The 144179-nt window shown below is 39.8% G+C and overlaps 2 protein-coding genes and 1 long non-coding RNA gene across 4 annotated transcripts; 2 read left to right on the top strand and 1 right to left on the bottom strand.

Annotated features, from left to right (window-relative positions):
• The first annotated feature begins 20069 nt into the window (after nt 1-20069).
• Nucleotides 20070-108995, top strand: LOC143136769 (mitochondrial pyruvate carrier 2-like). 2 transcript variants are annotated; one of them, XM_076297457.1, is made up of 5 exons: nt 20070-20278; nt 71579-71619; nt 71809-71893; nt 96485-96596; nt 108669-108994. In XM_076297457.1, exons 1-5 carry the CDS (start codon nt 20131-20133, stop codon nt 108694-108696), a joined length of 414 nt encoding a protein of 137 aa, XP_076153572.1. In that variant the 5' UTR covers nt 20070-20130; the 3' UTR covers nt 108697-108994. The 2 variants fall into 2 exon arrangements, with proteins under 2 accessions (XP_076153572.1, XP_076153573.1); XM_076297458.1 differs by lacking the exon at nt 96485-96596 and having other exon boundaries at nt 108669-108995.
• Nucleotides 35672-37119, top strand: LOC143136767 (uncharacterized). Its single transcript, XR_012989442.1, has 3 exons — nt 35672-36063; nt 36601-36665; nt 37028-37119. It is a non-coding gene; the product is annotated as an uncharacterized LOC143136767 (long non-coding RNA).
• LOC143136768 (uncharacterized) lies at nt 64626-70163 on the bottom strand. Its single transcript, XM_076297455.1, has 10 exons — nt 70061-70163; nt 69534-69633; nt 68989-69126; nt 68548-68732; nt 68328-68464; nt 67902-67995; nt 67417-67746; nt 67167-67332; nt 66941-67065; nt 64626-66170 (listed from the first exon to the last, which is right to left on the bottom strand). Exons 1-10 carry the CDS (start codon nt 70064-70066, stop codon nt 65847-65849), a joined length of 1605 nt encoding a protein of 534 aa, XP_076153570.1. The 5' UTR covers nt 70067-70163; the 3' UTR covers nt 64626-65846.
• Nucleotides 108996-144179: the final 35184 nt, after the last annotated feature.

The raw sequence follows: 144179 nt of genomic DNA on the forward strand, positions 1-144179 counted from the left end.
TGCGTGCGTAGGTCAAAGTCCGCTGATCGGGGCATTCCCCTATTTTGTAAAATTATTTTTTACTCCTCTGGGTGTTGCAATGGATATCAATGATTCATATGATTGCCCTCAGTAAAAAAGCACAAGAAACAGGACGCAAACAGTTACAAACTCTGCTTCATAAGATGTCGCGGGCGATCGGGAAGACGCTGAGCAGAGGGCACGTCGCGTAAAACAACGCGAGACCGCGGAAATGGCCGGACGGTGCTTCAGGCCTTATTCGAACCTGCAATGCCATTCTTAACGTGCTATGTAGCACAGAGCTGCCTTTCCCATGTGTGCCACGGAGACGCTGATTAATGCAGTGCTCATTATACATGATTAGAGTCTCGTGACTGCCGGCTACTGCGTGCGTGCGTGCGTAGCTCAAAGTCCGCTGATCGCGGCATTCCCCTATTTTGTAAAATTATTTTTTACTCCTCTGGGTGTTGCAATGGATATCAATGATTCATATGATTGCCCTCAGTAAAAAAACACAAGAAACAGGACGCAAACACTCAGGTTCTCTGCTTCATAAGATGTCGCGGGCGATCGGGAAGACTGAGCAGAGGGCACCGTCGCGTAAAACTACGTGAGTCCGCGGAAACTGCCGGACGGTGCTTCAGGCCGGATTCGAACCGGCGATGCCATTCTTAAAGTGCTATGTAGCACAGCGCTGCCATTCCCATGTGTGCTACGGAGACGCTGATTAATGCAGTGCTCATTATACATGATTAGAGTCTCGTGACTGCCGGCTACTGCGTGCGTGCGTGCGTAGGTCAAAGTCCGCTGATCGCGGCATTCCCCTATTTTGTAAAATTATTTTTTACTCCTCTGGGTGTTGCAATGGATATCAATGATTCATATGATTGCCCTCAGTAAAAAAACACAAGAAACAGGACGCAAACAGTTACAAACACTCAGGTTCTCTGCTTCATAAGATGTCGCGGGCAATCGGGAAGACGCTGAGCAGAGGGCACCGTCGCGTAAAACATCGTGAGACCGCGGAAACAGCCGGACTGTGCTTCAGGCTGGATTCGAACCTGCGATGACATTCTTAAAGTGCTATGTAGCACAGCGCTGCCTTTCCCATGTGTGCTACGGAGACGCCGATTAATGCAGTGCTCATTATACATGATTAGAGTCTCGTGACTGCCGGCTACTGCGTGCGTGCGTGCGTAGGTCAAAGTCCGCTGATTGCGGCATTCCCCTATTTTGTAAAATTATTTTTTACTCCTCTGGGTGTTGCAATGGATATCAATGATTCATATGATTGCCCTCAGTAAAAAAACACAAGAAACAGGACGCAAACAGTTACAAACACTCAGGTTCTCTGCTTCATAAGATGTCGCGGGCGATCGGGAAGACGCTGAGCAGAGGGCACCGTTGCGTAAAACAACGTGAGACAGCGGAATCGGTGCTTCAGGCCGGATTTGAACCGGCGATGCTATTCTTAAAGTGCTATGTATCACAGCGCTGCCTTTCCCATGTGTGCTACGGAGACGCTGATTAATGCAGTGCTCATTATACATGATTAGAGTCTCGTGACTGCCGGCTACTGCGTGCGTGCGTGCGTAGGTCAAAGTCCGCCGATAGGGGCATTCCCCTATTTTGTAAAATTATTTTTTACTCCTCTGGGTGTTGCAATGGATATCAATGATTCACATGATTGCCCTCAGTAAAAAAATACAAGAAACAGGACGCAATCAGTTAAACACTCAGGTTCTCTGCTTCATAAGATGTCGCGGGCGATCGGGAAGACGCTGAGCAGAGGGCACCATCGCGTAAAACAACGTGAGACCGCGGACACGGCTGGACGGTGCTTCAGGCCGGATTTAAACCGGCGATGCCATTCTTAGAGTGCTATGTAGCACAGCGCTGCCTTTCCCATGTGTGCCACGGAGACGCTGATTAATGCAGTGCTCATTATACATGATTAGAGTCTCGTGACTGCCGGCTACTGCGTGCGTGCGTGCGTAGGTCAAAGTCCGCCGATCGGGGCATTCCCCTATTTTGTAAAATTATTTTTTTCTCCTCTGGGTGTTGCAATGGATATCAATGATTCATATGATTGCCCTCAGTAAAAAAATACAAGAAACAGGACGCAATCAGTTACAAACACTCAGGTTCTCTGCTTCATAAGATGTCGCGGGCGATCGGGAAGACGCTGAGCAGAGGGCACCGTCGCGTAAAACAACGTGAGACAGCGGAATCGGTGCTTCAGGCCGGATTCGAACCGGCGATGCTATTCTTAAAGTGCTATGTAGCACAGCGCTGCCTTTCCCATGTGTGCTACGGAGACGCTGATTAATGCAGTACTCATTATACATGATTAGAGTCTCGTGACTGCCGGCTACTGCGTGCGTGCGTGCGTAGGTCAAAGTCCGCTGATCGCGGCATTCCCCTATTTTGTAAAATTATTTTTTACTCCTCTGGGTGTTGCAATGGATATCAATGATTCATATGATTGCCCTCAGTAAAAAAACACAAGAAACAGGACGCAAACAGTTACAAAGATTATTGTGCTTGTCAAAATGGCTAGCATTACCGCTGTTTAAAGCCATACGTGAACGTGGCCTTCGCTAGAACAAAACTAAAGGTAACTTTAGCCTTTATAGGGCTATACAAAGTTGTCCAAATAAATAGGTCGTTGTTAGGCGTTGTTGTAGTAAATATATTGCATGTGGATGTCATTAGCCTACTATGTAACTACTTTTTAACTGACCAATGCAGGAACCTAACCGGGACAAATATTATCAAAGCGCTGAAAGTTAGGTGGGTGTGTGCGTACCATCGCATTCATTCCCGCATTGCATTCCACTTTTTTCAAAACGAGGATCAAAATAGTGAAGTCCACGTCCACCCCTGTCCCTGACAACATTACCGTTATCGGCCAACACCCCCCTTGTTTGTATTTGATGTGGCTGGGCTGTGTGTGTGCGCTAGACTGCGTGTTTCAATGTATTTGACGTCGTGGCTGGCTAGGGCTGTGTGTTAACAATGTATCATGATGTGGCTGTGTGCGTGCGCGCCAAACTCTAGGCTACAATGTTTCATGAGTTCGGGAGTTGCACATTTTAGGCTGACCTGGGTACCACTGGCAGTTTTTTTCAAGCCTTAGTAATTCATTGATGGTAATAATATAATATTTCATGGATTATTTTTTGTGTGCATTGCCCCATGTTTGTAGGCTAGGCCTACTTGTTTTTTGTATGTTGGTACAACTGTATGTTGGTTAACAGTTCCACAATATAAACAATTTCATTTTTACATTATCTGTCATAATTTAATTGCCTCTCTCTCTCTCTCTCTCTCTCTCTCTCTCTCTCTCTGTCTTATGTATATTGATAATAATAGTAATAGTAATATTGAAAAAAATGGGGGGGGGGGGGCTCGGGGAGGCCTCTGCCCCGGGCCCCAGATGACCTTAACCTGGCCCTGCCGGTCACAAGTCCGAAGCCCTAACCAGTAGGCCATGGCTGCCCCCATTAGAACCATTATCTGCAAGTGGAAGGAACGTCACTGCATCATCATCCGGCCATACACAGTATGTGACAAAAATGCTTTAGCTTTTGTGTCGATAGCTCAAACGGTCTAGGAGCAGTAGTTCGTCCAAAAAGTGGGTGAATAGGAATAATAAATAATAAGAAAACTTAAGAAGTGGGTGAATAGGAATAATAAATAATAAGAAAACTTAAGAAGAACAATAGTGGTCTTGCTGGATCAAACCGACTAATAATCCTTCAGGAACCAATAGGGATTTAGCACCTCTGGTATCAGGCCCTAAAAATAATGCAACCCATGAGAGGTAGGAAAACTATTAGTGCAGCAGATTAATGGCATATTTCAAGAGAATCGTTCAAAATTGGTATAGAAGCATGAAATTTGGCACAGATACTCTCTAAGGGTCACTTTTTTGGGAAGAACTGTGCAATTGCAAATGTGAATAAAAAAGTAAGTTTGCAGCGGGCGACAGCCGATTTCCTGATTCTGGACCATGATGTATATGAACACCTTCCTGGATATGTTGCCCCCAATACAACACTTGCTGACTGCCAAGCAGGGAGGCATTGGCTACCATTTTTAACAGTCTTTATTATGACTCGACAGGGCACAACCTCTCAAGCTCAGGCTGGACACTCTAACCACAAGGCCTTTGAGCTGGTAAAAATGTGAATTTATGTTATTTTTTCAATCCTTCCTTTTAACTCAGTCCCAACAGAGTACACTATTAAAGCAACACTCACTTTGAAAAATGCCTTGAATTTTTGTGTGGCCTTTAGAATATTTTTGCTAACATGCATGTGTGCATCAGTGTACATACTACCGAAATGACGGCCAGCTTGGAAAAGGTCTCCATCTTGAATTTCTTATTGGCCATCCAGTTTTTTTTTCATCTGTGCCAAATTTCATGCTTCTATACCAAAGTGAACGATTTTTTTTACTAATCTGCTGCACTATATGGAGCCCCTAAGGGGACATGAGCAAAAAAATATATAAAGTTTAGTTTCATGTGCTCACACAAAACTTTCTTGTGCGCACATGAAAGTTTTGCGTGCCGCATGAAAGTTTTAGGTGCTCACACAAAACATTTTTTTTGTAATAATTATTAGCCTACAGAACAGGAGTTAGTTGTACTATATTTTAATCTAGGTCTTCATTATAAGGACATTGCTGCTTTGCTTGCAAGTCGTCACCATTATATTGTTTCCATACGACATTTAAAACTAATTTTGAATTCTTGTGATCTGTTCTGGCACATGGGATACCGATTTGGATCGGGCAAATACTTTCATTTATGAACAGTTACAAACAACTGGCCAGCTCCACGGATATAGGTGGATGTACACAAAATTCAAGGAGAATGAATGTATTAAACATAAGGAAAGAGGATGTTCATTTAAAGGAGAAATCCGGCCAATTTTAACACGAAGCTCAGTTGATCATGTTCACGGAATACTGTCGGTCAGAAAAAACATGAAAAAAATCGGTGCTGTCTGATGGCTAGCGGCTAAAGCAGCTAAAGTACCTATAAGCTGTGCTCTGAGGACATGTTCTGAACTGTACCTTTGTGCTTTCTAACAGAATATTCTGTGCTTTCTGTTAGAATATTCTAACAAAATGTCATGACAAGAAATAATGAATAATAAATGCAGAAATAAATTAGATATCATGAATAATCATGAATAATTTATTTAAGTATTTAATAATTTTAAATTCATGTTGAAACTATTAGGCTACACTTCTCTTTAATGTCATTACATTGTATTGGTGGTTTTTAGCTTAGGTCTAATTGAGAGCCTCTTTGCAAAGTGCATTAGAATAATAATATATTATGTGGATGCACTTCAGGATGTTTTCTATGTCATAGGTTAAAATAAATGTTAAAAAATAACTTGAATGAAATCGTTCTTGGATTGTAGAAGAGAATGTCTTGCAATGTTATTTATTTCTATGATTTTGGTAAGCACTTCACCAACTCCAAGCAAACATGGCATGAGCTAACAAGGACATCTCCAGATGTAAAAGTTTGCCAATGGGTTGCATAGCCTACTCAAATGTCAGTAAACCAAGTCGGCCTACTTTCATTGCCTAGGTAGGTTAGCAACACCAGGCTGAGAGATGCAAGTAAGCAGATCATTCCAATAGTACCTCGGACAAAATTTGTGATGTGTTCAAATTTAGCTTCACTTTCTATAAAATCCAATGTGGAGGAAGAACAACTAAGGCCACTGACACCATATCAAATTACACCACCGTTCTGGCCGAATGTTCCAAAGTTGGAACGGTGTCGATTAGGGTTACCACACGTTCTGGTTTTCCCGGGATTGTTCTCTTTTTTTAATGTCTGTCCCGGAAAATTGATAATCTTTTCCGGGACACCAAATGTCCCGTTTTTTGGTGCAAAGGCACGGCACTTCTATTTTTCTTCTAAGTAGCCTATTCCCTAGTTTCACTTTCAATAAAACCTACGTCCCGCTCCTGCAATCCTACTATATTTCTTAAGTTATCTTGATTGTATCCTGCTGTCGGAGGCAGGCATGCGCTTATTTGATTGGTTGTAATGCAGACCTGCGAAACGAAAGTTTACCTCAGCATACTGACAGCATCACCTAACAACCGGCCGCGCGCAGCCAGCATACAAGAGAGTGAGTGCGTGCGGGTAGGCAACAGATTGGAGAGGGTAGCCTAGTAAAAAAAAAAAGAAGAAATTTCGGTTCGATTTGGTTTGATAAAATGGGGCGCGAGACGGAGGAGGATATAGGCTAAAATCAAAGTCAGGGCCAGCGGCGAAGAAAAAGAGATACACAGTAGGCCTACACAACGCCGACAGGGAGAAAATGGGTAACTTTTCGGAGTGGGTAGGCTAACAACTTAATATTATGCATAGTATTGTCAATGTTTTATAGATTAGCCTTATATCTTAAAATAGCTGGTGAAAGGGCATTATAAGAACCGTTTAGACTCAGCAACCTTAAGTGACAATGCAACATTTATAGTTAAACAGTAGGCTATACCATTTGCAGCATTTGTTAATAAATTATTATTTAAAACCAGTAATAGGCCTATAATTAAAGGCATTTAACATAACTCAAAATCATAACTTTTTTTTTTTTTGGGGGGGGGGGGGGGGGGGGTCGGCAATGAATGTCCCAGATTTTCACAAATCAAATGTGGCAACCCTAGTGTCGATATATCAAAAGCTCAAGGAGCAGGAGCTGGCCCAAAAACCAGGCTGACGGCTAATAACAATAACTAGAAAAGCATTTCCTGAAGGAAATACAGTGCATGAAAATGCAAAAATATGATGAGTTCATATGGTTAAATTATTTGCTTGGTAGATAAGGTTTACTATAGTTGGAATGACTGAACAGTTAAATAGGTTGATAATTGAAATGGTTAAATTATTTAGGCAGATAGTTGACGATAACTAACAGTTGGAATGGCTCCAATGTTTGCTAGCAGTTATGCTAACTATGTTAACAAAGATAATAATGTTAACCAAGTAACCATGCTAACTAGCATGTTAACAATGTTAAAATGTTAACTATGCTAACCATATGACTTAGCTAACCTAGCTAATCATTGTTATTAGTTATGATAACTATGTTAATTAGCATGCTAACATGCTAATTATATTAACCATGTGACTTAGCTAACTTCACTAAACATTTTTAACAGTTATGCTAACTAGCATGCTAACATGCTAACATGCTAACTATGCTAACCATGTGACTTAGCTAACTTAGCTAATTATTTTTAGCAGTTTTGCAAAAAATGCTAACTAGCATGCTAAAATGTTAGCATGCTAACTATGTTAACCATGTGACTTAGCTAACTTAGCTAATCATTTTTAGCAGTTTTGCAAAAAATGCTAACTAGCATGCTAACATGTTAGCATGCTAACTATGCTAACCATGTGACTTAGCTAACTTAGCTAATCATTTTTAGCAGTTTTGCTAAAAATGCTAACTAGCATGCTAACATGCTAACATGCTAGCATGCTAACTATGTTAACCATGCTAACTAGCTACAGTGGGTAGGAGTCATAGTTGATGACAAGTAACAGTTACAATGGCTAAACAGTTAAAAAGTTCAGTAGTTTAAAGGGTTAAATTGTTTAACAGTGAAATATTGTAGTGAGGACTTTTATTTTGAAACAGTTTTTGACAGAGGAAGCAGTTGAACAGGATGTGTAGTCTTAATAGGGCCAGTTTGTATGCTTAAAGCCTGAGACTGGCAGTTGATGCAGCTGGCCCGAACACCTGCCATAGGATTCTAATTGCTTAACGGCTCTATTGTGATGTCATCAGTCCATGTTAAGTCTATGGGGAAATTTTGAACAGTTTTTAATTAATAGTTTAAAAAGTATAAAAGTTACAAAGCTGAAAAATACAAAGCACCCATGTCCTAAGTAAGACCTACGTAACATAGTTTGAATGAAGTTTCTACGTTAAACGGTTGAAGCTGCATTAAGTGCGTTAGAAGAAGAAGAATAAGAAGCCTAGGAAGAACAGTACAGTGCATTTTCATGCACTGTAATAAGAACAATACTGTGCGTTGCTTTAGCAAGCACACTAATAATGTCTAGTGAGATAATGACATTTGGTAGCCTACTAGGTTTGAACTGCTTGATTAACTTTGTTGATGCTGACTGAACATTGAGCATCTAGAGAACATCGTTTAAAGCTACATTGTGTACTTTTTTGAGTTAATTCTTAGCAAAAACCCATTTGTTCTTTCAAAAATATGTGCTCATTCATGTGTAATTATTTCCACCTACTAATCAAAGTATTCTCGTAAGTGTAGAATCTGCTATTCCAAATACATACGCGCGAGTCGCGCTTGGCAGAATCCATGTTGCGCCTCCATCTTTAAAATACATTCCCCAACGAGGGACATTCCTGGAAATTCAGCTCCGCCTTTCGCGCTTGTAGGCAACACTCATTGCCTGATTAGTCTACTAGCGACAGCCGGCAGATTTGAAAGTCTGTTGAAGATGGAGGATTACACCTATTCTCGAGGACATGAAAAGGAGTCGCCAAGGAAGCGAAAAAGAGAATTAAAACGACATCGCGACCGGAAAAACAACAGACCAAAGTCAATATTGGAGTGGCTTTTCTAAGATGGAAAGAGCTCGTGAGGAGCAAGGATTTTAAAAGGGACGCCGAAGTTGTCTGCTTTCTTCTCGACAGGTAATTCGGCCTATTCGTGTAAACATATAGCTTACAGTCTATGGTGTAAATTCGAAGTTTTATAGTTGTATAGCTAACTATAGCATGGTTGTCCATAACGCTAGAACGACGTCTGGGATACTTTTCCTCGCGTCGATGAAAAATTATTGTCTTGGCAACGTTGTAACAAAAATCTGCTATGACGGATCACAGGCAAAGGGCACTGTAAATTGTAGTTATTTTTCATTGCTTTTGCTTTGTAGCCTAAATGTATCCTAATCTGATAATGCTAGGGTAGCCAATTCGAAGGGTGACGTTCACATCCTGAGGCCTGGCCTGTACTCTTATTAATTGTAGACGTAGCCTACTAATTACTAAATTGTCTGAACGTTTTTCAACATATGAGTGTAGCCTACACCTCAGAATGGGGGAAGGGTAGACTAGTCAATTACACTTGTGAAGGTAGACCAGCCAGCCCATTGTAGTGGGGGGCCTTAAGCACATAAATAGGTTGTTTCGCGCAATTTCTTCTAAAAGCGCCAAATTTGGCACAGATGTAGGTCAAGTTATACTGAAATGATTTAGCTAGGGCGCCGGAGCCAGAGACCCTCGGGGCCAAGATGGCAGCCAATCCAATATGGCCGCTGCCCGAAAAGGGTTCCGACTAAATTTTTAACCACATGAGCTACAAAAACAAACTTGATGTCTTTTTCAACTTAATTGATCATGGGAAACACATAGGAATGTTTATATTTATGACCCAGTATATCTGGACAGCTTAATCCTCCAATTCCAATATGGCCCCTGTCCAAAAAAATCAGTTTTGACTGTAGTTATACCCCATTGTTTGCGCCAATTTATCTACAAGCACCAAATTTGGCACAGATGTAGCTCAGGTCATACTGAAATGATTTAGCTAGGGCGCCACAGCCAGCGACCCTTGGGGCCAAGATGGCAGCCAAATCCAATATGGCCGCTGCCCGAAAAGTGTTCCGACTAACTTTTGAACCACATGAGCTGCAAATACAAACTTGATGTCTTTTTCAACTTAATTGATCATGGGAAACACATATAAATGTTCATCTTTATGACCCAGTATATCTGGACCCCTTAATCCTCCAATTCCAATATGGCCTTACACCCCATTGTTTTCGCCAATTTATCTACAAGCACAAAATTTGGCATGGATGCAGCTGAGGGCATACTGAAATGATTTAGTGAGGATGCCGGAGCCAGTGGCCCCTGGGACCAAGATGGCTGCCAAATCCAATATGGCCGCCACCTGAAAAGGGATTACTGTAGGCTGCATATTTTGAACCAGATGAGATACAAATGTAAAATTAAAAAATATTTCACCTTTTCTGGCTATGGGAAACACAAAATATTTATGATTGGGTATATGTGGACCCTCAAAGTCCCCAAATGCAATCTGGTGACTCCGAAAAAGGGTTTTGACTACAACTTTTGAACCGAATAAGCTACAGATGAAAACTATTTTTTTTTACCATGACCACACATTAAATGACCTAAGCTTTCTCAAAAAATAGTCTGCTCTGACCCTTCTTTGGAGCAGCCATGGCCTACTGGTTAGCGTTTCGGACTTGTAACCGGAGGGTTGCCGGTACGAACACCGACCAGTAGGAACAACTGAAGTGCCCTTGAGCAAGGCACCTAACCCCTCACTGCTCCTCGAGCGCCGCTGTAGCAGGCAGCTCACTGCGTCGGGATTAGTGTGTGCTTCACCTTATTGTGTGTTCACTTTGTGCTGAGTGTGTTTCACTAATTCACGGATTGGGTTAAATGCAGAGTCAAATTTCCCTCACGGGATCAAAAGAGTATATATACTTATGTATACAGCCTCAGTGTTGTACCTCCAATCCAGTTTATTGTCTATAAGAACCCGCACATATTTGTAGTTCTCAACAACTTCCTCACCCAGTAATGAAATGGTATTTAGCTCAGGCCTAGCCATACGAAAGTCCACCACCATTTCCCTTGTATTAGCCACATTCAAGACAAGGTGGTTGTTTCTGCACTATGTCACAAAGTGGTCCACCAGTTGCCTGTACTCCGTCTCCTTACCATCACTGACACACCCCACAACTGCAGTCTGTGAACTGTCTGAGAACTTCCGCAGGTGACATGACTCAGAGTTGTACTGGAAGTCTGAGGTGTACAGTGTGAAAAGAAAAGGAGACAACACAGTCCCTTTTGGTGCTCCTATGTGACTGACTACCTGTTCAGACACACACCCTTTCATTCTCACAACCTGTGGTCTGTCAGTCAGGTAATAAGTAATCCATGAAGTTGTGGAGGTGTCTACTTGCATCCTTCAAAGCTTGTCACGTAGCAGCATAGTCTGTATGGTGTTAAAAGCGCTTGAGAAATCAAAGAACATGATCCTCACGATACTGCCAGCCCCTGTCCAGGTGAGAGTGTGTTCTATGAAGCAGGTAGATTAAGGCATCCTCCACACCCACCTCTGGACGGTATGCAAATTGTAATGGGTCCATGTACTGTAGTAGTCACCTGTGGTCTCAGAAGATGACCAACAACAGTGTTTAGCCAACTACTTCCTTTCCTACCAACTTCCTTCCTAACCAGGTGTACTTTTTTCCATAAGTGTTTTGTTCTTATGACTACAATTGTGAGAGAGATCATGAGAATGAGAATTCATGAGAGAGCAAACAGTTATTGTATGCACATCCCACCTTCTGGCAGGTGCAGGACAAATTAAAACTTACTCAATTGAAAAAATATAATGTCCGCAACACTGCTTTTGACTCCCATATATTTAATGCACAACAGGCAACGTTTTGACCCTGCTGGGTCTTCTTCAGGCAAAAATTCATGAGAGAGACCATGAGAATTCTGTTGTTTTTATGTTATTGCTGTTTTTTTTATATGCTAAGCAAACCTTTGAAGAGTTTTGGACAAATTGACTATCTATTATTCTCTTAGATAGTCTATTCTATTCTCTTATTCTTTTAACAATTTGACATACTATAAATATTGCCTTGCAATAATAATTGTGTCTTCTTTCTTATATGATTACATTTCGAAATGTATTCACCTGTGGTACACTGAAAGCATTTCACTTTTATAAGGAAATTAATCCACATTGAGAATAACCTTCAAAGCTGTGGTAAAAAAAGATTTTCAACCAAAGTCTTGAAAAGAATACAGGTTCCAGACTGACACAAGCATACATATAAATATGCCAATGGACTTCCTGTGGTCAATAAACTAAAAATAAACACAACATCCTCATTTGTAGCGCATTTGGTTCAAAATTTGAAGCCAAAACCCTTTTTTGGACAGCCATATTGAATTTAGGGAATTTGGCGGGTCCTGATATACCTAATCATAAATGTAAGTATTCCTATGGGGTTCCCATCATCAAAAAAGGTAAAATAGACATCAAGTTTGTATTTGTATCTCATCTGGCTCCAAAGCTATAGCCGAATCCCTTTCAGGCGACAACCATTTTGGATTTGGCTGCCATGTTGGTCTCAGGGACCACTGGCTTGGGCGGCCTGGCTAAATCATTTCATTATTCCCTCAGCTGCATCCGTGCCAAATTTGGTTCTTGTAGATTAATTTGCACAAACATTGGGGTGTAAGGCCCCATACTACAGCCAAAACTGCTTTTTTGGACAGCGGCAATATTAGAATTGGAGGAATAAGGGGTCCAGATGCACCGGGTCATAAATATTAACATTCCTATGTATTCCCCATGATCAATTAAGCTGAAAAAGATATCAAGTTTGTATTTGTAACTCATGTAGTTCAAAAGTTATAGCCGGAACCCTTTTCGCGCAGCGGCCATATTGGATTTGGCCGCCATCTTGGCCCCAAGGGTCGCTGACTCCGGCGCCCTAGCTAAATCATTTCAGTATGACCTAAGCTACATTTGTACCAAATTTGGCGCTTTTAGATGAATTTGCGCGAAAATGTGCTTAAGGCCCCCCACTATTGAGACTGATCAATGAGGGTCAAAGTCATTATCATGCAGAACAATAAAATACGGACAGAACTGCTTTGATTGAACTTTAGTCAATGCATTTACCAAAATACATCTTTCTTCATGGTCATAAAATGAAAGTACTTTGTTTGTGGTTTAAGTGAGACATTCTAACATGTACTGCTCTTTTTTGTCCAGCTATGAGCGAGAACTGAGAGCAGTCACATCAACACCAATAAAGGGAAAGCCCTCTAGTAGCCTATTAACTACTCCAGAAGTGTCCAGCATTTCTACTGGGACAGACAGGTCAGTCACTGCATGAAAACAATTGTTGATTCTGTGATTGTTGTTTAATAATAACTGAAAGTATATTTTTAATAACTTGGTGTTTACCATTTTATGTACTGTCATATGTTGTGAAACGCTCTGCTTATTCATATCAGATGAGCATCTTGGCGCAATTGCAGAAGCCCCTGAATTTGAGAACCTTGAACAGAGGTAACCCATCAATGCTTATAATGTCTATACCCTAACCCTACATGACATTCTCTATTGTACATTTTCATGATATAAGCATTTATATATATTTTTTACAAAGCCTACATGACATGAGCATCGTGGAGGAGGATGTGGACGAAATTCAATGGTCTTGTTATGTGATGCATGTGCATGCCTTCATTGTTCCTTATGTAACCTTGCCTATAACTCAGTCTAGGCAAAATAGCACTATACAGATTAGTAACAATATGTTGAACTATATAAAATGGTGTGTATGTCTAACGACACTGCATGTCTCCCACAGGATCAGCTTTCCAGGAGACTGCAAATTTAGAATGATGGCCCATGTTGCTTGAAAAGCACCATACAAAAAGGAAGGGTTCATGTGTAAAAAACATAATTTCTGTAAATAAATATATTGCAAACAACATTGTTGACCATGTTACTGTCATTTGGTGTTTCAAAATGGTAAATTACCACAGCTCCTTTTTTAATTATAAGTTTGTGGATGTAACGTATAAGAGGTACAGCATGAACAGTCTCTTATCAATTCTAAAAGTTTTTATTTTCATGAAAGCAAAATATAACGATGTACCGGTGTAAAATAAATTTAATTCAGTTTTAAAAGGAACAGGCAGTACACGAACACTAATACTAAACTATTTACAATAACACAACATTATAGGAAGGTGATAAATTCCAGAGATGTCCCTGAGGGTCAGGTAATTTATCCCTTATCCTACACACACAGCTTGGGATCACTCTTCTATTACCCTGTCCTAGAGACCCATGCTGCCAAAAAATGAAATGTCTGTAGGTAGCATATCTGAACTCTATTGCCATCACCTGGCTCTCTTACATGGCCTAATGCTGTGATGTCCTCCCTGTGAATCTGGAGAGAACCTTCATCTAGGCAGCACTGTATGAAGTGAGGCAGAAGGCTCACACAGGTGGCTGGGTTTTGTCCACAGCATTTTCTCTCCCGATCGGTTGGCATGTCTGCAGTGTGTACAAGTACACCAAGGCATCCCTGGCACAGGTGGGGGGACGACATGTCTGCACTGATGCATCATCAAACACCAGACCTGGCTGCCTCACTAGCAACTGTGTGGTGAGGTTCCTGTGCTCTTGCAGGCTCATTCCATCCACAAGTCTCTGAAGAAATAAGACAAGAAATAAGATCAGATAGGCTTGTTTAGGTAGCAAAGTTAGATTGTTAGCAGAGTAGTAGTAATAGTACTCATTTTTCAAGTGTTCACACAAAATGATGAAGAATACTATGTGTATGGACAATGAAAAGGTGAAAATGTTGTTGTGTAACATTTTCTATAGACCATAACGTAATCATATATGTCGTGATTTCCCTGGCAGACAACTCGCATCATGCAGTTGACTGGCAACAGCTAGAAAGTGCTACATATAAACAATGGAGATACAAATAGGCAGGGAAGCTACACCAAGCGCGTAACTGAAGCGTTCCGTGCACAACGCGTAAAATACATTTTAGAAGAATGGTCTATTTTTTTTCTGGTGTAGTTGCAGCAGACGCAACGCAAACGAACGTGCCTGGTGCAGCTTCCGAGCTAATTTCGGTGTCATTGACATTGATACTGTTCAGAAATATATTAAAAACACAAACCTCCGTTGCTTCTCTCCTTTCTTTGAAGTTCTTCCACTCTCTCCTCGTCATCTTTGAAGAGTCTTACTCTTTGCCTATGAGGTCTCACCGATCCTCTGCCACCGGCTCTTGGCTTTTCTTTACCTTTCCCTCTTCCTTTACCTTTCCCTCGCACGTTGCATCGACTGATCTCTGACTCTGCTCACTGAGAAAAATAGGCTACGCTGTAAACATTGCCTTTACACTAATCTCGCAGATACAGAATAACGATAGCACTGATAGCTGCTACTAACATTAGCATGCATTCGTTTGGGAACCTGATAGCTGATGCTAGCAATGAAATAGTAGCCTACCAAAATAATGAAAACGTAAAACTATTATTCACTTTACATAGAGGTCATAACCAACATGTTCACTGGCTATATAACTAAATGCAATGTGTAATTGTTTTCTAAAGTAACCTCATCACTGGAAGGAACACTGGACGAAGTCGTAGTAGGTACGCCTGTTTGAGTCGTGATTCACTCGGATCTTTCACCCGTATCTTTAAATTAACCCACGAGTCGCGAGTCTCTAGTATCATTAACTCGGATCAGTTGAGTCCTACTACAATTCAATCTAAAACGATAAACAGCGCCACACACAAACCTCTTGCAACATTAGCTAGCCTATAGCCATCATATCTGCCAAAAATGTAACCATTTCGTAAGTAGGATAACCACAACTCCACAAATCAACTCAAGCGACTGAGTGAGCAGGCAGTCTGAGATAACTGGTTAACTTCCCGCAGAGCCGGGTTAGTCGGATCAGCCGGCCGGTTAGGCTACACGAGTACGAGTCGGCTACGGCTACGTTGTCATGAGTGGCTGTAGACGAGCGAGTAGCTCCTCCTCAAAGTGAAAATCAATTCCACAACAAAAGCCATTCTTCACCTCTTAAATAACATTCAATGTTCTGCATGTAGCCTAGGCATACTTTAGATTTGGTGTATAGATGTGTAGCATATTAAAATGCAATTAGGTCGCGCAGACAGTCCGAAACATTGCACGCTCTTAATGGAGCTGCTTTGTATACCCGGGTTAGTCGGATCGCTGGGCCGGGCGGTTACGTTATGAGTGCGAGTCAGCCGAATCAGCCGGATACGTTGTCATGAGTGGATCAGTAGACGAGCGAGTAACTCCTTGTCAAGGTGAAAAGCAAATCCACAACAAAAGCCATTCTTTCACTTCTGAAATAACATACAATGTTCTACACGTAGGCATAGCCTACTTTTAAATGCAATTAGGTCGCGAAGACAGTACGAAACATTGCAAGCTCTGTATGGAGCTGCTCAGGCTAGCCGGGTCAGTTGGATCTGCAGGACGGGCCGGTTACATTGTTATGAGTGCGAGTCAGCCGAATCAGCCGGCTACGTTGTCATGAGTGGATCTGTAGACGAGCGAGTAACTCCTCGTCAAGGTTAAAAGAAAATCCACAACAAAAGCCATGCGTTCACTTCTGAAATAACATATATTCTGCACGCATAGCCTACTTTAAAATGCAATTAGGTCGCGAAGACAGTCTGAAACATTGCAAGCTCTGTATGGAGAGTAGGCTAGCCAGAGGATCAGCCAAGCGGGCCGGTTACGTTGTTGTTATGAGTGCGAGTCAGCCGAATCAGCCGGCTAGTTGTCATGAGTGGATCTGTAGACGAGCAAGTAGCCTAGTTTCTACTTGTGTCAAGGTGATAATAATAATAGGCCTAATGAGAATAGTAGCAGTAGTAGTAGTAGTAATAATAATAATAATAATAATAATAATAATTTAGTCACTGCAGGGCATTTCTATGTTCCTGTTTCTATGTCTACATTGAAAGTCAATTGCTTAGGCTAAGACAATAAATAAACAGTCTGGCTCAAACTGCTTTCTTTCCCGTGAGTGGGAGGAGGTTTTGATGCTATTATATTAGGCTATTTTATATTATATTATATTATGTTATATTATATTATATTATATATGATATTATATTAGTCTACCTAACATGATATATGTATAGCTATGATTAATAGGCTAATAATATTAGTTGCCTAGTATTAGCTGCCTATAATACCTATTAGAATAGATTCCTAGTAGCCTACTATTAGTATATAGTAGTGGTAATAAACATTGTAGCAGAGTAGCATTAGACCTAGGCAAATTTTCTATTGTTAACAAAACAACAACAAATAATTAATTATTATAATATAGGCTACCCTCCCTGTCAATAAGATCAAAGTTTCTGAACATGAGCACCAAAAAGATGAACAATGTGTGGATGCACTTTGACCAGGAGACCAAAACTCTTAGGCTAAATGCAAGTACTGCAAAAACCTGGTTTCAAATCATGGAGGATCCACATCCAACATGAGAAGGCACTTAACGAAATGAAGCACCCCACTGCACTGCTTGAACGTAGGACTGAATTTCTTTGCGATTTAGCAATACTGACTCAAGTGACTCAAGTGACTCGTTCAACCCGGATCAGTTTAGTGAGTGACTCAGAATAACCCGGATCCTTAAAAGGAATCGAGTTTAACAGGCCTAGTAGTAGGCCTGGAAGCCAACCTTGGCATGAAACGGCCACCGTAGGAGTTAAAATGCGCTCGGAATGGGAGGGGCTAGAAAGTAATATTCAGTTGGTTGTCATATAGAATTTCACCGCTAGATGGGAGAAGTTCTTACACAAGGTAGCTTTAAGAAATTTTTGCATTGTTTAACAGTGTCGGGAACTTTCCTGTATTACACGCCAAAGTAGAGTCGGAACCTACTGGCCTAGCCTATATTTGGCAAACTCAACTGGCAATAGGCTATTATTGACAACCATAAATCAATCCCATCATATGCAGGCTACCTTCAGCCAAACTGAATGTTCCATCATTACATTTGTAATATTGGATTACACACTTTTCATTCTTTAATTTCATTCTTAAAATGCACTATTTCTATTTTAACGCGGGTTAAAAGCAACTTGGCTCAGGTTATTAGGGCAAGAAGGGGGACATGGGACATTAGCAAGAGACATCGGAGAGGGGATATTTGACCTAATATTATCAATCTTATCAATACAAAATTATAAAAAGGTTTCACACTCATCAGCAGAGGATGCCAATACAGTGGCAGGAGTAGGATTCAGGAGGCGATCAATGGTATTACAAGGATACAAGGAGGTTTATTTGAACAGGAATCTAGAATTGTTTTGATTGGTGGCAATAAGGTTTGGAAAATACTGTGCTCTGGCATCTTTGACTGCTTTGTAAAGGAGGAAGTGGGTTCTTTCAAATGTTGGTAATGAACCAGAAGCTTAGTGGCTTTCCATTTGAGTTCAGTTCTCCTACAGTCTTTTGAGGCTACGTATTTCATTAGTGATCCAGGGATATTTGTTGACAATAGGTTTCCTCTTAGTTTTAAGAGGGGTATACAGTATCTAGTATGGTGGTGCATAACTCATTAAATGTGTTAAGCATGTCGCCTGTATTTTGTAACCCATCAGCATCAGGTATGGTATTACTAAGTTTGATAAACAAAGAGGAGAAATTGCAGGCAGTGTCATCATTAAAACTGTGAAAACTAACAATATGTGTGAGAGGTAGAACAGCAACTGGGAGAACACTGTCAAAGATGAGACAGAAGTGGTCTGACACCAATAGGTCTTTCACTAAAACATTGTTCAAGCCAAGAGAAAAAACTAAATCTAAAGTATGCCCATGGTTGTGAGTTGGTCCTAACACATGCTGTAGTAAATCAAAGGATTATGTAATATTACAGAATTCATCAACACAATTTGTGGAGACATCAACATGAATATTAAAATCTCCAACAATAATAATCTTATCATAGTTGAGAATGACAGAAGATAATGAAAAGTCCCTGCCACAGTCATTGCAAGCGCCTCTTGATTGATTAATCACCACTATGTGGATACTGTTTTTAGAATTGATTTAGATTAAGTGTTAGTTAGTATAATTTGTATTTTAGTATATTCTTTATCTTCTACTGTCCTTATTGCTTAGTTGTGTTTTTTATATTATATACTTTTAATTACTTTTTCTGCTGTTAGTGAATGTGTTGTCTGTATGCTACTGAGACCTTGAATTTCCCCTGGGGATCAATAAAGTATCTATCTATCTATCTATCTATTTATCTATCTATCTATCTATCTATCTATCTATCTATCTATCTATCTATCTATCTATCTATCCCTCCTCCACAGCCACAAACTCTAGGAGAGCTAAAGAAGTTGTAACTGGGAGGGCAATGTTCCCCTAGTTGGCTATGCTCACCCATCTTTAACCAAGTATCAGTTAAAAAGAAAAAATCAAGGTTTGAAGACAAAATAAAATCATTCAAGATGAATATCTTACTAGATAAAGATCTCACTTTGAACAGTGCCATTTTAAGATTTAACAATGTCAAATGAGACACAGCCATTTTGTAGGAATATCCATAGGCCTACTTGGGACTAGGTTCCAAATTTTCTCCACGCAGACACATAATGCTAGTAAGCATTGAGTGCCCAACTTTGTGACACCGCCAAGGGGGCAGATCAATGCTAATTGAGAAAAGTAGTCAATTTCACATTGCACCTAAGTAGGTTATGTCTGCTCTCTAAAATGTCCATATATTTTAATAATGGTCCTCTCCTGATGTTATAGGCCTAAACCTGTCTTGGCAATGTTGAGTTTGAATCCATTTGGCAGAATCCATTTGGCAAATTCTCAGTTAAATGTTTGTAGTAAATTAAATTATTGATTGAAGAAGATAAAAATGTTTTACCTGAAATCTTTGTTTTGGTCCAACTTGCCACAAGACCAACTTTTTTGCAGAGAACATATCTCTTTACCCTTATAATAAGTTATCACAGAGATGTTGGTTACAGAAGATGTAGAACACTTTGATTTTTTGTTTGGTTTGAAGGTTACAAAACAAAACATCTTTGACACATTTGAATGATGAGGAATGTAAACAATGGGTACCCTAAATGGTTGTGCTTAACTCTCTTATTCTTACCAAGGTTAACTTCCCTTTGACCATTTTAACTACACTTTGATTCTTAGCCTATCAGCAGCACCCGTAGCCTAGACCTCATGTAAATTAGGCTAGCCTACAGTCTGGTTACACATTGTATTGTAAAGGTTTGTCAGCTTTTAGCTCATAGGCCTATCATAGTGGTCCAGACAGAAATCATGTCACCTGTTATCTTGCCCTTAGATATTAAGGTCGCAGGGCGTCATCGCGCAAGGGCCAATAGGCGCGCACTGAAACTTTAGGTTAGGCTGTATTGCGGTGTGGCTGTCGGCAGGCTATCTTAAATATTTATTTTTGCCAGTAACTGTCATAATATGATTCGATCCACAGTCAGGGAGATCCTACGGTTGCAGACCGTCCGGTATTACTCGGGAGGGCTCAGATCTGTTTATCATAAAACTTTAGACAATGTCGAGCAGATCCTGCCGACGAAGTTAAGACCACTCTACAATCATCCAGCAGGTAAATCATTTTTTCTAAAACGTTTCAAGGTTCTTCTGGTTAACGTTTAATTTGCTTTTCTGTTTCTCGATTTTGTCTGCAAAGTGTGGTTATGCAAACCTATCGTAAGCTTAAAACAGTCGATAGTCTAGGTTTACGTGGTGGTTATGGGATGTGTTCCCGTTTGGTTGTAGGCTATTAAATTAGAATTTTGATTTCTAATTCGACTCCAGGTGTGGACTTATAGCCTATGTTGGCCATAATGTGGACACAGTTGGGGACCTCGGATAGGGGTCTCAATCTCACGCCTAGACGCAGTCTCACCACACATGCCTTATTTCCTCCATGTAGAGGCTACAATTTGTTTAGACCTATTAGCCTAAAGAGTTGATCTGACGACGTCAATTTTCAAAATGTAGGCTTAGCTTCACACGCACTCCCTGTAGGCATATAAAATAAAATCAAATAAATGGACTAGCCTAATTACTTATAGGCTATCATTTAAAAAGTAAACGACATCTACACCTGCACCTTCAGTTCCGCGACTTGTTGTGACGTATTTCATCATTGGACAATGCACTTACATGTGATATGTGTGCAAATTTAACGAGTTGTAGACATCAGAATCTAAACTACCCAGATAGCAAAGTCTTTCTGGCCCTTATTTGGCCTGATTACTGTCTTTTATTTCGGCATATCCTACATACTGTGTGGAATGCAGGGCCAAGACTGGCCCAAACAATTTTCTCAAGTTAACAACAATTTACCATTCGCAAAGCCCTGCCCATTAAACGCAAATAAGCCAATGGCTGTCCAGTAGCTCTGCGCAGGCAGGCACACTGTCAACTTCAGCTTACAGCTCCATAGAAATGCATTAGGAGCCGTGATTTCTGTCCGGTTTTATGGGATTTAGTGATGTGAGTTGAAAAGGACCAAACGACATGTTAAGCGCAACCGCAAGTAGGCTACTGTCCACGAGTAGAGACCCAGCTATGTTTTACCACAGCTACCTTAGGCTCTTACATGCAGGTTGCTAACGGTGGGTTTCCACACCAAAATTTTGCGTCGCTCTCATTGAGGTTGAATGGAGACGAAATGCAAAACGAAGTTGGCGAAAGTTTAACTTTATTTAAATGAGGACCATTCGAGAACCAATCAGGTCCGCGTGTTTGTGTTTGGAGGCGGGAGTTACAAAAAAGTCTGACCAAGATGGCGGAGACTACCTGAGCTGTAACACGAAAATTTGTATGTGATTAAAATGTTTCTATACGAACATTGACACTTGTATCAACACGAATTGCGGTTTATATGCCACACAAACTTAGTCAGAGCACATACACCACTAAATAGACCACTATATTTAGTTTAAACACTCAAACTTTTTAGCTAGCTGACAGGCGAACTGCTAGTATGTTTGGACATTGGATTGCATTGTAAACCTAGCTAGACAGCTAGGCTACATGCTGCAACACAGGTATGAAATATATTATGTCTTATTGACCTTGTTGTTTCTATGAACATGAATTGTTGTTTATAGGCAACATCAACTTAGTCGAGGCATAAAGACCCCTGGATATCTTCATTAAGTACTTAAACGTTTGAACTAGCTGATTAGCCTAATTAGCACGCTTGCCTCCACTGGCTAGACACTGCAGTCAAAAGTTAGCGGTTTGGCCGTCATGCCCCTGAGGCGAAATTTCGCTGGCCGAAATTCGCGAGGTGTTTGGGAAACACAGCCAAGGTCGGGAGACTAGATTAGAAGCAGCAACTGTGCATCTGTAATCTTGTCTGCAGTTGTTCATTCAAGATCAACAGAGTAACACAAGTAACAAACTCATTTAAATTTCAGTAATTGTAATTGCGTTACTTGATTTACAAAAATACTTCGTTACATGCTCGTTACCACTAAAAGTAGTGGAATTACAGTATCACGTTACTTTGTAAGGCGTTACTCCCAACACTGCTTAGCAACGGTCTGTTATCGAGAAATAGCAGACCACTGAACGTTGGGAAGGCCCATTCAAGTGAATGGAGCATTCTGCAGCATTATGAAGCGCCGTGTAATAACTGCTGACAACGTTGCCTGTCTAACACAATTTTATCTTTGCCATAGACTTTGTTAGGATAAGAACAAACTAGTTAATTTGCATGCATGAGTAGCCTATTGAACTTAATTTGCGCTGTGGTGTTGATAATGCTAACCATTAGTGAACACCGAGCTGAACTGTCATTCTGTGCTGCAACAATCTTGGATTGTTCTGATTCTAGTAGCCTAGGCTACGGAGTGGTGTCTCCGTTGTGTGTGTGTGAGAGAGTGAAACACGGAGAGTGTGAGTTTTTTTGCCGTTGTAATAGCCTATGTGGTGGTCCTACTAGGGAGGCACAGATTTTATTTGAGGGGGCACCCCCCACACACCCTTTTGTTATGTCCATTCAGGCACAACAGGCATGCCTGATATAAAAAGCTGCTGAATTGTCCTCTGTATCCGTGCCCTTGTGCCTTAGTGCAGCTGGCTGACGGTAGGAAAAACATTTAAACATAGACCATGACTGGACTGCTTGATTGTGTGATTTTTCACTTTTTGGGTGGCCCTAGCACCACAATTAATGATCATATTTATTCTAAACAGGATTATTTGTTATATGTGGGAACCTTGCTCTTGCCAAAATTAATTTGAAGGGTATGGTACCGCTGGTGGGGGTTTTATGGGGGTCCAAAAACCCTCTCCGGCAGAGGTGACTCTTTTGGAACCCCATATTTGGACCCCCAAATGACGATGTGGGCACTTGGTGATCCTATGGGATTTATACCAGATAAAGAAACATATTTGTTCATTCTTTTAATGAAATAAAACCTTTGACTATGAAGCTCCATAATATGAATTTTATTCTTCATAATGCACCATTTTGGACGTTGTTTCCAGAACCCCTTATCCTCCATGAGAGACCCGCCATCAAACTTTTAAAGAACTAAATTAACAAGAATGTTACAAATGGGTTAAGAACACTACCAATAGAACAGAGTTTTCCTTGCCCCTGTCACTCTCCAAATAAAATTGAATTGAAAATTAAATTTAATAGTGTCTTTAACTATTATCCAAAAAAGCAGTGACATAATTTTGTCATGGTCCTTTTGGTCAAGTTTGTTTTGGCGAGCACTGCATCCATAGATGTCTGGCACACTGACACAACAAATGATATGTTGGAATGGCACCTAGAACAGACGTTATGGGCTTCCAAAAATGCCAAAAGATGAAATGTGAAATTCCAATGTGTCAATTAGGGCCATGGCAACCGAAATTCAAATGGACCGTTTGAGATATTGACCTGAAACTTCAGATTCCCTCGTTTGGTAACATAAGGCATACAGTATTTTCATAGCTTTTCAGATAAATCTGAGAGGTACCATGTACATGATACCCCGATATTGGCTGTTTTTACATGGAATGACCCTTCTGTCTTTACTCTCTGTTCAAGTGAAGCAGCCACAATAGGTTTTCCTGTTGCCTTGGGAGAAAAAACGCTCCCTACTGCATCTAGAAGGGGGTTATAAAATGGGGTAAATTTACATCAGACAAATGAAATTGACAATGCAGGCTAGTTTAATGTATTGTAGTAGACTGCAAATAATAATTGTACAAATAATACACACAAAGACATGCTTAAAACCAGCAACATTCACAGTCACATGCAGGGCTTTGAACCGATTTTTTTCCCCAATCGGTTCGTTCCGAACAGAAACGGAATTATTACGTTTCCGGTTATGAGTTCCACCAATAAATTGACGTTCCCGAACCGGTTAGAACAAAAAAATACTGTTCCCGGAACGGTTAATTTCGTTCCTGTCAGCTGTTTAATGCTATAGAATTATGTCACATCTTTCTCATCCAGCTTAAACCAAATGTAATAATATTACAACCATTATTACATAATAATAATTATATTATTAATAATAATAATTATATTATTAATAATAATAATAATTAAATAGGCCTACAATTATTTCAAATGTGTAGTTTATTGTTAAAAGAGAAAATTTCCACACAAACGTAACGACATTATTAAGACAAGTGGTTATGCCACTCGGGCAACAACAAATTCCAACTGTCGGGGGGAAAGGCCATCCAGTAGGCCTAATGTTCGCTAGTCCATCATTAACGTGGAGTCGACAAATATAGCTATTGATATTGTGTTTGGAATGAGCGTTTTAATTAACGATGGATCATAATTTACCTCTTATTTAAGATGTGGAGTGGAGACTTTGTAATCCACCGCTCTCTCTCCATTCAGTCAGCGAATGTCTGATGTGATGTCACACAGGAAGTGAACCTCAGCCGTCATGGTAACGTGCGCAGGAAAATAATTACTTTTTTTTTTTTTTGTTAATTAGGCAACGAAAACTTTGAGGAACGAATTAAACCGGTATTAACCGGTTACCATTATTTTTAAATAAGTGTTCCTGTTCCAGAACATAAAAAATAATAACGTTTCCGGTTTCGTTTCTGTTCCCTGTAAAATACAAAAAGTTCCCGGTTTTCGTTTTCGTTCCTTGAACCGGTTCAAAGCCCTGGTCACATGTATGTCTACAGCAATTCCCTAACATATTAACATCCAGCTTGACTCATTTTCACTGACCCCAGCTAAATCAGCACGTACTGTAACCTGAGGGTTGTAATTGATGACCGACTTAACTTCTCTGAGTATGTAGCTTCAATTGCAAAATCATGTTGGTTTATCCTCTACAACAATGTTTCCCAAAGACTGGGTCGCGACCCACGGGTGGGTCGTAGGACATTTTATTTGGGTCGCCAGCACAATTTATGTTGTCTAATAGGCCTAACTTATACCATTTAGCCAGGAAAGCTATCAGTTTTCTATTATGATAGTTTGTTTACCACAGTCATGGCCCTCTGTGCAATTTTGAATTTACTGTAGAATAGCTCTGAAACTGGGTGGCAAACGCGTCGCAGAGGGGACAGCGTGGACATCACACTCGCAAAATGAAACATTTCTGTGGGGCGTCTGCCATGGAGCAGTTGGAAAATGCAAGGGACATAAATCAGCCTATTTGCACAAATATTAACGGACACCAGCTCTTCAACTTGACCGATTAAAATTTAGTCAACAAAAGCAGACATCCGTACTGTATACCGGACATGGCTATTCAATTTGCGACTATCATCGAGTTTTTGCTCGTCAATGCGCACCAGACTGCACTAGACTGTGAATCAGTCAGGTCTCACACAGCCCTGCTCTGATTGGACCAGAAGAAGAAGACAAGAACCGGGAGCTGTGGATTTTTGCAAAACAAATAACAGGCTCTAGGTGGAGGTAGAAGTGCAGGGTTTTTTCTAAATACGGCTGATTTATGTTGTTCTGTCGGAGCATAGTGTCGGTTTCAGTGAATATGATCCAAAAAATCTTGCCAGCTGCAGCTTTAATGTAGTCTTTCAATGCTATTGTCATTGCTATTATATTCTTGATTGAATGGACATTATTGTTTATTATTGATTTCCTTCATTTTCATTGTTTATTTTATTATTGATTGAATTGGCATTGTTGTTTATTATTGCTATTGCCATTTGGCAGACGCTTTATTTGGACAAAAGCGTCTGCAAAATCCCATAACCATAACTATTCTGTGTGGTCCTAATTCATGTAACATTAAGTTCAACATGTTCTTTTTGAAAAGCAGTGTTTCCTTGCTTTGCGGGATGGGTGTGTCGCAAGGGGGAAAAATCCATAAACCCATACATCCGTTATTGATTCATTAGCAATTTGCCTGACATTGTAGGCTATTTGAAATCACGTTTCATTAAGTTACTTCCAAGCCGAATTATATTTCATCTGCATTACCATTTTTGTATATGTCCATGAGAATATTATGAGTCAAAATACTGAATTTTTTTAGTGGCAGGGTGCCAAAATAGCAACACAAACTTTGAGGCTATTTTATGTCAAAGTAGCCTTAATGATCACAAAATGCATGCATGTAGACTATTTCAGTTTATTAAAGCTGAACTGTGGTTCAATACATGGTTTCATAACAGGCCAAATGGAAAATAAATGTTAAATATAGCCTAGACAGTGTTTCCTCTAGGATTTTTTTAAGCAGTGGGGACAGGCCAGTCCGAACACTCACACGCCCCCCCCCCCCCCCGCCCCGTCCCAGCACCACGGAACTGACAACTGACACTTCGCTGCAACAGAAACAATTATATTTATTAACCTCTATTCACACACTCTATTCAATGAGGCATTATTTTCAGTTGTGATTGAACTGTATTTTTGGAGAATCTACAACAGGTCTGCAAAATGAATTTTACAAGAAATTCTTCGTGGGGAAACCAAAATTCAAAGAAGCCTTGCAGTGCACATTTAATTTTTCTTTTGGAAAAATAACTCCAAGGCTCGGTTATAGGGGAATTCAGAAAGAGGTGGTCCATTGATGCTGAGTAGCATACATGCTGTTAGATCAGGGGTGGGCAAACTTTTTGGCTCAAGGGCCACATTGGGTTTTGAAAATTGCCGCACAACAACCCCCCCACGACACATACATAAAAAACTATTGATTTTATAGCCTATAATTTAGTATGAAAAGTATTTCTTTTAAAATATGAATTGCTTAAAAATACTGCTAATTTTATGCAGTTTAACAAATGTATAAATTGTGCACTGTCGCTTTAAGACAGTCGCTTTAATTCACGTTTATTTCTCAATGATCTTCTGCCTGCACCGCTATGGCTAGTGCTGTACTGGGCCCTCTCACAGTTTTTAAATGGTCAGTAGTGGCCTTCATGATTTCCTTTTAAAAGTTTCTTATAAGAAGGAGATATCAATTATCAACAATGGCAAGCCAGCTGGAACCTGCGGCTCTCTCTCCCTCTCGTGAGTGCAGACGCGTTCCCAATTAAATGGATCGCATAATGTTCACGTTAGATCTGCTGCAAAGGAGATAACTAAGAGTTAACTTAGTTTAACATGATGTTATCTCTATTTAACATGATGTTTTGACATTGACATTGCAAGCGTTCTCTAAGGAGAATGAAAAGCAGTTTGCAGTAAGGCTAACCAACGTCGTTTCTATCGCAGGAAAAAAATAGCGAGCAGCCTGATAACCAAATTAAATGCTCGGCGGGCCGGATGAAAATGCTCGGCGGGCCGGATCCTATGAGGGTATATTGGGTGCAAAAGTGGCGAGCACATTTAACTTCAGATTTTGCATGTGCACACTAAAGTCGTAAATGTGTAACAGTAAAGTTGAAGTTGTACATATTTTTTTTATATCTTGTTAACACAAAATAGGGGCTACGGGTTCACAAATCCTTTTTACAGGTACACAAATCCTATCCTGTGAGTCACAACTTTCAAGAGTCATGCACTCGACACTTTTGCTCCAAACGTTGCAGCGCAGTTGGTGCGAAACACATTTGCACATCCGTGTTTCATAATCTGAGAACATGCACAACATTCGTGCATTTGTAAACCCAAATGTGAACTAATGCATCCGAAGTTGTGCATCTGTGAAATAATTTCTCATTAATAAAATTCTACAGATCGCTTTGATTTTCTTGCACGACTACAAGTCAATTGATACAAGTGCTCGAATCTGCTCCTACGAGTGACGAGTGACTTTTGCTCCTGGCTAGGTGATATAATAGGAGCAAAAAGATTTGTATGTGTGCACGTCGAGCGAATCGATCGAGAAAACAAGGCGGCCGGATCTGGATCCTGGATCGCGCTCAGACTACCATTGCCTGCTCATAAAGTAAGTAAAAAAAAAAAGGTTTTGCGTCCATCTCCCTACCCATTCATCTCGGTGGAATACTTCACGAACCCTTCGTTTAACATATGACAAACCATATATCAGAATAAACATCAGACCTTACCGAACAGAAAGGTGTAAAGCAGTCCCATGTACAGTTAGCCGTTCAAGAGTAATCCCGTTTTGAATTTGCAGTAAATTTCAACATATAATTTGGGATTTAAGTTTTACACTGTGTTTAAATTGTTCCACATTATTTCATAACCGGCCAAATACAAAATAAATAGTACAAATGTCGCCTACATGTTGGTAAATCTGAAGACAGCTGACTAAGAGTTTGTGAAAGTAGCCTTAATGATTACAAAATGCTAAGCTTGCATCTAGGCTATTTGAGTTTCTTAAAGCTGAGCTGTGCTTAAATTGTTTAATACATGATTTCATAACAGGCCAAATATGAAATAAATGTTAAATATAGCCTAGATATCTGCAGATATTAGATGATCAGATGATTTACAGTTATATGTAATATGTCATGTTTTATGTTTTTGTAATGTTTCATACAGTGATGCAGGTCTACTGCAGTGAATACAACTTTGATAATTTTTATAGCCTACTACTGTATTAACTTTGTCCATGGTGCCCTGACATGTGGCCTTTGTGCCCCCCACCAAATATGCCCAACTGAAGGCCAAGTGGCCTTGCCCCCAGAATGGTGAAATTCCAAGCCTGGTCACACTAGAGGTCAGTCGAGCTGCCTGTGAGTTTGACAAGCTTAACTTGTTATAACATCCACTAAATATAAGTCATACCTTAATTCTATCACTTGAAATATGAAGGTATTCCCTGCAACTAAGATGGGATAATTGGCTATGTTATACTAGAGAGGGTTAAAGCGGAGCAATCAAGGATCTTTGGTTATACTGAAGTTCAACAGTTAGCTAGTTAGATATTGGAGGTTATGGTAACTTGTGTAGTGTGTTATCTACGAGCTAAATTCATCCTCTACACTTGGGTATTGGAGGCAAATTAGGTTGGTAATGCATGTAGTTTCGGCATGAGTCAGTTACATATACGTAATTAAATTAATAACTATATAATAACTAGTGCTTTGTGAGGCTGGTCCTGGCCCACATCAAGACCTGCTTACCACCCTCATTGGACCCCTTCCAATTCGCCTACCGTCAGAAGCACAGAAGATGCCATCTCTATGGCACTTCACTCTGCCCTGTTCCACCTTGACAATAGCAACACATATGTGAAAATGCTGTTCATTGACCTCAGTTCAGCATTCAACACCATCATCCCCTCCAAACTGATCACCAAACTCAGTGAACTGGGCATCAATACCTCTGTAACTGGATTCTGGACTTTCTAACCAACAGACCACAGTCTGTTAGGTTAGATAACCTCACCACCTCAACCCTCACCCTGAACACCGGCGTACCACAGGGCTGTGTGCTGAGCCCTCTCCTTTACTACCTCTTCACCTACAACTGACACCTACATGTATACATGGCTCTTACAGCATTGTCAAGTTTGCAGATGACACTAAGGTGATTGGTCTACAGGGAGGAGGTCCAGCACCTAACATAGTGGTGCACTGATAACAACCTGGCTCTCAACACCAAGAAGACCAAAGAGCTCGTTGTGGACTTCAGGAAGTCCAAAGTTGGCACACACACACACACCCATTCTCATCAACGGGACTAAGGTGGAGCGTGTCACCAGTTTCAAGTTTCTGGGTGTCCACATCTCTGAGGACCTCTCTTGGACCCTCAACACCTCTACCCTGATCAAAAAGGCTCACCAGCGTCTCTTCTTTCTGAGGAGACTAAAGAAGGTCCATCTGTCTCCTCAGATCCTGGTGAACTTCTACCGCTGCACCATCGAAAGCGTCCAGGCAATCTATGAGAAAAAAATCACCCAACCCAAAACTAATTGCAACAGAAATTGTATTCAGTTCATGAAACCTTCCCATATCACATACCAAAAGTCCATGAAAATCCAAGTGGTGGAACATTGTCAAAATTGGAATTATTTGTGCATAGGTCAATGGCGAAAAGCTGCACCTTTGGCAGTTTTATTGAACTTTCATAGTGCAGGGGATATGTGAAAATTAGGTCAAATTCTTTCATATAAGCATGAAACTTGGTGAACTTGTACAGTTTGGAGCCCTGAACATTTTCAGATATAAAACCATTATTATAAAACCCTAATGGTCACGGTGGCAACCATTAAATGTTCCACTATAACTGAATTACACCTATATTCTTCATTATATCTCCTGAACCAAACATGGTATCTCAGAACAAGTGATGCCTACAGGGATGAGCAGTAGGCCATTTATGGTACATGTATTCTATATTTCAAATACAAAATATATTGTATATTCGTAATTTGTATTTGACTGGGTTGAATAAAATGGCTTTGTATTTTGTATCAAAATACTTTATAGGTATGTATTTTTGTAGTTTAAAATATTGACAACTATTTTTGGTAAAACCAATACTTTTGGTTATGTGATGACATAAAAGTGCAAAACATTGAATGTAGCCTCTGACTGGTTCTGACTTAGAAATTTGCCCACACTTGTGATAATATTGACATTCAGGAAGATGATCCAGTGCAAGTTGAGTAACTTTAGGCGGGTCAATATATAGGGTTCAGTATCAAAAAAATGGATACAAAAGATTTTTATGGATTCTGGTACTGCAAGATGGCCACCAAAATGGCTGCCAAGAGGTTAGAATGGCTATGGGCCCTATCATGACAGTCAACAGCATGGCGCAAAGCGTATAATCATCACGATGCAACACTATTCTACTTTAGAATATTGTACACGTATTTCTATTAAGTTTTTCGTCATGCCCGTCTCTTTTATTGAGCAACGCACCAAGGGGTGTGGCAATTAACGACCTAAGGAGGGGTCTAGCGCATTATCTAAAAATCGCTATCTTATACTAGGCTACCTAAATATGCGAGTGGCGAGTTGTTTATATGTTATTTTAAAGGGACACTAGGCAAGCCTGATGCTTTTTCTCTACGAAACTCCCCCACGCTCGGTCTGAAGCTCTTTTCCTTTTTGTTTGCATCTTCTGTCAAGGGTTTTCGCTGCTTCTTCTATAGCTATAACTCTGCCATTATACACACCTTTGCAACAATCGCGTTTCGTTAGCCTGCCTCTGTGCTGTGGATGCAGGATGTAAACTGATTCTGCTTCGGTCGGCGGGTACGATACACTAAACTTGCAAGCGGGATATTTTTCCTACAGGCATAGTGGCGGGCGAGAGAGTCTTCATTCGCCCTGTAATGAGTCATTTAACCATATACCGACTTACGAAGATGAGTAATTAACACAAAAACGTTGCCTGGTGTCCCTTTAAGAGTGCATTATCAACAGTGATGGGCGAGTGCAAAATTACACCCTGCTTTTCTCGTCCACAGGAATGTGCACCAGCGCACATCCATGCAAAACATTACAAATTACACGATTACAATGGGGAACATAATTATAATAAAGATATCAGGAAATACGTCTCACAATGAGTAATTATTCACCATCATTTGCAAATTGATAATGACGGTTAAAAGTGAATAGGCGAGAGGCACATATGGAGCACATCTGAAGACGCACTGTCACGAGATGTAAGCAACTCCTCTGCAGGATAAATGTCCTTAGGTTTCTTATTTATTTAAACACTATTGGGGTAAGTTTTGCCTTTTTCAGGCTATTTTGTCAATGGTAACATATTGTCAGTCAATAGTAAAAGTATTTAACTGTGTATAACTGTTTTGTCGTTGACTATGACACCATGGAGAAGTTAGTTTCATTTTGATAATGAGTTCAAATAATACACAAGTGCAGATGTGTGTAGGCTATACTCTGCTAGGTTTTAGTAAAGCATATTTTAGTGGAATACCTGTTCCATACGGCCTCGCATGCAAGCAGATTCCTTCAAATGCGCCGCTGACTATCAAAATATCAATGCGCTTTTTGAAGTCACACTGCTTGCTGTTAAAGGGAATGACAGATGTCACTCTCATTAGTTTAAAGGATGTTACGCCCAAAACACACCCATGACTAATTAAGAAACATAAGATCCACCTTTTTGCCGGACTTTTGAAAACAAAACCACACCCAATGTGGACTGGACAAACCCCTAAGCTAACAAATATAGCTCTATATCTCAATTACTATTCAGCCCACAGGGGTGAATCTGAGGACAAATGATGGTCAAATTAAACAATAATATGATTTTAAATGTTAACATTGAACATTTTGGAATGCTCTAGCTTTTTCAGCGATATATTAAAATCAATGTGTTTTAATACAGAGTAAATGCAATACAGGAATATGTACCATGTCCAAGGCATGGAGGAAGATGATACTTAACTGGTATTATATCTCATCTAGAGGGCATATGCTTTCAGAAAATATATAGTTTAGGGTGGTTAATGTGTTTTCCCTGGACATTATAGGCCAAAATGTATCCACTTTACACTAGATTCAGCTTTACAGAATAGAGGGCATGTATTGTGCATGGCATGGAGGAAGATGGGAAATGTCTGAAATTGTGTAATATCTCTTCTAGAGGGTATATGCTTTCAGAAAAATATATAGTTTAGGGCAGGGATGTCAAACTCAGGCCCGCGGGCCATTTTTGGCCCGCGGGCTGCTTATTTGTGGCCCGCGAGGTCATTATTCAATCTGTATTAGAAGTGGCCCGCCGCGTAGTTTATACAGCGCATCCATATCTGAGCTAGCCCGACAGTATTCTCTTCAGCGCATCCGCGTTAGAGCTGACCCAGCACGCTATTCTATTCAGCGCATGAGCGCAGCCCATTAAGTTGCTACACTGTACATCGATAACACTTCAAATCCCAAAATGCGTTGCATCATTAATGTCGCCACGTATCCATGCAACCAGACAAACTATCAACGAAAATGGCGAAGCGAAAGATTGATAATTGGAGCTTTCAAGATAGGTGGGAAAACGATTATACGTTCATATTATTCAAGGACAAACTCGTTTGCTTGGTATGTGGATTCACCGTAGCTGTCACTAAAGAGTACAACATAAAACGGCACTACGAAACTAAACATGAAGACAAATACAAAGATCTGGATGCGAAGCTTAAGCTACAGAAGGTGGGAGAATTGAAAGCAAGTCTGGTTTCAAGGCAGACTACCCAAGCCAAGTTACAAGTGATGATGCTGCAAGAGCGAGTTTTACTGTTGCACAGGATATCGCGCAAACAGCACGGCCATTCTCAGAGGGAGAGTTTGTTAACTGTTAATAGTTACAATTACAATTTTGATAATTGTTAAATGTTATTTACAATTTTTATAGTTCACCTGCAAAAAATAGGCCAATATATTTTTTCTATTAGGCTATATTCAGAAATGCCTGCATTCTATTTTTTTCTTGTGTGTATATAGTTTTAATTCAATAAAAACATTGGTTATTCAATAAATGTTGCGCTTGGCCCGCGACATACTCCCAGTTCTTAATTTTGGCCCCCTGTGAATTTGAGTTTGACACCCCTGGTTTAGGGTGTTTAATTTGTTCATGACTGTACATGCCAAAATGTATCCACTGTACACTAGATTCGCCTTTGCAGAATAGAGGGCAATGTGTTGTGCATGGCATGAAGGAAGATGAGACATGTCTTAACTGGTGTTATATCTCATCTACAAGTAATATGCTTTCAGAAAATATATAGTTTAGGGTATTTAATCTGTTTTTCATAGACAGTATAGGCTAAAATGTATCCGCTTTACACTAGATTCGCCTATACAGAATATAGGGCAATGTATGTGCATGGCATGGAGGAAGATGGGAAATATCCTAAATGCCGTTTTATCTCCTCTGGAGGGTTTATGCTTTCAGAAAATATATAGTTTAGGGTGTTTAATTTGCTTTCCCTAGAAAGTATATGTTAAAATGTGTCCGCTTTACACTAGATTCGCCTATACAGAATAGATGGCAATTTATTGTGCATTGCATGGAGGAAGATGGGACATGTCCTAATCGGTGTCACATCACTTCTAGAGGTTATATGCTTTTAGAAAATATATAGTTTATGATGCTTAATTTGTTTCCCTTAATAGTGCAGGCCAAAATGTATCAGCTGTTCACTTGATTCGCCTATACAGAATAGAGGAGTATGTATTATGCATGGTATGAAGGAAGATGGGACATACGTTGATTAATGCTATATTTCATGTACAGGGCATATGCTTTTAGTAGTAGGCATGCATTTGAATTATTAAGCTTAAACTATATTTATTAGTATAGCATGCACCTTTTGCCAGACGTCACAACAGTCACCTCTTTGGAGGCTAGCTGCAGTTAGCTCCACCTATTTGTCGAATTTGGACATTATCATGTCCATTTTCAACTTTGCCTTTACAATTTTCCTTCATTCATTCACTTACATAAACATACTGTGCTGTCTGATTACTGTTTTAGCCAAAATTGTGCAAAGTAAAGAGGCATCATACAGGCCCCTCTGATTGGACAGACAGTCTCTCAGTCAACCCCCGGGCAAGAGGTCAATTACTATGTCTATAAGTCTTGGAAAATGATGGACTGATACTTTCGTGTGATAGGCCTATACTGTATATGATTCAGTGACCTCTAAATCAGACCACCAAAAACACTTTCCTAGGCTAAATAATGCTTAACTATGTGTTTGTATAACTTTAACATTGTGGAACACTTACATGCAAAAACACACTGGCTCTAAGACTCAACAACCATTTCCATTGATTCAAAGGGCCAAAATGTAAAAATAGACACCAATTAGCAACAAACCAGTCTGAAATAAGCCTGTACTAACTCTTTGAAAATAAAAGAATGTTCCTCAACAATGCAATATTCTAAAATTCCATGTTAAGTTAGATGGGGTCAGATATTCTTTAGAATGCTTATTCTATAACATTCTAATAACAGTTTTGTCAGTATTTGCTGAAGGATAATGCATAAAACAACCCTCATTTTAACATATTTCCACCAACTGGATTTTCATGGACTTTTACTATGGTGTTTAGATATATAATTGAAGATATATATAATTGAAATATAAAAATGTGAAAATAAATTCTGTTGCAATTAGGTTTGGGTCAGACCTTACTTTGCCTGGACTAAACTGTGTCACAGTTTGGTATGGCAACTGCTCTGCACATGACTAGAAAGCACTGCAGAGGGTGGTGAAAACTGCATGACCGGTTTCTCAGTCCCCTCCATAGGGGCCATCCAGAGCAAGCGATGCTTGCATAAGGCGCGCAGCATCATCAAAGACTTCTCACCCCAACCACAGACTGTTCACCCCACTCCCCTCCGGGAGGTGTTACAGGTCTCTCCGCACCCGAACCAGCAGGTTCAGAGGAAGCTTCTTTCCTGCGGCTGTCACCCTACTAAACTCTAGCTCTGCATCCCGGTGACATCCAACAAACTAAGCCCCCATCACCCCCCGCCCTGCCCCCGCCCGATGCCTCCTTGCCTGTGCCTGTTGAGGTGTCCACGACCATGGCAGCCTTGACAGGGACAACAAGGAGGCGGACATCCCCCCCCCACAACTGCACTACCCTATCCCATCCATAGTGTCTAGTGTCTAGAATTAGCGTGCTAGCCGACTAGCCCCGGGTCGTCCAGTCTTGCAATACCAGTTTATGTCTGAGGTGGCGACAGGGAGTAACATACCGGCCAAACCGTCTTCAGTGCAGCCCAGAGCAGTCGAGAAAGAGACAACGCAATTACGCACGCTCTGCTCCCACCCCCTCCTGCTCCTCCCCTCCCCCACGGAGTTCAAGTTCTACAGTGAAGTGTACTGCGAGAATGGCCGAAAGTTCTAGGAAGAGACCGAAGAGACCTCCATTGCCTCCAGCTAAAAAAAACTCGATCTGAGGCGAAAAGAATATCAGATGGGAAGCAAGCAAATACACGTTAATCTAGGGAGTGCTTTCCACCGATGGAGACAGCTTGTATAGCAAGGAGATGCAGTTCGATTCTGAACTTGCGACATTTCTTCTTGACTGGTAAGTAAACATCTGTTAAACATAATTCATAATTTTGATTAAGCAAAGGAGATATTGTAGAATTAGCTCTCGAGCCACTAGGTAATGTTTGTCAGCTGTAGATCGCGGTAAATTGACTTCGTTCGACCGCCATTGCTAACGTTACCAACCTAGCGATAGCGTTCTTGCTGCATATGCTAAGCAGTTTGCCAAATACTATGATTTGTACGTGACCAAGTTTTGTGTCCTACACAATACATAGAGTGTAATGTTCCAATATGCAATAAATACATTTTGATATTGATGAATGTTCACTAACTTGTGGTCTCGCTAACGAATGATGTTGGCAGCATTAGATACTAAAATTACAACTAATGCTAGCTCTACACGATTAGGATAACTTTCAGCTACGTTAGAATACTATCCTCTATCTCCGGTAACGTTATAAGTTGCTTAGATTGTGTCGGGCCTGTTGCAAAATAGCATCACCATTTTCCTTTGAAGCTCTTCAAACATGTCACAATATGCCCATGTGTGTGTTTGTATCTGTTTTCACAGGATCAGAATTCCAGTCCAGTCTTCCCCTATGAAGGTGTAACGATTACATTGCTGTTGCCCAACAGGTAGGAAAATGTAATATCATCTAATTTCAGTAATGTGGCAAAATGCTTAGCTAATGCCCAGGTAGTAATTTGTTTCCTGCTGCAGAGGTTCCTAAAAAGTTGGTCAAGCAAACCCTGCTCCCCAGACAGATGCCAGTGTTGCTGTTTCATAAGCTGTTTGTAATATTTAGAGGAATCTAGTTATCTTTGTAAGTAGGCTTTAAAAAACAGTAGAAACAGTGACTAGTGACACAGTAGCTTTATGTTTAAGAACTAATTCCAGCAGTTTTCACAATCACAATGGGGTCCCAACCCCCAGATTAAGAGGTCCTGTCCTGCTCTGATTTGTTCATGTTCTTTCATTCACATTAGTGTGTCAACAGGTTGAATTTCCTGCTGCAGATCACCTCTTCATTTCCTGTGGCTCATCAACATGAAGCCTGACTCGTTAGCCCAACTTCTTGCTGTTGAAGACTACTAAGGACTATCCATGTGCCCAGCTGCTTCCCTCCTGCCTCATATAGTCCAAAAGTTACATTTCTATTCATGTTGTTGCACTTGGTAGATGTAAAGTTTATTCCTGTCTTGTAGTTTTATAATAAATACCAAGAATCAGGATTGGTGAAACATTGGTTGTGCCTGAAAGTGTTTTTTGATCAAGATTGGTATACTAACATCATGCTTATCTCTCCTGTTCCTGACTTCTTAGAATCTATTTGTTGTTAAAGAGTTGTTTAAACTAATATGTAATTTCAAGTGGTAGCTTTGGCTCTTGACATTTGTGCCCATAGTTTTAAATATGAACTCATAGCCTAAAGGTGCAAAGGAAAAGATGAACATACCATTTTAGTCATAATTCAGGTATTCTTTATGTTACATGAAATGTAGCCACTGTGCTCTTAGAATGGGAAGTTTTATTGTTGGTTGTTGAGGATGATTGTGTAAGGTATAACGTTCTGTAAGGCGGTCATTATCGTGGCATATCTCCCGACAGTGATGCAGCGCTGGCTGTGGCCTGCCGAGTTTCACTTTCCTTGACATTCTCTGGTTATACTTAGCAACGGTCCGGTATTAAAAATTATCAGACCGTAGGACGTTGGGAAGTCCCATCGGAGGGAATGGAGCATTCCACAGCATTATAAAGAGCCGTGTAATAAATGGTAATAATAATGACCTCTAATAGTAAACAGAACGATTGTCTGTAACCACTGACTACATGGAGCATTTTAGTTACTGGCTACGTAGCAAGAACACCGGTGTTGCTGCCAGACTCTCACGGTGACTGTTGTCCAAACGCCTCTGCTGGTCAGCGCGCTCTCTGGCTGCTCTGACAGCTCGAGCCGTCCCTTTACTGTTCTCTGGGACTGACACTAGACACCCAGGCCTTTTCTTCTTTGCCTGGCCCTTACGTTTGCCCACTCTTGTCTGACTCGATGCAGAGGGGATGTAATATTCGTCGTCAGTCTCCACACGAAAAAAATACCTTATTACTATTTTCAGTTTTATCCATACATACAATCGCTAATACACGCAGGCTAGGCCTAGCCTTTGCTAAGACTCGCTTGCCAAATGGCGCTAGCAAATTTGTATTTATTTCTCAAATGTCTCATTACCAACAATACCAGTGTGAAAAGCGTTAATAACGCTTAATAACGTTAAAAACGTTAATAAAAACTGTTATATGTAGTGATCGGGTAAGGGTGAGCCGCTTGAAGAAGACATTTTCCGGATTTAGGAGGTTTTTTTTCTAGGCGGCGACACAGAGACATTCTCTGATAGACACATAGGGATAGACAGTAGCGAAAACGGAGACGGGGGAGGGAGGAGGAGAGCGCGTTTCGTCGTTTCTACCACTAGCAAATCATTGTTTTCCTACATGTTGCCCCCAACTGGATTGGCGTGTGGAGTGTGAATTAAATAAAACGAAATCCTGACGGATTGTGCCTTTAAAGGGACACCAGGCAACATTTTCGTGTTAAGTACTTATCTTCGTAAGTCGGTATTAGGGCTGTCACTTTACGTTCGAAAATCGATTGGACCAAAATTGCACAATCGATTGGACCAAACAACACAAGTTTCAAAAACTAAAATAGGAAATCGATTTTAACCAAATATTTACACTATTAATTTTAAACGAAATAAACAAATAAAGAAGATAGATGTAACAAAATTCACAAACAAGGATATAAGAATATAAAAGAATTCCGAAGTGCAGTAAGCATTGCGAAAGCTAAAAAGACAATTCCCACCAATTTTACGCACCGGGAACAGCTGTTTCAATCAGCTGCTGTGCTGCTCGTGTTTTGCCAAAAAATGGAGGACAACGCAATCAACCTGTGCGACATGTAGAGAGACGAGTGATAGGCCCTAATAACTTGAGGAGATGTGGAAGTACTTCGGATTTTTGGCATATCAAACTATGGAGAAGAACAAAGCGGTAGGCTACGCAAACTGTGCAATCGAGTTCTACTTAGGCGAAATTTGTTTGACATTTCTAATCGTAAACACAGACACAGCTACGTTGAAGCCTGCAGTCATGTCACTGATGTAATGGCAGTCCACTCGGCTTACTTGTTTTCGAGAATGTTGCACTTCTGTTTGTCATTGTGTACGAAACTTCACGCCAATAAATCAGAAATATTGCTGGCTTGCGTCTACAAGCGCCCTCTTTATTGCCTGTTAGTTGTTTGTGGATTGGCCTATTTTTGGCGTTGAAAATGGAAACGTCTTTAGACATAAAAAATAAATTTTACAATCGATTCAATGAACACTTATGTCTCAAATCAAACAGGATTTTTTTCACAAAAGTGACAGCCCTAGTCGGTATATGGTTAAATAACTCATTACAGGGCGAATGAAGACTCTCTCGCCTGCCCCTACTGCCTGTAGGAAGAATATCCCGCTTGCAAGTTCAGTGTATCGTACCCGCCGACCGAAGCAGGATCAGTTTACATCCTGCATCCACAGCACAGAGGCAGGCTAACGAAACGCTAGCGATTGTTGCATTATCCTTTATGATCAAGTTTAGACATGTCCTTAGGGGACAGTAATAAGAAAAGTTAGATCTAACACTTGTAAGCTGTCTAAAGGGTGGCAAACTGTTGCAACAAATAGACAAATTTGGCTTGCACCTCATACTGTTCATCCAGGATGGTCATAAAGATTGGTGTTTTTACAGATAACCCCATATTTAGGCCATTGTCATTTGACAGGTGTGACAGACTGTCAGGTGTCTGACACATGGATGACACTAAAGTATGTGGACTGTTTGCATACCAAAAATCATGCTTTAGTCTGAAGAGCTGGTGTCCGTTAATGTTCGTGCAAATAGGCTGATTCATGTCCTTTGCATTTTGAAACTGCGAGGTCCATGGCAGCCCTTACAAAAAGGCAAACTTCCAGGAAAGTTCTGGCAACAATGAAAAGGTATAACTTAAACTTCCTTTAAAATAAAAAAAAAAATGTGAGGAGGTTGAGCAGAAAGGTTTTCCCAAATTTTCTCATTTTACGTGGCACGGCCCCTTTAACATCTCAATTGTTTCTTGTGGAAACAATGATGCTAGACAACGTAGAATCAACACAAATGTTGGGACTGGGGCTGTTTTGCCTTAAACATCTTTGTTTATCCTCAGCCCAGATCAGGAGCACAAGTCTTGTAGACATTTTAAAAGATTATTTTACCTCTATAGACCTACTATGTCATTACAATGAATTCTCCTCTACGATTGGACCAGTGTATTATAAAGATGTAAGATTTTTCAGTATGTTGTGTTTTATGAGGGCCCAAGCACCGGACCCGTCTGCACCGAAAGCCTTATTGTTTCTGTAAGGATTATTATTATTATAGACGCCGTTATGCTGCCAAGATTGTCACGATTGTGAATGTTTTATTTGGATTAAATGTGCACACTAAGGGACATGTCCATTAGGGGAGAGAGAGAGAGAGAGAGAGAGAGAGAGAGAGAGAGAGAGAGAGAGAGAGAGAGAGAGAGAGAGAGAGAGAGAGAGAGACACGGAGCAAGGACAGGGGGTTTAAGGTACTTTTATAGTGTTTGGTTAAGTTGCACGCATAGTTCTGCGATGAAAGCTACGAGAGGTATGAAATTATTATTTATTTATTTATTTATTTTTGGACAACGTAGCAGTAGTTAAGGCAGGAGATGTGTGTTGCTTAAGTGGCTGTCTAAGCTGTAAAGCGATTCGGGAAACACTGAAAGAGATGAGTCACAATTCTGCCTTTTCACACCGCGACAATTTCATGGATATAAGTGTTTTTAGTTTCGATACACATATTGTAGCCCTAGTCTACAGTATGACAGTATTAATATAAAAGATCAGTACAATATTGGTATGTATAAGTGTAGTTCCAGTATGTGCATTTTGTATATTAAGGTTTTTCATGTGACATATTCTTTTTTATATTGGGGAGAACTGTACAATTGTAACAGCGGTACAAATGTAACAGTGTTTTATTCTCAAGATATGGTGTAGCTACGGAAACGTAAACAGACACATATCATGTAATTATGTATAATCTTACAGCCATCCAAATATGAATGGTCTACTATAAATATGATCAGAGATATTAAGCAAAAAGGTGCAAAATTCAAGCATCGCGATTTTTTATTTATTTTTTAACCGCAACTGTTTGTTTAAGTTTGCTTCGTGAAATTTGAGCGTTTGGACTTCAATCACATGTCATTCATATCTTCAGTCCCTCTGTTTTAAGTTAACATGAGTGCCATTTGATTTATATAGTCACAGCAAATGCTATTAAATGAAAATACCTGTGCGGGTCAGTTGTAACACTTGTCTCTATGGCAAAATGAACTGGATTTTATCGCGCATGCGCAAACATTCTCATTGCGAGTTATGGATTATGATTTTGTGTCGCGATCACCCAATTAAAGTTAACACAGCAACTTGAAATATCACTGTTGGACCAAATGCTTCAGACATGTAAGAAATGAGCAGTTTATCAACTATATTTACTGGTTTTATCAAGTTGATATGGCCAAAATAAGCATATATGTTTATTGTGAGCTAGCATAACACCGTAACATATGGTCTGCAATGGCTAATCAATAATGCAATAAATTAGCTGTAACAGTCATACATTTGGACTTTTTTTGTTGATTTTATATGAAAACAGATGCTCTTTGTTTAACCCAGCAGTGTTTTGTGTTAAAATATGTGATAGGATTCACGATTTTAACAATGTTAGATTCATTACGCTATACTGTTACAACTGTACCGCACTTTTTTTATGGCTGCGTCAAGGTTGTAAGGTACATGTCGCTGTTAAGTTAAATTATTGACAAACTATAACAGATTAGGAGTAGACATGTACGACTCTGTTCTGGTCAAATTTCACATCTCTCAAGTCTATCGTCTTTGTGTAAATCGATTTTGAATTGGAAAAATAAAAAAGTGTTACAATTGTGCCGGTTCTCCCCGCTTTATTTACCGCCAACTGGTAGGCAAGGGACACTTGGACCTATTGAACGTTGTTGTCTGCAGTTGCCTTTCATTAAGCTACATCTCTGTACTGTATTTCATCAATATCAACATGTCAGGCATCAATAAAGGTGATTATGAAACGTTATCCCATTGTTCAATATTTGATAGCCTGTCACAGGAACGTTATTTCACTAAAATTGTCCTGATTTGGGGTGTTGATCCGTATGGGAGAAGGGGCACAGTTGTAGCCTAACTTTTTTCTATTTTCCCTGTTCAAAACCCCGTTTACACAAAGACGATACACTTGTGTGTACACTTGTTGTGAAATTTGGCCACAAAGGAGTCATACATGTCTTCTCTCTGAAAGTTGACACAGAATTAAACAGTAAGTTATAGTTTGTTAAGAATTTAACTGAACAAGGACAGGTTTTGGTTAGCCTAAAGCCTTGATGCAGCAGACTTTTAAACGTTAGCTTTATAGCTAGCGTCAGTCAGCATCATGTAATAGCGTTAAAATCATGAATCCTGTAATGACACAAAACACTGCTGGCACAATCAAAGATGATCAGCATGGATATATAATCAACCAGAAAAGTCAGAATGTGAAATGATAATTTATTATATGAAATGATTAGCCATTGCAGCATATATTAGGTTGTTGTGCTAGCTCACAACAGCCTTTAAATATGCCAATGTTATTATTTTGGTTATAATATTGACTTGATAAAAACAGGTAAGGATAGTTCATAAACTGCTTATTTCTTACATGCCTTAAAGGGGTGGTTCAGGATTTTGGACATAAGACCTCATTTCCAAGTAAGCAAGTGTGATATTTATCAGTGGAGACCGTTTTCAACACGTTTCATCCAGTCCTTCTAATTGCAGAGTTCGCAGGTGCTAGGCTAGCGCAAGTCAACGGTATGTGCTAGCCTGCCACTAAAGACAGTCTTACCCACTCCAAAGTACACCTGAGGCATATTCCAGACAATCGATGTAAATGTCTGTGTTGATAGAATAGTGTAAGAAATACAACTACCCTTGCATCGCGTTGCAATAGTTATACTTTGGTCCCTGAAGTTGTTAGTAGTCATTTTGCAACTCAGCGGCGGACTTCTATTACCAAGGCTACTACTAGGTATCCCCATTGGAGTGCGCTTTACTGTTTACTTTTCGGCGCAGTACTACTAACCGGAGCAAGTAAAATTCCGCCGCTGCTAAGAAACTAGTCCCTCAAAATGTAATGCGATCGTTGAAATGCAAGGATAGAATAACGTTAGAAATAACACTATCAATACAGACATTTACATCGATAGTCTGGCGTTATAATTTATTTGCCTCGGGTGTACTTTGGAGTGGGTAAGACTGTTTTTAGTGGCAGGCTAGCACATACCGTTGACTTGCGCTAGCCTAGCACCTGCGAACTCTGCAATTAGAAGGACTGGATGAAACGTGTTGAAAACGGTCTCCACTGATAAATATCACACTTGCTTACTTGGAAATGAGGTCCTATGTCCAAAATCCTGAACCACCCCTTTAAGCATTAGGTTCAACAGTGGTGTTTGAGGTTGCTGTGTTAAGTTCAATTGTGTGTGATCGCGACACAATTCATAATCAATAAAATGAATTCTCGAAATAAAAGTTTATTTTGCCATACGAGATGGGAGTTAGCCTACTGACCGGCACAGGACGTTTAGCCAATTGTGTTTTAATTTCTTTGCATTTGTTCTGATTATATAATCAAATGACACTCATGTTAACTTGAAACAGAGGGACAGAAGCTAGGAATGATGTGATTGATGAGCATGAATTTCACTAGAAAAATTAAAATATAGTCTTGCCATGCTTAGATGTTGCACTTTTTCCCTTAATTAATAGCTCTCTGGTAATTCATCTAGATGGTAGATGTAGATAGTTGTATGATATGTTTAACCTACATTTCTGTAGACAGTAGTCTTTCTTGAGAAAAGAAACACTTCACAGCTGCTAACCATCACCATCCTCTCATTAGAGGATCTAATGGAAAACAATCTTTCGTCACCTTTTTGATTCCTATTGTAAAAGCCAACAGTTACACAAGTGGCTGGCGTCTCTTGGTCTATATTAAAATTTCAAATTTGAAGCTATTTGTAACTTTTGTAACCAGGCTAGGATTAAAACCCAGTCCAGGCAGTCCAACAAAGGCCAATCCAAGAAATCCAAAGGTAACATGAACCACAATCCAAGGCAGATTAATCCAGAGATAGGCAGGAGAGAGCGAGAGAAGTTTCAGAACTGAGATTCAGGCTCCAGACAGCACGAGGAAGGCGAGGAGTTAATCCAGCACTGAATGACCCTCAGACCAGGGTTTAAATACAGGCACAGACAAGGACCAATTAGCCACAGGTGTGTGCAGCAGAGAACAGGGAAGAGCAAGTGAGACGTGGGCTGGGCAAAACCTGGAGCAGAGAGAGAACGTGACATGGCAGGGATATTTTTGATCCAAAGCGGATCATGACTGTGGAATGTTCCTCCTTTTGTTTTTGTTGTTGTCTTCATCATTACACAACCTTTCCAGCATTTTGTTGCCCCGTTCCAGCTTTTTATGAGACTTGTTGCTGGCATCATATCCAAAATGTTCTTATATTTTCCACGAAATAGTCAAATTTGACATTTTCAACATGATTCTATGTCTTTTGCAACTGAATATGGGTTTATGAAATTTGCAGATAACCACATTCCGTTTTTATTCGCCCCTAACTTTTCTGATTTGGGTGCTGTAGGTACAATGTGTGGAACCAAATACAAATGCAATGTCACTAAACACTTATTGCTCTATTTTGATGATCAGAAACACGGTGCAAAGCTTATTCTTATCACAGTGCAAAGTTTATTCCTATCTTACACTCAAGTCAGTGGCAAATTTTATGCCATGCGCATCACTTTTATTAAGCCTTGTGCCCAGGGGTGTGGCAGAACACTGCAAAAACTGCTTATCTAACAAAATCTAACCAAGTGTTATTAATCTTATATCAAGATAAGAAAAACTAGTTGGTATTGTTTTCAGTATAAAGAGACTTACCTAGCACTTTCTTGTGAAATCATTTGACTTAATTTAAAAAATAATTCACTTATTTTAAGACATCTTATCTTGAAAACAAGCAAATATGTCTGCCAGTGCGTTAAGCAAATTTGTCCTAAAAACAAGCAAATTTGTCTGCCAGTGCTTTGAGCAAATTTGTCTGCCAGTGCTTTGAGCAAATTTGTCTTGATAAGACTCCTTAAAATAAGTTAAAGTCTTCTTAAATTAAGTCAAAATGATCTTTTGAGAGGGCTCTAGGTAAGTCTTTTCATACTAAAAACTAGATTTTAGATTTAAAATTAGATTTTTTAATCTTAATATAAGATCAATAACACTTGGTTAGAATTCATTTTAACCTGGTCTGGCGCATGTTCCAAAAATCGCTATCTTCCACCCTCTAAAAATCATTACGCCACAGACGAACAAAAACCTGGTTTATAGCAAAATGCGCATGTAAGCGAGATATAAGCAGCAACTCCTTTGCAGGATAAATATCCTTAAGATTTTTAAGTGTGCTTGCAAAGCAGCACACTTATTGTTCTTCTTAAGTTTTATTAAGCGTGCTTGCAAGCACACTTATTGTTCTTCTTGAAGTTTTATTATTAAGTGTGCTTGCTTGCAAAGCAGCACACTTATTGTTCTTAAGTTTTATTATTTTTCCCGTCTCCCTAATTTTTTGTCAGCCCTAGCGCCTAGGCCCTTTTTACGACGGAGTATTAGGGCCACACATGAAGGAAAAAATATTTTTGCCATGACGAGATTAAACTCGACATGTCGACTTTAAAGTCACCATGTCAACATTAAACTCGACATTTCGAGAATAAAGTTGAAATGTAATATCGACTTTAATCTTGACGTATCAACTTTAATGTCGCCACGTCGACATTAAACTCAACATTTCGAGAATAAAGTTGAAATATCATGTCGACTTTAATCTCGACGTGTCGACATTAAACTCAACATTTTGAGAATAAAGTTTGGAGAGAGAACGACCGCTCGGGACGATTGAAAGGGAGGACGAATGAAACAATGCAACAAGTGCAACAATGATTGTGTTCGAGTGCAACAATGATTAGACATAGGCCTATATCATGTGGACAAAAAATAGAACATATTACGTTGCTCAGACAAATACTTTGCTGTTAGGTCCTTATCACGGAGTTACAGGCGATAAATGCGATGGTCAAAAGTAGCCTAAACGTCATAGCGGTTTATTTATTTATTGTAGGCCTATTATTAAAGTGTTGTTTTTCATCTAAAGGTTCAACTTCATGCTTATGCACTAGAGGCATTAGGCGCTCTCCCCAATCCTAGACTTTCACGTTGCTTGTTTGTAATGGATGCAAAACAGCCTATTGCTGAATGTCTATGGAGGGACGAATGAAGCTGTCCTCCCGACCACCCCATGTACATGCACACATATGCACACAAAGTGCATAAATAAAGTGCATGCACACATATTCTCTCACGGGATCAAAATAGTATGCTTAGGCTATACCTGTGTTTCTAGCCTCCTATACGTAGCCTATTGCAGGTGAGACATGGAAAAGCAGTTTTAGAAAAATGAGTTTTGCCATGTTATCCTGGAGAGTGACGACCTGTGGGTCATGGGGCAGTTATTTGGATGTGCAGCCTTAACCACGTAAAACAGAGTGAAATAACATTTTGTATAGAAACATTATATCATTGGATACATATATTTTTCTAGCTATTTAGCCTAAACGGCATAGTGCATGGTATTTCCATAACCGCGAGACAGCACTTCACGATGACGGCAATGAGTAGTTAACAGACAAGACGCAATCTATCTGAATATCTGCAATCTAGCAATCTATCTGAAATAACACCTATTTAAAGCCCAATTTTCTTTTATGTATGTTGTGTATTAGTGTAGGCTACATAGCTTAAACTGTGTAGGCTATGTTTAAACAGTAGGGCCTATTGCGAGTTTAATGTCGACGTGGCGACTTTATAGTCGACACATCGAGATTAAAGTCGACATTACATTTCAACTTAATTCTCGAAATGTCGAGTTTAATGTCGACATGTCGACTTAAAGTCAACATGTCGGAGCTTCGCCGCCAATTTCGTTTGATCTCACCATGGCAAAAATATATTTTTTTTCTTCATGTGTGGCCCTAATACTCCGTCGTACCTTTGAGACAGAGACACCGTTCCAACTTTAAAACGTCCGGTCAGTACCGGTGTAAGTTGGTCGCGAAGATGACGTCAGGTGGGCGTGTCGTTTGTCCGCCATATTGGATTGAACAGAAAGCGAAACTAAATTTTCACAGGTCACAAATTTGGTCCGAACGCCACAAAACTTGACGTACATTATTCTTGGACCAAGCCTCACAAAAGTTACCAGAAGGATTTTTGATTTTCGAAAGCGTTTGCCCGTCACAGCCAAACGAAATTGGCGGCGAAGCTCCGAAACAGGAAGTCGTCCATATCTCAGGAACACTGTCACATATCGATACCAAATTTTGTATTTGAACTCGGGACTCCAATGTGAGGGTGCATAAGCTAAAAAAAAAAGAAAACATTCCAAAAGTTTCCATCATTTGGCAAACCACCCACAGGTATTTAGTAACTCTCACCATTCACCTTTGCACCATTCACCTTCTATCACAATGCCTTCCAAGTATGCTCAATGTTTCTGGGCAGCCACAATGTCTCTGGGCAACCTTGCCCAATCATGAAATCCTTGCTCTGCCATGGGATAGTATGGACTTACGAACTGAAATAGCAAGGAGAACAGTAGCTATATATAGCTTACATAATAGAGTTGTTTTCACATTGACGGTATTCAAATTAAAATTTTCATTATTGTTAAATATCATGATGGGAGAGTATTATTAAAAATGTTACAAGTATGCAAATGCATATGTTTACGGGCAGTTTTACTGTGTTGTTTTGTTGTAAAGACATGCAAGGCATTCTGGGCCATGTAATGAACAGCACTCCATAGGCTACGTATTAATATGAATAGGTGTTTCTGTAAACCTAGGGACAATAAACAGCTATCTCTGTTACAAAAACAACCTGGTAATCGCTCATTGAAGAGGGAACTAGAGAGGGAACTAGAAAGATTGTTTTCCTAAAAGCATGGAGTTGATGAAAGAATAAGCAAGCAATGTCACGTTAATGTTAAATATCTGAACGCTAGGTGGCAACGTTGTATTACATTTTACTAAATACGGTGGCATTAGTGAGCTTCATAAGTAAGGAAGGTGCAAATATGTAATTTATCATGGGAAATTATTGGAAATGTTATTTCTTGTTTATTCTAATTGCAAACCACACATCCATTAGTAATCACTTGTACACTTTTGATACCATTGGTATCAAAGACTGTCATTTCGTTTATTTGTTGTTGCCTAGCAACTCTGGGAACAACAGAGCAAAGATTCTAGAACAGAGCTTCACTGATATCTCTTTTCCACCAATATGAACCAGGTGCTGGTTCTGGGCTGGTGCTTATACCAGTTCGGTGCTGGTTCCACTCGCCAGATTATCTAAGAACCAGTCGATTTTCCACAGACTGCGAGCCAGCGTAGGGCTACGTCTTTAAATCACTGCTTGCACCTCCGTTGTCCTAGCAACGCGTCATGAAGTCATCAATCATAATAAACAATGGAGGACTACATACCAATGCTTTTGCTCCTGGCTTTACAAATTCACACTGGAATTCGGAGACGCGCTTTGACAACTCTTCGTGACCGCTATGGACACCGGATACGTTCAAGAAGAAAGGTAATTTATTTTGAATGTTTTGACTGTTATTATTACATTTTTGCAGGCATGCGATGGCAACATCTATAGCATATCAATGCTCTAACGTTAGCGTCAAGCTTACTGTTAGTTCAAGTAGTGTATTGTCATGTACTCATAAAGGGAATTATAAATAATTAAATGTATGCGTATGAGTGTTTTGGGTGTGTGTATGTTCTTGGTGTGTGTGTGTGGGGGGGGGTCGTGTCGTGGATGTAATAACGTTAACTATACTGTACAATTTTCGTTTCTCATCACAATACCATAACCTATCTGTAAACAAACCAAATGATACAGGATTTTGCCTTTGCAGATTGTATTAAGGCTGAGGGCAACGAGGAGGAGGACACATGCTGTTTGGGCATACCCCCTATCACAAACCTGGTGGGACACAGTTGTGCCGGCTTTCACCCCTACACAGTTTATTCGAAAGAGTGTCCCGGGAGTCATTTGAATACATATGCCATAAGGTCAGGCATCTCATGGTCAAAATGAACACCAATTACCGTATGGCTGTTCCAGTTAGAAAACGTGTAGCAATTGCTCTCTGGAAGCTGGCTACCGCCGGCATTGAGTATAGGACCATTGGCCACCTTTTTGGGGTAGGTATAAGCACAGTGTTTAACTGTGTTCAGGATTTCTGTGACTCGGCTATAAGGGTCTTGCTCTCTAAACACATCACCACTCCAGATGCTGCTAAGCTGGTTGAAATGGCCACCTTCTTCAATAACCGCTGGAGAATGACACAGTGTGTTGGTGCAATAGATGGAAGCCACATCCCAATCATTGCACCCGAGGAGTATCCCCGTGACTATTTTAACAGGAAAGGGTGGCATTCGATTATATTGCAAGGAGTTGTGGACGGCAAAGGACTGTTTTGGGATGTGTGTGTGGGCTATGCAGGGAGTGTGCATGATGCAAGAGTGCTAAGACAATCACATTTGTGGGGGCAACTAAGTGATGGGGAATTACTTGGACAAAACAAAAAGATAATCTCTGGCATTAATGTTGGACACTACCTCATCGGTGACCCCGCTTACCCACTGCAAAATTGGCTTATGAAGCCCTTCTCAGACACTGGAAGACTGTCACCTGAACAACGCACCTACAATTACAGATTGAGCAGTGCGCGTTCGGCTGTAGAGATGGCTTTTGGAAGGTTAAAGGGACGTTGGAGATGTCTCCTCAAGAGAAATGACTGCAAGCTGGAGCTCAGCAAGAAAATGACCTTGACCTGCTGTGTGCTTCATAATATTTGTGAAGAGCATGGTGACAGATACATTGAGGATCGCAGAGACAGGCAGTTAGACATTCAACCTCCAAATCAGGTATTACCTGAGCATGGTGAGCAAGAAGGGGCAGATATTAGAGCAGCCTTAATGAACTATTTCAGTATAGAGGAGTGATTGTTTTCATACATTATTACTGCCAGTTACCTGTTTTGTGTTGTGGTACATGTACAGTATCTGTTGATTAATCCCTGTAATTTTGGATAGGTAGTTAATGTGGAATACATTCATGAAATTATTTTAACCGGTTGTGCCTGTGTGTGTTGTGCCAAATGAGGTTTGTTTGCACGGCACATTCACATATTCAAAACTGTTTTTTGGAATAGGGAAGGGTGAGAATGTTGGTAAATATATAAACATGTGTTTATTGGCATTAACAATCAAATAAATAAATAAATAACATATTTAATAAATTAAAAACAGTATTCTCTATTTGTTTGCTTGCGCCTCCATCACTGCCACCATGCGCCCCATGAGCCCAAGCAGAGCGCTTGTGTCTGCCTCCATCTTTGCTGCCATGTCCTTGTTGAGCTGCAAGAATTTATCGTCAGCCTTCTCCATGTAGTCCAACAGCTCCTCATTGTCACGCTTTCTTTTTGCTGTGTAGAAAACAAACAAACCAAACCAAAATGTGTGATTAGATGACAATGTCAAACTATCTACCACCAGAGCATAGTTGCTGTAATATAAATACATCTTGTACTGTACTGTGCACTACTAGTACAAGTCCACACATTACTGCAGATAAGCTACAGTTTGTTTTACATTGCCTGCCACCATAATTGAACAATTTCTAACAAAATCTGCAAACAATGCACCTGCATGTTGACCATAATCTACCGTTTCAGTAGGACATACTGACCCTTCATTTTAAGAAACTAGGTTAAATGCTTGGAGGCAGGAGGCATAAAGGGCAGTAGGCCTAAGTAAGTAAGTAAAGGTTAAATGCTTGTTGGACAAATACGCAATGAGGTAATGTATAAAATGTAGGTCTAAACATTAAGGAAACACGGAATACATAGCACAAAATATTTTACCTCGTTTGGCTTGCCGTGATGACACGGAGGCAGATGGTACCGGACGCGGTGAGCTGCAGTCCTGTGGTGGTGGTAGCTCCGTGTCGTCAACATCCCCTTCCTCACCAGTGACAGACAACTCTAAACAACCAAAACAGGGAACAGAGTTTGAAAGCACAGACTGAAATAAGTCCAACACACTTATTCAAATTTCTGCTTTTTGTAATGCAGTCATAACGTTAGTAAATGCCTTATGAAAACGTTAACGTTTAGCAACTGTAACCAAGGTAACCTTGGTAGCTTCTAGGCTAAGTTTGCTAGCGGTAGCTTGCTACATTTTGCTTGTTGTCGTCACCTAACTATAACATTGTAACAATACATAGCTGGCTACACAGTTTAAAAAAAAACATGAGTGACATTGAAACATATGAAATATAAGACCCACCTGAAGCATTGGAATTTTCTGCCTCTCCATTCACCATAGCCTCTAACAAGGCTGTGGCTGTGGCAGAGTTCAGTGCCCCGGTGGTTTGGCATGCCGGCCGGTCACCAAGTATGGAGTCCAGGACGTCGAAATGTGGGGATTTTCGTTGACGACCGCTACCACTTCGCCCAAGCTCCCTTTTTTGGTCCCGATAATCTTTTTTTAATTTTTTAATTTTGTTTATCAACTGGTCTACACTCCTCTGGTAACCCGCTATAGACATTTCATTTTCTAGCTTTTCAAAGATTGGTTTTGTCCGCACAGCTCCTTCCAATTTACTTTGAATTTCTGTGGAGGACCACAAAGCCAGCAGACAGTTTGTTTCCTCCACAGACCACGGTTGTTTCTGTTTTCCGTCCATTAGTTCTACCAGAGAATGTCTAATAAGGGGAGAACTGCCACTCTCGGAAAACTTCCGGTTTCTAAACTGTTCTGAACTGGTTGCAGTTCCTTCTGTGGTTCCACATGAGGGCGCTCGTCCACGAGTGCAGAATGCATGGAGGTCTATGGAGCTGTACCCCTCAAAATCCACTTTTCTCGGGATATAATTTTTTTCCAAGTAATTTGAATATTGTTTTCGAAAGGGGAGGCAAAGAAAATACACTTGGTTGAGTATTATATTTTTTAACGTCACTTAATTGTTCTAAAAAGCCTTTCAAACGTGTCAATGACGTCATTCATTAGCACAATGCTAGCGTGTTATGGGCAACAACGACCCAACCTGTAAGAAATCAAAAGGACATAAGTACTCGTTCATTCAACTTTTGACCTATAACCCATGTTGAAGTTATACAAACTACAATCAAATCTGAGATTTGTCAACGACAATCAGGTGAAAGAGGCAAATTTAGCCGTCTAGCTCCATTGACTCCCATTCATTCTGCACTCATGGCGATCGCCCCCAGTGGAACTCTGGTGGAACTGCAACCAAAATTCGGTACAATGGGACTTAATACGGAGTGGCAAGGCTCTCCGTAGACGGGCTCTGGTTCTACCCAAAGTACGTTAACAGCTGATCAAACGTTAACAGCTGACCGGTGTTTAAAAAAAATGGCGTCGCAAAGTTTTTGTTTTAGGTACGTCACGATCTCCCCCAGCACCTGACGTAAGCGGTTCTTATCTCTAGACCAGTTCAGAGTTGGTGCTGAGCTGGAACCTGTTTTGTTGGCCCAGAACCAGGTTTATTTGTGTGGAAAAGCAAAGAACCGGTTCGATATTTGGCACTGACTCCGAACCAGCACCAGAACTGCCTTGGTGGAAAAGAGATATGTGAGACACTTTTTGAGTTTGTGGCCAAGTGCCTAAAATATCGGTTTCCATGTGTATGTGCTGGATGGTGTGCGTCCTTTATGAAAGTAAGTGTTTTATACAGATATAATGAGTCATATGGTAGTGGTCAACATAAATGTGCCCCTTCTGTTATTAGAATGCTAAGCGGAGAAGCATGCTAAGCAGAGATTTAACATTATTCATTTCTTGTGTGGCTAGAAGCTAGGGAGGAGATGTTGCTGGATTTATGTTGCTTAGCATGATGCCATGGTCATTTGATATGAGATGCTTGTACTCGTAACTTTAGGACTCCTATTTTTTTTTTACTAAGAGTAATTCAGGAAGCATTTTAGCCCTAAAAGTAGCGCCTGAGTCTGTGACAGCTTAAAAGAAGTCGCGAAGACTCACTAAGACCGAACAATTTTTTGTGGTGGCATTTCACGTCGCGATGTTTTGAAATACGTCTGCAGGAGCTAACAATCGCGAGTAGTGCTGGGCGGTATGACCAAAAATGTATATCACGGTATTTTTCTAAATTCTTACGGTTTCACGGTATATGACAGTATTTTTCCCCCCCATGCATAATCAGATGTTCACAGCATTTTCTACAGGTTGAGAGAGGAATTGCTGCAGTACACTGACTAAGGATGGTCTATTTTACTGTCATGATGTAGAATAACTTCACACTACTGGTAATGCAGTTTTGCATGGCCCCAGAAAATGATGCTGTTTACAAAGAGCCACTCATGATTCTAATGAAGAATCTAATCAGAATGCAAAGACAATTGCAGTCAAAATACAGAACTTTTACTGTGCAAATTTCACAAACATCTTGTATCAAACCAATACAGAAAAAGTATTGCAACTTGCAATAATTATACTTTTTTGAAAATTATACAATTTAAAATAAAACCTCTCTGCTAATATGCTTACTCTGTCAAATAGGCCTATCAGAAACATGCCTTATTGTTATTGTGTAGTTTACATGACGTTAGTGGTAGGCTAACGTTAACTTCATGTGGATGTGGATGTCTTGTTAGCCTGCCATGAGCTTCGGTTCGGTTCGCTAGGCAAAACATTAACAAAAAAAGTTTGTTTTGGTGCACTGATAACAGTCAGGATCATTTCTAACTAGCCAGCTAGTATTGCTCAGTGCATGTCTACATGCTTTACTTGCTACCTGGATAATTTCAGCGAATATTCTTAAGGTGAGATGAATGATAAGAACATTAAACTTCACTGTGTTCGGTGGGTTGCTAAATAACGACATCACCTACTAGCCAGCTAGTTACAGCTGTTGAACAATCTCAATAGAATTTTCGTGACGGTAAATCCAGAAAGGGTTAAAGCGGAGCTAGTAATCAAGGATCTTTGGTAAATCCCTTTCAATGCAGTATCCTTTAACGTTTTTCCTTAACTAAAGAAACAATTTAAGGTATCCTGTGCAACACCCTTAAATAAACCCCTTACCTAAGGAGAAATTAAGCCTTAAGGGTCATACTTCAGGGGAAAAACTTCAGGTGTTTTGTGTTTACCCTCACTATGCCTCGCAGTGGCACCATGCGTGCGTGTGAAAAAAGTCCCGTCTGAAACACTGTCGCGCGGCGCAGCGTTCCAAACGTTGTGTAATCAAATATGGCGGTATATTAAAAATTCATATCATAACGAAAATATACACCGGTAAACGGTGTGAACCGGTATACCGCCCAGCACTAATCGCGAGGGAACAATTTTGCATTGTAGGCATAACTAAGGGATGCAGTAACCCCACCAACAACAACCAAAACTAGCCTACTCATTGTCAACATGTAGGCTACATTAAATGTAACGTTTCATTGTAAATCAAATTAAAATGTTCTCCTCCTTGCAAACGTTGGCATAGGCATATGGTGACAGATTAATTTAATAATGTTGCTGCGTGGATCACGGTAAGTGTGAATTAAGTGGCCACTTCTTAATGGGACTCGCTGTATGGAAGTAGGCTAAGTAAAATAGAGATGCTTCAAATAAGATAAGGTTAGGATATGCCCGCTTGACAACGGCAGAGATAACTGGCCTTTGGCCATAGCAACCATCCATTTAGAACGACTGGCCTTCATAGCAACCAAAGATCTTAGCTGTGATTCATGTACAGTATGCATTCAATATGATGCAAAGGTCAAGAAATATAGTGCAATGTAGACAGTAGTAGGGATGTAACGGTATGAAAATTTAACCTCACGGTTAAAGTGACCAAAATTATCACGGTTTTCGGTATTATCACGGTATTTTTAAAAGTGTGTTCAATATGTTCAGAAAGCACTGATAGGCCTACACAAGCTGAAATAGTTTCAAAAAGTGTCCCGTTCATGTTTAATTGGGTATGTGCTTATAGCTTAACTTACCCTAACATTATTTGGAGGTTGCTATTACTGTTATCTGGATCCAATGAGTGAGACCAGGCTTGGAATTTCACCATTCTGGGGGCAAGGCCACTTGGCCTTCAGTTGAGCATATTTGGTGGAGGGCACAAAGGCCACATGTTAGGGCACCAAGGCCAAAGTTAACTATACAGTAGTAGGCTATAACAATGATCAAAGTTGTATAGCCTATTCACTGCAGTAGACCTGCATCACTGTATGAAACATTACAAAAACATGAAACATGACATATTACATAGAACTGCAAATGATTTGATCATCTAATATTTACAGATATCTAGGCTATATTTAACATTTATTTTATATTTGGCCTGTTATGAAATCATGTATTGAACAATTTAAGCACAGTTCAGCTTTAAGAAACTCAAATAGATGCATGCTTAGCATTTTGTGATCTACTTTCACAAACTCTAAGTCAGCTGTCCTCTGATTACCGATATTTAATTGATATTTGTAACATTAATTTTGTATTTGGCCCGTTATGAAATCATGTGGAACAATTTAAACACATTGTAAAACTTAAAGCCCAAATTTGGAGACATCCATGCATGTCGAAATTTACTGCAAATTCAAAACTGGATTACTCTGGAACGGCTAACTGTACAGGTGACTGCTTTAGGCTACATCTTTGTGTTCGGTAAGGTCTGCCGTTTATTCTGATATATGGTTTGTTATGTGTTAAACGAAAGGTTTGTGAAGTATTTCACCTAGAGGAATGGGTAGGGTGATGGACGCAAAACCTTCAGTAGAATTTATGATTAAATTGAATTATATTATTTACTTTTCTCGCGAACCGTTCACCATAGCAATTCGCGGCTAACATCGTTTAAAAGCTGAGAAAAAGCTATTTCATGTGATACTGATGTCTGCGTGATAAGTAGGCTCGTTCGCGAGTAGTTCAACTGAGAAGAATGGGTGAATTTAGACGCACTTTCTTTCTTGCGCTGACACTTTCTCCACTGCATAAAATACTAAATGAATTTGCGCTGTGAATATTTTGACAGGCCATAGGCTAAATAAAAATCGCTATTAGTAGGACGCAAAGCAGGATATTGAAAGAAGGGCACCAAGGCCACCGTGGCCTGTAAACCTCTGATTTTCAAAGGGACATCACGGCCAACGCAAGTGGCAACGACGTGGCCGTCGTGAAATTCCTACCCTGAGAAATAAAACTTTAGGCTACTGTGCTCTTCTGATAACGTGAGTGGAATGGATTTAATGTGGACGCGAAGATAAAAAAGAAAAACGCAGAGCGGCTAAATGATACAGTGCAAGTTTTGCGGTGAAAATGTTCCGCCTTTTAAAATCAGTTGTAGCCTAATCCAAATAGCAGTTAAAACCATCAATTGGACAACAGAATCAGTAGGGTACCAATTTTGCTTCATTGTACCAGGCCTACTGTATGTCAAAAGCAGGCTCGGATGAAGCTGGGAATGATTAAACACACGGTTTCAACACCGTGGTAATCAACCATGATAATTATGATATTTCAAAAGAAAACGGTAATTGTTATCGTCAACATTTTTATCACGGTTTATCATTATACCGGTAATCGTTACATCCCTAGACAGTAGTATACAGTTGATTTACAGAAGGTTTAGAGTAATATGAATTAAATATAAATATGTGCAGTGTATTAGCAGTTACCTCATACAATAGTAGAATAATGTATGTAGATGTAGCAGTAACAGTATAATAGTAGAAATAATAATATAGATATATGCAGTGTATTAACAGAATATAATAAAACAGAATAATTATGGATATTCAATATGACAAATATATAACAGATATGTACATAACATACAGCTATGTGCAGTGTGGAAACAGTGTCATTGTAGTGCAGAAACAACATCATAAGAGTAGTAAGGATAAGTCTATGTGCAGGATGAATAGTATGAAGATCAGTAGAATAACTATGTTTATACAACAATTGGGTTCCATGGAACTATTTATTTGTTTCTGATTGGCCGAGAGACGTTCCATGAGTTGGAATATCCCTGGACATTTCAACTCAGACTTTGCACAGCTAATAATAAATCACTCCGCGATACAATGCGAAGATTTGACACAATGTTCTCATCCCAGCTCTCCACTATTTTAAGCAATGGGTTACTCCTTAGCAAACCATAACAAAACAGTGCTTCACCACATCTGTGGATTAAGCCACACAGTCAACTTAATGTAAGTAAGATAAACGAGGATGCTAATTGTTCTCAGCATTGCCAGCATTGTGTATAATATACAAGGATACAAGGAAGTTTATTGTCACATGCATATAGTTACTGGAAGTAAGAAATGCAGTGAAATTATGTCTGGTGTCAGCCTATTTGTGCATTAATGGGGGGGGGGGGGTAAAAAGTGCAGTAGAAGAGGGGTTTAGTAGATTAAGTGGCAAGGGCTGCATAAAAAAAGGTGGGGGAGGATTGGGATTGGGTGGGGGGCACCAACAAGGAGCACCCAAGAGCAACAGGGGCAAGGAAAAACTCCCTTACCAAGGAAGAAACCTTGGGCAGATCCACGGCTCAAGGGGCTAACCCAACTGCCAGGGGTCTTGGTGTGTGTGTTGGGGGGATGACAGGGGAGATGGGATAGTGTGCTGTGTATGTGGGGAGAGGGCAGTGTGCAATATGTGTGTTGGAGAAGCTTCCTCATGAGACAATGTGCTGTGTATTGGGGGGGGGGGGGGGCAGCGTGCTGTAAGTATGTTGGGGATGTGTGTTGGAGAAGCTTCCTGATGAAATAATGTGCTGTGTATGTAGGGGGGGGGGGGGGGCAGGGACTTACTATTGCAAGCAGAGTCCTGTATGTATGATGTATGTGAGTGATGACAGTGAAGATGTGTGTGTGGGCGGGAGGGGAGTGGAGCAGTGACTGTTTGTGTGTGTGTGTGTGTGTAGTGTGTGTGTGGGTAGGTGGGGGCAGTGTGCTGTAAGTATGTAGAGGATGTGTGTTGGAGAAGATCCTGAAGACAATGTGCTGTGTATGTAGGGGGGGGGGGGGGCAGTGTGCAGCAAGTATGTAGAGGAGGCTTACTGTAGCAAGCAGTGTGCTGTATGTATGTGAAGTGATGACAGTAATGATGTAAGTGTGTGTGTTGGGGATGGGGGTGGGGTGGGGGGGGGGGGGGGCAGAAGGCTAGGCAATAGATGGAGGAGAAATCAAAAATAATAAATAAAAAGTTCAATGGAGATGTGCAAAAGTTGGAGAAAGTCAGATATGTGTGTGTGTGTGTGTGTGTTTTGACGTGTGATGAAATAAGAAAATAAATAAAAGGTCTGTAGCATAGGGAGAGGGATGTAAAAGTGCTAAAAGTCTTGTAGGTGTGTGTGTGTGTGGGGGAGGGGGGGGGGGGTCATGAGTGCTGAGTAGTGAATGAGTGCAAAGTCAGTATAGTGTGAGTTCAGAGTTGGGAAATGTTTGAGAGTGCTGAAGAGTGAATGTGTGCAAAGTCAGTATAGTGTGAGTTCAGAGTTCGGATGGCCCGGGGATAAAAACTTCTCCTAAGTCTCTCAGTTCTGGCTTTGTGACTACATAGGCGTCTTCTTGATTTCAGTGGTAGGAATAATCCATTGTTAGGATGAGAAGAGTCCTTCAGAATCTTTTGGGCTCTTAGGAGTACTCTTCTGGAATAGATATCTTGTAGAGCAGGGAGTTGAGTTCTTATAGTACGTTCAGCTGAGCGCACTACTCTCTGCAGAGTACTACAATCTCTAACTGTGGAGTTCCCATACCAGGTGATGATGCTACCAGTTAGAACACTCTCAACCGCTGAAGTGTAGAAGGCCTTCATGATGGATGTAGAAACTTTGAATTTCCTTAGCTGACGAAGGAAGTAGAGTCGTTGTCTGGACTTCTTCAGAACATATTGAGTGTTAACAGTCCATGTTAAGTCTTCAGTAATGTGGACACCAAGGTATTTAAAACTTGTGACTCTCTCTACAGGTTGCCCGCTGATCATTAGTGGGGTGTAACTGTAGTTCTGCTGTTGCCTTCTGTAATCCACTACCATTTCCTTGGTTTTATTGATATTCAGTGTCAAGCTGTTAGATTGACACCACTGTGCCACCTCATCAACCTGATCCAAGTAGAGCTGTTCATTGCTGTTACTAATCAGGCCCAAAATCACTGTGTCATCTGCAAACTTGATGATGGAGGTATGACTACTGTTGGCTTTGCAGTCATGTGTGTAGATGTTGTACAGCAGTGGACTCAAAACACAGCCTTGGGGAGCACCAGTGCTGATGGTTAATGAGTCAGATGTCAGACCCCCCACTCTAACCACTTGTGAACGGTTGGTGAGGAAGTCAAATATCCAGTGACACAGGGTGGTGTTCAGTCCTAAGGCCTTCATCTTTGTGACCAAGGTGAGAGGTACTATCGTGTTGAATGCTGAACTAAAGTCAATGAACAGCATCCTCACATAATTCCCATTCCCCTCCTCCAGGTGAGTTAAGGTGGTGTGCATGAGGTTTGAGATGGCAGAACCTGTTGGCTCTGTAAGCAAATTGGAGGGGGTCGAAGGAGGCAGGGAGGGATGAGCAGATAATGTTTTTCACAAGCTTCTCAAAACACTTCATCACTGTAGACGTCAGGGCTACTGGGCGGTAGTCATTCAGACATGATGGACTTTTGTTTTTCGGTACTGGAACAATAACAGACTGCTTGAGGCAAGTAGGAACTGTCTCTTGAGCCAATGATGTGTTAAAGATATAAGTGAACACAGGAGCTAACTGAGCAGCGCTCAGCTCATGATTGTCACTTGGAGGAGATTTGTAGATAACTAACGTTAGCATAGTTAGCTAACCGCTGCTAACGTGCTAGCATTGTCACGTCAGGCTGTGCACAGTAGTGTAACATTTATTCACCATAAATTAATAAAGTTGAGTGGTTCTGCAATGTAGGCTATGTTTCCGTTTTTTTTGCAGTACCATGTCCCTTACATGACATGGCCCAGTGTCCTTGTAACATGCATGCAGCAAACCTAGATATGAATGTGATTTCAGCCCGACTTTAAACCACAAAGACCCGTAACGGTAACGAGGGATCTGGAATGTTGGTTACCTAGCAACCAAGACGCTGTCTATTGAAAAGGGAACTATTTTGATGCGTAAGAACAATGTCGAAATTAACATTTTTAAACAATATTGGGGTGTTTTCAGATTATTTAGTTTGTGGTAGAATTGTTGTATAAAAGCAATATAGCACTCGTGATCGTGGGATTGGTCATGGATATTCCCACGGCTGTTGTTGCCTGCGCCACTCGGCCTCCGGCCTCGTGGCTACGGCCGAACAACACCCGTGGGAATATCCATGACCAACCCCACTCTCACTCGTGCTATATTGCTTAAATAAATGTAATTACAGTAGGCCTATGTACATTTGTAAATAAATAGAAAACTATGGGTAAGAGGGATAAATTAATTTTATTTAATCGTAAAAGTAAATTGCATTAAATTAGATAGATAGATAGATAGATAGATAGATAGATACTTTATTGATCCTCAAGGGGAAATTCAAGAAATTAAATTGCAATTAAACATCTTTCCAGTAGGCTTTAATGTCACGCAAAAAGTACAACCAAAGCTGAGCTTGATCAACTACAACGTCTAAAGAACCAGAACTTCAGTGTAGTTTTTTGCTGGGTCCCAGGCCATGTTGGTCTGAGGGGAAATGAGAAAGCGGACAGTGCTGCTAAGCAAGCCCTCAATGAAGAAGTCACAGAATGCCAAATCCCTGCCCCAGACCTTAAACCTATACTGAACTCTTATATCTCAGATAAGTGGCAATCTGAATGGGATTAATGTACCAACATCAAGCAAGGAATGTGAATTTTGGCACGTTTTCATGATCCACTGGGTCGTTATGGGCCACACAAAATACAGTGTTGCTAAAATTACTCCTATTGTGGCTATTAGAGACATGCGTTCATGAGTATCCAGCTACATTTAATGAGTTAAGTAAAATACATCGGTAACACACACACAAAAAAACATCACTAATGTTGTGGACATTACTTTATTCTGAGATACATCAATAGGCTCTCAAAACAATCATAAGGTCTTTATAGAGCAAATCCATATAGATTATTTGTCAAATAAACTAGTAAAACAGAATTAGGGGATGGAATATATAACATTCACACTCATAGCTCATATTTTTAAAATAAATCAGTGAAAAAGTATCCTGACAAACAAGCAGCATTTGAATTCCTTAGTCATATTTCATAATTTCAATTCTTCTAGGTTACCTGATAGCCCAGTTTGAGTGGTGCAAGACGCGTGACATTATTTATTTTTGCAGCCAATCACTGCTGTTGTTTATTTTATTGATTTGATCTTAGTCATAGAAGCTAAATTCAAAGGCAGGCCACAGGTAAAATTCAACGAACTGCATTCACCCCGCAAGCCAATAGTTGAATAGCCCTCTCCTAGAGCTTTTGCGGTATTGCCACTGCTCCAACACTGAAAGGCACTGTTAGAATGCTTGGATCAAGCCAGGTTCAGCATAGCGTATGCCACTGTCTGCTCACGTTGGTGACCGGACCAGGGCAAGCACACTTTTGCAGTTCCCGCCGGAAATGCAGTCTAGTTTATTCAGTCATTCCAACATTATTGTAGTAAGTGCTGCTTTTTTCAGGCTACGTTTTTGATGGTAACCCCTTGTCAGTCAATACTGAAAGTAATTAACTGTGTAGAACTGTTTTGTCGTTGACCATGAGTACACGGTGAAGTTAGTTTCACTTTGCCTAGGAGTTCAAATAATAGACTAGTGCAAATTTATGTGTGTAGGCTATACTCTGCTAGTCACAAACAGGTTTTAGTAAAGCATGGCTTAGTGGGAATACCTATTCCATACGGTCTAGCAAGCAAGCAGATTCCTTCAAATACGCCACTAACTATTAAAATACCGATGCACTGTTTGAAGTTGCGCTGCTTGCTGTTAAAGGGAATGACAGATGTCATTCTCATTGGTTTAAATGATGTTACACCCAAAACACACCCATGACTGATTAAGAAACATAAGAACAACCTTTTTGTGCCAAGCACCTGACAAAAAAATTACCCCGAATGTGGACTGGACACACCCTTAAATGTATTTAGGTCTTCACTACTGACCATGCACTGACCATAATGTTTACACGCAATGGCCCCTGGTGATGAATAAAGTGATTTTTTTTTAAATGTTATTTTTAAAAACAAAGAATTTTTAAGTATATTTTTTTGGCCTTTTTATGCCTTTAATTAGACAGGACAGTGAGAATGACAGGAAGTGAGTGCACTGCAAAATTGTCAGTGTCAAATTAACACCCACAGTGTTAATTTTAACACCGGCAAAGTGTCTATATGCATCCACTCTCTCTAGTGTTAAATTAACATTTTAGAAAGTGTTAGATAATTAACACCCAATTTTAGTTGATTTAACACTCTATATTGTTATAAATCAACACTACACCGACACTTTATGGTGTTGTATTCACACTACACTGGTGTTGGTGTTAAAATAAAATGTTAAAAAAGAACACTGCTTTCTTCAACACCAACACCAGTGTAGTGTGAATACAACAAAACTCAGTGTTAAAAATTACTAATAGTTAACACTACTAGGTGTAAATACCAATGACACTATCGGGTGTCAAATTTCCCAATGCCCCACTAGGGGGCCTACTGATCAGCACTTCGGACTTGTAACCGGAGGGTTGCCGGTTCGAACCCCGACCAGTAGGCACGGCTGAAGTGTCCTTGAGCAAGGCACCTAACCCCTCACTGCTCCCCGAGACTGCGCCGGGATTAGTGTGTGCTTCACTTCACTGTGTGTTCACTGTGTGCTGAGTGTGTTTCACTAATTCACGGATTGGGATAAATGCAGAGACTAAATTTCCCTCACGGGATCAAAAGAGCATATATACTATACTATACTACCTGAAATAAAAGACAAATGGCAGAAATTGTAGAAAAAAGTACCTTTGTATTAAATCCATTTTTGACAATTCAATGCACATTTCAGACTAAACTGCAGTAGGGCACAATATACATTCTTTCATCATTTTCAGGTGAAAACTGCCTGTCATAAGGTCTATAATACATCAGATCAGCCACACAAATTACACTGAACACATCATCTACCTCCTCAATGCTGAATGCATTCAGGTGATCATCGAAATGCATGGTAATAACTTTAGTTGCCAAAAGAAACACTTCATCATCTTTGATAATGATATTGATAATCTTATTAAAAGTAGGCATTTCATTTTTAACACTTGTACAGACAAACATTCCAATCTGGTACTCTGTTCCATGGACTTTAACCCAAGAAGTAGTGGAGACACTAGACACATTCAAAGTTTGACAAGACCTCAAGACCACACTGCCCTCCAGATTGCTAGTTGAGACATGTTTAACAGGACCAAACTGTAATCTTTTGAAATAAAAATTCTCCCAATGAAAAGCCAACTGATGCTGATGTTTCTTGACTAATGTTTTGGTTAAGTTTTTAAAACTCTTCACCGACCTTTTGAAGAAGTTGTGCTTGCCTTCGAATCGCATGCACCACATGTGTATTAGTGGACCTATTTTCCTAATACATCTGGGGTAGTGTATCATCAGATGATGCTTTGGGATGAGCCTCTTATCTGTAAACACTAACTTGAAAAGTTTGTGATGGTCAGAAATTAGGTGCTTCAAATAATAAGTCATACCATCTGTTATAACTGGTGAGAATACAATGTTGACAATCTGAATCAAAAGCATAATCACATTCCAATAACTGTTGTTCTGGTCAACTAGGTCTCCGAAAATCAAGGGAGTATTTCGCAGGAGGCACCAAGACTGGATGGCATTGAGCCCGAGGTCATTGCTATCATCATTAACTTTGACTCCACTGGGTCTGTTCTTTCTCTCACTGTATCCATAGTTAAAGCTCTGAATCCTTTGAGAGAGGGCATTTAAAGAAATGTAGTCCTTCACCAAATACTGAAAAAGAAGCTTTAACTCGTACTGTACAACACCTTCTAGTAGGTCGTGCATAATATCCACTGCATAATTGTCTGAGGAATGAAAAAATTGCAGTGCATTTAGAGGACAGGTTCTCTTAACACCAAATGAGTGAACTAGAGTGGGATTTTGTGCCATGGCATTGCAGTGTTCTGAGTAGAGCTCCTTTGTGCGAAGAATTAGGTCTAGGTCATCCTCACTAAAGACTGACTGCAAACGTGTCTTGTCAGTTAAACAAAACCGACAACAGTAAGTTGCACTGAACGATTCAACCATACCAAAAAGTCCATGTATAGCTAAATTATCCCCAGTAACCTGAATAACAGACCCCTTTAATGGTGTATCTGAAAAGGGTACCTGGATTCCCTGTGTCTCCAAAACTTTTAAGTCATGAACAAGAGGCTGTAGGATTGGATCAAAACCATATTTCTTTAAGTCCTCTGAATGAAAAAGCGCCACAAGATGAATGTTCATCAAAACTGAATTCAGCTTCATTGGCAAATTCCTTAAAATAAAGTAAACACAGCCAAGTTTGTGAATTCCCTTTTTAGAGCCTAGCGGATTGGCTGTTTCAAAATCATCATAATAAAGCTGAATTTGAAGAGCATGTTCTTGCTGTGAAAATAATGGATGATTTCTGAAATATGAACCATCATTAATGTCTTTGAAAATGCCATCTTCATGAAGCTTCACTTGCTGAAAACAGTTGCTGAGTTCCCGATTAGTAAACATCGACTCAAGAGTTCCCAAAATAGGCACATAAACAAATTTGTCATTAACAGGAATTTGACTGTATACACCAGTAGTTCTATCCTTGCGTAGATCATAACGCACACCAAGAACATGCTCTACTGGTTCCACAATTTTCCATTTTTTCTCAAAATGTCTTTGCCTCTTAGTTTCAGTATTGAGGGATGAAAATGGATTTTCAAGCTGCTCAAAACAGTCTTTAACTTTATTTAGAGTTTGTTCAGTTACCTCAGACGAAAGACATTTAAGAACAGTGTCCTGTGCTTGGACATGGACGTCATTTACAAATTCCTCCATTGAACCAACTAAAGACTGCACAGTACTTTCAGAGACTCCAGATGCTTGTACTTGAGCCACAATAGAGCTACACATATCCAGTAACTGTCTTTTTTCAAGAGGAGCTGAGTAGCTTACGAGAGAAACTTCACTTGGCAGTTGTTCAGGAACACAAACATTACTCTCAACATTGTCGAAAGGAACAATAGAACTTGAAGCTACACAGTCTCCATGTACTCTCAATAAATGTTTCTTGAATCCACAATATGTGTAAAAAACAGAAGAACACCCATTCTCTCCACATTTCAAACGCAATGTACGTCCTGGGTACAACGCATGACCAAACTTCAAATGTTGAAAAAAAACGGAGCAACTTTTGTGCTGTACCTTGCAAATGTAACAGGTGAACATTTTCAAACCTCAATATGATCAACTTTTGCCCGGATTTCCTTGACCCGTGGACTCTCTTTTGTAGTGCCGACGTCAATCCCATATACGGTAGTCTGAATGAAGGTGTAGAAGTTGCACAAGGCCTCATCGTAGGATACAGCAAAGACGAAGTGGGCCTTAAACAGTTCGTCGAATGCAGCCACAGCTGTCTGCGCCACGCAGGGAATGGCCTTCTGATCGAGGATGACGTAAAACTTTTGGATACTACTCTTCTTTTCTCCAACACAGAGGAGGAAGGGCTGTGCTGATCCAAATCTGTCCAGGAATGTCACCATGCTCGTCCCCACCTAAGAGTGTTGGAGGGGAAATTAGGAACAGTAATTTGTTTACAAACCAAAGAGGCAGAAAAATAATTTTCCATCTTCTTTTAGCTGGATAGGCGTCTAAACACCTCTAAATGACATGGCACGTTAAAAGCAGAGCTTTTTTGGGATCTACTGAATGTCTATTCAACAAAGGGCAACGTACATAAATAATAATTCATTTTCTCTCATCATCTTGGCCTCCTTGATTACAGTGCCACCACAGCAGTGAATAAAATATCTCCAAATCATTTTAAGAGCATTATTTTATGTAAACAATATACCATTTGGTCATCAGACTGCAACCCTAAAATATATACAATGAATATTCAATTATGGATTAAACAAGATGAAATATGTTTTTACCTATCCTTCACTAAGAGGCAATTTCTTTTAAAGGAACTTGCCAATATTTTAAATATTATCCCCCAAAGTTAGATAAGATGATACATACACTTCTCGTTACTGTGTGTGCAGTAACTCAGTCTGATGTTCTAATTCTGCTTGTTGCTTCTGCCCACCTCAATAAGCTATGCAAAACTAGGCTAGTAGTGGGTATGTCAGATTGAGTTACTGCACGCACAGAGACAAGGAGACGATAAATAATAAATAATTTCCCTAAATGTTGGTGTGTCCCTCTAACTGCTGCGAGAGGGAAATTCAAACAGCTGAGCAAGAAAGTGACAAATCATAGGTAAATTAAGTGTTAAAAGAGGTGAAGCAACATTCAGTCACTATTTATGTCCTAAACATACCTTCATGAACTTGACCACATGGTCAGCAGCTTCAGTGGCACTGATTTTCCCATGTCTTTTTCCTTTTGCGGTTGGAGGCAAGAGATGAACGAGCAGGAGGATAGCTGCCAAGTCACTGTCCCATCCTAGTGGATTAGTATGGCAACACCCACACCCCATCAGTACACAGTCATAGTTAAAAAGCGCATATGAAGAACACTGGCAAACACAATACGTGAACACTTACCACAATCATTCGATTCCTCTTGAGCGGACAGAAGGTCATCCACATGAGTACCAGGGCGAAGGCCTTTGCAGACAGCGATAATCCTAGGTTTGTAGAACGTTGGCCATTTTGCAATAAACTTGCCCGAGACGTCTTCTCCAAATAGCATTGTGAAGTCTTGGTTAACCTAACACAGACAGAAACCATATTAAAACATGGTACACAACACATTTAATAACTGGTACATCAAGCAAGTCTCTATTATTCTTACCAAGCCTGGTGTATCCAAGAATCGGGGGAAGTGATCTAGGATAACTGAAGACTGGTCTGGATCGTGTAGCATACTCTGACGGTGCTTGAAGGTTGCCTTCATTTTCTCCTTAACAACTGGTTGGTCTGCTGAATGCTTCATCACGGACATCGCTTCTCTGCATTCATCACCTGACAGCTGCTCAGATGTTGATGTCTCACGCAGGGTCTTAGGGCCATGTTGATCAGCAGACTTGGGGCTCCTCTTTAAGTCACTTGTGGTATTGCGCTGAACCGTTTTCAATCTGTAGGCCAGGTAACCTTGGCCACTGTGAGGATCGTAGTAATGTTCCTGTCAGACAAGAACACAGGCAAGACACTATTAATCAATCAATCAGTCAATATTAAAATCCATCAAAGCTGATGTCTGTATCAGGACCCCAAAATAAGGTTTTTCTCTATACATGACCAAGACTAAATGAGAGGTTCCTGTTGCATAATACTCACATAACCAGTTGGTGAAGCCTTATCCTTCAAATTGGGGAAAAGGGTGACTATTCCTAGGGCATAGGTCACGCGGACATTGATTGGTGGGACCCTCCTACACCATAGCAAGATAGGGACAGTTTGAAATATAAGCACATTATGAATTTTATGCCAGCAACACATCTCAAAAAAGTTGGGACGGGGGCAACGAAACGCTAGAAAAGTTGTGTAATAGACAACAAAAGAAGGAACATTTCACAACTAATTAGGTTAACTGGCATCAGAAACTTTTTTCTCTGTCAACAGTTGATATGTTGGTCTTTGCACTATTCACAATTAAATAAAGGGTTTTCAGAATTTGTAAATCATAGCATTCTGTTTTCATTAACATTGTACACAGCGTCTTAATTCTTCTGGAATTGGGGTTGTATTTTATTGGTCACTTACCCATGACTCTCGACCATATCTGCCACCAGGATGTTGACGAGTTTCCTTCTTGTTTGATCAGAAAGGCCTTTGGTTGCGTTGTACTCTTTGAATATGTCTTCACCCCCGGTTTTTTGATGTAGAGCTACATAGACCATCTGTAATATAGAGGTTGCATGTAAACTTGCTATGCATTTTGAAAATGGTTTGACATCCTACCAACAACCTAAGAACTACTTACATCTTTTGCTGCCTTACTGTCAGGTGGTCCTTCTACCAGTTGCCTTCTCCGTGCTTTGGTGCATTCTGTAATAACAGTGGAGCCTGAACTCACAGACTCAACTGAAGAGAATGACCTCACAGACTCAATGGGTGAGAATGATCCCTCTTCTGAGCAGAAGGAGGCCTCAGAGACCTCTTTCTCAGCTAAGGGAAGAAAAGGGATTGGGGGGGGGGGGGGGGGTTATAATATTTAACATTAGTTGGGAAATATATTTTGCATAAGGCAACATCACCACAGTGGCCTGATCTTGCATATTTGCTCTCTGACATCTGCAGTTGTAACAATAGCAATATTGTTGTTTCTGTTCCTATTGACAGATGTACTAATTCATTCTAAACAAAAGCATGTGCTAAATGTCCTAAATGTAAATGCAATGGGAGGGGCGTTTCTGTGTCTTACCAGAGTCCTCAGTGAACACCTTGAAAGATACTGCAGCAGATCTCACTAACTCATCAAAAATGTCAGCATCTACATCAACTCCTGAGGAGTCCTTCAGGTCCACATCAGATTCAATTGGCAGGTTGAATTTAGCTGAAACTGAGATCCAAAACACTGTTATTTCCCAACTATTAACCACAGTTGATATAGTAATTTTGTAAAATTCCTGCATCCCTGCAACTAATACTTGGGTGCAGTGCGGCCAATACACGGAAACGGCTTTTTATCTCATTGGACTACCATTGGATTACCAATGCACTACAGCGTGAAGGTGACGATAATGCACTTAAAAGCTGTTTGGCAACAGCACCACAACCACATGCCATTAAGTTTTAACCTATGACATGATGAAATAACTTCCGATAAACTGTCGGTACAGTTCTGTTTTAGATATGTAAAACAATCATGAGGTTTACACACTTTGCTGTTAATAATCAAAAACTGACACATAATGACATGCAATATTAGGTGTGATGTAAAAATTGTCGAGATAACCTTTTACGTACCTTCTTGAATGAACTGAAAGTAATCATAGCGGTCATCCTTCATTGGTATTCGAACCCATTTCAGGACACCCTTGCACTCCACTTGAACCAGCATTTCTTTCTTAAAAAAACAAAATATGATACAACACAAATCTCAGGCCAACAGTTAAACATCCAGACATGTCATATTTGCAATTAGCCTGTATATCAAGTGTCCTGCAAAATTTGGCAAATCCAAATACGCCCATGGTGACCTGAGCCTATCTGACTCCTACTGCCCATTACTACCCATTTTCACTTCCACGAAACCCAGCATAGCCTAATCAAATATATTTATATTTATTTTAAATATCTGACTGATGGTCAGTGGGCAAATTTCCGTTTTGTACTTTAGATTGTATTCGGTGAAAATGAGCATGCATGCATGCAAGTCGAGTTGTCCGTAGCAACATTTTGTATGGGAGAAAACGGGAGGCTAACGTTCATTTTTTCCCCCTTGTTCCCCTATTTCAGCAAATCCCTCAACTACATACTACTCAAATACATACTGCCATTCCTTCTCTCTGTACAATCTCAGAATGCCATTACATTCTTCCTTTATCTTCTTTCGTTGTTGTTATATTACTTGCTGAACTTGATGAATTCGGTGGTTCCGCTTCTTCCGCGGGCCCTTCGTAGGTTCTGAAATAGCGCGAAACCGCTAACGTTGATGGGAACTGTAGTTCTTAATGCTGCGTTCGCAACGTCTTTCTACCAGTAATGCTTTTCCATGTTGCAATGTATTTTTGTAGACAATTATGGACATGGTTAGAAGGTCATGTCATAAGTCAGACCAATCCTGTCACTGATGGCTAGCATACATGTTTTCACCATCTCTCAGTGGCACTGGCTACGTTAAAGTTCACTTAACGTTAGCCAGCTTGCTAGCAATAACGTAACGTGCTAACTTACTCCCGCCGAACACTGCACATTGCTAGCAACTAGTACAGCCTAATAACTTCGCTTTTTAAGTCCAGCGATATATTCCCGCTTACACAGTAGGTTTATTATCAGGGAGTAAACTTTTCACGAACGTTAACGTTATAGCTGCTAGTCTAACCTGAGAGCAAGTTATTGAGTCATGCTAAAAGCTTTGCTATAACCTAGCTATTACCTAACGTTACAATACAAAATAGACAATTACAACTTAAATAAGCACAAGTTATGAAGCAAATATGAATTATGATAAAATAACAGGTGTATGACTAAGTCTTGAATACCCCCAGACAGTCAAATTAAGCACTTACCTTCTACAGTCTTGAGTATTCCCCTTGTGAAAGAAAATGGCGCAGGAGAAAGTTTTTTCGTCTTCATCACGTCCTGGACAACCGTTACGTGAGGGCGTGGCTTAGATCTGCCTTAACACCAAAAAAGCTTAACACTCTGATTTGACAACGCAAATAAGTCACAGGCAACACTAGCAGTGCTATTTCATAACTGCGTGGTGTTAAAATAACACCAACACTCTATATTCAACACCGTCCCTAACATTTTAACACTCATGTATTTGCTGTGTGGGAGAGAGAATCGGGGTGGGATCCGGAAAGGACCACGGGGCGGGAATCGAACCCGGGTCGCTGGCGTACAGTGCAGGTGCCCCAGCCAGTTGCGCCACGGCTGGGGCCTAAATCTAACCAGATTTTTAGCATTTAAACCTTTTAAACCTTTATTTATACTCATAGGCCATTGAGGTTTCCCTCATTTACAATGATAACGAATTTACAAAGAAAGGTCATGCATTAAAAAACAATATATATATATATATATATATATTATAAATATATATTTGAAATTATATTTTTACATTTTTTAAACATATATATGTTTTGACACCAATTGCTTAAAAACAGTTGCAGAGGGGAGTACCTCTAATTTTAGTGTTTCTTGCAGAGCGTTACAGGTACTAGGGCCATCGAAAACCAAGCCAAGCTCAGTATGTGCATTAGGGACCCTAAGAGTGAGCCAGTTGTTGGATCTGGTTTGGTAGGAATTGAATTGAAAGTCTTTTTTTCTTCTCTCGGTCATAGGTCCAAAGACAGTCTTCTTCTGGGCTCCATGGGTTAAATGGGTAAGTTGTTCACATTCCTCTAACCTGATACATCCTCATCAGGTTAGAGTCATTCTGTCAGAATTCAAGGACATTTTTACAATTTACATTTTTCAATTGATTTTCAATAATGGTATGAAACCATTGTTTATTAGTAAATAGAGATGATTCAGCTTCAGCTTCGGCTTTATGATTTTACATTTCTGGCAGGGATTGGTAATTGCTGGCATTTCTGACTTCACTCGCCCTGCAGAGAAACTCAGCACATATCAGTCTGCTGTGCTAACAACCACAGGTGAGCAGGGTCCCTGTTGTAACTATTCCTTGAGACCTCAGCCATATGACAACAGTTTGCTCTGTGCAAATTGAGACAACTTGGAACAAAAAAATCCCACACTGCAACCGGTTTCATTAATTTTATATTAAGATTAAAAAATGTAGTTGGTATTGTTTTTAGCATAACAAGACTTACCTAGCGTTCTCTCGTAAGATAATTTTGACTTAAAGGATAATTCCGGTGTGATTTTGACCTAAAGTGTGTTGAAACATGATACCGAGTGTGAACCTATGTCTCATAGCTCACCTCGGCTTGTCCCCTGCACTCAGAAATCTGGCTCTAGTTAGCCAATGCTACCAACACAGTGTTTCGTTGTGGTGCCTCGGGCATCGGCCAAGCCATGCGAATAAATCACTGTTTTACACCATTTACAAGGCTCAAAGTAGCTCCATACTTCATTGGTAGACTTCCGAAGGCCTTGACATTTAAAACGAGACATAGAGAACTTTGAAAAAGCACTGGTAGTTTATTTACAAGACGATTTATACAGACAGTACCTTAAGAAATGTTACCGTTCGACGCCATCTTGAATTTAGTCACGATAAGTCAAGCGACGAGTACGAACGAACAGGTATGATAAGGGATCAGATTCCAAAAATAATTCCGTAAAAATGCATGGATTCCAGTTGCTGCTACTGGAAGCAACTGAATCCATGCATTTCCACCGAACAGTAAAATTCCTTAAGGTACTGTCTGTATAAATAGTCTTGTAAATAAACTACCAGTGCTTTTTCAAAGTTCTCCATGTCTCGTTTTAAATGTCAAGGCCATTGGAAGTCTACCAATGAAGTATGAAGCTACTTTGTGCCTCGTAAATGGTGTAAAACAGTGATTTATTTGCATGGCTAGGCCGATGCCCGAGGCACCACAACGAAACACTGTGTTGGTACCTTTCATTTGAGACCAAGATTATGCTTCTACACAAAGGGAGTCATAGACAGTAAGCATTTGATTGTCAGTATGCATTTTGGATAACCAAAAGTCCTATGGGGAGTTACCATAGGGCATTTTACAAAAAGCATGAGCATACCTTGGCAAATAATGGTCTAAAGTACTCATATTTTCATTCTATATTGATCTACTTTTGAACACAGCTTCACAAGACCTTGTGCTAGGTCATAGTTGTGTTTCTAAGTCATATCAAGTGACCTAGAGCAGGGGTCCCCAACCTTTTATGTACCATGGACCGGTTTGTTTCCTATTTTTTTTCACGGACCGGGGGGGTGGGGGTGGGGTCGGGGGTTCCATGTTCCATTTGTGTTGTGCATGCATTACTTGATAAGAACTAGCTCCAGTTATGTATGAACAGTGAAGGCAACAATCTCTTAAACATGTGAAAAACGTGAACTTGAAGTGAAATATGAACTGTGAATATTGAACAACTTGAAGCTACATCTATAATTGTGAACATGCTTAACAAAATATGGGAACAAAACATAACGTGCATTACGAATATAATCAGTGGGAGCCCTGTGCTTGTTTCCCTGCAACAAGAAGGTTCCATCTGGGGGTGATGGAAGACAGTGACACCCTCAGTGTGTTTGAAATGTCCAGTCGATTGCACAATTTGGTCTTAGTTGCAGTCATTGCCGAAAACCCGGCCTCGCATAGATACGTGGTGAGAAATGGTAGCAACGTTTTCAGCGCTTTTACGGCTATCTCGGGATATTCTGCTTTGGTTTTGATCCAAAAACCCGCCAGAGAGGTTTCCTTATACACACTCTTAAGACCACCGTCATTTGCAATTTCGATCAACTGCTCTTCCTCCTGCGCTGACAAGTTAGGACTATTCGGGATATTGACAAATGGGTTGCGGACCCACTCATTGGTTTGCCGTGGATCTTTGGAGGATGGGAAGTAACGCTCAAACTCATTTGAAAGCGCAACAAGGTGATCGCGCACCAGCTGCGAGAGAAAGGGCCCTGCCTCAGTCTCTCCCAAAACCCCCACTACTGTTTGGAACATATCAAATACACCCCGGTCCACTCGTCGTTCCCACAAATCAAGCTTGGCTTTAAATGCAGCGACTTTCTGCCAGTTTAAAGACAGTCGTCATTCTCCCCTGGAGTGACAGGTTGAGGTCATTAAGCAACCCGAATATGTCACACAGGTAAGAGAGTTTTGACACCCAGTCCTCATCACTAAAATGTTCAGCTAACGGTGACTTTTTCTGTAAGAAATTTCTGCAGCGGCTCTTGCAACTCAAACACTCTGGCCAGTGACCTGCTAAAGATGCTTGTTTTTTTGTTGCTCATTCTAGCAGTTTATCTAACTTCGTGTGACACTACCGTTCGCTAAGAAGGTGAAGTGAGCTGACCTGAGGCTGCGCAGCGCTGAAGGCAATATGTAAAAGTGTTGAAGGCGGGACAGACAGACGTAAGAAAACAGACCTTGCAAAATGCAAACATGCGTGCAATTAAACAACTGCATATAGGCCTATGCCATGTAAAAACGTGACATTATTGCGAATGAAATTTAATTTAGTTTGCATGCATTTTTTTTAAAATTCATGTCGTAGGGCTAGGCTACGGCCCGGTTAGGAATGTCCAGCGGCCCGGTACTGGGGACCGCTGACCTAGAGGGCTGAAATGTGGTGAGTTCAGAGATTCAAATTAACACTATGTGATAAGTATCAAATATAGAATTAAACGTACACTGCAAAAATTAAAAACTAACTAAGTTAAATATAATTTTGACTTAATTTAAGAAGACTATGGCCCCTATTATGCATCCAGTGCAAGGTGGCTCGAAGCAATAAAGTGTTGATTTTTCCCCATGCACTCCTCTTCTATTAAACCTTGTGTCCAGGATAATTAGCAGCATAAGGTGTGCTGGCACGTGATCCAAATATCGCTATCTCATACTCTCTAAAAATCATTACGCCATTGACCAAGAAAATCCGTGTTTAATAGGTCTTAAATTGTTTGGAAAATTAAAAGAAAACTTTTGTCCGGAAATTTGTATATCTGAAATATTACAGAATGTTTATTTTGAATTGAAGAAGGAAAAGAGTGAACAGGATATTGCCTCATCAAGAGGACCCCAAGTGACCTTTACTGATGAGTGAAAAATGTGTAAATCTCTCTCAAATATTGCTAAAAAGAATAGCTACTTGCTCTTCATAGTTGGAATTGTACAGTTTACATGTCAGGTGGTACAACCAATGTAAAACTAAGAAAAAGTTATTTTAATATAAAACTCTCAATTGTATTGGAAAATGTAATGAAAGCCCGCATCAACCTACCCACTCATTTGTGATTTGGACACATACAGTACATGCACGTGAACACACACACACACACACAAACTGTTGAATATGGCAGAAATTGAAACTAATAAAACTACAAAAAGAGTAATATCAAAAGTTAAAATGACTAAAGTGGGATTGAAGTATAACCTTGGTTAAGCAAAATGTAACCAGTACATGCACGCGTGCACACACACACACACACATACACACATGTTTATTGCTGGCGTTACTCATGTTACTCTGTGGTTATTAGCTACAGAGGATCTGACACTTCAAATGCTGGCATATCGTGTTGTAAACCTTTGTCAGTAGTGGATCGTCACATTTCAAATGAAACTGTTAAGCAGACGTGAACGGCAGGCTGAACACATCTGCAACAGAAGGAAGTTAACTCCAGCTGCAAAGTCATCCATCTTCACGACAATGATCCTGTTACTGTACAACAACAGTATGACAATTACGGAAAGATAATCACTGAGATTTTTGTTATTAGGCCACTCGAAAATAGGCTGTCAATCACTGGAGGTATTTTAATATTATGTTTATGTGTTTTGCTAATGCTTAGGCCTCCCTGTGGTTTTGATCAGCCTAATAATCTCTGAAATGTCAATTGTAAACAATTGTGAAATGCGTTGAAACTGGCATGCCACCAGAAGAGATGTTTATCGGCTTTGAGGTAAAATAAAGTCTCCAGTCTTGTAAATTCACATTATGTAACATCCATAACGTCACATCCATAACGCACCATTACAGTTTTTTTTAAAGTAAGAAAGGGACACAATTTGTTAGTGCTGCAGAAAGTTCCATTCACATGAATGGCCTTCCCAACGTTCAGTGGTCTGTTAAATCTATATCACCGGCAAAGTACATAATCACTGCTGTCAATGGCAACCGGTTTTGTGCTTCTAATTAACGTCTTTCATATCACTCCGCAAGAAGTCTGTTCGCTTATTGCAATGGAATTTCATTGAAAGTGAAAGTCAGCTATTAATACGTTGCCACTCAACATCTGAAACTGTCAAGTTCTATCTGTGAACTATTTATTTTGTCAGCGGAAGCCACAAAACGGTAGCAAAATCATTTTTAAAGACCCATTGTGTTAAGTTTCTTTTCTCGTATAATAACCGGGATAAAGGTCCACCGGTAATTATCAGAAAATCAGAAGTCCCTTCAGGTCGAAGCGATAACATACCGTTGTTAAGTATAACAGAGCACTGTCAAGGAAAATTGGTTTTGTGATTCTAATTCACGTCTTTCATATCACTCTGCAAGTACTGGAACTTCATTCAAAAGTGAAAAGCAGACGGTTGATCAGCTGTGTTCTAAAGAATGTTTGATTCAAGTTCAGTGTGTGTTTTTGCAAACTATTTGTTTCTCAGCAAAAGTCACAATGAATGGTAACAAGCTATAGCCTCTATGTAGGCTAAAGAGACATATTGTGGGGAGTTTATCGTTTCGTTTTGGCAAGTAGCCATGTAATAAGCGGGATAATGTATAGAACGCCGGTCATCAACGGGAAATAGGTCCCTTCAGGGTGGAACAAGACCCCTCCGTTGCACGTCGGGGTCCGGTTCGCCCTGTCAGGACCTATTGCCCGATAATGACCAGCGTCAATACATTATCCCGTACATAAATCAGCTTTGCACAGACACTTTGGACATTGTCGCATCAACACTGTATGTGTAGCATAAACTTTTCCTATAAAACGTTATGGATGTGACATGGCGATGGAATTTGCTGACTTAAAAACAAGAGCCTTACAAATGTAAGGAGCTGTGCTCTTAAAAGCAAGCTAAGCATACACATTGCTCTACCATTCCCTTGCCAATCTGAAATTTGTCAAATGATTCAATTTGTTGGAACCTTGAATCTATTTATCCACTTTTTGAATATGTATAATATTGCCATGTGAAAAATGTTGTTTCTGTATGGTTGCACACCATATTTATGATGTAAAAAGAGTGTAATTCTCAGATTCAATCAGATCAGTTACAAACTATGAAATATAGTGTCACGAATGGGAATCATTTGCAGATCAAAAGGCTTTATTCACAAACAGTCCAGCAGGCAAATCAGAGTCCAGGTACAGGCAGGTTTCGTAAACAGGCAGGCAGACAGATACAGACAGGTACAGGCAAGGGATCTAAAACCGACAGGCAGAAGACTTCGTCGTTTGGAACAGGAGTTCAAAACCGGGAAAAGCAGTAAACTATAATTTCTCTTTAAAGAGCTTCACGCTAGTCTCACTCACGTGGCAGTCAGGTAGCAAACAGTCCATACCGTGACGATCTGACAAAGTGAACTAAAAAGGGCAGTGTTTAAATACTCCACAAATCAACACAAAATGAGAGACAGGTGAACAGAGAAATTGGAGGGAATTTGAACAAAGGCAGGAAGTTGCCCAAATAAGGACATGGGTGTGACTCCAGGCACACGACCCAACACATGGCTACATAAATAAAGTCTAGAATTATCACACTCCAACAGGTAGGGGGAGACAAAAACAACAGTCCATACGAGAATCCTGACATATAGACCTAAATGAAGATCTTAACAACAGTTCTATTTGCGTGTGCATAACTTTTTTTTCCCATGGTAAGGATGACCTTTGCATGGAAATGTTTTTTTAATTTCTAAAATATTAATTCACATTCGTACAGTGGGCATCGCTTTCAAATGGCCACTACAGTCGCGCATTACGAGGCGTGAAGCTTTAGTACCACTTCCAGACACTGTGCGTCGCTCTGCCACTGTACATCGCTCTGTCAGTAGCCTGACTGCCGCCCCTTCTGAAAAAGCAGGAGGCTACCTTTAAACAGTAGAGAAATAACTGTTCAGAATTAAAAACAATGTTGTTGGCGATTTAATACTATTGTACTGGTCTTTTACCAATTTAAGTCCATCCATGTGACTGACTGTAGTTATTTCTGACTGACCGTCCTTGCCATCCAAAAGAAGTGATTGTCCACAATGTTATGTGCCAATTGAACTCAATTGAACATAACTGGTAAATCAAAATAAAACAAGCAGCATGCTCAAGCTCATGAAGGCAGGAGACGGACGTAAAAAAGCTGTTGCCTCCAATCAGCCACACCTGGCTCTGCCTAGGTACTTATGTTTTTGGGGCGGAGTATCCTCAAGGGAGGAAGGCACTCCAAACCTGCAGAGGGTGCACAAACTCAAAACAAAAAAAGGTTAAATTTGACCCCAACATCCCGGCCCCTAATTGTATGCAACGGGACTGTAATACAATTACAAAGAGAACATAAATATAATGGTGCACTTAAGCATAATGAAAGTTTTGTCCTTTCCTCTTTTTTTTTTTTTTTAAGGTTAGAAGGTTACATACTTCAATCGGGATTGGTCAGGAGATGTCATCTACCAGCAGACAGACTTTCGTGATGGGCCGTTCAAGAATGCTTGTCTTTGTTTTGATCTTTACTGACCGTACAAGCCCTTTACTATCCTGAAAGGTTTCAAGGACCCTTCCCAACACCCAGGACCCTCGCGGTGCTGTTGCGTCCACGATCAAAACCACGTCACCTATTTGGATGTTCTTCTCTGTATTTGTCCATTTTTGTCGTTTTTGTAATAATGGTAAGTATTCTTGGGTCCATCTCTTCCAAAATAGATCGGCCATGTATTGGGCTTGTTTCCATCTGCGCCTCAGGTACATGTCAGATTTCTGGAAGATTCCTGGAGGTAGAACAGGTTTAGATTTGAAGAGCAGAACATGGTTAGGTGTCAGGGCTTCAAGATCATGTGGGTCAGGTGACACGGTGGTGATGGGTCGACTGTTGAGGATTGCCTCCACCTCACATAGGATGGTACACAGGCCCTCATCATCTAGTACCTGCTGGTGTAGAACTGACAAAAGCACTTTCCTCACCATTCTGATTATCCTCTCCCACACACCGCCATGGTGGGATGCTGCTGGGGGGTTGAAAGACCATTGGATGTTATCTGCAAGCAGGCAATTTCTTATTTTGTCCTGATTCAAACTCATTAGTGATTTTCTCAATTCTTTTTCAGCGCCTACCAAGTTGGTGCCGTTATCGGAACGAATGTGAGAGACTTGACCTCTACGACATACAAATCTTCTGATGGCACTGATACAAGAGTCTGTGTCTAAGGAATACGCCATCTCAAGATGCACTGCCCGGCTAGACATGCAAGTAAAGATTACCCCATACCGTTTTACAAGGCTTCTGGCCCGCTTGGTTTCAATTGGGCCGAAGTAATCCATTCCTACATTTGAAAAGGGGGGAAGGTCAGGCATTAGTCTTTCTTTTGGTAGATCTGCCATTTTTTGAATCTTTGTTCTTCCGGCTACTCTTCTGCAGACAACACATTTGTTCATTATGCTTCTAATGGCAGAGTTTGCATTTGTGATCCAGTATTTTTTACGGAGTTCGGAGAGAACATGGTTTCTCCCACTATGGCCTGTGCGTTCATGGATATGACGTAATATCAGAGAGGAGATTGGATGACCTTTGTGCAGGATGATTGGATGTTTTACCTGCTCTGGCATAGCTGACTTGCAGAGGCGTCCACCAACTCTCAACACACCATTGTCCATCATTGGATCCAACCTAAATATGCAACTTGTTCTTTGAACACCAGGTGGCGCCATTTTCAACTTGGCCAATTCTTTAGGAAATGATCGTCTTTGGCATATTCCGATGATTACCTTTTCTGCCCTTTCTAGGTCTTCAATGTTAAGGTTCTGACCACCCAATGTAGATTTGAAGGCTTGCATCTTTAGAGCAACTTCTCTGCTTTGAAGGCATGTCTTTGCACATTCAATTTCCTTTCTTTTTCTTGCAAGGCTCTTCAAGACATCTTTGAATTTCAAGAACCAAGCTACTGTCTTCTTAAGTTTCAGCCAGTCTGAAAAACGTGACAGCAGTTGATCGATTGGGTTTTCTTTATCTTGAACAGTGCTTAACACAGTAACTTTCTTCTTCATCTCTTGATCATCCATTGAGTTGAACTGGAAATCTGCTGGATGAAATGGCCACTCATCCTCTGGTTTGCTGAGAAAGGTTGGTCCTTCTATCCACCGTCTGCACTCAACAAATTTCTTGACAGTCAAGCCTCTGGACGCATCATCAGCTGGGTTTGATTTTGTGCCCACAAACTTCCATTGAGACAAGCTGGAATTCTCACGGATGTAAGATATTCGATTGGCAACGAATGTGTGGAAACGTGCATGCTCATTGGCTATATACTTCAAGACTGTCTGACTATCAGTCCAAAACACTGAGTTTGCAAGTTGGAGTTGTAGCTCTAACCTGAGCATTTTATCCACCCTTACTGACAGCGTTGCCGCCGAGAGCTCCATTCTGGGGATTGTCATCTGTTTTAAGGGAGCCAACCTTCCTTTTCCCATCATGAAGGAAACAGAGACTTCTCCTTGCTCATTCTCCATCCGCAGGTAGCTTACGGTGCCGTAGCCGTGTTCACAAGCATCCGAGAAATTATGCAGTTGGGCATGTATTGGCTTTCCAAAGTCCTTTGGTTTGATGCAACGGGGTACACTGAAGTCATTCAGTCTCTCAAGACTAGATGTCCACTCTATCCACTTACAAGATGTTGCAGAAGGAATTGGTTCGTCCCATCCATACTTGTCTTTGCACAATTGCTGGAGCATATATTTGACAGGCAAGGTGAGTGGAGCTAAGAAACCAAGTGGATCATATACTGAGCTGATAACAGACAGTAATCCCCTTTGTGTGTGCGGTCTATGTTTCAGTGTGATCTTAAACATGAATGAGTCATTTTCAATAGACCACTGTAGCCCAAGAGCCCTTTCCATTGGCAGTTCATCTTTCTCCAAGTCCAACATTTTGACGTCTTTGGTTCTATCCATTTGAGGAATAGTAGAGAGCACGGTCCGACTGTTACTTGCCCATTTTGTGAGTTGAAATCCACCCATCTGACAGGCAGTTGACAGGTCTTCGACAAGCTGTAGAGCTTCCTGATCTGAGGGCAGAGACTTCAAACAGTCATCGACATAGAAATTGTTTTTAATAGTATTGATGACCTCTGGCGCAAAGATACCCTTATTGTCTTCTGCTGTTCTTTTTAAAGCAAAGCTTGCACAGCTTGGAGATGATACTGCACCGAACAAGTGGACAAGCATGCGGTGTTCCACTGCACTTTGACATACATCACCTCCAGGCCACCAGAGAAATCTTAGGAAATCCACGTCTTTTGTTGACACTCTTACTTGGTGAAACATGGAGCGGATGTCTGCCATTACAGCAACTGGCTCCAGCCTGAACCTTACAAGCACTCCAACCAGGCTGTTTGTTAAGTCTGGGCCCTGAAGTAATTCTGAGTTGAGTGACGTTCCTTGATAGGATGCACTGCAATCAAAGACCACTCTTAAAGTTTTCTTTTTGGGGTGGTACACCCCGTGGTGTGGGATGTACCACACTCTGCCATCAATTTTGTCCAACTGTTCATATGGTACCACTTCAGCATATTTCATTTCAATGATCTCTGATACGAAGTCGCTATATTCTTTTTTGAATTGCTCATTTCTTTGGAATTTTTTCTTTAGGCCAAGGAGCCGCTGTGCTGCCACAGGTCGATTGTTCGGCAGGACTGGGTTCTCTTTCCTAAAAGGTAAGTCAAGTGTATAATGTCCATCTTGCAGCATTACACTGTCACTTGCACACTTCATGAATTTCTTATCCTCCGCTGACATTTCAGGCTTATCATCAGATGCTCTTTCACTAAAATCCTGATTATATTGACTAATCAAAAGCTCCTCAATTTTGGTTATAGAAATTCTATTGCATGTGACTATTGGACAATTAATTGTGCCAGGATCATAACCTCGAAGAGGGCCATTGACAACCCATCCTAGATGTGTTCTGATGGCAAAGGGTCCACCTTGTTCGCTATGAATCACCTCCCAGGGTTCAATGACTTTGTGTGCATTTGATCCAATCAGCAACTCAACATTGGCATCAATGACAGGTAAGGTCACCTTTTGTAGATAGGGCCATTTTGAAAGTTCTTCCTTCCGGATCATGTTGTCTTTTGTTACAGGCATCTCTTGCTGGGTGTAAACATCTGGTAAAGCAACAAAGTCGGAACTGCCTAATCCGGCTACTTCAAGTCCTGTGAAGTACGCAACATAATGGTGGTTTTTCGTCCCTTAATGTCCAGTTTTGACATTAGTTGTTCGGAGCAAAAGGAAGCAGAACTGCCTGAATCAAGAAAGGCGTATGTTGTAATTATCTGATCACTTTTGCTGCTTTTTACTTGGACAGGAACAATGGCAAGTGCACAATCATTCTTACCGGCCCCAATATGCCCACAAGATTTAAAGGGAACAGATTGATCTCCGGCATTGTCCACGGGCGGTTGCTCCGCATCTTTGTTGGTTGTTTGTTGATTTCCTATGTGCAGTAGTCCAGGATGTGGTTTCTTACATACGTTGCAGGTCAGGCGCCTTTTGCAGTCCCTGCTCACATGACCTTTCACGAGACATCCAAAACAGATTCCATTAGTTCTTAAGAAGTCAATTTTTTCTTTATTTGACTTTTTCCTTAAACTTAAACACTGTGAAAGTGTGTGCTTACCCTTGCAGAAACCACAATGGACAGGTTGAGCTAATTGGTCAATTCTTGTGGCAAAGCTTCCAGTAGATTTGGGTTTGAATGGAAGTTTTGACATCTTTACTCTGAGAGCCATCTAAGATATTGCCAAACACTGGATCAGAATAAATGCGAACTAGTTTTTCAAGGAATTCCACAAGGTTGGGGAACGTTACTCTTACATTGTTTTCTGTTTGCATATTTGAAGCAACTGACCTCCATCTGTCGCGAATTTTATGAGGAAGTTTAAACATTATGGCTTTGAGGTTGGATGCCAGATTCAATTCATCCATATACATCATACTCTCCATTGAATTGCAGCAGCCTCTAAGAAACAGTGTGTAGGCCTGCAATGCCTTTGGGTCTTCTGCCTTAATTGGTGACCAGGAAAGAGCCTTTTCTATATAGGTGTGTGCAATCTTGTATTCATTGCCATAATTTTCTTTTAACAGACTTTTAGCAGTTTGAAAACTCCTGTCTGCAGGCAAATGGTGACAACTTTTAACAAGAACTTGAGCTGGCCCCTTTGTGTACTGTTCAAGAAAAGACAGTCTTTCTTCATTGCTCTCTACCTTGGATTCAATAATTTGTTCAAAAGACCTGATAAATGACTGGTATTGCAAAATGTCACCATCAAAAGCCACTATATCTCTTTTAGGCAGAGAGGCAATTTGTTGTTGTCTTACCAGAGACATTGTGATGCTGTTTTGGCTTTGCAGAATTGTGTGGAGTTGATCAGGCTCCGCACTTCCCTGTGATGCTGACTGTGTTTGCCGTACCATTGCAGTTGTAAGTGGAGGTGGAATTCTTGATGTCTCACTGATCAGTACTGTCTGACGACTTGGTCTGGTGGTGGTAGTCTGTTGCGCTGCTGCTGCTGGCTGTTGAGCTGCTACTATAGGCTTCTGAGCTGCTGCTGCTGCTGCTGCTGTTGGCTGGTAAGCTGCTGCTGTACGTTGTGTCTGAGGCATGTTGACTTCGGTCAATGTGGGTATATGGACAGTAGAATGCCAGGTGGTCTTTGGTCTTACGCTAGGTGTCATGACAATGTGCTTGAAATCCAGTGTGTCATCTTTTTCTATGCGGCTATCAAAATACTCACTCATGCCATCCCCGTTAGTTGAGTTGGAATCATCATCAGCAACAAGTTCAGTTTCAGCACATTTAAGAACAGAAATCTTGGCTGACGCTGCTTCCAGTTCTGTCTGTATATCCAACAGTTCCTTCTTTTTCCTTAGTTGTTCCTTTTCACGGTTGAGTTGTTCCTCCTTTTCCTCTAGAGCATGTTTTTCTTTTAATGCAGCAGCTCTCACCAGTAGGGTTGCTCTTTCAGCCTCCGCCTGGATGCGTGTAGAAGAGGTGGTTCGTATGGATAGGAGAGAGCGACTTTGTCTCTTTGATGTTTGGGATCCATGGGGCCTCACTGCTGAAGCACTGTCTTCAGGCCTGATGTCATCAATAGCACCAGTAAGCGGGTCATGAGTCACCTCTTCAGTTGCTGCCAAGCCAGACCACCATTGTGAAAGAGAGGAAAGAAACTCGGTTATCACTGCCCACTTAGGTTCAAACCACGTCTTTGTATCATTTTCACAGTCTTCTTTATTCAACAAACATTTATACTGGGAGTGAGCTTGTTTGAACTCATCCAATTTTGTTTTATACATTGCCTCATTAGCTTTTACTTCATCAGCACAAGTGATGTCATTCATTAATTCTTTGATTATATTCATGCGCCTAGTCAGCTGGCTAAGCTTACTTTTTCTGTTTGTGCGCATTTCTTCTAAAGTCTGTTTGTTAACTTCATCCACTGCTTGAACAAAAACTTCTTCTTCTTTGTCGGCCATCTTTACAAAATAAGTCAGCCTCTAAGGCCCTCAAAACATGAACACAATGTTATTCACTGTTTACAGTCTTCTTCTTAATGTTCTTAGTCCATAAATAAACAAAACAACTTTCATATCAAATAATCAGATTCATTCCAGATAAGTATCCTTTTCATTTGCAGGTAAGTAAGTATTTCAGTTGTACTTGCCTTCGACAGTATTCACAATGGCCGTCCTTTGTTTGCTGCCATGTGTTCGTCCAAACAATTGATGCATAAAAATCCAAATTCCAGGTTGTAAATCCAAGTCCAAATATTCCAGTCTTCCTCTTTAGTACTCCAAAAGCAGCTTTTTTACTTAATGTACTGGTCTTTTACCAATTTAAGTCCATCCATGTGACTGACTGTAGTTATTTCTGACTGACTGTCCTTGCCATCCAAAAGAAGTGATTGTCCACAATGTTATGTGCCATTTGAACTCAATGAGTTGAGTATTTATTTTACAACATAACTGGTAAATCAAAATAAAACAAGCAGCATGCTCAAGCTCATGAAGGCAGGAGACGGACGTAAAAAAGCTGTTGCCTCCAATCCTCAAGGGAGGAAGGCACTCCAAACCTGCAGAGGGTGCACAAACTCAAAACAAAAAAAGGTTAAATTTGACCCCAACAACTATCTAGCGACGTTTTTTAACAGACTAGACAACTATGACCCATGTTAATTTGCCCTACTTCTTGACTGCAATGTAGTCAATTGACTGCTTGACATGTCATTTTTATTTTTCTGTACAATAAACAAATACATCTGCTTTATGCCGCAGAATTACATTCATATTTAGCTGACTTCTGCAGACGCGCCACTTCCCTCCCCATATTCCAAGATTAAGATAGTAGCCTATACAAAAAGTACTTCATACTATCATAAAAAATTGTTAAAACGAATAGCTATTTGCAATTTGACAAAACACTGGTCCTCATTTTACGAATGCGAGGATGATATGAGCCTGTTGCATTTAGTTAGATGTCCGAGTCACGCATAATGTTTGAAAACCACTGGCTCGTAATCACAATAATTTAACACACGACAGTTGGATAGCCTACTTCATCATGTCCCCATGCCTACATTTTTGTGAGTAGCATAGAGATCGTTAAAAACAATAAAGTATGGCTCTCCGTTTGGGACATCGAAAACGTATATTTTTAATAGGGTAGACTACCGTCGGAGATGCTGACTTGCAAAGGCCTCGGGATAACATGTTATCTCCACTATCAGTCATGCCCCTTGATCAAAGTGGGGAATGAAATAAAAGTTTGAGAACCACTGGCTTAACAAGTTCCCTGCAGTCCAGAACACACATAATCTGTTGCAATATTCTGATGATATCGGCGATGATATCGGCAAATGTTTGTTTTCCAAAGTAAGAATTTCACTTCACCATGCATCTTCGACAATGACTAGCTCATTACACTTGTTACTGTTAAACGTAGGCCTAACTGGTATCATTACAAACATTATTCTGTGTCCTAAAACTGGCATATTTTATGGCATTGTGTCAAGTAAGTTCGTTGCAAAATCTAGAGAAATGTGTGAGGTGGTCAGCAGGGGACAATTGAGACACACATTGGATTGTTTTATTACTTGAACATTCCACACTATCCACAGCTGTGGTTTCAGGGGCAGGAGGATTACTGTTAGCGCAGGATTTATATAAAATTCTTCATTGGGTTAGACACCAGGGGTCATATTCACAAAGCCTTTTATCTTACCACTAGGAGTAGGCTATACTCCTAAATAGCAATAAAATATTTTAGCTAGGAGTTTCTCTTTGGTTGTTGTTGATGGCGTTATTGCATTCCTTTTATGAATGCAAAATTGTTCCCTCGCGATTGGAAGCTCCTGTTGCCGCATAGGCTACGCATTTCAAAACATCGCAACGTAAAATGCCACAAAAAGCTGTTTATGAATAGGTCTTAGTGAGTTAGGAGTCCTCTCGACTTCTTTTAAGCTGTCCCAGACTTAGGTGCTACTTTTAGGTCTAAAATGCTTCGTGAATTACTTTTAGTGAAAAAAATTAGGAGTCCTAAAGTTAGGAGTGACACGCCCATTATTTTTAGGAGTTGCTCCTAAATTCGCCAGTTAGGAGCTACTTTTAGCCTTAAAATTCTTTGTGAATACGGCCCCTGAATAAAAAGGCCTAGCCTAAATGAATCAAGAGTAAGGCAAAACGAATAGCCTAGTAGCCTAATGAAACATACGGATTGATGTAGTATCTTTGTAACATTATTAAATTAATCTGTTACTATGCCTACATTTGCAAAAGAGAACATTTTAATTTGATTCACAATAATGTTACATTTAATTTAGGCTACATGTTGACAATGAGTAGCCTAGTTTTGGTTGTTGTTGGTGGCGTTATTGCATGTTAGTTATGCCTACAATGCAAAATTGCCTGTAACTCCTCACGATTGGAAGCTCCTGTAACTGCATAGGATTTCAAAACACGGCGAAATGCCGCAGGTTTGTGAATAGGTCTGTGATTTAGGAGTCCTCTCGACTTCTTTTAAGCCGTCACAGAGGTGGGAAGGTGTGATTTGTTGGGGGCAGGGCCGGATTAACTGGGCACAAATGTCTGATGGCCCCCCTGCCCCCCAGCCAAAATGAATCGGGTGGCCAAGCCTCACCAAGTAGCTTGTTTGTTTACAACTAACATTCCATTTAATTAAACTGCTTTATAGGCTATGCCGAAATAGTTTTCAACATTTTGAATATTAGTGTCGGGTGAATTAGGAAATGTTCTCAAAGTAGCCTTATGGCTGAAAGCTGCTTGGGCTCCCCACCGTCAAGCAATATAACCAAATGCGTTTCCTGCACTCATTGTTTCAAAAGGAGTAATTTCGGCTTTGTCAGAACTGAAGAGCTGTGGACGGCACGGCATGGCATGCCCAATGAAAATAAATGAACGCAATGCAACACAACACAGATCCCATTTCTCTCGCGTCAGTCACTGACATGAACAAAACACAGAGCCCGCTTCTCTCACGGCAGTCACTACAGTAGCCTAGAATAAATTCATGGGGAAAAACACTTCCCCATGACAAAGACATCATAAAACACTGAAAGTTAATATTTTGTCACTAGCAACATACATCTGTCCTTTGTCAAATGTGTTATGTTCCAAGTAGCCTAGTGCGTAATTCTGCTTCATAAAGTTGAACAAATACATTTGCTTATTTCACAGAAAAATATGAATAGCCAGTTAGGGTCTACAGTGCAGAGTTGGTAAGTTATGGTAGGCCAACTTGGAGTGAACATACAAACAGGGGAAATTCTTTCTCTAGTAGCTGAGTAGCCTCAGGTGCGCACATAGACATAAGGCCGAACATGCAAGCGCCAATGAATCGTGCTCTCACGACAATCACGCCGTTAAACTTAAATAGGTTAACATCACTCTTCGCCTTCAAGGAAAACGATAATTTGAAGACATCTGTTTCGTTGGAAGGGCAAGGGGTAGCAACAGGGCAACACAGAGACAGGCCCGATGGCAGGGCTGTTATGGGAGTACTAAAATATGGGATATTCTACGGGAAAACATTAAAACGGCAAGACAGCGGGGGAAAGTTAAAATATGTGATAAACACGGAAAAAGTTGGCATGCATTGTTTCGGTCCCCGTGCACAGGGATTATTTGACATATTATTATGACCGCCGCGCAGCGAAGTGGTTTAGTATAGGTTTAGTCAGATTTTTTTTTTTTTTTTCTTTTTCGCATGCCCAAATTTCCGTCAATGATTTCCGGGACACTGAAAGACCGGGGTACACGAAACTTGGTGGGCATGTAACCCCACATGGATAGCATGGAACCATCGTTTTTCGTTTTGATCTGTAGCCCCCCCGCTGGACTGGACCCCCCGAAAGGAGGGTAGGGCAGACACAGTTTTCTGTGAATATCTCGAAAACCGTAGGGTTTAGGACAGGGGTCGGGAACCTTTTTTGCCTGGAGAGCCACTTTTACCAATTATTTTTTTTTTAATCTCAGAAGAGCCACATAAAGACGGTTACAAGAAAAAGTTTAGATATTTAACGTACATTTACTTTAATTCAACAGAGGATTTTTAAATACATGTTCTACTAGTTTTAAAAGTAACTTGAAATGTAAAGTGGAATGACAGAAGTATAGGCCTTAGGCTTCCCATGTAGGCTAAACATCACCCCCTATTTTCCCAGTGTTCTTTTGGTATGCAAAGTAACCTCATAGTTAACACAACACTCAATTTTCATGACATGACATGGTGACTGACATGACATTAGATTTGGTGATGGCCTTGGAGTCTGGCTGGCTCATATTCAGTGAGGTGAAGTTTCATGCAAGAATTGAGGCTGTCATCATTTAAGGGCAACTCCACGCAAAACTGTCATATATCCATAACGCCAACATGGCATTGTGTTGTCGTTATGGATGTGGAGTTTTGCGCGGAATTGCCCTTAAACGTGAGCGCAGGTTTGTCATTATATTTTTCATATGTGAGAAAGATTTCTCATATGCAAGTGGAACCGAACAGGGTTAACACAGCAATACTAACTCGTTGCAGTGTGCGATATATAACGGGCAGTTCATTTCGCGTTTTCAGAATCAGTCTTCGGATGGAAACTTTCCCATTTCAGCCCGCTTGTGTTCGCGCTCGCAAGCTGTGGTCACTGACGTTTCCTTTTTGACATTTTCCTTATCTAGCCTACAGCAAGCGCACACATCAACAATAACAATTAAAGTGTTCTCGTTCATCTTTTTTTCTCTTCGCCATTTTCTTTGTTTTGGATACAACCGTTAGCTAGCTGAATTTTTAAGTAAAGCATCAGCGGATGGAATGTTATCTCGGCACAGCATTGTCCAATAAAAAAACGCGTTTTTCATATCTGTACAGTACATCGACGTAACCGTGAACTTCAGCGGTAGAGAACAGACATGGGATGGATTAAACTACGTGAACATATATTATATTTCGAACACTATTTTAACATTTTGATTTCAGTAGGTCCATTTTTTATTTAATACAGTACTAAAATTATTCATGACTTATTGAGTAAACAAATGGCAGGTTTGTCCGAGAGCCAGATGCAGTTCCCAAAAGAGCCACATGTGGCTCGCGAGCCATAGGTTCCCGACCCCTGGTTTAGGAGGACCATTTTTTTTTGTATGTTGATCTCAAGGGGCCATGTCAACCCATTCCATAACCACTCATTTCATGTATAGCGCCACCTAGTTAAACAGAAAAAAGTAAAACTGAGGTGTTGTAATTGAAGGTATCTGTGACCTAACATAGTCAAAACTGCACGAAATTGGAAGTGTAGGATCATTATGACACCCTCTGTATGCACGCCAAGTTTTGTGGAATTCCGTTCATGGGGGGCCACACAATAAATTAATTTATGTTACTATACACCAACTGGCCTGTAGGTGGCCGGAGACAGTTTTCTGTGAATATCTCGAGAACCGTAGGGCCTAGGAGGTCCACCTTTTTTATGTATGTTGGTCTTAAGGGGGCATGTCAACCCATCCCATTACCACTTATTTCATGTATAGCGCCACCTAGTTAAAAATTAAAAAGCAAAATATTAGGTGTTTTCATCACAATATCTCTGGCTGACAAGGTCAGAACTGCACGAAATTAAAAGTGTAGGATCATTATGACACCCTCCGAATGCATGCTAAGTTTTGTGTACTTTCGTTCATGGGGGGCCTTACAATAAAATAATTTATGTGTACATTTAGTGACGTACACCAACAAGGATTCCCGGGACACTGAAAGACCGGGGTACACAAAACTTGGTGGACATGTACCCCCACATGGATAGCATGGAACCGTCATTTTTCGTTTTGATCTGTAGCCCCCCCGCTGGACTGGACCCCGAAAGGAGGGTAGGGCAGACAGTTCTCTGTGAATATCTTGAGAACTGTAGGGCCTAGGATGACCATTTTTTCCCGTATGTTTGCCTTGTTGTCAGAAAAATTGAGTGCAAGCAGACAGAGGCAGGTTTGAATACTGAAAACATGGTGAAATAATTATTGGTTAACAATGGTGTTAGAACTACAAGCTCAGAGGCCAGCATGTGAGCTCGGAGGCTAGCATCTGAGCTCGGAGGCCAGCATAGCTCACCGCTTATGGCGGTGGCCGACTGAACCTCCAGAGCAGTGTCTTCCCTCTGTATTTAAAGCGTAGCCCACCTTCTTTGATTGTGTCAAGAGGAAAGGACTCATCATCAAATGATTAATTGTCGTCATGTGTCCTCATGTGGTTACAATGGGTCATGTGAGCATTTGATTGACAAAGGTCACAAGAGCAGTTTGGTTGACAAAAGGTTTGCCATGATCAAAGGCTGGGGTGATGATTAAAATGAATGTTAAAGTACATACACTCTGGATTTTCTCACTACAGCCTCCAGGGGTCATGTTAACCCATTTCATGTGCACACATGTGCACAAACAGATACACACACACACACACATACATTCACAGTAATCATACGTATGACACATACTCACACAGTAGACATATGTACGCTTGCATGCACAGGCACATACGCAGGCACACACACACACACACACACACACACACACACACACATAACATAAACATAACACAAACAATCAAGAATTTCTCAGAATTATGAACAGGCAAGATGGAGGTGGGGTTGTATAAAATGAATTTTACATGTGAAATCTATCAACTAATCATGTTTTGGTACTTGTTGTCTAGCAGATACCAGTGAGAATTGAGTGTGGATGATGCAATTTAGTGAGACAGTAAGAATCATATAGGCCTTTCAGCGTGATTTCTTTTTGTGGAAAAAATGTGCTGGACTGGGCGGCGGTCATATTTTGTACCACTCTGCGGTACATCTAGTTAATCACATATGATTATTTGTGAAATTGTGCAAACAGGCGCAACACATTTGAAAACGAAGGACTGGTAGCATGCAAGCTCACGGGAAAGATTGATTTAAGAACGTTATCACAGTGTGTGGCTGTGGCGCAAAGCAGCAAGGGCGGAAGACAGCGACAATTGGCAGGGGAGGGTCATGTCTTTTTTAACAATTCTGTCGGAGGGTCATTGAACAATTTCTAGCAGGCAAGGGAGGGTCATGCAACTTTTGACTGAAGCACTCAAAATTCCTCCGGTGGCCCCTTCAATAAATAACGAACAGTCCCTAGATTGCTGCTGGGCTATATGTCATTGTTCATGTCTGTTAACAACTCATTGCCGTCAAACGCGTATCTCGCGGTTGCATCCATTACAAACAAACATGCAATGTGAACGTCTGGGATTGGGGAGAGCACTAAATGCTCTACTGAATAAGCACAAAGTCAAACCTTTAAATGAAAAACACTCTTAAATTAATCAAAAAAATAAACCACTAATGAAGTAAACTTGTGACCATCAAAAATCGTTTATCGCCTGTAACTCCGTGATAACAGGACGTAACAGGAAGGCATTTGGCTGAGCAACGGAGGTTAATATGCTCTACATTTTGTGCAAATGTCTATCATCGTTGTACTCGGAGAAAACCAGAATGTTTAATTTGTCCTGCGTTTCTTGTACGGCTGTAAATGGGATTCACTCACAGTTAACCAAATATTTCTTTATTAGGGCAGGGCAGGTAGCCTGGCGGGCCATCCTATATCATTGAAATGTATAGTCTGGAATCGAACCATTCACCTCGCTTAATCCAAGGGGCGGGCAGAGAATTGTCTTTCAAACTGCCTAGGCATGCAATAGGCCAGCGCTACTACCATATCCGTATCCGGTCGGCAAAACGGCAAATACATCCTTCTTCGAAATGAATGACTTAAGTGCATTGTGTTGCTCAACTTTCAAAGAAAAGCACAAGTCCAACTTCTCCAAAGTTGACGGCAACAACGATTCAAACAGCCGCTCTTCGTTCGCCATAGCCACCTTCCTTGTTGTTAACCGTCGCAGGACTGTCGTTATCCTGTTAAGTCCGCCTTAAGACTCGCTAACAAAATAGAGCTCTGTGATTGGATGACGTCCACGGCGTCAGCCAATAGAAATCCCTATGGTTTGATACTAGACGTACAGGCTGAGCAAATTAATTTGCCGCTGCTAGGGTGCGTCTAGATTTCTAGGCTACAGGGCAGGCATATTTCTGGCTATTAAATTATTTCTAAACCAGTGTGCTAAAGTCTGTAGTGAAGTCTGTGTAGGGTTTTCCAGGCTCCATTTCTTTTTACGAGACACCCTGCTCACTTGAGACATCTACCGGTTGTTGCAGCGTCACTGTAAAAATACAAATTAAAGTCGTGTGATACCGCGTGCGGACCGCGAGTGAAGCTGGCCAAGTCTAAGCACTGCCCACTGTATGTAAAGTGTAAAGTTGGATGTTGGAAAACCAAAATACCTGCCCTCTACAATAAAGTATCCATAAATTACTTTTAATACCAAGGTCAAGTACAAAATAATGTCTTAAGCATCGAAAATATGTTCATAAATTATTTTTAATACTTAATACATGATGCAATAATAATTTGTTGATTTAGTATTATTTCCATTATTTAACAGATGTTACATACACATGCACTAATTATTAATTAGGGTGTGGATACATGTTTTATAAACCATTTCCTAATACTAATAATGATCACTGGGAGCTGGGCTAGCATGCAGTAGCCTGAAAAGATGGGGGTTCAATTCCCTGCTTCCACTGTTGTGTCATTGGTTTAATTTAATTGACATATGAAAGTCGCTATGGATAAAAATTGTCTGCTAAATGAATGAATGTAAATGTAACCTTTACATCTCATTTGTAAATGTGTTGAAAGGCATAGAAAGTCCTCACTTTAGATGAGCTCACAAAATATCCTTAACTAACCACTTGCAAATCCTTTGCATTGCATTCGTTAATCGACTTGTTAAAAAGCCTTTCCTTCACAGTGGCCACAACAGAAAGACAGCTAAGGTATCCTAAAAACACACCCTTATACCCTTTTTTAATCTTTCGAAACACTTATTGTATGCTTACAATACTTCTATGGACAACCTCACCACACTACCACAGAAGTGTCTTTCTATTTTTAACATTGTCAGTGGTGTAAAATAGTTTGTTTTTGACGTGAATGTATGCCCCGTTCGCTTTCACTGTAAGACAATTTGGTGTTAATGCAAATGACGTTCTTGCTCAAAACTCCACCAATTTACATATTTACTGTATGTTCTCAAACAACATTTTGAACCTGTTAGCAACGTTTTAAGCAACAAACTTAAAATGAAAATTCTCAAACCGGCAAGTGTCAGCAACATCTTTGTTATTAAACGTCGCCATGGCAACATGTGATCTTGTGAAGTGCTGTCCCAATCCCATTTATACCTACCTGAAGCTACGTTTACACATGGCCGGCTATTTTTATAAACGGACATTTCACCCTCTCTGTTTTCAAAAATAACACCATGCACATCTGTCAGTTTTTTTCAGAAAAAATTTCATTTACACTAACCCGTGTTTATATGCCGTCAAGAGCATGCCAAACCTGTAGGTGGCAGTGTAACGAGAAGCTCAAGCACACGTTAGCCAATCAGAATCCCAAAAATAGAAACAACAGCAATTAATCTCTTCCTCTTTCTGCAAACATGCAAACAAAGTTTACCAAAATCTCCACTCTGGCCGGAGTTTTTAGAAAGAATTGTTTTCAGAGGCGAATTCTCTGTGTGTAAACGAAGGGCACAAACAAAGGGAAATGTCTCCGTTTTTCAAAATAACCATGTACATGTAAACGGGGTCTGAGATGGGTCATGTGGTCTCACACACTCACTCACTTAGCACCTGAGATCAATTAAGTCTGTGAGTCTTTAGTCCTTAGTCCTCAGAGCTCAATTTGGGATTGGCCCATTGCTTCTGTAGGAAGAGCGCAACTTCCAGCAAGCATCCATCATGTTTAGATATCTTCATCTCACAATTACGAGATCTTTTATCATAATTACGAGATTATAAAAATATGATCACGCTATCTCGTAATTAATTGATTGATTGCACTGTATTAAAGCAACACCAAAGAACTTTTCCTCTGTCGCACGCATGCTAATTGTTTATCCAGCACTGGCTTTGCAAATAACGATGTCAGACAAGGTAGAATATGTTGCATGATTTTATGAAAGTATTGCGACATCAGATGCAAGTCAAATTTGTAGTTTCTTATGTCTCATTCCATCGAACTTCAGAACCGCTACCTGATCTGGCAAACTTACATAGTGCGGTTATAGCCGATAGAGGGCTGCGAAGCGAATGCAGAAGTGCCGTTCACCCTGTTACGAGTTGATTAACCACTGAAACGATTTTGGAAACGATTTTTATTTAGCCTGTGGCCTGTCAAAATAATCTTAGCATTCACAGCGCAATGCTACGCAGTGGAGAAAGTGACAGCGCAAGAAAGTGCGTCCAAATTCACCCATTCTTCTCAGTTGAACTACTCGCGAAGTAGCCTATTCATCACACAGACATCACAAGTATCACATGAAAGAGCTTTTTCTCAGCTTTTAAACGATTTTAGTCGATAATTGCTGTGTTGAACGGTTCGCGAGAAAAGTAAATAATATAATTCAATTTAATCATACATTCTACTGAAGGTTTTGCGTCCATGATCTCCCTACCCATTCATCTCGGTGGAATACTTCACGAACCCTTCTTTTAACACATGACAAACCACATATCAGAATAAACAGCAGACCTTACCGAACACAAAGGTGTAAAGCAGTCCCCTGTACAGTTAGCCGTTCCAGAGTAATCCAGTTTTGAATTTGCAGTAAATTTCGACATGCATTGATGTCTCCAAATTTGGGCTTTAAGTTTTACAATGTGTTTCAATTGTTCCATGTGATTTCATAACGGGCCAAATACAAAATAAATGTTACAAATATCGCCTAGATATTGGTAAATCAGAGGACAGCTGACTAAGAGTTTGTGAAAGTAGCCTTAATGATCACAAAATGCTAAGCATGCATCTAGGCTATTTGAGTTTCTTAAAGATGAGCTGTGCTTAAATTTAAATTGTTCAATACATGATTTCATAGCAGGCCAAATATAAAATAAATGTTATATATAGCCTAGATATCTGTTTTATTAGATGATCAGATGATTTACAGTTATATGTAATATGTCATGTTTCATGTTTTTGTAATGTTTCATACAGTGATGCAGGTCTACTGCAGTGAATAGGCTAAATACAACTTTGATCATTTTTAGAGCCTACTACTGTATAGTTAACTTTGGCCTTGGTGCCCTGACATGTGGCCTTTGTGCCCCCCACCAAATATGCCCAACTGAAGGCCAAGTGGCCTTGCCCCCAGAATGGTGAAATTCCAAGCCTGCTTGCCAGAATCCCATGGTAAAACATGTTTAAAATAGGCCTGCCCATATCAAACGACCTCAGTTTCCTAAGGCTAACGCCCAAAACACACCCATGACTGATTAAGAAACATACCCCCGCCCGACATTTGATAACGTTTGATAACAAAACCACTCCCAATGTGGACTGGACATTCTCTCAAGGTTACCCCAAGTTTTCCACAATTTACATATCAGGAGAACGTTAGGGAGGTATGTAAACTATAGTTATATTTTTGTTAGAAAAACGTTTTACTGGTAAACCATAGTACAACCAAACAAACCTTTAAGGAAAGTTTCCAAATCCAAAAATAAATGTTACATTAGCTGAGCAGCCGCAATTAAAGTACACATTCAGCAGTAAGTGGTTCCTTGCATGAATCTTAATAGTGGTGAATGTCACAGCATGTTGTAAGTGAGAATGTTTTCTAAGTTGTTGTGTTTTTATGTGTTTTTACTATTTTCTGTGGCTATAGGCTTCATCTGGGCACGCTACTCCTTGGTTATTATTCCACGAGTCTGGAACCTCTTTGCTGTAAATTCTTTCCTTGGCCTTGCTGGATCATTTCAACTCTTCAGGATTTGGAGGTCTCCACAATTACATATTAGTTGTGACCATGAAGGAAAACTTGATTTTACTAATACATTACATTAAATGGGGATTATTTTTTAAATACTATTGCTAATTGTTACCAATTTTATTGTTTTAATACATGAGGATATTTATTTATTTCATTAAAGAAGCCCTATGCAGGTCTGGTTATTCCTTCGCTGTTTCTGGGTTTTCGCCTGATTTGGGCTCGCATTTTTTACGACATAGCTCCCCCTGCAGCTTCGGTAGCAGGTGACTGCTACGCTAAACCCCCACTAGCTAATGAGCTAGCCATCAATAAACCAAGCTAAACACATAGGGCTCACAATAAAACGGTCAAGCAAACACATTGTTCAAGACACTATCAAATCACATAAAAAAAACACCCAAGGGTAGGCTACTTACAATTTCAACAGCAACAAAGCCAAGTCGGAGTCCGTTTTGCAGTCTTCTTAGAAACTACAATCTGACTACATATGAGTATTTCCGCCGAGTTACATCCGGATGTGTTCGGACCGCGACCAGAAAGTTGCATATTCGGTTTTTCCGAAGGCCCTGACATGGAGCAGGTATGATAAGGGATCAGATTCCAAAAATAATTCCGTGGAAATGCATGGATTCCAGTTTCTTCCAGTAGCAGCAACTGGAATCCATGCATCCAGAATTATTTTTGGAATCTGATCCCTTATCATACCTGTTCATTCTTACTCGTCGCTCGACTAAATTCAAGATGGCTGCAAACGCTAAACTTCGTGAAGAGACTGTGTGTATAAATCGTCTTGTAAGTAAACTACCAGTGCTTTTTCAAAGTTCTCAATGTCTCGTTTTAAATGTCAGGGCCTTCGGTAGTCTACCAATGAAGTGTGGAGATACATTGAGCCTCGTAAATGGTGTGAAACAGTGATTTATTTGCATGGCTAGCCCGATGCCGAAGCATCACCATTGAAAAAGCTGTTGGTAGCATCGGCTAACTAGCGCCAGATTTTGGAGTGCAGGGGACAAGCCGAGATGGGCTATGAGACATACGTTCACACTCGGTATCATGTTTCAACACACTTTAGGTCAATATCACACCGGAATTCTCCTTTAAAGAGACTAGGAGTATCAGTGTAAATGGCATCTGACTATGTGTAGTGTGTTATGTACTGTGTGATGAGAATGTGCAACAAAACAAAGAAGAAATACCTTGGTGACCCAGCAAGCTGCAGCAGAATGAAACCCTGCACTTGAACAGGTCATGAATGCAGGGTCAGTACACCAACCATTTTACAGTTCTGACAGAATGCGAGGTAGAAAACAATCCTTTTTTTCTAGAATGTTAATATTGTTAGCCCATGCTGGGTCTTTATGGATGAGCAGGATTACAAGGTCAAGAGGAGTCCATACCACAAGATGACAACTGCTGGCTCCTATCATGTGCAGATTGCCCTGAATCTGATGCCAGTGATTGTGGGTTTTCTTGAGCTTCAGTAAGCCAGTGATTTCATCCAATTCTAGAAAAAAGTCCTTTCTCTCCGCTGCCTGCAGGTTGGTCTTGGTTCTTGCTGAATAGGGACATTTCATCTCAATGATGAGGTCATTGGCCACCATCCCATCTGGAGAGCCACCGAGCAGGCCGCTGTCAGAAAGGAAAACTCCCCTCTCCTGGATAATCATACCAGTCTGCTCCATGTATTCCTGCTTTGCCTTTGGCTCATGGAGGATTCCCCAATCACAAGCCTGGGGGCATGGAAGGAAAAAGGTGTAATTTGGTATACGTCCATACTAAACGACACAAAAGTGGTGGCTTTGCATACTACAAAATTTGTCGGATATAGTAGGCATTCCTATACTTTAGACATAACATTGACATAGTAGTATTATTAATGATTTATATTAGGGCTGTCAAGATAACATGTTAATTTTGCTGAATTAATTACAGAAATAATAACGCGTTAAAAATGTCTTTGTACCTTTAGTTTATTTTCATGAACTGCTATTTCTTATCCTGGACTGCCACCTACTGGATAGAAAAGGCAACAGTAAGTAAAGGCAAGTAATTATGTGAAAAAAAATCTATGTTTAAATGGCCAAAAAAAAGGATAAGTCATAGGTGGTATTTCACACATTACCTTGGTGTTAGGGTAGCCTACTCTGCACATGTCATTGTCATGTAAGTGGTAACTTCAGTCATTTGCATTTATCGTGCTTAAATTCTGACACCAGGCACTATGCTGATGCCTGACCCAATGGTGTTCAATGATTTGCCAATATAATAGTCTTCTGCTGGGTTGCATGTAGCCTACAAGTTTTCAGCCTTTATTGGTTAAATGACCATTTTTATTACGAAAATATTTCTAAACTTCAAAAACTCAGTGTCATTCAGACTCAACCCTCTTGTTGTTTGTTTGGTGCTTTGGTATCTTTTTCGTTGTCGTTTGAACGTTGGCAAGCAGGCATGTTGCAGTTGCAATTTAAGTTAAATTTCTACAATATCCCAACCTATCCCACTCTGATATTTAGGGCCCGAGCACCGACGGTCCCGGCCTCGCGCACCGAGAGGTGCGAAGCCCTATTGTTTTTGGAAAGATTATTATTAGGGCCCGAGCACCGAAGGGTGCAAGGCCCTATTGTTTTTCTATTGTTTTTGTAAGGATTATTATTATTATTACGAGTATTTTATCTTTGTCTCAGAGCATTTTCCTTTTTTGAGGTGGTTAAGATGGATGAAAAGTCTTGAAATTTGGCACACACATCAGGTGTCACGCAAAGCAGTTAGGTACAAGAGCTTGGCCCCGGGTGTGGCCCAGGGACTCAGTAGCGCCCCTTTAGGTGATTGATGCAGTGGTTGGCGCATACTTTCAGCTAGACGCATCAAATTCGGTAGGTGTGTGTATCTCCCCAAGATGAACAACTTTCGTATGTACAATGCATTAGCTACGCCCATCAGGAAGTGAGGTATTTGGGATTTTATGCGGACTAAAATGTGCTGAATTGTGATGCCAAAAGAGGTTCTTCCCATCGGTGAAAAACGCATGAAATTTGGCACACACGTCAAGAGGTACCATGAATACACAGGGGAAAAGCCTTGGCACTGGGCTTGGCCCAGGAACTCCATAGCGCCCCCTTATGTCACTGTGACCTGTGGTTGGCATATAGTTTTAGATACACACACCAAATTTGGTGGGTGTGTAACTCCCAAAAACAATCAACTTTTGTATTAACATGCCATTAGCCACGCCCACAGGAAGTGAGGTAATTGGGATTTTGTGCATTGTGGACATGATCAATTTTAACATACTCCTCCTAGATGGTTGATCCGATTCATGTGAAAGTTGGTATACATGATGCCAATATGCTTCTGATTTTAAATTGTGAAGCTTTTTTTGATATGTTGTAATTTGACGAAATGGCAAAACTATGAATTTTAATACCCTTCCACATAGGGTTACAAAATTCCGGGAATTTTCCAAATTGGAAACTTTCCATGGGAATTAACGGTAATATATGGGAATTAACAGGAATAAACGGGAATGAATGGGAATAAACTGGGAATTTTTTATATGGCAAGTTAGTCTATAACAGGGAACTTAAATGTAGTGGACAAAACCCCATCTTGCAGTCTAATATTTCAATTTTCAGTCGAATTTCTACCCTGCACATATGTCAATCACATGCACACAGCAATCGGCATAGGCTACTAGAAACCTATGGTGCGTTCATATGCATGGGGAAAAAATGTTCCAACCAATCAGATTTTGTTGTTGAGTGGTGTTGTGTATCTTGGGCAGTTCAGTGTGGCTAGTTTAGCATGCTAGTAAACCATAGGCAGAGAATTAGATTCCCGCTAGCATGCTAGCTAGCTTTGCATGCTAAGCTAAGCGAAATACGAACATACAAATCATATTGCTTATTACGAAACAAAACGTTAATGTTTGTATATGAAACAGTTTGTATAAATTACCCAAAATTCCCAGTTAATTCCCGTAAATTCCCATTAATTCCCATAATTTCCTTTAATTCCATGAAAGTTTCCAATTTGGAATATTTCCAAAATTCCCCAGCTTAACTTCCCATGGTAAGTTTCCGGGAAGTTTCCCTACTTCCACATAAACAATAAATGTGTCTTAATTCACCATGCATGGCTTGAAATGTTTTAAATTTCACAGGTCTTTGAATACCATGGGAGTGATGATATTCACATGCCCATAATGCATATTTGGCATAGCGCCACCACCTGGCAACAGAAAGAATGGCAATTACACTGATGTCACATGATCAATTTTAACATACTACTCCTAGACGGTTTGTCAGATTCATGTGAAATTTGGCAAATATGATGCCACGATGTTGCTGATGTTAAATTGTGAAGGGATTTTTGATATGTTGTAATATGTCATGATTTTAATATCTCATATAAACAGGAAATGTGTCATAAAGTCACAGTGCATTGAATGAATGGTCTGAAACTTCTCAGGTTAATAGATATTATGATTATGACGATATTCAGACACCCAATGGGCCTGCCTGGCATAGCGCCACCACCTGGCCAAGTAGGAAATGTGCCAGAAATGGACAATGCCTTAAGTGATTGATCTGAAACTTTATAAAATATTGGATATCATTATTGTGATGATATTCACACATATAATTCACATGCCTAGCATAGCGCCACCATCTGGCCAAACAGGAAATATGCCAGAAATGTTTTATGCTTTGAATGAACGGTCTGAAACTTCTCAGGTTAATAGATATTATAATTATGATGATATCCAGAGACCCTATGGGCCTGCCTGGCATAGCTCCACCACCTGGCCAAGCAGGAAAATGTGCCAGAAATTGGTAATGCCTATATTGGTTGATCTGAAACTTTGCAAAATGTTGGATATCATTATTGTGATGATATTCACATGTGTAATTCACATGCCTAGCATAGCGCCACCATCTGGCCAAGCAGGAAATGTGCCAAACATTTTCAAGGCTTTGATGGATTGATCTGAAACTTTACAAAATATTGGATATCATGATTGTGATGACATTCACATGTGGAATTCAAGTCAAGTCAAGTCAAGTCAGATTTATTTTTAAAGCTCATTTAACATGCACATAGTGCAATCCAAAGCGCTCCACAAACAAGACACATAACAACAAGACAAAAGATGCCGGATGGAGCGGCGTAGTCGCCAGTGAACCCATGACATCAAGACAAGACAAATACTTTTAAAAAATAACAAATACAAAAAATGCCGGACGGAGCGGCGTAGTCGCCAGCGTACCCGTGACACCAAGACATACAAGACAGACAACAAAACAAATAAACAAATAAAAAATAAAAAATATATATATATATATATATTAAAAGGGGAAAAAGTGATGTTAAAATTAGTCCAATTTCCAAACCAGCTGAAAATGTCCAAGGCCAATGATGATCCATGAAAACTGCGCACAGAGCTGTGTCTTCACAACCGATGCAATGGCAACAAAGTTCTTTAGCAACTGACCAACCCGGTGAATTCAGTGGCAGTCTGGAGATAACGTTAACGTTAGAAGCTAGGCCTGCTAGACTGCAGTCTGGAGATGATGGAAGCACAGTCCAAGTACTGAGCGATCGTGTAGATCCGCAATTCGGTGGACTTAACAGCGACCGTTTGTTGCTCCGTGAGAATGCAGCTCTTCACATGCCTAGCATAGCGCCACCATATGGCCAATCAGAAAAAGGGCCAAAAAAGTTATATGCTTTGACTGATTGATCTGAAATTTTACACAAAATTAGATATCATGATGATATTCATATGTCTCATTAACATGCCTTGCATAGCACCACCAATTGGCAACAGAAGGAATGTGTTTTTTCCACGTTTGTTGGATATCACAATCAGATGCATCAGATTAATCAGATTAGGTGTATATGACATCCAAACACCCAATATGCCTGTCTGGCATAGCGCCAACAGCTGGCCAAAGTCAGAATAGTTTTTGGAATTTATTTACAAAATTTTAATTAAATATCATTATTTTGATGATATTCACATGTGTAATTTTCATGCCTAACATAGCGCCACCATCTGGCCAACCAAAAAGTGCATCAGAAATGTTCTTTGCTTAAAATTAATAGTCTGAAATTTCTCAGGTTACCATGGGCCTGCCTTGCATTGCGCCACCACCTGGCCAAGCAGGAAATGTGCCAGCAATGGACAATGCCTTAAGTGATTGATCTGAAACTTTATAAAATATCAGATATCATTATTGTGATGATATTCACATTCGTAATTCACAGGCCTAGCATAGCGCCACCATCTGGCCAAGCAGGAAATGTGCCAGAAATGCTCTATGCTTTGAATAAATGGTCTGAAACTTCTCATGTTAATAGATATTATAATTATGATGATATCTAGACACCCAATGGGCCTGCCTGGCATAGCGCCACCACCTGGTCAAGCAGGAAATGTGCCAGAAAATGGACATTGGACAAGTGATTGATCTGAAAGTTTACAAAAAATGTGGATATCATTATTGTGATGATATTCACATGTGTAATTTCCATGCCTAACATAGCACCACCATCTGGCCAACCAAAAAGTGTATCAGAAATGTTCTTTGCTTAAAATGAATGGTCTGAAATTTCTCAGGTTAATATATATTATGATTATGATGACACCCAATGGGCCTGCCTTGCATTGCGCCCCCACCTGGCTAAGCAAGTACATGTGGCAGAAAATCAAATACAAAAACAAATAGCACACGCATCAAATATGTACATTTCACAAACGCACCACGTCGGTGCTTTGTTGGATTCCGACATGTCACGGGTTGCGGCCCGCAGGTGCTCGGGCCCGCCATTGCCGCTTGCGGCTATATTTAGAGTTGTTTCGTTAAGATAAAAATTGGGTTCGGCAAAGGACGTATTTTGCCTTTTTTATTCATGCCCATTACAACTATGCTTATCCGCCCTGGCAAAATTTGTGCATTATGCATAGATCAGGAATCTAACCCTGCTTGCCATTGTCGTAGTCCCCTGCATTACCATTAGTCTATCAACTCTATGTGAACGAAAGTGACAAATAGGGTATAAAACATAAATACGAAAATATTTCTAAAACTTCAAAAACTCAGTGTTGTTTAGACCAGGGGCGATTCTAGACCTAGAGCTTTGCTGGGGCACAGGCCCCCAACTCCCAATACATAAAAAAAAAACATTTAAATGTGCGCGCGATATGAAATAAATGGCTTTTACGTCTAGCCCCCATCATGTCCTCATCCATTTCTTGCCTTTCTCTCTCCTCCTCCTCCTACCTGGTACTGGACTGCCCAGCCTGTGCTCTTTCTCCCCTCTCTTCTTTTCGACCTTCTTCTCCTCCTCCTTCTCCTCCAGCACTCTCTCCCTCAATTGTTGTAGCAGCCACTGCAGCAACATCCAAACACATAGGCATAAGTAGGCCTACTGTATACTCAATTTAATAGGCTTTCCTACACAAGGTAAGCTTATTTTTATTTTAATTGAGATATACTTCCCTCCCAGGCAAGGGTCCTGTAGTCATCCTGGCAATACTGCAGTTCTTTGTAGCTTAAATAGCCTACTAAAGCCTTCATACTGACTTTTGGTGATAATTTGCAAATGTACCCTAATAATCTAATAATAAAATAGTTTATTATAGGCTACATTTACAAATGCAGAAAACTTATTTAAGTTTGCCATTAAACCATTGATCAAATCACAGCACTGGCTATTACCAGTATAAATGTTACCTTTAATGTGGGCAATTATCATACCTCCCTCATCCTCATCTCTCCTCACTGTTCCTTTCCTTCTGCCTCTGTTCAGGAAGAATTGTCTGATGTCCATCTCTGAATAGTTTATCAGAAGGCTTTGTTTAGTTTTACAGTAGGACAGCTTCACAAACAGTATAGGCTACTTTTACAGGACTCTCTACAGTATACGTATAAATCATTATTAATTGTCCGCATGTGTGCATGCAGCCTACACATGGTGTGAGGGTGTGTGTGAGGGAGAGAGCACAAGCTGGTAAACTGTTGCTAAATTAAGGCTATGACGCTAAGCATTGAAAAACAGATGCTAATTATGTGGGCAACATTCTTTAACAGCGAATGACAACAGCAATGACAACTTGTCATTTTTTCTGTCAAACAAGTTGTGAATTTGTTGTAACATTAAAACGGGACGACTTACTCTGTGCTCAAAGTGATATGACGAGCTCCAGCGGACGAAATACTCGGAAGAATCATGTGAACGATTTTCATTGGTTGTTGCGTTCAATCTTACCCAGCTACAGAGGTGCTATTTCCTGATTGGCTATTATGGCCCCTTTCTTTTTCCTTGTTTTTTTTTATTGGCTGGTAACTGACAGGCTCGAGTCATGACTAAAGGCACGGAGATGCGCTCACTCATGAATGCCGTTTCCAGCGAGAGCAGCGTTAGAATTTTACTGGGGCACTGGAGACTTTTACTAAGGCACGTGCCCCAGTGAATAAGGTCTAGTGACGCCCCTGGTTTAGACTTAACCCTCCTGTTGCTTGCAGTTTGTTAAATTAAGCGCTGCAGATTACATGATTTATTTCTGAATTGCGTCTTTCAATGTCTTTTGCAACATGCTTGTTAGGCTGGGCTACTGTCAATGTCCTTGTACAGGTAAATGTTCAACAATTGCTGGTGTACAGGCTATAATCAATTACCTAAATAATTTGTCCAGCTGTTTAAACATTGTGCTACATTCAAACGCAAAAAGTGCTTTGATATCTTTTTCGTTTGAACGTCGGCAAGCAGGCATGTTACGGTTGCAATGAACGAGGATATTGGTTTTATCTGCGGATTTATTTTTGAATTTTTTTGAATATGACTCGCTCCAGTCTCAACAGCACGTCTACTTTTTCCACACGCATCTCAGTTCTAACATACATATCCCCTCTCGCTTTCTCTCTATCCATCCCTGCGCACGGGGCTCTCGTAAAGGAGCTGCACCATTTTACAACAATTGCATCTACATTTTCATATTAGAATGTTTTGTCAAGTGTAAGCTTAAACTTAAATTGACTTGGAAACTGCGTCATGGAAGCAGTAAGTCAAGTCGCATCAAAAATAGTAGTGGCAGAACTCCCAAGTGCTACCTTGTGGTTGTTTGTGTCAACTGCAGTTTGTGCCATTTCTGCCGAGAATATGGTGTGCGCAATTCATGCAGGAAACCGTCCAAACTTAACTGATACCCACTGTACGCATCCAGGACATCCAATCTTTGCGGTCAATTGTCGAGTTACCATCCAAATGAGGCAGCGGAGTCAGAGGCACAGTAGACGGCCAGAGCATCGTCAGGTGTCCAACATCGTTGCATACTTTCTGTAAATCCTCAAATTATGTCCGGGGTGTACTATTCATTTAGGCTGCGCAAAGCACAGGTATTTATTTGGGGCAGGCAGGCAGGCTTGTATTCAATGCAGGCCTTTATTTCTTACATTATGCGTTTTATTGTGAGACATGTGTTTCGTTTGGAGCGGCATACCAGGCTATCAAAAGCAGAAGATTTTCTGTTTGGTTTGGGATTTAATTTACTTTTGGAGTGATTTATTATATTGCTAAATGTTGAGACTGGTGGGCACTTAAATCTAGGGGGTATTTGATGGTTCGTTAAGTTTCATGTAGTTTAAAGAGTGTCGGAATTTCCAGCTTTTTTTTTTTCAACCTTTTTGCGTAGCCAAGTAGCCTACATTTAGTTATTTTTAAAATTATGCATGGTTTACGTTTTATTAATTCCGTAGGCTGGAATGCCTCGCGGTAACAATTGTATTTAAATGTAGTAGCCTGCTTCAGCCTCTGGCAAGCTCAATAGGGGGGCAGTTAGCTTGAGAGTGACGTGTTGGGGACTCATGGGGGTTAGAGACCCATGCATGTTGGAGACCCATGCTGGAACATCGTCAATAAAAAGAGAGCCGCACTTGATCCTGATCAAGTTGATAGATTGGTGTTTCTAGCGAACAATATAAAAAAATGAATTAGGATAGGCCGGCCTCACTCCTGTCGCTGTATTGTTTGTCACATTATTGTTTGTGCCGTGCTGTTCCGATTCTGTTTTTTTTTTTTTTCATGCATAAGCCTAGGGCCCTATCATGACATTCTAAAGTGCATCGTCACTCGTCAAAAGTCTATTCAAATTTAGTAGGATGTCCAGTTCACATTGGGAGGGGTTTCGTTATCAAAAGTGGAGCGCATGGCGTAACAAGGTGTTGCTAGGTCTTTTAATCAGTCATATGGGTGTGTTTGGGGCGTAACATCATTTTAAACCAATGAGAATGACATCTGTGCGCAACGCGCGATATGTAAAAATAAATGCATCGGTATTTTGGCATTCAACGGTGCATTTGAAGGAGGCTGCTTGCGAGACCGTATGGAATAGTCATTCTTAAACCATGCTTTACTAAAAACCTAGCATAGCCTTCACGCATTTGCACTTGTCTATTATTTGAACTCATTGGCAAAGTGAAACTAACTTCACCAAGGAGTCAGTCAACGACAAGACAGTTATATGCAATTACTTTCACTATTGACTGACAATGGGTTACCACCGAAAACATAGGCTGGAAAAAGCAACACTTACCCTAATGTTGCTCAAATGACTGAATAAAACAACATTTATCCTGCAGAGGAGTTGCTTATATCTCGTGACAGTGCGTCTTCAGCTGTGCTCCATACGTGTCTCTCGCCTCTCCCCTAATCACTTTTAACAGTCATTACCAATTTGCAAATGATGGTGAATAACTACTCATCATGAGATGTACAGTATTTCGTAATATCTTTATTCTAATTATGTTTCCCATTGTAATCGTGCAATTTGTAATGCTTTGCATGGACGTGCGCTGGTGTGCGTTCATGAATGATAGAAGGATGGTGTGTGCACCTGGCAATATGACTGTTGACATGCGCTCTTAAAATAGCATATGAACAACTCGCCATTGACTTCTGACCAGGTTTAGGTGGTGTATGATAGCGATTTTTAGACAACGCGCCAGGCCCCTCCCTAGGTTGTTAATTGCCACACCCCTGGGCGCAATGCTTAAAAAATAAACATGCAAAACCAAATTAAACTTTCCGCGGGTGAATAACGAGCTTTACGCCATGCGCTGGTGCCCAAAATACAGCCCTTAATCTCCGTTACAGTGTTTTTTTGTTTGGGAGGGGGGGTCGTAGATATTTGAATATATTTGAATACATTGCTTGATATTTGATATCCGTTCGAATTTGATTTTTCTCAAAGTGACAGCCCTATTAGGCTTCTAACTACGTAATAGGCCTAACCTTTGCGGAGTGCAGCAATTCCAACGTATGAGTCTGGAGAGAGACTGGAGAGACGCTGATTGTGATTGCTGGCTTGTGAACAGGGCAGCTGCTCTGATAGGCTACTCTGCGGCTAGCAGTAGCCAATCAACAAAGCATTGCAGCATAATTTTTTTTCTTTAATTTCAGGCTCCGCCCCGCTCCCGCCCGCTCCCGTTGATAGACCTCTCCAGAATAAGTCCCGCCTCCGTAACTTCCGTATCCATCCAACCTTCGGTCGTCAAATGTCTATGGGAAATAACATGGCGTTTTGAAAGATCGTACCTGTCAAACTCAAACAAAGTAGAAAAAGCTGGTGGGCAGATTGGCCTACACACTTCTGCCATTTAGTTTCCAAGATTTTTTGATTTTCGGTGCCGTCTATTGCTATGCTCTATCCCGTCCCTATCACGTAACCAACAATGAAATTGACTCCCATACCGTGGGAATCCCGTGGGAATACCGTGACCCGCGGGATTCCTAAAAAATTGTCACGCTCTACTTTGCATTGGAAAGGCCTGTTAATGTTCATGTGGAACTTTCTGCAACCTTTTGAAGAGCCAGATAATATGTCTAAAAAAATGAGTTCTGAATTGAAGAACTTGATAACGCTTCAGCTATCTCATGAATCAGAATAAAGAACAGATATATAGGCCTACTGAATTTAATTAAAGAGACCCCTATAATTGTTTAAGTACATATATGATGTATATGCATTTGTTTGCTGAGAACATGAAGTGATGATCTCTTTATTTTTTTCTGTTTTCAGATATAATCAAGGACTAAAGCAGAACTAGAAGAACCAGATCTGTGACGAACCAAAGACTTCATTAGAAATGAAAAAATAATAATAATATTTGTGTGATTAAGAGCATACATTCTCCATTAAAACATTTTTCTCTCAAACTGTTCTCCAAAAAATCACTTCAGTGTATGGAGAACCTGACTGAGTATGTTCAGAAGCACACTTTGAAAATACCAACAGGCTTACTTAAACGTGTAGTTTGGTGCCTTGTGTATTCCTGATCGACCTTCCATTTCCACAATTTTGTGATGTCATAACATAGGCCCTGCATAATTTCCATAGCAGGCACACTCTAAGGGCCTATTTCATGTTGAAAGTCGAGATAATAATTTTGATGAAATGTGATCTATTACAATGGAGGATCAATGGTGGATCAATGTGGTGGATCAATTTCGACACACTCCTCCTAGGTGGTTCATCCGAACTATATCAAAATTAGAGGACATGATGTCAAGATGTTGTTGATGATAAATAGTGAAGGTGTTAAAATGTGTCGAAATGGTGGCGCAATGAATTTAAATAGTTCTCTGAATAAACACAAAATGTGTCAAAGTCACGAAGCATTGGCTGATTTGGTTGAAACTTCAGTTTATTGATTATACTCCTTTTTTGATATATATATATTTTTCCTTCTATTTGTTTTATCTGTGAAGCGACCTTGGGTGTCCTAAAAGGCGTTTTTAAATCAAATGTATTATTCTTATTATTATTATTATTATTATTATTGTTATTATGGTAATGTCCAAAATGCATTTCTGGCATAGTATCACCACCTGGCAACAGATAGAATGGCTATTTCACTGGTCTTACCTCTACCATTACTAGAAGTTTCATCAGATTCATCTCACATTTGATGTATGAACTCACAGGGGACCCCCCCTCCTTCCCCAAGTGGGTAGGCTGAAAGGAGGTTTGCGGCTATATTTCCTTTTGTTTCTTATATTAAGTTAAGTTTGTGTTTGGTAGTTTGCCCTTTTATTTATTATTATTAGGTGTCCAAGCAGAAAAGCTGCTGGACTCCTATTGTTTTTGTTTTTTAACCCTTTCATGAAATGATGTTTTCTCAGTACCGTAATAAGTACTCAAATTCTTTACCATAGGTCCCAAATTAGTGCATGATCTTACACAGGAATTACCCATTTCTGTCCATAGGGGGCGCTAAAATAATCACATTTACGTTTTTGCTCATATCTCCAGAACCGCGTGGAATTTTTTCAAAATTCTTGTTCTTCCTTCAGTGCTCCTGCATCAAATGAAGTCAACCACAGCAATTTGACCATTGGTCAATTTTCCAGCCATTGAAACTAATCTATCTCCTCCTAGACTGTTGTTCCAATTCCCACAGAATTAGGTACATCATCTACAGACCAAGCCTAACAGATTGAATTTTTCTGATTTTTGATTTATCACCCGTTTTTAAGTTCAATTAACATTTGGGGAGTGGGATTTTTTGCCTTTTTTGGGGAGTGGGATTTTTTGCCTTTATCTTAACTTGTAAAGGTCCAGTACTATTCAAACGTGGTACATATAATCATTAGGGACCGTTATTTATAAAAGGGACCACCGGAGAGATTTTCAGTGCTTCTGTCAAAAGTTGCATGACCCTCCCTTGCCTGCAAAAAGTTTTTCATTGACCCTCCAACAGAATTTCCAAAAAAGACATGACCCTCCCCGGCCAATCATCAATGTCTTCCGCCCGCGCTCCTTTGCGCTATGAAAACATGCTGACATAGGCTAACGTTCTTAAATCAACCTCTGCTCTTTCTGATCTTACACATCACACTCCACCAAGACGGTGGCCATTTCAGTAGATTTACTCACTAACATTGTTGTGGAAACACAATAAACATGGATAGGCCTACTAAATGCACACTTCCTGCATAACTGCATTAGCCTACTTGAATAGTTACTCCTCTAGTAAATAGTATTCACATGAATAAAACAATAAAACATTGAGACCATTCAACAAAGCACAGTGGGTAATAACAAATTCAACACATGAACTGGTTGCTATCGACTCGTCTCTAGGCTTCCTCAGTCATTGTAAAGCTGCCAAAGCTGAACATTATCCAAAACTCTTTCTCAGACGAGCGTCAATTTGGGAGCTTGCATGCTACCACTCCTTCCTTCTCAAATGACTCGAAAAGGCTGTTTGCACAATTTCACAAATAATCACAGGGGCCGAAACATACCTAACGTGCCAACTTTTTCCGGGTTTATCACGCATTTTAACTTTTTCCCCGCTGTCTTGCCGTTTTAATATTTTCCCGTAGAATATCCCATATACTCATAACATTAGTCCTGCCATCTGGCCTGTCTCTGTGTTGTCCTGTTGTTACCCCCTTGCCCTTCCAGCGAAACAGATTACTTCAAATCATCGTTTTGCTTGCTTGAATGCAAACTTAGAGTGATGTTAACCTATTTAAGTTAACGGCATGGTTGTCGTGAGAGCACGATTCATTGGCACTTGCAGTGTTCGGCCGTATGTCTACGTACGCATCTGCCTGTACCATCAGGCTACTCAGCTACGAGTAGACAAATAATTTCCCCTGTTTGTATATTCACTCCAAGTTGGCCTACCATAACTTACCATGGAGTCTGGATTGAGCAGACTAACGTTAACGTTGAATGACTCTGCATTACGGACCAACTACGGTCGCTGTTAAAAGTCCACCGAGTTGCTGATCTACAAGATCGCCCATGACTTCGGACTGTTATGCTTCCAGTGATCTCCAGACTAACAAGGCCTAACGTTCACGTTATCTCCAGACTGCCAGTGAGATGAAGAACTTTGTTGGCGTTGCATGCATCGGTTGTGGAGACACAGCTGTGCGCAGTTTCACGCGAGTCATCATTGCCCTTGGACATTTTCAGCCGGTTGGAAATTGGACTAATTTTTATTTTTTATTTATTTTATTTATTAATTTGTTTGTTGTCTGTCTTGTATGTCTTGGTGTCACGGGTACGCTGGCGACTACGCCGCTCCGTCTGGCATCTTTTGCGCTTGTTATTTCTTAAATGTAGTTCTGTCTTGGTGTCACGGGTACGCTGGCGACTACGCCGCTCCGTCCGCTATTGTCTTTGTTAGTCTATGTGTCATTGACAATGTCTTATATCTGGAGCGCTTTGGGTTGCACTCTGTGCACGTTAAATGCACTATACCATACATGGGCAACATACGGCCCGCGGGCCACATCCGGCACGTGGGCTTTCCCTGACCGGCCCGCGTAAGGTCCGTGAAAGAACAAATAGTCAAGAGCCTAACATAGAGATAATGCACGCAAATCAATATCGTTGCTTTTATTTTGAAAGCGACTGCTATTTGTACGCCCATGCATTTGTGCGTGGATGCATACGATGTAAACACCCTCACTGAATTGTGCTGGTGAATAGAATTTATGCTTCTGCGTCGACACAATGCAGTTGCCTTTAAGTCGGCGTAAACCTTTTAAAGTTTTGTGTGTCTTAAGTCTGCCTCGCTCACCACCGCAAAGGTTGTCAGAACGAACTCCTGCTGTTTGTTGGCGATACGAAGTGTTAATTTCAAAACGTTACTGGCAGATAGATAGTTTACATTCGGATAACCCCGTCATTGTAACCAAAATATGTCTGAGTTTATTTGCAAAGCTTATGTTAGCGACCTAGTATGATGCTACTACCCACAGGTTGCTTGAAGCAGCCGGCTCAACACACAGGGCGAGTTGACCAATCACAGTTTTGTGCATAAAGTTAAAGCAGTAGCAGCAGAGTGTTGATGAAATGGTGGCACAGGCCTATGGTTGTACTGACTCCTTCACATTTTCATGGCCTAGCCTAATTATATAGATATTGTAGTACTTTTTATATCAGTCTTTGAAAACTGAAAAAAAAAATGTCAATGTCAAAAAATCATTTTCGAGAATGAGGATTAAATACTGGACATAAATTAAATAGCCTATTGCTGTTTTTCCTTTGTCTCCCTCACATTTTCATCTGTTCTTATACGAGTAGTAAACAAAAACATATGATTTACTTAATGTTATACAAGAACAGAATAGAATTGGACAGAATTGAGTTCAGACTTGAGTTCGGTATTTTGGGTCCGGCCCTCCTCAACAGTCCCAGTTTGTCATGTGGCCCCTTGGGGAAATTAGTTGCCCTGCACTATACAAATAAAACTGACTTGACTTGACTTGACTTACCAACTCTACACTGTAGACCATACTGTAAACTGGCTATGTATATGAAATAACCAAATTTGTTCAACTTTATGAAGCAGAATTACGCACTGCTAAGTGGAACGTAACACATTTTTGTTTGCGCAGGAGAGAGAATGACAGTGATTAACAAATTGCACTTGTTGCTGGTTACCAATAAATACTATATATTTTTTTGCAAACAACAAAAACAGAAAGGATGGAGACAACAAAGCTAGATATGGGCAGGAACAAGGTCAATTGGTAGAAATGCTTGTCAAAACGTTAGGAGCTGGATGTGTGGATGAATGAAGCACAAGCATCCTCACTGTTTAAAGTTAGGCTACACGGTAAACTAAAAGTAAACCAAAGGCAAATTTAGCCTTTTTAGGGCTGTATAAAGTTGACCAAATGAATATAAGCTGTTAGGCGTGAATAAACTCCAACCCTTCCAATGTTAATGGGGACGAATGTTGACATTTTCCCGTATTTTCGGGGAGAAACCAGAGGGGTATTTCACAAAACCTAGATAAGGGATTAAGCTGGGATTTTTAGGTTATCCTTGATGAATTTAGCCTTGACTTGGTTTCACAAAAGAGATGGCACATAAGTTACCATGGGGATTTATTCTCTGCACCTAGCCTGGTCTAACAGCCAAGCTAAGTTAATTTGAATGGTAAGTATGTGGTCTTATTGGTTCAGCTACCTGTCATTCACATCAGACCTCCGTGCTAATTTTAAGGAGCTTTATTCCATTTATAAACTATTAGCTAAATGTATTTGCTCGCAAAACAAAACAGATTGTCTGCCTACTACCATATGGATTTAATTTTAATTGTGATAGCCTTATAATTATTAACATAGGCCTAGGTACTCATTGTTTGCTTATTTTATTGATAGACGTTTGATGAATAGCCTACTGTAGTTGATTGGAAGTGGAGGGGCAAGTTTTCGAAGGTATTTTCAACTATAATATTAAGGTAGGCCTATATCATACTATGTGCATCTTTGCAGTGGCAAGCGCTTTCTTAATGATGTTGCGTGCCGAGACAAGGAAGCACTCACACGTGGGTGCATACGTAAATTTGCATTCAGTTGGTCTACCACGCCTACTTCTGCTGTTTTACAGAAATAGACATGATTCCCCATTCCAAAAAGGATAACTTTACTTCATTGTTAATCTATCAAAAGCGGTTGTTCACTTTGTGTGAATGATGCTATTTTTCGCGTCTTTTTTATTCTAACCGTGGGCACTTTGGAGCAGAAACGAGAACGCGCACACATCCTGAATTACTTACACCTGGCTTGACATAGTCGCTCCTACTCATCCTGGATTGGCATTAGTGAAACGAGTTGAGCTAGGATGACAGGACAACGCTATGTCAAACCTCGCTTTATCACTTATCTTGGATGTCTTAATTCTGCCTTTGTGAAATACCCCTCAGGGAAATCTCCCTTATTTTCAATGTTCAATGTTGACAGCTATGGAACGAAAGAGAACGTTATATTGCGACAGAAATCCACAATCAAACAAGCCACTTTGATTTTTTGCTGTTTTCATGAATACAAAAGTTGGGTGACTCCCTCTCCTAGACAAAAAAAAGTTGGGTGACCCTCCCCTCAACAAAGAATAAAAAGACATAACCCTCCCCTATTTTTCCTTATGACATTCTTTGGACAAACACCGAATTTTGTAAAATTCTGTCCACAGGGGGCCCTGTAAATATCTCCAATATGTCCAAACTTGGTACATGTCATCAATACAACATTATTTGGACGCACACCGAATTTTGTGAAATTCTGTCCACAGGGGCCGCTGCAATAAGTAAAAAAGTCTGGGGGGGGGGGATCAAACAGTGTCTGCAGCCATAACTGTAATAGGTACAGACACTACATTTTCACACAAATTTTCACTATAGGTCCACAATCAATGCATGATCTCACAAAAAAAACAGACTCCTTTCTGACCATAGGGGGCTGTAACGTAGGTGTTGAAAAGGACACTTGGGCAATGTATTTTTCACTTTTGTAAACTTTATACTTTATTAACAAAAAACAAGCTTATTTTTCCCCATAGACTTTGCATTGACACTTTGACATCACAAAGGGCTAATTAAATTGATTTGCACCTGTATCAACTGCCAGCTGCTCAACTAGGCCCCCTCCAAGAGCCAATTTAACTGATTGCACCTGTATCAACTACTTTCTGCTCAACTAGGCCAACTAACTCTGTGCCTCTCCATTCTACAAGGATATAAGGCACATTCCATCCAACTTTCTCTGCATCCATATTCTTCAAACCATTCACTCATCCACCATCTTCTTCAAACCATTCACTCATCAACATCCATTACACTTTCTGTCTATCAACATCTATTACACTATCTACATTACATTAAACTTTTAAACTATCTACTCTGTCTCAGGCTTTTAGCATACACAATCTGGCTCTCTTAAGGCTACAGATCCTGTTCAACTGTTTCCTCTGCCCACAACTGTTTCAAAATGAATGTCCTCACTAAAATAATTCACTATTAAATAATTTAACTATTTAAACTACTCAACTATTTAACTGTTCAGCCATTTCATTTCATTGTCAGTTGTCATCAACTATGACTCCCACAAACTGTTTTTTTCTGTTAATTTCCTTGAAATTAATTACAGTGCATGAAAATGCTAGCCTGGCGAGCCAGACCCACATTAAAATATAGGGTCTGGGCACTCACGGTTCGCAGTGCTCAGTCCGAGAGGCGGGATAATCAGTTGTCTTTCAAATTCCCTCTGCACGCAATAGGACGCAATAGGATATTTGTTTTCAAGTAGCGGGGAATTCAAGCCAAACCGTTGCAACTCTGCCATCAATCATTATGTTAAGCCCACCAAACGACTCTATACACGATTTCAATGCCTGATTAAGTTTCGATTTCTGGAGCTCACAAGCCAACGGAGAGTTGCTAGACTAGCCCTGGCAGCAAATGTAATGTAATGTAATGAGCCTTACAGCTAAAAAATGATGAGGATATGAACTAACGTAGGCCAGAAGCATAGCGCATGAAACCGTGACTCGTTTGCATGACACCAAGAACAGGGACTGTTAAACCTTTACGTTTTGTTTTACATGCACATCATGTTATATAATTTATCTAAACTTGATCAGTTGATGATAATGAACCTGTTGCACTCGTTCACTAACCTTCAACCTATCCTGTGCTAACATTACGAGTCTCAGACTAACGTTACCTCAGTGAAGGTAGCAAATTAGCAGGCTATTTTTTTGTAATCACAAAGATGACGAGACATTGGCCTACTTGTATACAAATACATTTTCCTGACATCCATAAGCAGAAAACACAAGGGTGGTTCCTGCTTTGGTTATTATAGTCAACATAAAAACTCATTGAGAGAGAACAGATACATAGTAGTTTGCAATAACTATCTGTAAGTGGGATAACGATAATGTTAGCTTTACTGTAGGCTACATGCCAGAAAGGAGTAACGTTAATGTTAATGTTATGTGTTAAGATATAACTGCAAATAAACCTGGCATGGGTTTATCATAAACTTTAGTGTTAATTAGGCCATAACCCATCACTGAACTATGCCTATATTTTGCTGGTGCTAGCTAAACTCAAACTGACTTTCACAGTGACAGCCATACAATTTTTTTTATGCCAGAGAGGCAGCTAAGTCATGACAAAAGGGAGGATGCTAACGTTAAATATATTACACTTTCATTATTTTATTTTGTCATTTTCTTACATCAATATGATCGTCACTGACATCAAAACATGGTGGATGCACATCAATACTATCTCATCTAATGAGAAAAGACGCGGACGCTTGTTAGAAGCCATAACTCCAGAGGCACCGTAAGTCCTCAGCCGGTCAGTCAGCAGGCTAAACTCAAAAATACTGGAGAAATGTCAATAGCGACCAAGCCATTTAAGTGTGTCAAAATAAAAGTCTGATGTTTATGTATCCACTAATGCTGTATTATTTATGTATGAAGGTTATACTGTAGCAGATGTCTCTTTAAGAATTGCGGCCGGCCGCGGCCTTTACAGGAGAATATAGAACGGCCGCCGATACGGGGTATAGAGGGTTAAAGAAAAACTTTTTAAAAATCCCCATAGACTTAACATTGCCGATTGTGACATCATAATACGGCCATTAAGTAAGGGATAACGGCCGCCGAGGTGTCCTGTTATACGGAATTAATGGACGAGGGCGAGGGGCAAAAACTCCCCGACGCGCAAGAGTCGCCTCCGCCCAAGTCCATTAATTCCGTATAACTGGACACACCTCGAAGGCCGCTATCCCACTTATCACCCGGTTGCCACTGTAAACACTGTAAACACGCGGTTCTGTTTAAAAAGAAGCTCACTAGTTCAGCTTGTTGTACAACTTTAGCATGGACAGTTAGCTTGTTTACAGTTGATTCCATTGTTGGGAAGCCTGCAACCAAAAGATTCTATAGCGCTGCAACCGTCGTCCTACTAGTTACCATTCATAAGCATTGATATGGAACGGTGTCCTGTTATTCAGAATTAAAGGCCACCCGCCAGCCAATCAGAAAAGAGTATTTCTTCTCTCCGGGTGATAAGCAATTAGAATCCTATGCCAGGCCACCTGCAGCCTCAGGCTTTAAGCATACAATCTGGGTCAATTAAGACTACACATCCTATTCAACTGTTTCCTCTGCCCAAAACGTTTCAAAATAAAAGTTCTCACTACAATAATCCACTGTTAAACAATTTAACCCATTAAACTACTGAACTTTTTACATTCAACTTTTAAACGGTCTACTTTTAAACTATCATTAAACTATCTATCTATCAAACTAGCTGTCTATCAACAACTTTTAACTTGTCATCAACTATGTCAACACTTGTCATCAACTATGACTCCTACCTACTGTAGCTAGTTAGCATTGTTAGCATAGTTAACATTGTTAGCATGTTAGCATAGTTAGCATTTTTAGCAAAAACGGCTAGAAAACATTAGCTAAGTTAGCTAAGTAGCATGGTTAACATAGTTAGCATGTTAACATTGTTAGCATAGTTAGCATTTTTAGCAAAACTGCTAGAAAACATTGTTGAAATGTAGGCCTAACAATGTTAACCATGCTACTTAGCTAAGTAGCATGGTTAACATTGTTTACTATCAACTTTTATTAAGCTATGCAATCACCATGTCTATCCTAGCATCACCGTAGTAACCATCTCTGTATTATCTATTTTAACTATACATGATATTTTATCTTTACATGATATCACAACTTTCTTTTTTCTGGTAATTCCTTGGAATTGCATTTCTAGTTTTTTTAGTTATTCTTCTAACCAAAATGTCTGCGTGTAATTCAGCTTAAACCGTTTAACGTAGAAACTTTGTTCAAACTTTGTAATATAGGTTTTGAAAAGGACACTTGAGACACTTTATACTTAAAGCGATGGTTCGGAGTAATTTTACCCTAGGGTTCTTTGCACCATGACCCCGAGCCAAACACCCTCGGTGTCATGGTGCAAAGGACCCTAGGGTGAAATGACTTCGAACCATCGCTTCAAGATATTAACAAAAAAACAAGCTTATTTTCCCCCATAGACTTTGCATTAGCATTATTACATAAAGGGCTATTAACGACTTAGAGCGTTTTCATACCTATTTTGTTCCGAATCACAGGCTGAATCGATATAAATGTGTCCATTGTCCTCTGGGTTCGGTTCGTTTCATGTTCACAATGCCAACATTTGAAGCGGAACAAATGATGTAAACAAACACACGTGAGATTTTCTCTACAAACAAACCCACATGCGATATGTTCTCTAATTGGTCACATTTTGACAGTTCTAGGATAGCCTACAGTGGGCGTTGCTTTCAAATGACCTCTTCAGTCGCGCATTACGCGGCGTGAAGCTGTGTGAAACTTTAGTACCACTTTCAGCCACTGTGCGTCGCTCTGCCACTGTACATCGCTCTGTCAGTAGCCTGCCTGCCGCCCCTTCTGAAAAAGCAGTAGGCTACCGTTAAACATAATTGTTGCCGAGAGGAATCCCAGCCTACGAATTCAATAACAAAATAAAACATGCATAATTAAACATTACCTCGATTTAGGCTACTTGGGTATGGCTTAAAGCGATGGTTCGGAGTAATTTCACCCTAGGGTCCTTTGCACCTAGCCTGGAAACCAGACTCTCTGACTTCGCAGAGAGTCTGGCCTAGATCCATAGGCGTTCGTTTATTTCCGGGTGGGAGGGCACAGTTTTGAGGTTTAAAATCATTGGAGTTCCTTTGAACCAATCACTAACAACCGGCGTTTCGTCATACAGAGAAGTTTCTCTGCAGCACGCCCATAACAAGCACGGGTGCATCTTATCAGCAAACAATCACACGTTTCATCTGCGTAACTCTCGCCAAAATGCATCATATAGTGTGTGAATGTACCCAAGTCAAACTTTCATATAAATGCATAAGTACGTCCAAAGCGCCACTTTTAAGCTTGTATGCGTTGTCGTTTTCGGGTGAAATTACCTTTTGAATGGGATTCCTATAGGGCTACTACTTTTTTGATACAATCGCGTCAAAATCGCTATTTTTCAAATACTATGAAGGCTCGACACAACATGAAACTTTGATCGAAGTATCATCAGTGTCTCTACACATGAACTCGGACCTGCCAGGACTTTTACGGGCTTTTCCCAAATCACGGAAGAAACGTCGATGCAGCGGTATAGTAGCAGATAATCAGGCAAGTCTTATTTAAATAAACTCCTGGTGAACTTACAAACTTTCTAATGCCTCGTTATTGGACTAAAGGTCATAGTTGTACTACTGCAGAAGTTTTGTACCATTCAGGGCATTATTAGTGGGGTAATTTACGAGATAAAAGTTGGTTCCATCACAACTGCAGAACGTCATTAGTTTCTGACAGCGCTACTCGACCAGGGTTCGACCAAGGGAAAAAAGGTTCTGGGAGGGTGTTTGGCTCGGGGTCATGGTGCAAAGGACCCTAGGGTGAAATTACTCCGAACCATCGCATTAAGGCTTGACTACAAAGATAGAATTGATCGCATGATAAATCAAGGGCTAGCCATGAAATGGTTAACAGAACAAGAATCTAAGTTTCTGACTAACAATAACCCAGTCACACCATTATTGTATGCGTTACCTAAAATACACAAATCCGTGACGAACCCTCCATACCGTCCTATTGTGTCAGGAATTAATTCTCTCACCGAGAAAGTGTCAGAATTTGTTGATTACCACTTACAACCTCTTGTTAGGAAGTTACCATCTTATTTGAAGGACACAACTGACCTTTTGAACAGATTACAACTTATACAAAATGTGGATGATCATGATTGGTTTGTGACATTGGATGTGTCTTCCCTATACACTTCTATCCCTCATAAAGATGGTCTAGAACAGGGGTGTCAAACATACGGCCCGCGGGCCGGATGCGGCCCGCTAGATGGTTTAATCCGGCCCAGACTTGTAGAGAATAAATTTCTGACGATGTCAAAAAAAAAAAATCTCTAGCCCATTCCTGTGAGGAGTTATGAATTTTCAAAGAAATAACCGAAATGCTCAATTCAGCCGCTAGGCGCAGCCAAAAAACAAAAAAAAAGTTCGAAGTTGACTGGTCCTGTGCTGTCAGTTTGGCTACATTGTCGGGAGAAAAGCAGGCGTTGCGACAAAATTCAGAGACAAAGTGCAGCCTGCAAACGGAGGACAAGATGTTTGGGCATTTTATTGTATTTTGCACCAGGAAGTGTTGTGTTGTAAAACACTAAACTTGGATCATGTTAAAGTGTGGTTGTGCAAACTAAATTTAATCAGGTCGCGAGGTTTGACTCACCGTCAGTTTGACTGTTTTCTTAGTGATAATGGCATTCTGTCTGGCTTACCATACCACGCTGTAGTACGGTGGTTAAGCCGAGGTGCCGTACTCAAGCGTTTCTTTGAACTACGAGAGGAAATTGGACAGTTCTTGGAGAAAAAAGGCAGACCAGTAGCAATTTAAATGCCCGGAATGGGTGCAGGATCTGGCCTTTATGGTGGATAGCCTATTACACAGCACCACCACCTAGCCTACAAAATTATTTGATCTGATGTAACCTAATCGTATCAGTTGATCGTATTGCTCATGCACTGCTAACTTATGTTTGTTAAATTCATTTTATTTTTCATACATTTGCACATTTACATTTTTAAGGCAGGATGTTAAATTTCTTCATAGCTCCCACTTGAGTTTAGTGTGGTGAGTAGGTTCAGGTGGTCAGATGTAAAAATGTAGGCCTATCCACTCAACTATAAAAATAAACCAGTTGTTTATGAGAGTGAAATGCATTTTATTTCAATTTCATTGGCCTCTCTGGATAAATGTGTAATAATCTAATATATCCCTTGTGATTATGTAGGATACAAATGTAGGCTGAAGGGTAAAGCATAGCCTACTGAAAAAAACTAAGCTGTGGATGTTTTGGATGTTTTGCAATTATTTCACTGGTCCGGCCCACTTGAGATCAGTATGTGGCCCCTGAACCAAAATGAGTTTGACACCCTTGGTCTAGAAGCTTTAAATCACTACTTACTTGAAACCCCAATAGACATACCTACGAACTTTATCACTGATTTAACAGAGTTTATTCTCACCCACAATTACTTTCTATTTGAGAACGACTATTATCTACAACTGCAGGGTACAGCCATGGGCACCCCATTGGCACCAAGCTATGCTAACCTGTTCATGGGGAAATTTGAACTGGATTTTGTATACAATAACAATCCTTTTAAACATCTTATAAAACTTTGGGTAAGATACATTGATGACTGTTTTTTGATTTGGAAAGGCAATGAGACCGAGCTATTGGAGTTCACAAATTCTTTGAACTCAAGACTAGAGACTATAAAATTTTCATCAGAGAGTGATTTGGAGTCAATACATTTTTTAGATGTTTTAATATTGAAACAACACAATCGGATATCCACCACAGTTTTTCGTAAAGAGACCGACAAAAACACGTTGTTGAGTGCAGACAGCCACCATCCAGTGCCGCTGAAACGAGGGTTGCCGCTTAGCCAATTATACCGGGTCCGACGTATCTGCAATACAGACAAGGAATTTCAAAAACAGTCAATAACTTTGCTTAACCGATTCCGATCACGGGGGTACCCTGAAGAATGGTTGACCCCAGCTTATGAGAAAGTAAGATCATCGCAAAGATCAGAATTACTATCGAAGAAAGGAAAAAAACAGACACGTCCTTTTTCAGTGAACTACGCACTCACATACAACAAATTATCAAGACCTATCAAATCAATTGTGAATACACATTGGCATATTCTAACAACAGACACCTCTTTGAATAACACATTTGCTGCACCACCTCTCTTTACTCATAAAAGGTCGAGTAACTTAAACTAGAATTGCGGTTCCGAGGAACTGCAAGAGTGGGTTTGATCAGGGGCATGGAACTCGGCCTCATCCAAGGATTCCAACGGTACCTCATTTATGAAAATCGGGCACACGGATCAAAAGTTATCTGCATAACGCAACATCCAATAAGCTAAAACGCATAAATAACGTGGTTGCTATGCTGGTTGCTAGGGCAATCATGCTGGTTGCTATTGTGGTCGCTAGGTTAGAAGGCCAGCGCCTCCTGAGAGGCCTGAAGGGTCAGTTCTGAGGTTGCTGGCTGCTGGAACCGAAAAATGGACTGCATTTTCTTAAAAGACAATGTGACTGAATGTGACTGAAGTGCGGGCAAAGTTTGCACAGAAATGTACGATTTTTCCCACCCTCATCGACCTTGTCATAAAACTTGTTTAACCCTTAGAACCCGATTGACGCAAAGTGCGTCAAAAAACACACCCTTTCTTCTCTGTTACATTGCTCCGGAACGGTTCATCGCAGCGAGATAAAACCTTTATCTTTCCAACGAGACTACACACTTGTCTGTACGATCAAGTATGAAAATTAAAGAAAATCATGAAATTAAATCAAATTGCATCATATTTACAGTCTATACTTCTCTGCATTCACCTGCACACACATTACTCTAGTTTGAATTACTCACGAACCCGTGATCGCATCGATATGGCAAGCATATCAGATGAAAGAGGGGGCACAGGGCTATCCATTGGTACCATGTATATCGATCCTTCTGGCTTATAAAACCAGACGAAGTGACTGCAAAATAATAACGTCATGTACACAAACCAATGCTGCACACTCATTACTCTCGTATGAATTACTCGCGGACCCGTGATCGCATAGATATGCCACGCATGTCAGATGAAAGAGGAGACTCAGAGCTATCATTTGATACCAAGTACATCCTTCTGGGTTATAAGACAGACGAAGTGACAGCAAAATAATAACTTCATATAGCTGGACTTACCCCACGTTTGTGTCTGTTCTTGTGGCAAAGCATGTTTATAATCCAATGCTATCATGTGTTTCTCTATGGCAAAGCATGTTCATATTCCGGTTTTGAGATCCTAACAAATTCCTGCATGGCATCCAATTCGAGGCTCACATTGCATCCCAATTTGTTCAACAAATAAACACCTTTTTTGCCTTTACTTTGTTCATGGCAATGCAGTAAAGAGTTGAGAATTATTATGACTGCATACACACAGGCACGCAGGCTAACACGCAACCTCGGGTCAAGTCAGGTCAGATCAGTTCGTGTCACAGATATGGAGCGCAGAAAGGTCATTTTTCATCACTAAATAAAAAATGGCATTTATTTCCGTAAATCACACAGCAAATATTTCTGTAAATTGCTCAGCCCCAGAGTATCCCTCCAACATGGCAATTATATTGCCCGATTCAGGACAGTCTGCCCTACACACACATGAAATGCATGTAGAGCTGTGAGCTTGCAGTGGTGAGATACATGTCGAAATATAAGAATTTTTATAATACACTTTTTATATTTTAATTCTTTAAAAATCAATGCTAGTATTAATAAATGAAATGATGGCAGATCTGAATAGCCTAAACTCTCCTGAAAAAAACAATATATAATATATGTGTGTGGCACTTACAATGACCAGAATAAATCCTTATGAATAAAGGTAGTGAAAATGCCCTAAAAACAGCTTAGGGTTCTAAGGGTTAAATGATCACACGACGCCTCCTTGCTGCTTTGTCGTCTACATCAGCCTTTCTCAAACTTCTTTGACCTGAGGCCCAGTCAAGGCATACTTTGGGGTCATAGGGCCCACCTACATGAACCCACCCCCTCCTCCCACCCCCCCCATCAAATTGTAATGATATCACAATTATTATTATTTTTATACTATATTGCTATACATGCACTTCAAAACAGTTTAAAGTGTTTAAAGTGCTAAGATTGTTCACAAAAGTTTGTGAAAGCATGCATCAGAGTACTGCTTTACTAATGTAAAATATAATTAGGCCTACACTAGTTTCATTGTTTTTGCATTGTTGCATGATGCTTGCATGAGAATTACTTCTCAAAACAACAGCAATTATATGGGTGCCGTTGTTTTGGGATGTTTCCCTCATGCAAGCATCATACACTGATATTGTATATATATGCTATTTAATTACATTTCATTTGAATGCCTGAATGTAAGAATTCAGGAAACACAATACCGGCTTTTAACATTTCTGTTGTTTACTAGTTTATGTAAATCACATAACACATGAACTGTACCGCCGTCATGCTATCCGGCAAAAGATTCTTTGGACGCCGCTATTTATGGATTTCCGGCTCCCATTGACTTACATTGAACACATGTAAACAAAACGTCAATTATGTGCTCAAACTAACGCCGCTGAGTTATGAAAACAACCATTCCACTTTGATACGAAACTACATAATTGTACAACATTTATACAACAAAAATCACAGAATTTGGATCAAGTAATGTGGAGAAATCTTATGCAAAGTGTCAACCCCTAACAATGTGTCCATTGCCCAAATTTATGGTCGACTAATGTCGAATGTCAGAGTAATGACATTGAAAAAGGTACCTTAATGATACACTCCAATTTATAAAGGTACGAAGTATAAAAAGAAAAACACAATTTATCAGATAGATTACCCAAATCATTTGTAACAAACATTTATTCGAGGGCACATCTATTCCCAGAACCATAATGGGTGTAAAATATTCCACAACCGCTAGATGGCAGCATGACACAGCACATAAAGTACACCTACGTGTCGCTGCGACCTGAAGGATGGCGTGGTTGAATATCCACTTCTCCTGCACTTCGGGTCTAATAGCGGGTGAATTGTATGACCACCAGATGACGCCATTTCACTGCACCTCGGGCCTAATAACTTCGTTTAAGTAATAAGCCTCTAGGAGCCGACGGTTACACTTGTTTTAGGGGCGTTGTTAGCCACGCTGCGCAAGCCGGGTAGGCTACAGAAGAAGCCCATAGGCTACAGTCGCGTGTATTTGTGGTGATTTATTCCATGTATTAACAAAATAATAATGTAACATTAAAGAAATAGCTTACATAGATGAAAAAAAAAACTAAATAATTACACCAAAAAAGTAAAGAAGCTTTATCATTGATATATAAGCTTACTGAAAATCAAATATAGGCCTAGCCTACAATTGTGTTCCACAGACAATATGTCCTACAGATAATAACAACAGTAAGAACATAGGCTAAGTCATGACGACACGGGGGCTTAAGTCTCATGTTGGCCTATGACTACATAGCCTAGCCATGAATCTCTTCAGTCACCTATAGATAAGGGTTAAGCTATAACATATGTAGGCTATAATGTAAAAATAGGGTCATATCATATAATGTTGACTTATTAAGATGGGGGAGAGAGCTGAACATATTACACTGAACTAACTGTTCATTGTTGAAAATCAATCAAAAGTTTGTAGTTGATCCGGATGTCATTGGTCGCAAGGACTGTTAATGGGTGTATCCACAATTGGTACCTTGTTACAAGTTGGTCTTTCAGCTGCTAATGCAATCAGTGGCCGTCAGAAAACATGTTAGACAACTGAGGAATGAGATGCCACACATAAAATGTACAGTCAAACAGAACGCACAAACATCAATGGGAATCCACCAAACACTGCAGGGAACCATGTTATTGTCAATCAGCACTCTGCCACGCTAAATCAGACCCTGCTTATGTTTGTGCAGAGCAGAACAGATATTTGTAGATATGATGCAGGACCTGTTAAGAGAGATTGGCAGCTCAGTCTCCCTCATACTAGTCTCTACGGTGAACGATGTAATAGCATAGTGCTGCTGCTTCTGATGTGCAAGACAAGACAGGGTATATATTCATAATGTGACAGGCAGCATGTATTTATTATTATGTTACAACCTCTGCACAACTACTATTGATGTTAGAAGAACAAAACAATACATCTTCAAATGTTCATTGCTTATTACATGTGTTATAAAAACAAAATCCTTGTCTGCTTTCTGTGTTTTTGCATGCACCTGTCAACAGGGGTGTAAAGACATATTTGTTCACCATGCACTTAGGCTGTTCTGAGTCATTGTTTGTATGTTATAGTATTTGTTGATTTCCATTTATTGCCCATTGATATTGCATTTACATTATTGTTATAGTGGATGGAATCCACTATCTTGAAATCTCCTGGCTTCTTCTTATTGCATTGCATGTAAATGCAATGGACTATTATTACTGTTCTTCTTATCTGTTATTATTCTTCTTCCGACCAAATTTGACGTTTAATGACAATAAAACCACTGAACCGTTTGACGTCATTCAAACACTCCTACAAAGGTCTTGTAACGGACAATTGTACAATGTATTTTTTAAATTTGTGAACTTTATACTTTTTGAGATATTTACGATAAAAGAGCAATAAATTCCCATTGACTTAACATTGACCGCCTTGGCGGCAACTTTTAGCATTATGACGTGACCTCCAGCTGAAAGCAATAGCCTAATCAACAGCTGAACGCGAGCTGTGAATCTTCTGAACGTCTTCGCCTGCTGTACCGTGGTCACTTTATTTGCTCGAGGCACATTTCTCTAATTACAGACAAGGTAAGTGTTTCGGTTTTTGGTATTTGAGTCATTTATGTCGTCAAACATTATGTAACGTTAGCGTTATATGTATGAAATGATGGGTCACAAATAACTAAACTAACGTTATAACGTTAGGTAACGTTAACGTTAGTGAAATAGTTGACGTTAGCACCTTGCTACGTTGATATGTATTATGTAAGGTAACCCACTGTTAATCAACGTTAATATGTCGTCAACTTTACAGTGACCTATTAGCTGTAGGTTTCGATAGCTAACGACAATCAAACGTAATGCACTAACGTTACATTTGTTCATTAGGCCTACTAACCAGCAGCGTTTTAACTAAAACGTTAACGTAAACCAGAGAAGTAGGCCTACAGATACTAGGCTCTGGTTCTATTCAACATCAGGTCACTTTCCACAGGTGTATATCAAGCACCTAGAATAGATTATGAATGCAGACTGCGTGGTGTTTGATTATAGCCTAGGGCTAGGCTGTGTGAAGGGACCTGGGGCCTGTACTACGAAGCGGGGTTACTGGCTTATCTGGGTAACTTCGAGAGTAACTTGATCACGTGTGGCGTAACTTCCCGATTAACCCGTACTACGAAAGGTGGATAGGTTTTAACCGAGGTATGCTGCCATGGCAATTTACGCTGCATCTCAAACCTGCTCCGAGCAGGTTATGTTCTTGGTTAACCCGAGGTTTCCGTTAACCACACCCTTTATAAGTACCACCCCTCCACTAACAATTTCTCCCGAGACATGTCGGCGTACCTGGACGATCCATACGACATTGGAGCGCAAATCGTGAGGGACTCTCTTCGCAGGGCGAGGGGTTTTAGAGACCGCCAGAAAATATATATAGCCTACCCGGACGATATTCTCTATGAAGATATAGATTGTCAGCCGAGGGAATTCGTTATCTTTGTCAGATGATCTAGGAAGACGTCTCATAGCAATGCCCGTACGTGGACATTCATGTATTCCATTGGTGATGCTGAACATCTGAGCAAGAATAGCCTACTGTATGTCCGAAAATAAATCAGACATAGGCCTACAGTATGCTGAACATCTGAGCAAGAATAAATCGGACATATAGTAGGCCTAATAAATTAAAATCACCATTTTAACAAACGTATTGAATTGAATGTCATATTACTGTACCCTGCACATAAAGGCTACACATTTCCACAGCACCAGAATCCGACCGAATGCCTCCCTCAACCCCTTCCACAATCGGCCTTCCACTATTATTTGCGATGGCCAACTCCTCTGTTACTGTAAAACACTCCGGTGCCTTACAGTAGTGTTCAAAGACACCTTTTTCTTGTTAGCTGTAAAACAGAGGCCAAGTGAAGGCTATAAGCATAGGCCTACATGTTTTCATAATTAAGAAATATTAATGCAAGCTATGACTATATAAACCACTATTCTGAATAATGTGTTTGTGTTTCATTTTCACCTGCTGCCATGTGCGTTTGGCAATGGTGTTGCATCTGAAATGTTCACAGGATTAGGCATACACTAAATCAGTCAATGGGGCTAATTAAACATTCAATTATCCTTATTACTGTAATCTATATGCCCACTTCTAAATTGTGCTGCATCTGTAGGCATTTCTATGAACTCAAAATAAATAAGCAATTTAATTATTTAAACTCATTAAATACATTCCGCAAGCTATTAATCCTCCGTACATGTGGACATAAAACTTTACTTTTAGGCATTTTGGCTACCCGATCTGCAATACGTTGCCAACAGCCTTGCCTTGCTTTGTTCACTGCCGACGTATTTGATTTTTGTCGTAGAGTGGGTTTTAATTCCTCATAACTTGTCATAATAATTGTGCATTCCTGATCCGTAAAATAAGGTGAACGCGTCATCACTGAAAGTGGTGATTTGCGCTGCAACCCGCCCCTTTTATGTGAACGCGCAAAAAACTCCAATGAGGTTAACCCCGGCTCAACAAATCAACTTCATAATCAGCGTCGTAGTACCGATTAACACCACTAAAGATAACCAGGTTTTGTCAACCCCGGTTTAACAAAGTAACCCTGGGTTACATCTGGGTAGGTTAAGCTCCCTTCGTAGTACAGGCCCCTGATGAAACCCATCATGGGTTTCATTCATGGCATGAATAACGTTAGCTACTTGTTGATGGTCATAACGTTATAGCTTCTACCGTTCACATTTTAGTTAAAGTTAACAAATACAGCGGGGAAAATAAGTATTGAACACGTCAGCATTTTTTTCAGTAAGTATACTTCCAGTGAGCCTATTTGCATGAAATTTTCACCGGACATTAGTATTAACTTAGGTAATCCACACATATATAAATATCCAAACATTAATGTCTAAAAGTAGTGTTATGAGTAAAAAAGTGGAATGGCACAGGGAAAAAGTATTGAACACGCTAAGAAAAAGCAGTACACAAAGGCGAGGAATGACAAGGAACAAACTGGAATCTATAAGTAGTTAGAGAAATTGTCCCTCCTGTCTGTGCAAATTGATATAAGATGGGTTAGTACATACTGGTGGGCTATAAAAAGGTTTTTTATTACCAAGGTGTCACACAAGAAACATTTCATGATGGGTAAAGGCAAAGAGCTCTCCCAAGACCTTTTCAACCGTACTGTTGCAAAACATATCAATGAAACTGGTTACAGATGCACTTCAAAACTTCAGAATCATCCAGCAAGCAGTATTGGAGCCATTATCTGCAAGTGGAAGAAACATCACTGCATCATCAACTGGCAATGCACAGGATCTCCTTGCAAGATTTCTGACCAGGAAGTCAGAAGGATAGTCAGAAGAGCCAAGGACCACTCTGAGAAAGCTCCAGAAAGATTTGGAGGCAGCAGTACAATTGTTACAGAGAAAATCATAGGTAATGCACTCCACCGCCATGGCCTCTATGCACGCTCATCCCGCATGACTCTATTGCTGAAGAAAAACATGTCAAAGCTTGTTGAAAGTTTGCTACACAACATTTTGAACAATCCTATGAAATACTGAGAGAATGTATTCTGGTCAGGCAAGAGCAAAATTGAACTTTTCAGATGTCATACTACACACCATATTTGGAGGAGGAATGGCACTGTGCATCACCCTAAAAATACCATACCAACAGTGAGGTTTGGAGGTGGTGGCATCATGGTGTGGGCTGTTTTGCATCTCATGGCACTAGCAGACTTCATACAGTTGAAGGAATGATGAATGGAGTCATTTTGTTCTGGGAGAATCTTTACTTCCACCAGGATGATGAGGATGAGACATGGCTAGACCTTCCAGCAGGACAATGATTCAAACCATTCAGCAAAGGAAGCTCTCAATTGGTTTCAGAGAAAGGAAATCAAGGCCCTGACTTCAATTCAATTGAACAGTTTTGGAAGTTAACTAAAGATCAGGATTCACAAGAGGGACCCCTGAAATATTCAATATTAAAGGACTATCTGTTTAAAAGAATGGGCCAAACTCACACCAGAATACTGTGACTGATTAGTTTCGTCATACATGAAATGCCTTGAAGCCGTCATTACGAATAAAGGCTTTTCCACAAAATATTTAAGAAATTTCAGCAGGCGTGTTCAATACTTTTTTCCTGTGTCATTCCACTTTATTACACATAACTCTACCTATGGACATTAATTAATGGATTTTTTTATATGAGTGGATTATCTGAGTTAATACTAATGTCTGGTGAAAATGTCATGCAAATAGCCTCATTGGAAGTATACTTACTAAAAAAAATGTTGACGTGTCCAATACTTATTTTCCCCGCTGTATATGCTCCTGTTTTTATTTTAACAAATGTTTAACGTTGTACACTGCTTGTTTGTGTATCAAGTAGGCTACGTGTCATTCTACGCTCCTGATTCTTACGTAGCCTAAGTAAACACTATCACGGTATACTATAGTTCGTCTATTGATGGGTTTCATCAGGTCCCTTTCCACAGGTGTATACAATCAAGCACCTAGATTATGAATTCATTGGTGCTTTATTAATACTCCTGTGGAAAGGGACCTTATGAAAGCCATGAACATGGCTTGAACACAGCCATGTCATATTACTGTACCCTGCACATAAAGGCTACACATTTCCACAGCACCAGAATCCGACCGAATGCCTCCCTCAACCCCTTCCACAATCGGCCTTCCACTATTATTTGCGATGGCCAACTCCTCTGTTACTGTAAAACACTCCGGTGCCTTACAGTAGTGTTCAAAGACACCTTTTTCTTGTTAGCTGTAAAACAGAGGCCAAGTGAAGGCTATAAGCATAGGCCTACATGTTTTCATAATTAAGAAATATTAATGCAAGCTATAAACCACTATTCTGAATAATGTGTTTGTGTTTCATTTTCACCTGCTGCCATGTGCGTTTGGCAATGGTGTTGCATCTGAAATGTTCACAGGATTAGGCATACACTAAATCAGTCAATGGGGCTACTTAAACATTCAATTATCCTTATTACTGTAATCTATATGCCCACTTCTAAATTGTGCTGCATCTGTAGGCATTTCTATGAACTCAAAATAAATAAGCAATTTAATTATTTAAACTCATTAAATACATTCCGCAAGCTATTAATCCTCCGTACATGTGGACATAAAACTTTACTTTTAGGCATTTTGGCTACCCGATCTTTACGAACAGGCTACTGTTAGGAAATGGACAATACGACTAAAGTCTTGTTAAAACACAACAGAAGTTGAGCTATAATGTTTGTGTTGTCAACATAGGCTACAATGTTTACTTGGCCTACTCATTTCTGCATTGTTCTGGTCTATAAATTAAAGTGTAGCCTGGCACGTGAATCAAACTTTCCATTTGTAGTACATTGTAATCTGTAGGAAAAAATGTGGCTGACAGACCTAGCAAAGTGTTTAAGTTATAGCAGTTGGTTATCAAGATAGTATCAGAATGATCCGTCCTTACTCATATGATTATCAACAGCAACAACAGACCCTTTGCCTGTTTTCTAAGCTGTTTACGTTTTTTATTTAAAAAAAATATGATTCTATCACCTATACTAAAACTGAAAACAATAAAACACAGAATTCTGCTTTGTTTGCAATTTAATATTATAGGCTAGTATTTAACTACCAGTAGCTTGATGGTGCAACAATTGTATTGTAGGCCTACTCTACCTTTTTTTAATTGTCCTAGAATTGTTGAGAGAATTGTTTAAAAAGCTTAAACTGTTTACCATGTTAGTCGTTAGGTTATAATGTGTCAGCCTAATGTAATGTAACAACTTCACTTAAATACCTTAGTTGTATTGAACAATTGTACAATTGCAGACATTCCTTGTTTTGGTATAACTGTTAAACTTGTTTGCTTTTGCCTTTTAGGTTCCAGACCAGACCAGTGGTGATGACCGTGTATGACATTACGTCTGTGCCTGTCTGTGTGCACACCTGTCAACCATACATCTCTGACAATGTTGCTAGCAACATACCTACTAACATACATTCTTACAAACATGTGACCATATCTCAACATATCTGTGCACATACCATTTAACCCATAGACTGTATATATAGAACTCTATATATATATATATATAGAGTTCTATATATACAGTCTATGATTTAACCATACTGAGACTTATCTGAGATCTACACTGAGACATTCTGAGAACTATATTGTTGTGTGAGTACTATACTCACTAACTATATGGAACATGTATACCTGTGAAATCATATTTGTCAACCATTCATACCTTTGAATCATACCTGTGCTGTAACATCTGTGATAGCTGTGCTGTTAGACCTCTCTTTTTAGACTTGAGCTGTGCTGTGTGAAAAATAAGATTCTAACCTAAGTTCTGTCTAAAACTGATCATCTGAAGGGCTGACTCTTTTATTCTTCAGTGTATATATCACCATCAAATTTGACCTAATACCATTAAGGCCTCTAGCTGTTGCTGCCAGTTCAGAGTTACCACTGATAAATAGATCCGTCTTAGGATAATATGATTGGCATTATCAAGTATATATATACACACAACTGTGATTTTACTTCAAGCTTACATTGGTAAGTGTTCATTAGTGTATACTGAGTATCATTCTGCTGTATTAAAACAAAGAATGTTGATCAATATTGAATTGACCATTTATTTTTACTGACTGTCATATACTCTAAGCTAACATCTAACCAAGTAAGTGGTTTTCAAGAATACTGTAAGACTGTGTAATCTGAATAATCATACTGTAAGTAATATAATGTTATACGCAGCAGCTGTTTTGCATTTACATGCAATGGTAATTCCCTGGAATTGCATTTTCTAGTTATTACAGTGCATGAAAATGCACTGTACTGTTCTTCCTAGGCTTCTTATTACAGTGCATGAAAATGCACTGTACTGTTCTTCCTAGGCTTCTTATTACAGTGCATGAAAATGCACTGTATTGTTCTTCCTAGGCTTCTTCTTATTAGAGTGCATGAAAATGCACTCTACTGTTCTTCCTAGGCTTCTTCTTCTTATTACAGTGCATGAAAATGCACTGTACTGTTCTTCCTAGGCTTCTTCTTATTATAGTGCATGAAAATGCACTATACTGTTCTTCCTAGGCTTCTTATTACAGTGCATGAAAATGCACTGTACTGTTCTTCCTAGGCTTCTTATTAGAGTGCATGAAAATGCACTCTACTGTTCTTCCTAGGCTTCTTCTTCTTCTTCTTCTTATTACAGTGCATGAAAATGCACTGTACTGTTCTTCCTAGGCTTCTTCTTCTTATTATTATTATTATAGTGCATGAAAATGCACTATACTGTTATTCCAAGGCTTCTTCTTATTATAGTGCATGAAAATGCACTATACTGTTCTTCCTAGGCTTCTTATTCTTCTTATTCTTATTCTTCTTCTAACGCACTTGATGCAGCTTCAACCGTTTAACGTAGAAACTTCATTCAAACTATGTTACGTAGGTCTTACTTAGGACATGGGTGCTATGTATTTTTCAGCTTTGTAACTTTTATACTTTTTAAACTATTAATTAAAAACTACTCAAAATTTCCCCATAGACTTAACATGGGCTGATGACATCACAATAGAGCCGTTAAGCAATTAGAATCCTATGGCAGGTGTTCGGGCCACCTGGATCAACTGCCAGTCTCAGGCTTTAAGCATACAAACTGGCCCTATTAAGACTACACATCCTGTCCAACTGCTTCCTCTGCCAAAAACTGTTTCAAAATAAAAGTCCTCACTACAATATTTCACTGTTAAACAATTTAACCCTTTAAACTACTGAACTTTTTAACTGTTCAGCCATTGTAACTGTTACTTGTCATCAACTATGATTCTTACCCACTGTAGCTAGTTAGCTATGTTAGCTAAGTAACTTGGTTAGCATAGTTAGCATGCTAGCATGTTAGCATGCTAGTTAGCATTTTTAGCAAAACTACTAAAAACAATTAGCAAAGTTAGCTAAGTCACATGGTTAGCATAGTTAGCATGCTAGCATGCTAACATGCTAGTTAGCATTTTTAGCAAAACTGCTAAAAACAATTAGCTAAGTTAGCTAAGTCACATGGTTAGCATAGTTAGCATGCTAACATGTTAGTTAGCATTTTTAGCAAAACTGCTAAAAACAATTAGCTAAGTTAGCTAAGTCACATGGTTAGCATAGTTAGCATGCTAACATGTTAGTTAGCATTTTTAGCAAAACTGCTAAAAACAATTAGCTAAGTTAGCTAAGTCACATGGTTAGCATAGTTAGCATGCTAGCATGTTAGCATGCTAGTTAGCATTTTTAGCAAAACTGCTGAAAATAATTAGTTAAGTTAGCTAAGTCACATGGTTAGCATAGTTAGCATAACTATTAAAAATGTTTAGCAAAGTTAGCTAAATAACGTGGTTAACATAGTTAGCATGCTAGCATGCTAGTTATCATTTTTTAACAAAACTACTAAAAATGATTAGCTAAGTTAGCTAAGTAGCATAGTTAACATGCTAGTTAGCATTTTTAGCAAAACTTCTAAAAATGATTAGCTAAGTTAGCTAAGTAACATGGTTAATATAGTTAGCATGTTAGCATGCTAGTTAAAATAGTTGGCATAACTACTAAAAATGAAAACATTAGCTAAGTTAACTAAGTTAAGTAACTTGGTTAACATTATTATCTTTGATAATATAGTTAGCATAACTGCTAGCAAACATTAGAGCCATTCCAACTGTCAGTTATCGTCAATTATCTACCTAAATAATTTAACCATTTAAATTATTCATCTATTTAACCGTTCAATCATTCCAACTATATTAAACCTTATCTACCAAGTAAATCATTTAACTATATAAACTATCCACCTATTTAACTGTTCAGTCATTCCAACTATATTAAACCTCGTCTACCTAGCAACCAATATAGTTTGTTTTAACTCTGTATGGTATTTTACATCATATTTTTTGCATTTTCATGCACTGTATTTCCTTCAGGAAATGCTTTTCTAGTTCTTCTTATTCTTCTTCTTCTAACGCGTTTAATGCAGCTTCAACCGTTTAACGTAGAAACTTCATTCAAACTTTGTTACGTAGGTCTTACTTAGGACAAGAGTGCTATGTATTTTTCATCTTTGTAACTTTTATACTTTTTAAACTATTAATTAAAAACTATAAAAATTTCCCCATTGACTTAACATTGCCCTTTATGACATCACAGCAATTAGAATCCTATGGCAGGTGTTCGGGCCACCTGGATCAACTGCCACTTTCAGGCTTAAGGGCCTGTTTACACGTATCTAGATATTTGAAAAAACGCATACTTTTGTATGCGTTTGGCCCTTTCGTTTACATGTAATCGGAGATTTATCTCCCTCAAACGCATACTTTTACAAACGCACTCCAAAGTGAAGATTTCTTAAAACGATGACGCGTTCAATTGTGTCGTGGGTCAATTCGATTTCATATGTGCAGCAAAGATTCTAGAGCGGAGCTTTTGACATGCAGTGCAGTGCCTGCCTGAACATTTACATTTCACACAAACTGTAGCCTACACACCACACGTGATATGCGATTATTTTTAATATTTCGCATACTATTTCGTGCTCACCTCACACAGGTTCACACAGCAACTGTCTGTTGACTTCTGAGTTAATTATAGAGTTGTTTAGTTGTTTACTTCATGTAGCTAAGTAAGTCTCTCTTGTGACGCTAACATAGCCTAGGCTAGGCTAGGCCTACTCAATGGATTATAACATGTTGGATTAAGTAATCTTCATTTCCAAACCTAGAGGATGTACATGTATGTAGAAGATAAGGTAGGCTATGTTTGTTATTCTGGCCCGCTGTGGCATGATTAATTGCCGTATCTGAGAAGTTATGCTATGGTGAGTTTTAAATGGGTTTGCTATTCTGGTTAGTTTTGGCATGACATGCGAGTTTTTGCGTTATTAGCACATTGAAACGTGTTGTGATGTTGGCTCTGCATGCTTCCAACACTGTCATTAAAACAGCCCCATTCCCCCGACCTTCTCAGTTAAAATGTGTGCGTGCAGACTAGCCTAGCAACTCATGGATACTCAATATCCTACCACACTTACATCACGGCAGTGTTATTACATGTCTTTATTAAAATGCAGATATATTCTCATGAATTAGCCTATGGGTTCCCAAACTCCATCAATGTGGGCCTCCCCTCCGAAAACAGTGACACCTCCGCGCCTCCCCCCCCCGACAATCATTTTCAAATAATGATCTTCACTTCAGTTAAGCCACTTAAATCGGTGCTATACTATGCTATGCAATGCAATGAGTTTTCATCATATTTTTGACGTTTGGCTTTGTTGCCCATATCAGGCTCGGTCCATGCAGCGATAAAATGTGACAAATCTGTCCATTTTAAGTTAGCTATCGGAACGTCACATATTACCGTCACGTACTGTATGTCCAACCTCTTACGTGTATCTGTCACTTAATATTCATTTCTATACAAACCAAGGCGGCGGATTCCTAAGGAACGCAAGCACCCACACCATAAGTTTATCTAAATTAGCTATGTACCAAAAAATACATTTTACCGTGACTCGAGGAGCTGTAAACAGTGTTGTAAGGCTGCATGCACAAATCACTTTCGTTCACTAGTAGCCTATCTTGCAGCTAGCTCGGCTGGCGCCACTGTTAAATTACGTTATGAAGTTTGGCACAATACATTCTCACTCAGGATAGGGATCAATAATACTTTCCACTATCCCAAATATTTAGTGTACATCTCTTCTATGATTTATTTCGATTTTATAATGTTGACAATTACATAATCATTGAAAAAAAAAACATAGATAGTTCTAACATGAAATAAACGTTTTTCCTTCTTTTTTGAATCAACCTTCCGCGCCTCCCCTCAAATTATTTGGCGCCCCCCAGGGGAGGCGCGCCTCACAGTTTGGGAACCTCTTTTATTGGATGTAATTAAGATCGCAGGATGTGTGGGCGTACTGTATACACGCACGGCATTCTAAATCGCCTGTTTACGTTGTGGATAGCTAAATAAATGTAGCCTAATGTTTTTAACCAGTCATGGGTGTCTTTTGGGTGTAAAACCAATGAGAGTGGCATTCGTCATTCCAGCAAGCAGTGCAACATAACAGCTCATCAGTGTTTTCATTACTGATTTGGTGTAAGTGGCGTTGATATAAAGCAGGCATCGCCAACCTATTTTCATCCAAGAGCTGCTTTGACAAAATGAACATGGGCGAGAGCTAATGTTTATAGGCTATTAGTAGGCTAGCATGTAATCCGTGCCCTCTTGAACTTTCCTCACTTTATACTGTACTAAGAGAAAGTAGCCTAGTTCTACCTCGTCGGTCCACATGTAGGCTATGAGTTGCTTTATGAGTCACTTTTTGCCATAATTTCCCTTCGGTTTAATCAGCCCAAAACGCGTAGCCTTCTGTACATTTTAAATTTACCTAAGTTTATTCTCGGATATGCAATTGAACTTTGACTGGGATAGTGCAATCTGTTGGCCTGGCGTGTTACAGACGCCGAGTTGTGTAAAGTGAACAGTGAGATGTTGGTAGGCTTTTGCACATTTTAATCGTTCCTTGCCACGATATAACATAACTGACAACTCATCTCCATCTCATATTGTGTATTGTTGGCCTATCATAGCCTACTGTGTTGTGCATGTAATTTCTGCCAAACTGATAAACTAGCACTGGTAAACCAAAGCGTTTCCTCTCCTGCTATTAGGCTAATTGAAGGGAGTAGGGAGGGCAACGCAGACAAGTAGATGACCTAGACGACACTTTAGGTTCTACATAAACATTCGCCTTTGGAATCATTTTGCGTTCTAGTGTGTATGGATATATTTTCTAATCGAATGTCGTGTAAACGCGATTAAAAAAACAAACGCATACAAAAATATCCGTTTTTAAAAAAAATCTAGATAGTGTAAACAGGCCCTTAAGCATACAAACTGGCCCTATTAAGACTACACATCCTGTTCAACTGCTTCCTCTGCCAAAAACTGTTTCAAAATAAAAGTCCTCACTACAATATTTCACTGTTAAACAATTTAACCCTTTAAACTACTGAACTTTTTAACTGTTCAGCCATTGTAACTGTTACTTGTCATCAACTATGACTCCTACCCACTGTAGCTAGTTAGCTAAGTTAGCTAAGTAACTTGGCTAGCATAGTTAGCATGCTAGCATGTTAGCATGCTAGTTAGCATGCTAGTTAGCATTTTTAACAAAACTGTTAAAAATGATTAGCTAAGTTAGCTAAGTCACATGGTTAGCATAGTTAGCATGCTAGCATGTTAGCATGCTAGTTAGCATTTTTAGCAAAACTGCTAAAAATGATTAGCTAAGTTAGCTAAGTCACATGGTTAGCATAGTTAGCATGCTAGCATGTTAGCATGCTAGTTAGCATTTTTAACAAAACTGCTAAAAACGATTAGCTAAGTTAGCTAAGTCACATGGTTAGCATAGTTAGCATGCTAACATGCTAGTTAGCATTTTTAGTAAAACTGCTAAAAATGATTAGCTAAGTTAACTAAGTCAAATGGTTAACATAATTAGCATGTTAGCATGCTAGTTAGCATATTTAGCATAACTAATAAAAATGATTAGCTAGGTTAGCTAAGTCATATGGTTAGCATAGTTAACATTTAACATTGTTAGCATACTAGTTAGCATAGTAACTTGGTTAACATTATTATCTTTGTTAACATAGTTAGCATAACTGCTAGCAAACATTGGAACCATTCCAACTGTCAGTTATCATCAATTATCTACCTAAATAATTTAACCATTTAAATTATTCATCTATTTAACCGTTCAATCATTCCAACTATATTAAACCTTATCTACCAAGTAAATCATTTAACTATATAAACTATCCTCCTATTTAACTGTTCAGTCATTCCAACTATATTAAACCTCGTCTACCTAGCAACCAATATAGTTTGTTTTAACTCTGTATGGTATTTTACATCATATTTTTTGCATTTTCATGCACTGTATTTCCTTCAGGAAATGCTTTTCTAGTTATTTTTCTTCTTCTAACGCAGTTAATGCAGCTTCAACCGTTTAACGTAGAAACTTCATTCAAACTGCGTTGCGTAGGTCTTACTTATGACATGTGGGCTATGTATTTTTCATCTTTGTAACTTTTATACTTTTTAAACTATTAATTAAAAACTACTCAAAATTTCCCCATAGACTTAACATGGGCTGATGACATCACAATGGACTAATTAACTTGATTTGCACCTGGTATCATCTTCCAGCTGCTCATCTAGGCCCCATCAAAGAATCAGTTCAACTGATTGCACCTGTATCAACTGCATTCTACTGAACTAGACCAACTCTCTCTGTCTCTCCATTCTACAAGGATATCAGACACATTTCATCCAACTTTCTATCCATTCATCCTCTTCAAACCATTCACTCATCCACCCATTAAACTATCCATCAACATCCATTAAACAATCTGCCTATCAACATCCATTCAACTTTCTGTCTATCAACATCCATTACACTATCTACATTTAACTTTTAAACTATATACTCTGTCTCAGGCTTTAAGCATACAATATGGCTCTATTAAGACTGCCGTTAAGCAATTAGAATCCTAGGCCAGGTGGCCAGGCCACCTGCATCAACTGCCAGTCTCAGGCTTTAAGCATACAAACTGGCCCTATTAAGACTACACATCCTGTTCAACTGCTTCCTCTACCAAAAACTGTTTCAAAATAAAAGCCCTCACTACAATATTTCACTGTTAAACAATTTAACCCTTTAAACGACTGAACTTTTTAACTGTTCAGCCATTGTAACTGTTACTTGTCATCAACTATGACTCCTACCCACTGTAGCTAGTTAGCATGGTTAACATAGTTAGCATGCTAACATGTTAGCATGTTAGTTAGCATTTTTAGCAAAACTGTTAAAAATGATTAGCTAAGTTAGCTAAGTAACATGGTTAGCATAGTTAGCATGCTAGCATGTTAGCATGCTAGTTAGCATTTTTTGCAAAACTGCTAAAAATGATTAGCTAAGTTAGCTAAGTCACATGGTTAGCATAGTTAGCATGCTAGTATGTTAGCATGCTAGTTAGCATTTTTAGCAAAACTGTTAAAAATGATTAGCTAAGTTAGCTAAGTCACATGGTTAGCATAGTTAGCATGCTAGCATGTTATCATGCTAGTTAGCATTTTTTGCAAAACTGCTAAAAACGATTAGCTAAGTTAGCTAAGTCACATGGTTAGCATAGTTAGCATGCTAGCATGTTAGCATGCTAGTTAGCATTTTAGCAAAACTGCTAAAAATGATTAGCTAAGTTAGCTAAGTAAAATGGTTAGCATAGTTAATATGCTAGCATGTTAGCATGCTAGTTAGCATAGTTAGCAAAACTGCTAAAAATTATTAGCTAGGTTAGCTAAGTCACATGGTTAACATAGTTCACATTGCTAACATGCTAGTTAGCATAACTACTAAAAATGAAAAAATTAGCTAAGTTAACTAAGTTAAGCATTATCCACCTATTTAACCGTTCAATCATTCCAACTATATTAAACCTTATCTACCAAGCAAATCATTTAACCATATAAACTATCCACCTATTTAACTGTTCAGTCACTCCAACTATATTAAACCTCATCTACCTAGCAATCAATATAGTTTGTTTTTACTCTGTATGATATTTTACATCATATTTTTTGCATTTTCATGCACTGTATTTCCTTCAGGAAATGCTTTTCTAGTTAGAGTGCATGAAAATGCACTCTACTGTTCTTCCTAGGCTTCTTCTTCTTCTTCTTCTTATTCTTCTTCTTCTAACGCAGTTAATGCAGCTTCAACCGTTTAACGTAGAAACTTCATTCAAACTGCGTTGCGTAGGTCTTACTTATGACATGTGGGCTTTGTATTTTTCATCTTTGTAACTTTTATACTTTTTAAACTATGAATTTAAAACTGCTCAAAATTTCCCCATAGACTTAACATGGGCTGATGACATCACAATGGACTAATTAACTTGATTTGCACCTGGTATCATCTTCCAGCTGCTCATCTAGGCCCCATCAAAGAATCAGTTCAACTGATTGCACCTGTATCAACTGCTTTCTACTGAACTAGACCAACTCTCTCTGTCTCTCCATTCTACAAGGATATAAGACACATTTCCTCCAACTTTCTATCCATTCATCCTCTTCAAACCATTCACTCATCCACCCATTAAACTATCCATCAACATCCATTAAACAATCTGCCTATCAACATCCATTCAACTTTCTGTCTATCAACATCCATTACACTATCTACATTTAACTTTTAAACTATATACTCTGTCTCAGGCTTTAAGCATACAATATGGCTCTATTAAGACTGCCGTTAAGCAATTAGAATCCTATGGCAGGTGTTCGGGCCAGCTGCATCAACTGCCAGTCTCAGGCTTTAAGCATACAAACTGGCCCTATTAAGACTACACATCCTGTCCAACTGCTTCCTCTGCCAAAAACTGTTTCAAAATAAAAGTCCTCACTACAATATTTCACTGTTAAACAATTTAACCCTTTAAAACTACTGAACTTTTTAACTGTTCAGCCATTGTAACTGTTACTTGTCATCAACTATGACTCCTACCCACTGTAGCTAATTAGCATGGTTAGCATAGTTAGCATGCTAGCATGTTAGCATACTATCATGTTAGCATGCTAGTTAGCATTTTTAGCAAAACTGCTAAAAATGATTAGCTAAGTTAGCTAAGTCACATGGTTAGCATAGTTAGCATGCTAGTTAGCATTTTTTGCAAAACTGCTAAAAAGGATTAGCTAAGTTAGCTAAGTCACATGGTTAACATAGTTAGCATGCTAGCATGTTAGCATGCTAGTTAGCATTTTTTACAAAACTGCTAAAAATGATTAGCTAAGTTAGCTAAGTCACATGGTTAGCATAGTTAACATGCTAGCATGTTAGCATGCTAGTTAGCATTTTTTGCAAAACTACTAAAAATGATTAGCTAAGTTAGCTAAGTCACATGGTTAGCATAGTTAGCATGCTAGCATGTTAGCATGCTAGTTAGCATGCTAGTTAGCATTTTTAGCAAAACTGTTAAAAATGATTAGCTAAGTTAGCTAAGTCACATGGTTAGCATAGTTAGCATGCTAACATGTTAGCATGCTAGTTAGCATTTTTAGCAAAACTACTAAAAATTATTAGCTAAGTTAGCTAAGTAACATGGTTAACATAGTTAGCATGTTAGCATTGCTAACATGCTAGTTAGCATAACTACTAAAAATGAAAACATTAGCTAAGTTAACTAAGTTAAGTATTATCCACCTATTTAACCGTTCTATCATTCCAACTATATTAAACCTTATGTACCAAGCAAATCATTTAACCATATAAACTATCCACCTATTTAACTGTTCAGTCACTCCAACTATATTAAACCTCATCTACCTAGCAACCAATATAGTTTGTTTTTACTCTGTATGATATTTTACATCATATTTTTTGCATTTTCATGCACTGTATTTCCTTCAGGAAATGCTTTTCTAGTTCTTATTTTTCTTCTTCTAACGCGTTTAATGCAGCTTCAACCGTTAAACGTAGAAACTTCATTCAAACTTTGTTACGTAGGTCTTACTTAGGACATTTGGGCTATGTATTTTTCAACTTTGTAACTTTTATACTTTTTAAACTATTAATTAAAAACTATCAAAATTTCCCCATTGACTTAACATTATGATTATGACATCACAATACGGCCGTTAAGCAATTAGAATCCTATGGCAGGTGTTCGGGCCACCTGCCTCAACTGCCAGTCTCAGGCTTTAAGCATACAAACTGGCCCTATAAAGACTACACATCCTGTTCAACTGCTTCCTCTGCCAAAAACTGTTTCAAAATAAAAGTCCTCACTACAATATTTCACTGTTACACAATTTAACCCTTTAAACTACTGAACTTTTTAACTGTTCAGCCATTGTAACTGTTACTTGTCATCAACTTTGACTCCTACCCACTGTAGCTAGTTAGCTAAGTTAGCTAAGTAACTTGGTTAGCATAGTTAGCATGCTAGCATGCTAGTTAGCATTTTTTGCAAAACTGCTGAAAATGATTAGCTAAGTTAGCTAAGTCACATGGTTAGCATAGTTAGCATGTTAGCATGCTAGTTAGCATTTTTTTCAAAACTGCTGCTAAAAATGATTAGCGAAGTTAGCTAAGTCACATGGTTAACATAGTTAGCATGTTAACATGTTAATTAGCATAGTTATCATAACTAATAAAAATGATTAGCTAGGTTAGCTAAGTCATATGGTTAACATAGTTAACATTTTAACATTGTTAGCATCCTAGTTGGCATAGTTACTTGGTTAACATTATTATCTTTAACATAGTTAGCATAACTACTAGCAAACATTGGAGCCATTCCAACTGTTAGTTATCGTCAACTATCTGCCTAAATAATTTAACCATTTCAATTATCAACCTATTTAACTGTTCAGTCATTCCAACTATAGTAAACCTTATCTACCAAGCAAATAATTTAACCATATGAACTCATCATATTTTTACATTTTCATGCACTGTATTTCCTTCAGGAAATGCTTTTCTAGTTATTACAGTGCATGAAAATGCACTGTACTGTTATTCCAAGGCATTTTATTATTATTACAGTGCATGAAAATGCACTGTACTGTTCTTCCTAGGCTTCTTCTTATTCTTCTTCTTCTTCTAACGCATTTAATGCAGCTTCAACCGTTTAACGTAGAAACTTCATTCAAACTTTGTTACGTAGGTCTTACTTGGGATAAGAGT

This window comes from Alosa pseudoharengus, unplaced genomic scaffold (assembly GCF_046254945.1).
Source record: "Alosa pseudoharengus isolate Yale_2024_CS ecotype anadromous, Long Island Sound unplaced genomic scaffold, YU_APseudo_1.1 YU_APseudo_1.1_scf_20, whole genome shotgun sequence".
Lineage (NCBI taxonomy): Eukaryota > Metazoa > Chordata > Actinopteri > Clupeiformes > Clupeidae > Alosa > Alosa pseudoharengus.

Bases quoted from the DNA above. Each gene is read 5' to 3' on its own strand.
- LOC143136769 (XM_076297457.1), top strand. From the start codon at position 20,131: ATGATTCGATCCACAGTCAGGGAGATCCTACGGTTGCAGACCGTCCGG. The intron at 20,279-71,578 runs GTAAATCATTTT...TCTCGGTCATAG, and splicing joins ACTCTACAATCATCCAGCAG to GTCCAAAGACAGTCTTCTTC. The intron at 71,620-71,808 runs GTAAGTTGTTCA...CATTTCTGGCAG, and splicing joins GGGCTCCATGGGTTAAATGG to GGATTGGTAATTGCTGGCAT.
- LOC143136768 (XM_076297455.1), bottom strand. The intron at 68,733-68,988 runs GTAAGACACAGA...TTCTTCCCTTAG, and splicing joins GGTGTTCACTGAGGACTCTG to CTGAGAAAGAGGTCTCTGAG. The intron at 67,996-68,327 runs GTAAGTGACCAA...GCTATGGTGTAG, and splicing joins GATATGGTCGAGAGTCATGG to GAGGGTCCCACCAATCAATG.